This window comes from the organism of the source record quoted next, unplaced genomic scaffold (genome assembly GCF_019419815.1).
Source record: "Pyrus x bretschneideri cultivar Hongxiangsu unplaced genomic scaffold, Pyrus_bretschneideri_v1 Contig71, whole genome shotgun sequence".
NCBI lineage: Eukaryota > Viridiplantae > Streptophyta > Magnoliopsida > Rosales > Rosaceae > Pyrus > Pyrus x bretschneideri.
In genome coordinates, this window is record NW_025999811.1 from 413,990 (window position 1) to 557,050 (window position 143,061).

Sequence of the window (143,061 nt, forward strand, 5' to 3'; positions counted from 1 at the left end):
GTTTTATGATTGTTAGTAGCCAATTTTCATTTGCTAAGACGATGCCTTGAGCCTTAGCATGAATATGTATTTTATTCAAAATATAATTGCATCCAAGCAGCACAGAGAATAAGACATGATGAATTTATAGAGATCTCAGCTCTGCATGCATGACGAACAAGCCAATTCAACATACTGAGGCACTGAGACCATATACAAATTTTTATTCACAGATTCTTATCAAACATAGTTGCAAGGATATAGAAGCATACATTTTCAATGCGGATCTGTGAGTCTCGATTTTTCCATGGTCTGTATTCTTCCGCATTTTAAATCTGTGCTCGGTGGTTGCATCTCCTTCTCTCTATTGTCAACATAGTTTCAGATCGAACTCTACAACACAGGAAACACACATGCATTGGGCAATTTTCATTCATTTTTCCCTAATCTAAGCATTTGAGACAAAAATCGAAGGGAGATGGGGATAAAAACTACCTGTGAGTGTGTCAGACTAGAGCAGGATGCGATCTGCGGTTTCATCTGAGCAGGCTGTTGGTTTTGCTGCTCGAGGTGACTGGATTTCTGAGAGATGGAGACAGCAAGAAGATGAAGGAGGACATCGCAGCGGAGTGGTGCATGAGCTTGGATGCTTTTGGTTTGGTTGGGTTCTGAAATCTGGAGGCTAGAGGTTTGAGAGCCCACGCGGCATCTGGGCTCGAGGTGGACAGTTTGTAGCTGTGGATCGAAATAAGAAATGCGAGTTGATCACTCAGCTCAAATAGGCGAATGCTAAGGTACTTGACACGTGAAGGTTGCACGTGAGGCTTTGTGTGTGCGTGCAAGGAAAGCCTCTTCGATGCTTCCAGGTCTCGAGTTCGACCCTGGGTCAGCTAGTTCTTTTTCTTGTTTTTCTATTTTATTTGTTTTATTATATTTTCTGCTGTTTCTTTGCCTATTTTATGTTTTAGTTCATTTTAGTTTTCTTTTATTTGTCTAGATTCATTTATTTTTGTGTCTTAGGAATTTCTAGTCGTAAGTAGTCATTTTTATTTTATTTTTATTTATTTCCACACATTGAGGACAATGTGTGATTTAAGTTTGGAGGTGGGAAATAGAATTTTTAGATTTTTATTTTTGAGTCATGTTAAAAAATTTCAAATTTTAAGTTAATATCCATAGATTATTTTAAAAGTCAGAACAAATGGACATAGTGAAGGTTAATCCCATAATAGAGTCTTTTCTATTTATCGTTGGTTAGACATTAATTAATGAGTTATACTTTGAAAATTTGCACAATCACACCAACATAGTTTTGTGGGGAGTGAGATTGAAACACTTGCTTTTAGTTTAAGTGTATTTTAATTTTTGTTCTTAGTAAAGTAAAGTTTAGTATGTATTACAAATAAAGTAATAATTCTTCCACCCGAGACTTTGCTTAGTAATCGGGCCAGTCATGCCTGATCAACAGTAATTCTCGCGTCAAACAGCAGAGTCTTAGCATGGGGCAAGATGGTTAGTTGGTTTCATAGCCTTTTCAGCTTGAGTTAATAAGTCCTTAGGGGCGTTCTACACCTAGTGCCCTAAAGCCTTTGTGGTTTGAGAGTCATTGACCTAAAGCTCGTTACATGGGTTGGATCAAAAGCTTAAGGGAATTGACATTGCACGATCACTATTGTTACTGAAAGGAAGAAATGTGTGAAAAATAAAAGAAAAAAATTGAAAAAAAAAATAAGAAAAAGAGAAAAAGAGAAAAAAAAATGTAAAGTTAGTATGTGTGGAATAAAAAGGACAAGAAATAATCAAGTCTCTTTAACTATGTTCGTTCACTTTGCATGAATTCTTTTCTAATTGATTCTAAATGGCTTGGACTCTATAGTGGGATTCGTTCGAACTTTTGGAAAGATGTTCTGATTTTTAACGTTTACTATGGATTGCAACTTGAAGATGAAAATTTTGTCTTAGTTGAATTTTAATAAAGTTTCTAGTTTGTTAGTTCTTACATTCTACTTCATATGGAGCAAAAAGTATTCAAACAGATGAATTTTGGAGTGATTCCAATTGAAGGATGTTCGTGTGCCTTTCAAAATGATTGTATCAAAATTCCAGATTTTTCTACCAAACCATTTGACCGTGGCGATGAAATTAAGGCCCAATGTGCAGCTTTCTCAAATTGATGTTTTTGGACGCTTTGGGTATTTTGGAGGTCAAGATGGCATATTTTGAAGAAGATTCCTTCTAAGGATTTGTAGGGGACGTCTTCAGTTTTCAAAAGAGACCTTTTGGGACCAAATCGGAGTTGATTTGGTCGGTCAAAAGACTAGTTTTCTGAGAACTCCGAATTTTAGTTTAAATAGGAAACCTTTTATTTTTTGTTTTATCATTTTATTATGTTTCCTAGTTTTATTCTAAGACCTTTTCAAGGTAGGGTTTTATTTTCTAGTAGTATAAATAAGACTTTTTAGCCATTAGAAGGGGAGAACGTACGTGGAGAATTTAGCTAGGCTTTGATGCTTTGTATTTTCAAGGTGTTTTCTATCCTTTTTCTATTTCAATAAAATTCCTTGTGTTTTATGATTGCTAGTAGCTAATTTTCGTTTGCTAGGGCGATGCCTTGAGCCTTCGCATGAATATGTAGTTTTTATTTAATTGCTTATGATATTATGGATGCATACTTTGAATTATTAATCACTGTGCTTTAAACTGTCTCTGTATCTTAATGCTTAGCTACCATTAGGATGTTTAGATAAGTAATCGGATGCAATTCGGTCGGAATACCACCGAGGAATTGAGTATTGCTTCTTGTGATTAATAGTTGTAATTTCACCTAGGATGAATACCACATCTTAGGGTTTGCATGGTTCTTCAAAGGGCTTTCACAAAACGTAATGAGTCATGCATGTTTATATTTGATTTGCATTACATGTTTGATATACATTCTAGTTTGAATACCACGAGTAGAATATGCATTAGGAAAACCTAACCTTCAAAGTTGCATATGCAATTCATAAGAAATTGATAAATCTACATAGGATTGTTACGGGGACGGCGGAACCCTAGGCTTTTACAATTTGGTTTTCAAAATGCTTTCTTTTGTTTTCTTTACTTTACTAATCTCTTTAATCATTTTAATTAAATTCGCTTTTATTATTTTTAAATTCAAAATCAACCTTTTCCAATCTTTGTTTTCAAATAGTTAATTAAGAATTAGTTTAAATACAAACTATTCATTCAATCCCAGTACAAAAAAGGACCTTGCTTGAGCCGTTTATACTATAACTACCTTGTTCTCTTGCAAGTATTTTTGAGTGTCTTTATCCCTACTTTTGCAGGTGGTAAAAATCCTATCAATAGTCAATTTGATAGAAGAAATCTTGTCTAGATTTTGATTACTCATTTTAGTTTGATCTTTGATGATGAAGATCGAGGAACAAAAGTAGCCTGTTTGTCATTTTTGATAACTATATATATATAAGCTATGATTTTTTTTTTTAAATTATTACTATTAAGAGATGGAGAAGGGGGAGGTTTCGAAACTATAACAATAATTAAGGAGATGGAAGGTTTTGAACATGAGAAGCATGGATAGGATCTCAACCCCCTATTTACTAGGACATTTGACCACATACAAATATATCGATATGTTATCTGTTGCAACTCGTGTTTAAATAAATAGCTTAATTTGTTACCATGATTATTCTTAGTTTGTCTTCTTCAACTCGTAACCTATAAGGCTACGACTTATAAGTAATTACACACACCAAATGATACATAGATTATTATTAGTTTGTCTTCTTCAATTCGTAACCTATAAGGCTACGACTAATAAGTAATTACACACACCAAACGATACATAGTTAGAGAGAAAGCCTAAGATCTAAATCACCTTTTTTACAATGTTCTCTCTTACTACCCCCGGAGATGACATGAGGGATTTTGGACTGAGTCGCCACTTCTGTTAAATCTTCAGGCTGAAAAGTTGGCTTCCAAACTCCAGCTGTGGTCTTCTCTTCCTCATCGCCCTCTACCACTTTCCTTTTATTCTTCTTGGTTGATACGCTCTCATGAATTTCGCTCCCTTTCGACACATTCGAACCATTCATCAACCGATCACGAGCTACCCGGATGTTGTTGATAAGAGCAAAGAACAACTCAATTTTCTCTTCTTCATCATCGTCAACGTTGCTATTGATCATCTTCCTTTTGTTGCTCTCCTTGCAGGTCTCCATGTGATGAATCATGTGAACGTGAATGTGATATTTGGTTGGAAAGAGCCACCGACTAGTTTAATTCACTAAAGTACAGAATGATGATTATATAAAAGATAATATCCTCTGAATCAATTTCTAGGTTGCTTCTGCGCTCCTTCTTGGCTTGGCAGGGACTCCGTGATACATTAAACATTAGGTCATGAGGATGACAGGGTGATATCATTAGTGCTTGTATCTTTCATGGGACCCAAATGGGTTTGTCACCCTTGCCTAGTTGCAATTATTTTGTTTCAACGTAACTTACAAATACACATGTTATAACATGTATGTACGTAGTGGCTGATCTAGAATTTTAACATGGGGTGATCCCAATCAATGTTCTAAAAATTGGCCTAGCCAGTGCCTAGGCACTAGGCCTTGAAGGCCTGTCCCAATTTTGGGCAAATCGTTTCGAAAAATTGGTCTAGAGCTAGGCGGTCCTAGGTGGCTCTTAGGGGGAGGGTTAGGCGGTTTTTTGGAATATTTTTGGAATGTGAATGGAAAATCATGATTTTTAGCTCTAAAAGGCTTCATCAATATATATGCTATTCGGACCTCATTCGAATATTTGGAGGATAATCCCTTTTATTTGTCTACCAAAATAAAAAATGAGTACAACTTCATAATGCATAATTTTTGTCGTGAATGCAAAACTATCAAAATTCTTGAGATTTACATAGATAAACACTACGTTGATCACTTGAGTGACAAGTCCTCACAACATGCACTAATAAATAAACCAAGCTCCCCAAGAAAAGCTTACACAACCCTAATTAGGGTTTTGGCATCAAAATGAAGAATGGGAGATGTTTGCAAACCTAGAGGCTAATCCCTAATGCCAAGAAAGATACAAGCCCAATAGGTAGTAGTAAGCAAGAAGGATAGCGATGAGGAGGGTAAGTTAAAAGTTTATTTTTATTTTTTTGCAGAAGTTAAAAGTTTATCATTGGTTGGAAAAGTTGAGGAATCCCACTTAATTTAATCTATTCCTTTTTATTAAAGTCTCTAAATTGTCTCTTACTTTGGTCACATGGAGTCTAGAGGATGTCCAGTCACAATGAAATGCAGTCAACATTTCTTTTTAAAAAAAATATATATATTAGCTTGGCTCAAAACGGTGCGTTTTGGCCAAATCATTTCAAGTCATTTTAAAACAAAAAAGTCATCTTCTTTCTCCTCCTGCAACAAAACGTGCAGTGCATCGGCAGCCATGGCTGCTGTTCTCCACCACCACAGCCCAGACTTGGGTGGTACTCGGAGGTTTCAATAGCCCCTTATGCGAGCTTCCGGATGGTCCTGGGACCACCCCAGTCCCTTAGTAGATCCGTCCATGTATGTACGAACATATTATACTCTTTTATTCATGGTGTAATAGTAATAATTAAGATTATAAAATACTTAGTGTAACATAAATTAATGGGAAAATTTGAAATAGGTCCAATTTTATAGACTACTTTTTGAAATAGATCCAATTTTTAGTGATTTTTTATTTTTGAAATAGATTCAATTTTTAGTTACTTTGGATCCATTTTAAAAAATCCCTAAATTAATTGATAAAAGCTTACTTGTCAATGTAACGGTCACATCGGAAACACACCGAAAACTTTATGGCGCAGTTGTATGAACCCATATCATATCATGACCTTTTCCTATGAGCTAATATTTGTATGGAACGCGTATGAAAAATGGCGTAGGAGTATGGAGCGAAGATGGATTGTGGCCAAAAAACGAATTAGTGCATCGGGTTTTGGGTTACTTGCAAAACCAAAGCGCTATATGTCATTTTGTAAATTTCGCGGAAGGTGCAGAATTGTCCGTGAGACTGTGACGCACACTTTGCTTCTTGCGATGGCTTTTCCTTCCCTACTGTCCTCTTTTTTCAGTCAAATTATGATCCGCGTACAGCTGGTGTGGATGAGTATGTTGTGGCCTTATGTGAAGTTTTTTCTACATGATTATATATCCTTGACAGAGGGTGTCACGATAATTTTATAATTACGCAGTATAAATTATTTTTAAGATTAAATAATGTAAAATGATACGTCGTCCATGTGTTGTTCTTACTGTATATCGACCAATTTTTTTTAACCATCTCATCCTCGTGGGTGTCTATATCTCATGTTAAATGTCCTCTCAATTGGCTTCTTTATACCTCTTATTAGATTATTGACTTCTCTTTGAACAACTATAATTGTGCGGCCTTCAAATTTTTTTTCTTTCAAATAAGCGGTGGGAGAGTGGACTAACAACAATATGGTTCAAATTCGTTTTTAACAATTATTAAATTTAAGGTCTTTTACTTATAAATAAAAATGAATACTACTAAATTATCATATTCAGTAGCACGCCCTTCAAAATACTTAGCGCCTCCACCAACCACTAGGCTGTAATGTTCTTGTTTCTAAACAAAATCGAGGGTCTATGCGGCTCCCTGAATAATACGTCCATAGTAGTCTATTTAAAGCGCTCATGCCTCTTTGCATCTTGACAAACCAATGCCAAACAATAGAAAATTCACCCCTGTATTTATCAAACATTAGAAAAGCTTTTAGGGTCTGACACTTATGACGACTTTTGTTTTGTGGCTATCATAAAGTGTCACGTGATCTTCTTCATTCACCTGATGCAATGTAACTGATTAATAAGATGTAATCAATTTGGATTTTAAATAATTTTAATGAATTTTGTTTATGTGATAGATTTTAAAGGATTTTAATAGATTTTAAAATCCTGAATGGATTTTGATAGATTTATGTAGATTTCTATGGATTTGTATGGATTCTTTCTTGGATTTCCTATGATTTAAAAAATAAAATAAAATAAAAATAAAAACTAGAAATTGCATGCAAGGCCGTGGGATTATTTTTAATGAAATCCCATGGCTGAGATTAACCTCTCCAACTCTTTGCAATTGAAACCCTAATTGTTATGTGTATTCTACTACACCGTCTGAAATCACAGTCCTCAGTCCAAGGACTAGTTAATTGCATATTTTCATATCGTAGTAATAGCACAAATTAATAACATGTAGAATGTATACGGGGTGGATGAATTGATCCAACCCAAGCTAAAGAATATGTGTTTCGAGAGTGACGTTGATTGGTTTTAATAATGAATGGTGACATTTCAAAAGCACCAAAGCAAAATTGAACAAGGTGTCTTCAGCAAGTAAAAGTACAACAGAGACAAGAAGTAGTTGAAGGGAAATGAAGCGTCAGCAAAGGAATTTATGTGAGATGTTTGAGCAGTCGGTGAAGAAAGAAGAAATATGTTGGTGGTGCTGGGACATCTTCTCATGCCTGCAAAGATTTCACGTTCAGCCATGGAAGTCCAAGACGGTTGAGTTCACAGCAGGTCCTCTCAAATGGAGAAGACTGTTCATCTGGCGTGAAAAGAAATCTGAGGGGTAAGGGTTGGATTCTTGATAGCATTTAGTATTTATACTACACTCCCTCAAATCTATTAAAATCCATCACTCATCAAAATCCTATCAAATCCTTGGTAATTTCACTACACCTAGACATATGCAGACTCATTTAAAATCATAATCGACTATCCTTGAATTTCAATGTATTCTTTAAAATTCTCTAAAATCCTAATTTGATTACATTCTGATTTCAAAATATTTTAAAATCCACTTTTAAAATCCTTGAATACACCCAAATTTTAAAATCCATTAAAATGTTATCAAATCCTAATTTGAGTACACCCCTAAAATAATCTATGTATATTACCATCAAGAAAACCGTCTTTTCTGCACTCCTCCGAATGCATGCATCGCATGTACAATTCCACTGCCTAAAAACACATTATACCACAAACAGATAGTAACATCATAAAAAGGGCATTTGTTTAATTTCCTTGTTATTTTTTATTTCTTTTTTATTTTTTTTCCCTGTCGATTTAGCTATCCCTACCTGAAATCATTTCGCCTGTTTTCTCAAGCAACTGAGTCGGAGGTTCTTCTGCGGCTGCCTCCCTCAAGTAACCAATTCATCCATCTTGGATTCATATTTCAGGAGAGAGTAATGATCAAAATATTAACATTCAAATTAAACATCATCAAGAACTGAGAACCCTAATTTAACACAAGAAACTTCAATTAATTAATTTCAGGTTAATTTAAGATGTACATGCAAATCACACTTATAGGGTGAGCTTCAAGTCCAGGGACTCGTTCTTTCCATCATCTTGTTTTTGTTCTGCAGTACTAGCAGTACTAGTAATAATATTATTACAAGAATAAAGAGAACCTCGAAACTCCACCTCGTTGGCAAAATCCCCCAACTCAAAACTTGGCACCCAAATTTTCCCTCCACCCTCCTCCTGCATCATCATCATCACCACCCATTTTCTTTCTTCTCTTGTTGCTGTTGACCTTGTTGTCCGACAACACTTCATGATCATCACTCTGAACTTGTGGCGGCGGCCGCCGTGTTGCGTTTCTTAATCTTAGACGATTACGAGCATCGTGGTAGTTCCGAATCAAGGAATAAAACTTCTCCATCTTCATCTCCTCGCTCTCTTCTTCTTCTTCTTTGAGTCCATCATCATCCTGATGTTTCCAGCACACCTGATCATCGTCTTCAATCTTCTTCTTATTTTCCATGGTTGGCAACTGTTGGGTTACCCTGCTGCTCTCTAATCTTGACTTCTTATAAAGAGTTATACATGCATGGTGACGTAATCATGTTGAGGTCACCAAAAACCATCATCATTATATATGCACTGTGAATCCTGTGATCAATTAAGAAGGAGCCCGGCCTACCGTCCGATTTGGTATAAGGACAGAAAGACGAAATCACCCCCACTGGCCTTGCAGAGAACTCCATATTTCATATTTGTACCCTAACTGGATGGAGATAATGGTAAAATCCAGTTGCCAAGAAAACATGACATCACCGGGAATGGAACTTGACTTTATTCTGTTCTAGTACTGCCAGTTGCTACTTTTTTTTATTAGTTGGGTGGATATTGTGTATGGCGTGACGCATGTCAGCTGACGTCCCAAACCCCGGGCTTGCGTTTCATACTGACGGATGCTTTGATATTTACAACTGGCCCCTCACTTTTGATTTTTTGACCCTAATTAATATATTTATTAAATTATGATTTTGACCGGCGCAATCAGCGTCTGGGACAGGGAAGGAAGGAATATATATATATAAACGAATAATGTTAGGAAAATTGAATATCTAAATATCATTAATAAAAAATAAATATATTAATTAATATTTAGTTAATAATTCATCATTAAACGTTTGTTAGCGTTATGCACACGCAATTAACGTTTGTTTATGTTATTGGACCTCAAGTTCTATCTCCCTAGAATATTTCTAAATTCATAACTGGCATTTAAAAAGGGAATTGTCATTGGCACTCAAAATTTCTTATTCTACACTCCAAACTTTATATATTTAGAAAAAAAAATACACTTATGAGGAGTGTAGAATGAGATTTTTGAAGTGCTAATAACACTTCTCTTTAAAAATTGTAATCTTAGCCAAGAAATATTTGTTAATCAAAGGTGGGGCCATCAATTCTGAAGGTTGTAAAGAAGGTAAGGAGAAAAGGTACATAGATGAAATAAAAAGGGGTGTGATATTCACACACCTTATTTTACTTCTCACACACATTTTTAATTTTCGACCGTCGGATCGAATGAATTGAAGAAAATCAACAAATATAAATTATCAAGAGGTGTGTGAGAAGTAAAATGGGGTGTGTGGATAGCACACCCCAATAAAAATAAAATACAAGGTAAAACAAAGTGGAAAGGTATTCTCTCCTGATTCTTTCCTCCTAATTCACCAAATTAAGGGATTTGTACCATTAAAATTTGATATAAGGGTTGAAGTTATTATAACTTTTAAAGTGGGCCCCTATTTATAACCGTTAGATCAAAATTTCAATGATACAAATCTCCTAATTTAGTGAATTAAGAGGAAGGAATCTGGAGATGATCCATTTCCAAACAAAGTGAGCCATCATTTCTGAAGTTTGGTAAGAAGGTAAGTAAAAAAGTGCATAGATCCTCTCAGAATCTGTGCAATCGGAGCCCAGTGATCAATGGATCCGGATCATTGAAATTTGATCCAACGGTTACAAACAGGAGGTCCCCTAAAAGTTATAATAATTGCAGTCGTTAGATCAAATTTCAACGGTCCAGATCCATTGATCCCTGGGCTTCGGTTGCACAGATCTAGAGAGGATCTGTGTTCAGTAGAAAAAGTAGTGGAGAGATGAAATAAAATAAAATACAAGGTAAAACAAAATAAAATATATATAATAGAGACTAACTTATGTGGAATAACTTACATGACATGTATACTTTACATCCTCACATAGTGTCTTGTGTCGATGAAATGAGAACATATGAACAAGAACTTATTGAAAAATGATAATATTTTAGGTATTTTAAGTATTAGGTTTTTAAAGGTTTCATTAATTATAACTCAGTATGAAAAAAAAAGAAAAGTTAGTTAACATGTAGATCTCGATTTGTAATGTTTTGACAATCTTATTTATTTGTTTTCTCGTTACTGAAATAACATATATAGTTTTATATTTCATGTAAGGACCAACATGTAAACTTGATATACAAAAAAAAGAAAAAAATGTTATTGGCATTCCAAAAATTTCATTTTTCATTCCAAACTTTGTATAATTAGAAAAAAAAAATACACTTATGAGGAGTGTAGAATGAGAACACTTGCGAGTAGAATGAGAATACTTGTGAAGAGTGTAGAATGAGATTTTTTTAATGTTAATAACAATTCCCAAAAAACTCATTGATCATATAATTGAAATTCCTCTCACTAGCTTCTTTTTCATGCTTAGAAAACCTCTACTGGATAGGATTTTCCTCAAGACGAACATGAAACCAACCGCCGCCACCAAAACTCACTAGCAGCACCCCATCACCATCAATGGTTCCTCCATCACATCACCACTAATTCTGAGGGGAAAGGATTTGGAGATGATTCTTTCCACCAAGGCACACAATCCAGGCATTTGAAATTTGATCAAACGGCTACAAACAGGGGCCAACTTTAAAAGTTATAATAACTTTAGCCGTTTGATCAAATTTCAAAAACCCGAATTGTGTGCTTTGATGGACTTGGTGGTTAGGGCCTTTCTTGACACACCCCGACATCAATCGAGGCATGCTGGCCGTCACGAGAGGGGTGACGTATCCATGTGTGCTGTGCGGAAGTGGTAATGATATGAAAATGCGAATAAATAACAACCACTAGTTATCTTACCTTAGACTAGCCTATAAGTACGAGTGAAAGTGATTAAAGTAAATACACACACAACCAGAGCATAGGTATCGAAGTGCAGTCCAGAAGACTAAGTAATAATTATACAGATCATAAAAGAAACCTTACACTGGTGGATATCTGTCAAAACCGCCGTGAAGTCCTAGTGAGCCACCGACACGAACTTCTATCTAGAACCTGGAGGGGCGTAAAACAGAAAGTGTGAGTGGGTAAAAACAAAACTTTCAAAACCATTTATCTTTTCAAATACACTAACCCCTCACCATAAAACTCGTATAAGTTTCCTAGAAAATAATACTGTAACATATATGAAAACTATACTCGAGAATAACAAAACCATGTGTATGCCGTGAAAATCATCTCAACCATGAATAAGTAAGCCAGGTGAATTGCACTAATATAAAGTGACATATCAGCTGGAGTCACCTAACGTGCCCTGTACGGCTGAATCTATAACTCAACAATCAAATTAAATCCTACACACGAGTCAGAACCATCAATGTGGTCTGTACGATAGGCTAGGTGTAAATAAGTACGCTCAAGTGCTACGATCACGTGAAGGCTATGCGAAGTATCGCAAGTCACCTACGAGTCGGAACCACCTAATGTGGTCTGTACGACAGGCTGGTACCTGCCTTGGATCCAAGGTGAGCGTATGGTGCAGGAGGTGAACGATCACATGAAAGTTAGGCCCTACCCTCGGGTGGAGCACTAACATCCAGGTGCAGGATATAAATCACTGAAAGCAACTCATCATAATCATATACACTACCATCACAACCATCGCTATATACTCACTTGAAGTTTACTTGAGCGTCCACAACGTCGAGCAGTAATATGCACAGTTATATTAAAGCATATTCTAATATGTAATGCATACGACATGGCATTTAAAACGTAAAAACCATTTAAACAGTTTATGGGAAACACAAGGCGCACACACACACACACACACACACACATATATATATATATAACTCAAAAGCCCACTTACTGGTATGTAGCCGGGTCGTAACCCCCAAGTCTCTCCTGGTTGCACTTGTCCTTTCGAAACGTCTCACCTATATGTGAAACAACTATTTTAATGTTATTTTTAAGCACATAACCATCACTATGAAATAATTTCTCATACATTGCTCAATTGTGGTGTTTGAATATACTATCGTGGCCTACTCAACACCCCGAGCGTTTTTAGAATAATTTTCCAACGTCCCACGTGCCAGCCAAGGCACGGCCATACGCGCGGGCACGTGCCTGGCACATGAACAAATTCCCTAACGACGTTAGGGAATATTCCGTTAAATATCAGCATATACCGTCTAAAAACTAATAGTGTTACCTTACGCCGTTAGTATATTCCGTCAAAGTTGACGGAATATTCCTAGTCTTATCCGATGGTTCGCCGGATTCCGGAGCCTGCCACCGTTGCGCTCATCGGTTTCTGGAAAAACTTCAAACTTTAACATCTTCGCCATTTTTCAACCAAATTCATAAAATTTATATCAAATTAAAGCCCTGGACGAGTAGAACATGATCTTACCACTTTGAAGTCTTAACACGGACTGAAAACGGTCGGAAAATAGCTCGACATAACCGGCCAAACTTGAAACTCGACAAACCCAAGCGTTTCGACGTTCTAACCACTCCAAAACTAGCCTAGGATCCTAGTAGAAACGTTTAGGATCCTTTTTGAGCTTTAAAATACTGTGAAAGATCCACGATCATTTTGGAGTAACAGGGTACCCCGCCGGAGCTCGCGAGTTCTCGAGTTCCCGGCGTCCTTTCTTTGAACAACTGGTATGTTTTTGTTGTAGTTAATATTTAATTAAAAATGTGATTGTGTACAAAAATCCTATGAGATCTTCTAAATATTTCCTATTGTACTCTGTATTATTTGTATGACATGTAAAGTCTATCATGTTTACTATATATAAAAGCACAAGATATAAGGAATATCAACACAAAATTTCTCAAGTCCTTCTCTCTTTCTCTCTTCTCTCGGCCGATCTCCCTCTCTCTTCCCTCTCTAAATTCATACTACAGCATTTTAATATGATTTTGCTACATTTGCAAGAGGCTTATAGTTCAAATGGGGTAACAACATTTACAATTTGTTACATTTTTGAAACTTTTAAAATGTGATGGGCTTTGTAGCAAATAAAAAATGCGATGGCTAGACTCTGTACCCAACTTGGAAATAAATACAAGGGACCGCACTTCAAAACCGCATTTAGGCCCTGACAACTTTGACTCTATAAACTTGTCCCTCACAGAAAGCCCAGTTCCTATACTAATCCTGTTCCAGCTGCATCGTTTTCCAGAAGGTTCATTATATTTCGTGCGAAAAAAAATTATTGTAAATTTTTTTATTTAAAATTAAATATAAACAGTACCTGATAAAAATTAAACACACGATATATGATAAAAATATATGATTGAAAGATTTTCAAGATCCTTACAAAGAAGATTCGACGAGATATTCTCAACATGGTTTTGACCCTTGCTCCTGCCAAGTGTCCTGTTGGAAAATTAAGATGTAATTGCTATATTAAATATCTATAGAAATTTTGAATTATCTTTGTTTAAAAAAAATATATAAATTATCATGCAAATGAGTACACACTTTAAAGCATGTATGTGATTAACTAAATGTTAAATGAACATAACATAATAGATTAGAAAAATTAGAAAATTGGTTGAGGCAAATGTGAGACATTTTGCTTTTAAAATAAGTTTATGTGATTAACTAAATGTTAAATGAACATAACATAATAGATTAGAAAAATTAGAAAATTGGTTGAGGCAAATGTGAGACATTTTGCTTTTAAAATAAGTTTACGCCCCACTACGATGCTTATAATTTATCGACTTTTGTCTTTTAAAATACAATGATGACATCTTTTTAATAGTAGCATTCCAAATTACAAAATTCCAATAAACTATAATTGTGTAGAAAACTTTTTCATATAAACTAATTTTTTTCTCACCTAATTGACTTTCATGATGCTCTCGATTTGCTTTTCTTTTTTTTCACTCTCATCGTTTTATGTTTGTTGTGTTGATTTTATTTTAAACTAAATAATATTTTCACTTCATTCGAAGTAACTTTTACAATTTGGAAAAACTTTTACATTACCTCTAATATTAACTCTAATATTAACAACAAAAGACAATTTTTTTGGGAAAACTTCATAAATTCTCTTGTTTGGTGGAATCTTGTAAATGTTATTGTTGGGTTTCAAGTGTATAATTAAGATTAATTTAATATAAACAATTAAACATGCAGTAAAAATAAATAAATACATTTTTCTGTTGGTTGTAAATCATAATGCAACATACAAAACCGAAAGATATTTATTTATAAGATTTCTTGGTCATGTGTGTGCCACCTTGTAGGATCATTCTAATACTTTTATTCTTCCACTTCATATGATTTAATTAACGTTGAATTCCTAAGTGTTGAGCCTTTAGAAATATCATACAGACACCAACAATAGATGATGAGTGATGGATTCTTTTGTTTTGTTCTTAATGTTCTTATAGTTACATACGGTCATTTGCCATGGATTCTCAGTATATCCATGATAAATGACTATTTATTTACGTGTCATATTTAGGCAATTGCTAGTACTGCGATATATTTATGTATGTTTTGTGGTGGGTAGATGAGAGAGGATTTAGTGGGCTAGCTAGATTCCTTTCTCTTTATGGGTAAACTTTAGGCAGCCTGCCATGCTCATATTCACGCACTTCAGGCATTTCTACGACGGGGTATGATTTTGTCCCATTCAAATGTTTTCCTCCCCTTTCATTTTTTTTCTTTGTCTTTCTCTTTCTAGCACAAGCACTATCGTACACTGCCATTATTTACCTTCCAACTTTCCGAATAATTAATACATGTTCTATACGTAGAAAAATACTCTTAACATTTTGGGAATATCTCGGCAATGTTGTGCATACCAAATGCGCTTTCGTCGATCGATCCCTCACATTAAGAAATAAGTAGAGAGCATGGACTAAGATGTTTGAAAACTCTGATACCATGTGTGGAAAATTACAAGGAATTATGATGTTATTCTAAGAAGTATATGGACAATTAGGCTGAGGCGCGATTATCTCGCTCTTTTTAAGGAGATTGAAGCCCATTGCAGTTTGACAGAAGTTCACGAACCGGTTCAATAGTATATCTGACACACCCCAATCGAGATCAGGGCATGTTGGTCGTCACGTGGAAGTGACGTAGCCAAGTGCACAGTGCGGAAGCTAATAAAATAATAAAAGAAGTAGTACGAATAAATAAAAACCAACCGCTTAACACAAGGTAAAAGCATACATGTGCAAGCAAAGTGTGAAACAAAGTTCAGAGCACGAAGATCCTATGCAGTCCGGGAGAAAACGACACTACAAAAGCACACCCGAAGGTGGTCATACACTGGTGATAGTCTGTCAGATGTGCCGGGGAAATCCTCGGGGAAGCCACCAAGCGTGCTAACTAACTAGAACCTAGAGGGGCGCAAAACAAAAGCGTGAGTGGGCAAAAACAAAGCTTTTCAAAAACCATTCAAAACAAGTTCTAACCCCTCGCCGTAAAACCTGTATACTTCCCAGAAAATATAATATACATATATATAAGTCATGCTCAGAAATATGCTATGCCAAAACCATTAAGTAAAATGCAGGTGCTCAGGTAATAACAAATCAATGTCACGTAATCTGTCAGCCGGAGTCACCTAACGTGACCTGTACGGCTGAAACTAGAGCTCAATCTCCATCTCACTAGCTATACCTGCCCACAAGTCGGAACCACCTAGAGTGGTCTGTACGACATGCCTGGGTGTAATATAAGTACGCTCAAGTGCTACGATCACGTGAAGGCTGGGCGAATGATCGCGGGTCACCTACGAGTCGGAACCACCTAAAGTGGTCTGTACGACAGGACTGTGCACCTAACTTGGATCCAAGATGAGCGTGTGGTGCGGGAGGTGAACATCACATGAAGGACTGTGCCCAACTCTGGGCGGGAGCACTAACACCGGGGGTGCAGGTTATGAGCTCTCTACGCGTCTAGAATCACTACTAAACGTAAATATAAATCATACTCACCTGTCACTTACCTGTGCGTCCGCAGTGCCAAACATTTATATATATATATATATATGCAACTAATAATGCGTAAATGGCGGCAAACAAAAAGATGGCATATAAACGAATAAACGTTTGAAATCAATTTCTGGGAAAACATGAGTATATAGGTATATACGGAAACCAAAAGCCCACTCACTAGTATGTAGAAGGGTCGTAACCCCCTTGCCTCGAGTGACCACGCTCGTCCTCGGGATATGTCTCACCTATATGCGAAACAACTACAAAAACATTAATTTTAAAGCACATAACCAACCTTATGAAATAACTTCTCATACATTGCTCAAATGGGGTGTATGAATACACCAACGCGATCTACTCAACCTCAGGAACATCCCCATATTTTTAGAAAAAATTTTCACCGTCGCACGCGCCCCCACGCGCCGGCCAAGGCACGGCCACACGTGCCTGGCACGCTGACGGCGTCAGTTAACGCCGTCAGGAATATTCCGTCGTCTTCTCCGGCGCCGGAAAATCGGGAAATTTTCAAATCGTGATATCTTCTTCGTTTTTCAACCAAATTTCACAAAATTGGTACCAAATTGAAGCTTACAACAAGAGGAACAAGTTCATACCACTTTCAAGTGCTAAAATCCACGAAATCTCGTCGGGAAAACACCACCAACTCCTGCCAACCTCGAAACTTACGATCCCGACGTCCAAAACCTTCAAACGAACCACCCCGAGCCTCCTAAGGACCTTACCAAGCTTCCTACAAGCTTGAAATTCCCAAAAACATAAGAATTTACGTGTGCATGAACAGTGACAAAAATCGAGTATCCCGAGTTCGACGTGAAAACAAAGGTATCCTTACCTGAAATGGGTACGGTTGAACTTCTACGGACCTCACGAGCATGGATATGTACTTTGTTTCTTTGATTTGTGAAGATTTGATGGGTTTTGGGGTATGTCCGTACGTATTGGATGGAAATGAGAGGGAGAGGGAGCTCGAGACAGGGTGCAAGGCAGGGGAAAAGGGTGTGGGGTGTGGGAGAGAGTGTGGGTGGCCCAAAACCTGCCAACAAAACCCCAAAAACAACCACACAACGAAAAATCACACGAGGGGCAAAATCGTCTTTTCACACATACGTTTTAAAAATTCCGGAACGGGCTGTCACAATATCTCTTGTCCTCTCCACGACACAATAGCCCAACTGAATTGTTGAGTGACTCAAACCTATCTGCACAAAAAGGAAGAGTCTTAAACTACACCACACGAACACCCTTCTTTGCCCAATAAGTAAAACGGAAAAGATGAAGAAATAAACAATAATTGTTGTCGAGGAATTACTAGTGGGATAATCAATAAAAGGATGATGGAGAAAATGCTACTAATTATAGGCTTATTCACACACTTAGTGAATATGGTAATAAACACAAATTAACAAAACAGAGGTTACAAGAGTTACAAAATATGAAAGGCTAAAAGACTTCATCCTAATTTTTCAATAACAACAAATAATGACAACCATTTTAATTTCCCACCAGCAAGAAGTTATGACAATCATCTTAATTTCCCACATACAACAAATAATGACAATTTTAATTAAATTCATATTAAAAATTTACCAACACCATGTTAATTAGATAATCATTAGACCCTTATTAACCCCAAAAATTGTAAGTTGTATTCGTATTTTAATATGGTTGGATGAAGAAGCTAAATAAGGTTCTGAGAAGAAAATGTCATGGGCCTATAAAGAGCTTAATATGTAGAGTATAGAAAAAGGTAGGGGACCTTATAGTTATATGGGAATTTTCCTATATATAAATCCCAGCTTCAGAGTTCTCAGAAACTCTGATTGGTGCTGAGAATTTTGTACAAGACTACGAGTATGCCCCATCACTGAATGTAAACTAATATACAAATGAGATACTAAGAAAGTACAAGATGAATGTTGGGGTCTATTATTTTAACTATGTGGAGAGAGAGAGAGAGAGAGAGAGAGAGAGAGAGAGCAAAGGGAAGTTTGGTTGGTGGTCATTGGACATTAGCCCGTGCACCGACCTACACTTTGTCAGAGCATACATTTATATAAAGTCTACACACAAACCCTAATGGATCCTCATATATATATATATATATCAACTCAGCTCCATAGACACCATTGATTCTTGAAGCATCATACCATATACACACACATATATGATTATATTAGTGTGTGTAGCTACTGCGCGTGCAAGAAAAGAAAGGTAAAGAAGATTGTCTTTTGTCCCCCGCCCCTCCACTTCAACACCCACATCCTTTCTCAGTTTAAAGCTAGTGCTGCTGACTGCAGCTGTGGTCGACAATCCTAGTAACTTCACTCACTCTCACACTAATCTTCTCACTTACACAGTCTTGGACATTATTATGAGAAATGCTAAGAGGACTCTCTCAAATTGAAACTCTTTATAGACTCTTTGTGACCTCACAATTTGACATCAATTTTCGTGTCAATATTATGAATCATTGTACAAAAAATATGAAGTGACAGACAGTCCATGGAAAATCTCACTTTTAAAGATGTGTGAAAAGTAAAAAAGGTTATATGAATATCACACTCCTTTTTCTATTATCTTCCTTTCTTTCTCATCTTGTCACTCCCCGGTATCTTATATTTTATGTTTTTTTTTTTAGTTTGAACGCCATTTTTTATATAATAATTGTCTCTATCTAACATATAAAAACAAAATCGGCATGCAGAAAATTGGAATCTTACACTTTTTTTAGGGTTAATCACTTAGAAGCAAAGGGTCTTATAATTCTGTCATCATGTTGCCAAATCCATCATTAATTAATTAATTCTGACTAGTTAGCTATGTCACATAAACTTTACGTCTATAATTTAATAGTACAAAGTTATAGCAACCACGAATTTTAAAAACTTTTAGACTTTTAAATTGTGGGAGTTTGTTGTTGCGGCTGAGAGGGTGAACTAAAGTATTCAAGCTTACTATGCATCAAGAAGTCTCAGAGAGGATTAAGTTTTTTATTAGTACTGGTTTTTTAACACTTCCTATAGTGAATATGGTTGGCTTTTTCTGGTTTACTGATTTTTTAAGAAGAGAAACCATACTCAATCTAAGGTTAGTATTTTCATTGTAATTTGTGATATGAAGCAGAATAAACATTTGAAAGAATTATGGGAAATTCCAGAATGGTGGAGTACATATATTTTTTTAAGTTGCAATATTGCAGAACAGTTCTAAACTGGTGGCCGCCCTGTGTCTGCATGGTATGTCTCGATTTATCAATATTATATGCATTTTCACATAATTGTGTTTGTGCACTGAATCAGAGGAAAGAAAATATTTTTGATTGGTCTCGGCATTCTTTAATTTAAACATTTTCTGCCTGCACTTCTACTTCCTTTTTTGGCCTTTTGAATTGAATAAACTAACAAAAAATTAAGGGACAAAAAAAAAAGTTTCAAAAGAGATAGGTGCGGAAATCATCTCTCTTGATTTTCCCGGTTTGTATGTTTTCCAACAAATGCTTGCAGGGTGTTAGGTTACCGATGAATTGTAGTGGATTAGCTAGGACTTAATTTCATTATCTTTTTCAATTAGAAGAAAAGAAAATTCATATATAGGACATCAAGATAAGGAAGAAAGAAAAGGAACATACTTCATAATTTTTTTATAGGAGCACATAAAACAACTCCTCTATACTCACATAATGATCCCTCTACTAATTTTGTACAAACGTAGATAAGTTTACAAATCAGACCAGTTAATCAGCAACGCTCAACGTAAGTTTCCAGTAGGGATCGAGGAACACCATCCAACAAGCAAGAGACTGGTGGAATTGTTAGCGTCTGCAGCTCTCCATAAGCATTCCAACAATACGGGTCGGATACCATATCTCCTACCGCAGGAAGAAGCTCAACTTCTGAGAGTGTCAAGTTAGTGCATGGGAGAGCATCACTGCAGGCAAAATGTATTGGTGCACTCCGAACGTCATAAGTCCCCTTTATGTTTGAATAGAGTATGTCCGATACGAACACTGCTGAAGTTTGGTTTGTGCACCCTTTGGTAAGGCAATAGTATTGGTCAATCATAATAGGGTTTCTAACATTATCCATGTGAATATTACTGAATGTTACTGCAGATACCGATCCAGACCCGCCCTGCCATGTCTTGATCCTAACTCCATTATCCGTCCCTTTGATTATCGAGTCCCTAACTGTAATGTTAGAGACGCATGCCCGCGAATTGTGATTTCCGAGACTCCCAATGCTGATTCCATGACCAGGTCCACAAGTGATGTTCCGTATGTCTACATCATAGCAGCCTGATCCAATTGATATACAATCATCACCTGCACAACACAAGAGAGGTTTTAATAACAAACAGGTAAAATTGAGGGAAAAAATAGAAGAGTTGGAAGTAGTTTAAGGCTAACCATTAGAAATGACTGAGTTATAAATTTGGACATCATTTGTGTTCTCTATGTGAATCCCATCTGTATTCGGACTTTTTGCAGGGGCGGATATAGAAATGGATTCTATATGCACATTCTTACAATTATCAAATCTAAAGTGGAATTGGGGACTATTCTTAATTCTAAGTCCTTGAACTGTCAAGTTTGAGCTCATGAAGAACCTCAGGGCCTGCATTATTCAAATTCATGTCATTCAAGCTCATTACTAAACATATATAGATGATTACGTATAAAAAGCAATGGTTTTAACTTACAATTGGGCTATCACATGGTCCTGGCAATGTGGTTCCATTTATCCCCTGTGCCATTAAATTTTCATAGGATCAGAAATTGCTTGAATCACAACACCACCCCCCACAAAACCACCAATATATATATATATATATATATATATATATATAATATCAGACAGGATTTGAACAATTTAGAAAGAAAAAAAAAATACCCTATGGGGTTTGCAGGGAAGATTCCACCATTTCTGTCCTCTCCCATCAATTACACCGCCGCCTTGCAGCGACATCTCGTTGACTCGGTAAAAGACCAGCCATTGGTGCCTGCTGATGTTCTTTGGCCAGGACTCTGGTCCATCAGGTGGCACTAGAGTTCCATCAACCTTCTCAGTACCAAATATACACAAAACCAACAAAAAAATATTTAGTACTTCATCAACTAATCGGCCTAAAGTCCTAAAATAAAGTAAAGGTTAATCCAAACAAAGGCCTAGAATTAGTACATGACCTGTAACACCAAGCCCGCAAGGCAGGGACCAGTGAATATTGTAGATTGTATCATGAACGAGAAACCTTGGGGAACAAGGATCCTTGCGGCAGATTCATCACTTTGGCAGGCTGTGTCCCATGCCATCTTAAACGCCGCGGTGTCATCAGTTTGGCCATCTCCTACAGCACCAAATGATCTTACATCGAAAACATCAGAGGAATGGCCCGGATTGGTAGGCGGCTCTTCGGGAGGACTAGCCGGCTCAGGTGCAGAGGAAGGAGGTTGTGAAATGTGGGATTGCTTGTGAGAGTGCTTGTGTTTTGTATGGTTATGCCATCTGGCTTGGGTGGACACTAATAAGAAGCAAAAGAATGAAATGCAGAAAACATGCAGGTGACAACTTGCAATTCTTCATGTTGGGTTGCTCAGTTTAAATTGTTCTATAAATAACAGAGAAAAGTTCTACTTTTCACTTGAAATATCTGGATGAAATTCAAGAAATTTATGGGTTAATTTGTCACTGTCATGAGATAAATGTGAGAACAAATTGCAACCTATATTTTGGGAAGTAGAAACTAGTGGGACAAGAAGAGAGCAAGTTGCACAAGGTGAGAAGTTGAGCTTATTGGGTTTTACAATTCATGCAGAATATATATATGCAGAAAGGCTGATGAGTCTCAATATATAATAGTTACTAGTAAGTGTTGTTAGGGTTAGTGGAAGGTCAGTCTAACTTTTAGTTCTCTCTCTTCCTCTTGTTTAATTTAGTACTTTAATGGGGCGGGAAAAGGAAGCCGACCAATCCCATTCAGGCATTGGCCTTCTCTTTTTAATTTATTTAACTGTTATTATTTGTTGTTGGTTTGGAAAAAGGTGGCGAAATAACAAGATTCATTGAAATGGGTGGGAAAATCCATAAGCCCCCACCATGTTCTTCCCATAACTGTCACTTTCTTTGGTCTCAAATGTAGTACGATTCGATCTAACCCTAGTTTCCTCCTTCAGTTTTTTTAACAAAGTTTTTAGTTTTAAAAGTGAAAATATAAACTAAAACTGAAAGAAAAAAAAATGATTAATGATTTATATCCCACTATCTCAATGTTAAGGTACTTCCAATTACATCCCACTTGACATCTTTAGGAGTAAGCATCATGTACGGGTGCCAAACCGCAAACACACACGCATGATGCAGTCCCTTTCGGTTTTCCAAGTGCAATTGGGAATGAGGTCTGACTTCGGCCGAAACGGATTCCAGATCCAGTTTATCTCGCTCTCGAGTTGGGCAGCCCACCATTAGCTATACATCTCCAATTTTTATATACATATGTACGTGAGTGGTATATCTGACCTCGCCGACCGCACTGATGTCACACACTCTCTCTCTCTCTCTCTCAGCGCCAGGGATTCTCAGTTGCCTGCTGCTTCTTCAAACCGGTCCAACCCTCCATCTTCTAAATTTCTGCCTGAAATCATGAAATGATTAGGTCGGCTCAACTGCGTATGGCTTATTTTTTAACTCTGTGGGGCGGTGGATAATACACTACGCTATCCATTTGTGATACTTAAAAATATAGCATTACCTTATGCCTTGTATGAATGTGCAAAGGTTGTAAATGTTATAATTGGCACTTGTACTTTCTTTCAACCATTACAATCCGTAGTAGGATTAGCTTTAGGCTGTGGCATTTCAACTTTCAAGTGGAGTATTTCACCCAAGTGCCCCACTTATTGGGAGAAAGATGCCTCTGTTGGCCTCTTATGGATTGCTTGCCAGTTTTATTAGGGCTAGGAATGTTAACTAATAGGGTTGGTGGACAGAACATAGGAGATACTTTTAACGATCAACTCAATTTCTGATACAAAACCTTCTTGCCAATGTTTTCACTTCAACCCACAAACTGCTTTCCACCGCCATTTTTCAGTAACAAAGATAAAAACAAAGCCTATCGCGATTGTTACTCTGTCGATAGACTCGATATCCACCTCATTTCTAACGGCTAAGGCCGAAAGAGCGCTTCAACCCCAGCTGAATGCGATCGCGGATCGGCCTGTGCGACCTAAAAGATACAAAAACGAGTAATTTAGTACTTCCTCCTCACAAACAATATCTAACAGAAACCAATCAGGTGTGAGAAGATCTGGTTACAATCTATAAATAGAAAGAAGAAAATCAAGGGTGTGCAAACCCATTTAGATTTGAGGCGCATAATAAGCAGAATAAACTTCTTAATCTACTTTCTTTTACATACAAGGCTTAATCGGATTAATATAAAGACAGATAAAGGGACCAAAGAAGAAGGGATTAAAACAAAAAAAACAAATATTACAGCTTCACTTCGACGATCGCATATAGATGGGTCAGAAGCTACGGTTCTACAGCATCCCACTTTTTTTCTGTGCAGATCAGACATCAACTACAAAGAACGGTCACGACCCAAGGAAGGCGCACTGTTTTCTTGCGTGCTCCGGGATCAGCTTAACAAGCATTTCTGCAGGCACTCCCTTCAGTTCTAATCAAAGTGGGATCATTAAAAAGAATTACCAGTTAGGATTAGACTGCCCAAAGAATAAAATGACAGTGATGAAAGTACAGTACAAAAAAGAAACAACGTTATTACCATGAGCCTTAAAGTTGAACAAAGGGGGAAGGAAGCGTCCATTTGGCAAGCGGGTGTTAGGATCACGCAACTCGTCAAAGAAGGGATGAGCTAAGGCCTCCAACTGCATTGAAAACATAGCGCTTTACATTAAAACTTGTGACGGGGTAACAACAAGCTAAGCTCAAGTAGAAAGATTAAATCGGATGCGGATCACAAAAACTGTACAAGGCATATGTCATACGTGGGATGCATTATAATTAAGGTCAGACCCCAGCAACACATCCACAATGGGACAGAAGAAAGAAGTATCAAATGGACTCCACATGTGCTTGCACATGCAACAAAAATATCAACGAATATTTCTTAGGATGGGGACAACAAAACCTAAACAGCTTAGCATTCGTACGCCTAAAGTGATCTTTTGTTTTTTGGAATAAACAGAGGCCCCTAGTGATTATAGGATGAATGCAAAGACAACATGAAAGAGGAACACTGATAATGGATCACATCAGAAATACTCACAGCTGTACTTCGAAGGTTTGGAGAGTACTGCAGCAGCCTTGATACGAGATCCACAGCTTCTGGGGGCATGCGCTTGTGAAATATCTGATAATCAATGATGTATAAAAGGACATTAACATCCAATTTCTTTGACAGGAAATAAACAACAAGTAATATCCCAAGTACCTTGTGCCACGGGTGAGCTTTAATTTGGGGAAACTTAAACTCAGTGTAGTTAGGGTTCATGCATTTTATTTCCTCCCTCGTTGGGGTACCTAAAACCTGCATGAGAATTGAATAAGTTATTAATGAGAACTATTACCATTAACCCAACAGCTTAACCTTTAAAAGAAAAAAAGATAATCGAAGGTCGCAATCACCTTGATGATTTGAACAAGCTGGTCTACTCCACTTTCTCCGGGAAACAGGGGCTGCAGAAATAGATATTACTTAATTAGCACATGTATCAAAGCCTAAAGATGAAAGAAATTAACTCACTGAAGAATAATAACTACCTGTCCAAGCAGAAGTTCAGCTAGAACACAGCCAGCAGACCAGATGTCAATGGCTGTTGTGTATTCGGTTGCACCAAATATAAGTTCAGGTGCTCGATAGTACCTAGAACAGATGTAAGATATGTTGGGTTCCCCTTTTACCTGTCAAATGTACAAACAACTCAGTATTGCAAAATCATTAGCCAAAGAAAAAGGGAACGTGTCTAGAGAATGCCAGGATGCAGAAAACAAACCAAAACTTTCGCACTCCCAAAGTCACAGATTTTAAGCTGGTGAGTATGGGGATTGACCTGTTAGAATGGGGATAGACGATGAATTAGCCTATTCACACACAACTAGAACCAAAATACAGAACAGAGCAAATTCCAACATACCAACAAATTTTGCGGCTTGATGTCCCTGTGGCACACTCCAATAGTATTATGAATGTAAGCAAGAGCTCTACAAATCTGTAAGAAGATACAAAGAATTAGATGATCCAATAACTACCGAGTCATATATATTATTCTCCGAAAAATTGCAAAAAATAATTAGAACATCACGCAGAGTTTCCTCAAACAACATGTATGTAGTGTGGTTCAACAAAATGACATGAAAAACACACCTCATCTAAAGGAATCAAAAGCAATGCTCTACAATTCAAATGATATATATGGAAAGGAACAATTTAGTAGTAAAAAAAAATACCTGGTAAAAGTAAAGTTTAACATAAATATGGGGCATCCTCTGGTTCATCTTACTATAGTGCTTGATCACCCTATGGGCCGTCTCGGGGACATACTCAAGTACGAGGTTAAGGTATAGCTCATCTTTTTCAGTTGTCGAAAAGAAACAATGTCTAAGAGACACAATGTTTGGGTGGTCTAGAAGACGCATGGTTTGCAACTCCCGGTTCTTGTACCTCTTGTCTTGAAGAACCTTTTTAATAGCAACAGTTTCACCAGTTTCTAAGCACTTGGCCTGGATAAATAATAAATCAAAATATCATTCAGCTAGCCGCAAATAGTTTATTAAGAATAAGCACATCAAAAGCCCGAAAAGGAAAAAAAAAAAAAAAAAAAAAAAAGCAAAACGAAAAATTACCTGGAAAACCAATCCGAAAGATCCATGTCCAACAACGCGCTCAGCCATATAGCTTATTGTCTAGAGTTATTAAAAGCAAAATCATATCACCATCTATTTGAAACGCCTGAAAGTTGAAACTACACAATGCAGCTGCAGGAAAGGAAGAGAAAGCATTTCAAAAGCTCACCTGTTTTGGCTGGCCGTTCTTTCCACCAATAGTTGTGACAATAATATGACCCGCCTCCGTTCCATTACCATCAACAACAGTTGCCCCCATTTCCTGTAAATGGAAAACGAAAACATATTACAGATTTCACAAACAAAAGGAGCTTGCGTAAAATAATAAAGCTTGAGTACAAGTCATAAGAAGACGTCGCATAGTTTACCTTGTCATCCCTAATTTTCATGTCATTCATCTCATTTGGCAAATTATCGACACCGACTGCATTTCCACCGGGCTCTCTTAGACCGGAAGCAGGAACCACACTTACGGAAGCCATGATCTCAGACGAAAAGAACTGAGAGAATCGCCTTCTGGATTCCCCTTCTCAGCTCACTAAAATAAATCAATAACTTTCCTGCTAAAAATACACCCACGTATCAAGCATTTACCCAAAATGCAGTAAAGTATTACGCGCAACATAGGTAAAAATCTGCGTAGTTCTGCTCCTCTAATCCTCTATCGCGCACATTAGTGCCGTTAATTAAGATAAAAAATAAAAAACCTAAAGCAGTGGTCCTTGTATTAACTACATTCCTTATTTGGTGAATCTATGAACTGTAGTTTCAAGGATATTAGTTAATTAAACAAGAGTCGGAAATCAGAAGCCAAGGAATCCAAACCGAATTCGTTTCCAAACAAATCAACTCTTCAAAAAGTTCATAGTTTCACATTGGATTAAGCAATTCAATGAAATCAAATTAGAATCCGTACAAATTCAGCACACAAAAGAAGAAGATCGGAAATTGAAAAAGAAAAAAAAAAAAAAACTAAAATCAAAATTGAAAAAAGAAAAGGGATTTACCGATTGGCTGAGAAGTAGGCGGAGGTGAGGGGATCGGCGCGACGGAGACTGAGCCGGCGATTAGATGGCGATGTGAAATTCTGAAACTTTGATGTCAATCAATCACTCAATCTAACTATTGATATAATTGTACACACTGAGAAGGATAATTAAGAAGAAAAAAAAAAGAGATTTTGAGATTTGGAATTGGGAGACTTGAATGAAATGGATTTGGTCTGGTTTGGTGGAAGGAAGAGGGGGAGAGAGAGAGAGGCAGTCAAAGTCAAAGCACAAAGGAAGAGGAGAGCTCAAGCATTTATGTGTTTTTTAAAATTTAATATTAATCAACCAATTAATTATCAGTAATCAACTAATAATCTCTCTCTCTTTGCCTCGTTCTTCGTTCCTCAATCATCTCTTTCTTTTCAACTTTCAACCGCCTATCTCCTTTTTTGACCGGTCAAAACCCTCCCGGGGCCCCACCGCCACCTCCCACTTTCAGAATTTTGTCTTTATTCACAATTATATGGCAGTTGGAGACTTGGCTGCTCTCCCCTCCACATGCCTTTCTTTGTCCTTATTCATATTTTTCAACCCCAATTCTTATCCTGGGTTGCCTGGCCCAATAAATTAACTAAGCCCAGTCATATTTGGGCCAAATTTGACTCCTCAAACTTGGCACTTACGCTAACATATTCAATAACAAAAAATTGACTCAAAAAGAAAACATATTCAATCAAAATATAACCCCCAAGCATAACACATTTGTTTCACATATTATACATATGAAATTGGCATATGCTCTTTCATTTATAGAATCTGGTTTTCAGTTGTGCTAGAATGATTGTTTTTTCGAGTACATATGTACTCATTATACAACACTTTGTCTGAATGACATACTAGAAGGTCCAATTTGATGTCTCCAAAGATGTTTATCTATTAGTTATTCCTTTGTAGTGTTCTATTGTTCATGGACAATGCATATATACTCGTTATGCAACACTCGTCCTAACCAAATAATAGGAAGTCTAATAATGACGTTTATCTATTACTTATTTCCTTGTAGTGTTCTATTGTTCATGGACAATGCATATGTACTCATTGTGCAACACTCTGTTCGAACAAAACACTGGAAGTTCAATCTGATGTCTCCAAAGACGTTTATCTATTAGTTATTCTGTTGCAGTGTTCTATTGTTCATGGACAATGCTTGGTTAGGATGGAATATTTACTTCACTAATGGTTTTGGTTAGGATGGGAATATTTACTTCACTAATGGTTAAATTGATAGGGTGTGGAAAATGTAAAGTTTAACATGTTTTTCTCTAATTGCAATTTGAATTAAGTTATGTTGAGATAATTAATGGTCAATAGCTCGTTTGACAACTATTTCACAATTGTGTTAAGATAATTAATGAAAATACATGGAGAAAAATAAGACTGATTAAGACTAGATGAATGATGGTAGGAGAGATGCAGAAGAATTGTATAAGGAAGGAAACACAAAATGATAACTAAAAATAAAAAAAAACTATTTTAAGTTATTTTTACTTTTAAGATTTTGTTTTCATTCATTCATCGCTCATTCTTCTTATATAGTTATCTCATATCTTAAGTACAAAATGTAAAAACCGAATTGTAAAAATGAATCGTAAATTGTGTTTGATATCCAGTTGTAAAGAAACTGAAGCTATGAATGTGTTGCTTAATTAATTCTCACATAAATCAATTGATTGTTTTGTGACTGAGGCAACCAACCCTTAAACCATAAAGACTCATATAATGGCAGTGAAACTTTTAGGTTGTTGGTGGTCGACCCACCATTTGCATTCCATGCTTTCCAGCTGCCGGTATGTATCTAGAACCAATAACCCTAAAGAATAAGGACCATACATTTGCCTTTGGGACACCAGTCATTCAATCATCATCCTCCATAGTGTGGCTTGACTAGTTGGATAACCCACCCACTCACACTCCAGCATTTTAGCTAAGATTTAATTAATTTTATAGCATAAGTTAAAATAAAAAGAAGTTTAACGAAAAGCTCTTGATACTGTTCACTTTAACGAAATATCACATTTTTACACTAAAAAATCAATTTTAGTAGTATTCATTTTACCCTTTATTTTATCTTTATCATTAAAGCTCAAAGTTTTCAAATCATTTTCATTGGTTTGCTTTAAAATAAATGATGTGCCAACCACTTCAGGTCACCCAACAGTTGAAGATGAGGTTTAGGTTTGTATTTCATATGGTACGTTCTAGGTTTAATTTTTAACTCTCTTGAATTACACTATAGTGATCAGAAAAGACTAAAATGCAGCATTTTCTCTAAAAAAATGAAGTGCCGTGACAAAGTCACTGATTGATATTTTTTATTTGTTTTTACAAATAAAATAAATAGATGGCGTGTCACCTAGTCACACATATCTAGTACTAATAAGGAAGGTATTTGGCGTTTGGTCTGAAACACTTGTAAAACGTCACCTAATATTCTCCGCGACCCCAAATAATTGGACACCTAATGGTAATCTTAATCCCAACCAGGATAAGAAATTAAAGAACAGCAAGGTACGTTACCTACAATAATTACAGCCGCTGGTTGCCAGAATCTACAAAGAATCAGAAACAATAATTCTGGTGATTGCTATGCCACCTGGCAATCATGCATGCGAAGGTCTTCCAAGTGTCAGCGTTGAGGAAATGTTAGCAAAAATAAAGACAGGTAATCAATAATATCTCAACACATCAATTTAGTTACCCAAACAGTAAGCACGTATGTCATCAAAAGCCGAACTACCAATGCCCTCGTCTCAGGTTTCAGAAACCCAATTAATTTCTAGTTAGGAGGGATGACTTCCAATTTGAGTTGGAGACTTAAAACTCTTAACAAATGTGATCAGTTTTGTAAGCCCGATTATAATGTTACGTTTAATTTAATGGTATGAACTTTACGTCATATCTAATAATTGGTAAGTTTTATTAAATTTTTATATTCAGGATTTAACTATTAATTTTGGTCATGAGAAAAAAAATTGCATATTGCATGACAGTCGCAGCGAAATAAATTCAAATAGCGAATTACTTGATCCGACGAATGGATTTTTTAGGGGGGGGGGGGTTGAGAGCTCCAACTCAAGCACAAAATCAATGTTGAATTTACAATCCTCGAGGGGGGCAACATCAAGTGAGATCAAGACCAACACCTAAAAGTTGGAGAAAAGCCTTGTATAGGATTCCAAACCTGTGCTTCTTCAAATAGCCCATAAATAACTCCCCAACAACGCTACAAAAAGAAAGAGCATACGGGGCTCCCCGACCTGGCGGTGGTCCACTAGGTAAAGTGAGGAGTTGAGCTTGAACTGGCAAATTAAAGTCACTTTTGAAATCATACTTTCTACATCTAACACGTATCCATTTCAACAAAAACGTACAATGCAAACAAACGTGAACGGCTATACCAAATCCCCTGCTTACTGCCTTTAGTTTAGCATTCACTTTGGTGCTCTAATGATTAGTGATCGAAACACTATACAACAAAGCATCCGTGAATCGAAACGCCATATAAACGAAAACCTGTTTTATATAAATTGCTCAGATGTAAAGAAAATAGAAAAGTCAACTCGGCAAGTGACAACTCATTCGTGCTGGAGTCTAGCGAGGGAATGAAGAGCATTAGTAATGTCCACGAAACATCCTCTTAAGGTCACGCGTCGACCTAAAAATAGTCACGTGTCCGTCAAGCGATAATTGCCCAATCCATCTTCTCATTTGGCGTGTGCTCAACAGTGTACTGTAAACGCTCCTGTGAACACACACGTGACACGTGTCGATGACCGAACAACTTTTACCGTAGCCACCGGTAACCGGTCTCGCCCGTCACCCCGTCCCTTTAAATACCGGTTCAAACCCAACTAACTCAATTTTAGCTGATCCAGCGAAACAGAAAAAACCGAACTACAAGAAAATTTTCCAGAAACCGCGAGAAAATAACAAAAAATTTATCCGATTCTCCTCGTCGTCGTTGTCGTTGGTTGTCGAAGTTTTGTTCGAGTTTGACAACGTTGTGGATCGTAATATTGTCTGGGGGTGTTTGTTTGCGTGGCATGATTTGATAGAAAATGGTGGCAGAAGCTAAGGTTGTGTGCCAGCAGAGCGTGCCGGTGCTGGATGTTGAGTACTTTGCCAAAAATGTTCACGAGGTTGAAGATGTAGTTGCAGTTACCCCATCGATTTCGTCGCCCAAAAGTTTTGACCTGAATCGTGCTTCGGAACCCGTCTCCGCCGCCGCCCTCTTGAGCTCCCAAGCCGTGAGTTTTCCAATCCTCAAGTTCCCTGCTTTTGGATTATTTAATCTTGTAGTTGTTAAATTCCATGTGGGTTTTTTGTTTTTAGGTGATCATGCATCTGGGTTTTGAGATTTGATGATTTGTGTGTTGTGTTTATTTGGGTTTCTGACTTTTCGAAATTGGGGTTTTTAGCTTACTGAGCAGCTGAATTTTGTTGGGAATTCTGTTACCAGATATACCTTTTTGGTAAAATTAGAATAGCTAATGTGAAATTTTTGTTCTTGGTAGATAACTAATCTAATTAAATTTTTATTGATGTGAATTATCTTGTTAAATCTATTAAAATGAATTTAGCTTCAGCATTCAATCTTTCGGCTATAAATAAAACATTTGGATTGGCATTAGTTGGGTTTTGATGTAGATGAAATTGCAGTCAATTTCGAGTCTAATAAGGCGGGATTTTTGGTAGCATTTATGTGATGATATTATCAATGCTTAATTATAATTATGACTTATGAGCTATAACTATGATATCATCAATGCTTAATTATAATTGTGAGCATTTATGTCGTATGCCTTGAACTATGCTTGAGGGCATAATCATAGTAGTTTTTGTGTTGCAGTGGAAAATCTTGGCATTTAATTTCTCTTTCCTTACTCCCTTTTTCAGGATGTTAAACCTGTGGATAAAATTCCAGATTTGGTTCCTGCCTCGGCCGACCAGCAATTCTTCCCCAGGCTGCGTTCTGGTAGTTTTGCTGACATTGGACCCCGTAGATACATGGAAGATGAACATCTTCTAATAGATGATCTATCTTCACACTTGGGATCGCTCTCTAATTTTCCCAAGCCAAATGCATTTTATGGGGTAATTTATTGCTTTGGACTTGTAACTGCGATGACCTTGAATTTGGTTGATTCTTTGCTTGGAGCTTACTGTGGTTGAAAATTTCATATAGGTATTTGATGGACATGGAGGACCCGAAGCAGCAGCTTATGTCCGGCAAAATGTGCTCAGACTCTTTTTTGAAGGTGCCAATTTTCCCCGAACTTCTGACGGTGATGAAATGTTCTCAGAGGAGCTTGAGAACTCCCTCCGCAAGGCATTTCATCTGGTTGACCTTGCTTTGGCTGATGACTGCAGTGTAAGCAGTTCTTCGGGGACAACAGCATTAACTGCTATGATATTTGGAAGGTATATTTCTGCCTTAAAATCATTTTCCACTCTTTCCGTTGTGTCAAAGAAACTGTTTCCTTGTAGTGGACTTTATTTCCAATATTTACTATTGAAACTAGTATTTTCTTCTATCCACAAAATCATGTGGCGATGTTTGACCCTTTTGAAACCAGTAGTTCTTGCATGATTGGTCAATCTGTTATATAGATTTAAGATACCCCAAGTGAGAGATTTATCTTTTATTCTTTCTTCATTGTAATTGACATTGTCATCTTCTTCTCCAGGCTTTTAATGGTGGCCAATGCTGGGGATTGCCGAGCAGTACTCTGTCGGAAAGGAGAAGCAATCGATATGTCTCAAGACCACAGGCCAATATATCCCTCAGAAAGGAGGCGGGTTGAAGAATTAGGTGGATATGTTGATGATGTGTATCTGAATGGTGTCTTATCTGTTACCCGAGCATTAGGCGACTGGGACATGAAGTTTCCTCGTGGATCTTCGTCACCCCTTATTGCCGAGCCAGAGTTTCGGCAGGTGGTTTTAACAGAGGATGATGAGTTTCTAATTATAGGGTGTGACGGGATTTGGGATGTGATGTCTAGTCAGCATGCTGTTAGCCTTGTTCGCCGTGGGCTGAGGCGGCATGATGACCCTGACCAGTGTGCCAGGGACCTTGTCATGGAGGCTGTTCGCCTCAAAACGTTTGATAACCTCACTGTTATCGTTGTATGCTTCTCCCCCCTTGATCACCGGGATCCATCACCACAGCGAGAACGGAGATTAAGGGGCTGCAGCCTCTCTGCTGAGGCCCTTTGTAGTTTGAGGGCCTTGCTGGACAGCAGTGCCAGCGGCTGATTGTACGTGCAATTTTTCAATAAAGGTCTTCCTTTGACTGCTACAGTCGCGAGATAAAAGCGCAGCTAGCAGTTTTGTAGGTGTTTGGGTTCTCGTGTATACGTCTGTGAGCTCAGGATTGATGTACATACATAAGAAAGGGCATGTGGTTCGGAATCGGATGGCGTAGTGTTGTAAAATGATGTATGTTGATACATTCATTCTTTTAGTTAGTCCAGAGTGATTGTATTGTCCATCCGATGAAGTCCATTTCTAATCCGGTCATGTGTATTTATGTATACTATCGGGATCATTTTCTATTAACTCTTTCTTTTCTTACATATGCTTTTCCCTTTTGGCACTTGGCAATCGACAAACACTAATCCGGACTACTGTTGTATGGGCAGTGGACGGTCAAGATTGATATGTGGAAATGAAATTTTTTGTTTTTTTTTACTTGTCAATGTAATTGATAAAATGTCGGACATCTAGTAGTCCCCAGTAGTCTGAAGACAAACTCATTAAGCAATTACGTTTCCGTTATTTTGAAATGGGACAAGTATATTATGGAGAGTAGCCTTACTTATAAGTTTATGCAAATTCCTTTCTCTCAGCAATGCGAACGTTCATTCTCAACATGAACCCTGACGCGCTTGGGCGCTTGGTAATTTGATTGAGATGACAAAATATTTTCAATATTAGGATTGGCGCAATGACACAGTGTGTGTGTGCGCGCGCGCGCGCGTGTGTGTGTGTGTGAGAGAGAGAGAGAGAGAGAGAGAGAGTCGTGGGAGCACAGTAGTATTTGATTGATTAACAATTCAAGCAAAAAGTTGGTGTAATATGGATAATTTCTTCATTCTTTTTCTCTGGGAAGTAATTTACAAACAGGGAAAAGCCAGCCTCACAGAAGCTGATCATTGGACCCAAATGGTATACCAAACAATCTCTGTTGTGCTCACTTTCTTGCTTCAGTGGCAAAATCACTCGGTAAGTTTAAGTGGTTATCCATTTCAAATATCAAACTGGTGAGTCTGCTTTGTAGGTTCTTGCAAACATTTCAAACCTTTCCAAGCCACGTCCAAGTAAATTTTCGAGAAATGGTTGAAGCGCCTGCAGGATTCAGGTCAGAATCAAAATACTGATGGATTATTTCATCCCCACCGTAAAGTAAACAACATTCGTTATGTTTCTTTAAGTAAAGCAATCGAAAAACATCTGTTCGTATTTTAACTGATTTGGATCTGTACAGGGTGTCCAGACCGGAGAATGTATAATATCTAAACCACACAGTTAGAATACTTACCGATGCTACTGGAGACAGAATCGGCGGAACTTCATATGACACCGTTAGCTGGGATTGAAAATTGATAAGAGCAATATGAGCAACACTGAAAAATGAGAAGCAAAAATGGCCCTTTCCCTGGATATGAGAAGCTTAGAACGGGAAACCCCGTCAATGGGAATTATTTTACATTTTACGAATCTAATTACTGTGCGCTTAGGCCGTTCAATTGATGGCCAAGGAATGATCAAAGGTTGTAAAATAATTAAATTGACAACGAATGATCACCCCTTACGCGAGGCATCAATTGAATGGCTTGATCAGACCAAGTGCGTAAAGATGTATAACACTACAAAATAAGAATTGCAAACATCCATATTCAATATATGACAGAAGAGCCTCACTTCTACTAAGCATGATGAAGGACCTTTTGGATAGAACCGAACAGCACCTCTGCGGATACAATAAGTAACACAGTTTATCAAGATTTCGATATCAACATAAAACAAAGGAAATGGTGTCTACTTCATTTTCACACAGCATACTACTGTATTGGAAGAAGCATATTGAATTTTCTGATTTGAATTGTAATACATTTCATATCATAGAAAGCCTTATGGGAAGGCATACTTATACACAATACAAAGAAAGCTGAAAGCTTTACACCCTACACACTTGTAATTGGATGCAACAACACACATTCCCTGCTGTCCATGTACAAAGAAAGCTGAAAGCTTTACACCCTTGTAATCGGATGCAACAGCACACATGCACATTCCTTCCTGCTGTCCATGAGTCAGCAATCACATGCACATTCCTTTCCAGAGTGCACACCCTTGCTGTCTTTCCTTTACCCATGCTTGCCGTGCTGTATGCTTGCTGTGATGTCTGTACATACACCTTGCCGTGCTGTATGCTTCTTCCAATACTCCCTCTCAAGCTGGATCCAGTAGGTTGATGGATCCAAGCTTGGAGAGGAGTCTTTGAAACTGATGAGAAGCCAGAGGTTTGGTGAATATATCAGCCAGCTGATCGAAGCTTTTTACATAATGTGTCTGAATCACCTGCGACTGTACTTGTTCACGGACATAGTGACAGTCGACTTCAATATGCTTCGTCCTTTCGTGAAAGACGGGGTTTGATGCTATGTGCATGGCAGCCTGGTTGTCACAAAATAAGGTCATTGGTTGAGCTGTGAACACACCTAAGTCACATAAAAGTCCTTTTAGCCATATCAGCTCACACGCGGTTGAGGCCATTGCACGATATTCAGCTTCGGCACTTGATCTTGCGATGACAGTTTGTTTCTTGCTCTTCCACGTGACCAGGTTTCCACCAACAAAGGTACAATAACCAGTGGTGAACTTGCGATCGATTGCGTTTCCTGCCCAATCAGCATCACAGTACCCCATGATTTGAGTGTTGTCATTCTTTGCCATGAGGATGCCACGACCAACAGACCCTTTTAAGTAACGTAAGATTCTTTTGACAAGGTTCAGATGCTCGATGGTGGGAGAGTGCATGAACTGACTGGCAATACTTACTGAATGTGGGATGTCTGGTCTGGTGATCGTTAGGTAGATCAGCTTGCCGACAAGCCTCTGATATAAGCTGATATCCGAGAGTGGCGTGCCTCCCAAGTCAAGCTTGAGCTTGCTATCAAGAGGGGTAAGTGCAGGCTTGGCATCTTTAAGTAGGTCCATGACGTACTTTCGTTGATTAAGAAATAGTCCCTTGTAAGAAGATGCCATTTCGATTCCAAGAAAATACTTCAACACCCCCAGATCTTTAACCGCAAATTGTTGTTGAAGTGACTGTTTGAGTGTGGTGATTTCAGCAGCATTATCACCTGTAATTATTAAGTCATCCACATATATCAACACAACTAATTTGCTTGCAGCTCTTGTGCGAACAAATAATGATGAATCTGCATTACTCCTTTTGAAACCAATGCTATGAAGAACGGTACTTAGTTTTGCATACCAAGCACGTGGTGATTGCTTCAGTCCATAAATTGACTTATGTAACTTACACACCAAATTAGGCTCTTGGCTTTGAGGGTGTCCTGGTGGCAATCTCATATAGACTTCTTCTTCAAGATCACCATGTAGAAAGGCGTTCTTCACGTCCATTTGATACATAGACCAACCTTTATTGACGGCAACAGACAATAGAACCCTTACTGAGTTCATTTTTGCAATAGGAGCAAATGTTTCCTTGTAATCCACCTCAAATGTTTGAGTGAATCCTCGAGCCACCAGCCTGGCTTTATGCCTCTCAATCGAACCATCAGAATTAAACTTGATCTTATAGATCCACTTACAGCCCACTGCCTTTTTTCCTTGTGGAAGTTTGGTGATGCTCCAGGTTTTGTGTTGGTCTAGTGCCTTGAAGGAGTTTGAAGTTGTATGCTCAAGCATGACACCCATTAATGTTGATGGGAATATTTTGAAGATGAAAGCTTTTCCATTCTCTCTTGTGGAAAAGGGTAGACCAACACAAAACCTGGAGCATCACCAAACTTCCACAAGGAAAAAAGGCAGTGGGCTGTAAGTGGATCTATAAGATCAAGTTTAATTCTGATGGTTCGATTGAGAGGCATAAAGCCAGGCTGGTGGCTCGAGGATTCACTCAAACATTTGAGGTGGATTACAAGGAAACATTTGCTCCTATTGCAAAAATGAACTCAGTAAGGGTTCTATTGTCTGTTGCCGTCAATAAAGGTTGGTCTATGTATCAAATGGACGTGAAGAACGCCTTTCTACATGGTGATCTTGAAGAAGAAGTCTATATGAGATTGCCACCAGGACACCCTCAAAGCCAAGAGCCTAATTTGGTGTGTAAGTTACATAAGTCAATTTATGGACTGAAGCAATCACCACGTGCTTGGTATGCAAAACAAAGTACCGTTCTTCATAGCATTGGTTTCAAAAGGAGTAATGCAGATTCATCATTATTTGTTCGCACAAGAGCTGCAAGCAAATTAGTTGTGTTGATATATGTGGATGACTTAATAATTACAGGTGATAATGCTGCTGAAATCACCACACTCAAACAGTCACTTCAACAACAATTTGCGGTTAAAGATCTTGGGGTGTTGAAGTATTTTCTTGGAATCGAAATGGCATCTTCTTACAAGGGACTATTTCTTAATCAACGAAAGTACGTCATGGACCTACTTAAAGATGCCAATATGAGTGATGCCAAGCCTGCACTTACCCCTCTTGATAGCAAGCTCAAGCTTGACTTGGGAGGCACGCCACTCTCGGATATCAGCTTATATCAGAGGCTTGTCGGCAAGCTGATCTACCTAACGATCACCAGACCAGACATCTCACATTCAGTAAGTATTGCCAGTCAGTTCATGCACTCTCCCACCATCGAGCATCTGAACCTTGTCAAAAGAATCTTACGTTACTTAAAAGGGTCTGTTGGTCGTGGCATCCTCATGGCAAAGAATGACAACACTCAAATCATGGGGTACTGTGATGCTGATTGGGCAGGAAACGCAATCGATCGCAAGTTCATCACTGGTTATTGTACCTTTGTTGGTGGAAACCTGGTCACGTGGAAGAGCAAGAAACAAACTGTCATCGCAAGATCAAGTGCCGAAGCTGAATATCGTGCAATGGCCTCAACCGCGTGTGAGCTGATATGGCTAAAAGGACTTTTATGTGACTTAGGTGTGTTCACAGCTCAACCAATGACCTTATTTTGTGACAACCAGGCTGCCATGCACATAGCATCAAACCCCGTCTTTCACGAGAGGACGAAGCATATTGAAGTCGACTGTCACTATGTCCGTGAACAAGTACAGTCGCAGGTGATTCAGACACATTATGTAAAAAGCTTCGATCAGCTGGCTGATATATTCACCAAACCTTTGGCTTCTCATCAGTTTCAAAGACTCCTCTCCAAGCTTGGATCCATCAACCTATTGGATCCAGCTTGAGAGGGAGTATTGGAAGAAGCATACAGCACGGCAAGGTGTATGTACAGACAGCACAGCAAGCATACAGCACGGCAAGCATGGGTAAAGGAAAGACAGCAAGGGTGTGCACTCTGGAAAGGAATGTGCATGTGATTGTTGACTCATGGACAGCAGGGAAAGGAATGTGCATGTGCATGTGTGCTGTTGCATTCGATTACAAGGGTGTAAAGCTTTCAGCTTTCTTTGTACATGGACATCAGGGAAAGGAATGTGCATGTGCATGTGTGCTGTTGCATCCGATTACAAGTGTGTAGGGTGTAAAGCTTTCAACTTTCTTTGTATTGTGTATAAGTATGCCTTCTCATAAGGCTTTCTATGATATGAAATGTATTACAATTCAAATCAGAAAATTCAATACACTGTAATATTAAAATTCACCTGTTCAACATTATATCTTCCTATTTTGTAACCGCAATAACATTAGCATCGTTTTGTTTGTGATACACTAAACAGTGACTTCAAGAAAATTCAAAACAAGATAAATCGAACATTTTACACTCTTGTCAAGTACTCATCTCCATCCTATGAAATCCACAATATAGATCTCAAATTTTAAACTTATCCAAAGGTAACAAGTAGAATAGTGAGCATCACCATCACTTGAGGGTTGTAAGCAAAAATATTCCCTTCAACTTCCACTTAAGGTGACGAATGGTGAACCTAAGATCCCGTCCTTAAGTTTGTGCTAGGGAATGAACCACTAAGCTTCTAGTTTACTATGTACCCACAGATAAACCAGATACATGACTAAAATTTTCTGTGCCTTAGTTTTTACTTGTCAAGTTAACATACTTTCCTCGATATATCTTAATCAAATGACTAAAGGAAATTATGGGTATTTTGTAATATAAGCTCTAAGAACACATTCATAATTTGAGCAAAAGCGTTACTAAGGTATACAGTTTCTGCTAAAATTTCTTGCTTTCTGACCTGTTAGGAAGACCTTCCAAAGATCTCCAGTGGATTTTCTGATTTGGTGTAGGCTGCATGAAGTTTTGCACAACAGTGAGAAAGGGTTCATTGTAAGGACACATCATTGAACTCAGCTCTTACATTATATGGAGGAATTATGGAAGGCAAAATAAATTTTAAGTAAACGTGATTCTTATGGTCTTACGGTCTTACCTGCATATTCCGAGCAAGCCATGATAATTCAATATCACGACCAAAAGCTTTATACTTCAGTGACCATCGCGATAAGTCAGGTTTGTCTTCCAATATCTGTTTTTAAAGCATATCAAATATCAATCTTTCAAAATGTGATAAAAAAAATCAAGCATCAATCTTCGAAAAACGAAAAAACTGAATCTATAATCAGCCAAGTTGAAATCATATCAGCCATAACATTTAAAATCTAGGCTGCAAAACACAGTATTCAGTTGCTACAAGTATTAATACAAGCGATTATGTCTCCGGTATCAATGGAAAGAAACATCAAATTTGCTTCAAATATAATCATGGATCATCCAAAGTGCATCAGGAAAGTTGTTTAGCACCTTCACGGTTGAAATAAATGGCATCCAACGGGGAATCGCCTCACGGTCAGAGTAACAATCATAGGCAACTGAAATAGGCACATCAATTTCCAGCTTTACTCTGCAATCGATCACATTGCCTAGTAATTAGTGGCAGTAAACGTTCGGATTAACAGCCCAAATTTAGATCACAAACCGCTAGAGCTCACTCCAAGAACTCATTCACATTCTTCATGGTTTTACATTGTACTATGTAACTATTCCGAGAAAAGAAACAGTTTCAGTACGTACCGAATCAGCAACTATTTGCTTATGCAGCACCCTAGCACGGGCTTATAACTCAGTTGGTTAAGAGCATTTATCCCGAGATCCAAGATGCTAGGTTCGATTTCCCCTCCCCACTATCGCTTGTATAAGACAAACAAATAACTAGTTGCTATTGTGTATTCTTAAGTACCAAATCAAGTACTTACTGATAGCCAATATAATTCAAATTGGTGGGCAAGAAAAACAGAGGAATGAAAATAAATAAATAACTGAAAATCTAGGAACGTACGTGCAGTCCTGCCATTGCATAACGACGGGGGACGTACTTCTGAATCCTGTGAGGACGGAGCTCCGCCTGAAAGACCCACATGGGATCTTGAAGGAGAAGTCACAGAGAGAAGATGGCGGCGGCGGTCTGAGAGAAGGGCTTCTCCAGATGGGTATGCCGGTGAGACTGCCGGGCCAGTTGGGCCTGGAAATGTAGGCTGATGCTACAGCAGTTGCAGAAGTACAAGACATGGTCAAACAAACTCAATAGTTAACGTGTTTTTGGTCGGAAAAAAATAATAAAAACGAGATTTATAAAAGCAGAAACAGCAGCAAAACCGAAGAACAACTAACGAGTTACGCGAGTCAACGCGAGTCAACTCAGAAGACTGAAGACCACAAAATCACGATGACGGAGCCACCTCACCTGTCCGAGCTGCCCACCTCTCTTCTCTGGGTTTGTTGTTGCCACGGGATTCCAATTAGATATGGGCCTGTTTCATTCCAGAAAAAAGGCTTGGCTCGAAAAACCTTACTATGACCCGACAACATATAAATCCCCTTGGCCAATGAGACTATGAGAGTAGTCAATGATAGTGTGTTGGAAGTGCTTTTAAAATGATTGAAAATATTTTTGATGAAAGTGCTTTTGGAACCAGTCTTTAGTAAAAATACAAGTGATTCTTAAAAAATCACTTGAAATGTTTCCTGCAAGAAGCACATAAATATTTCTTTTGAAATGCACTTCTTTAACAAATTTTTTTTTAATCATTTTAAATGCACTTCTATACCAGTCCGACATTGACTTGAAAGTAAAAATGTAGCGTAATGTAGTTGAATTATCTATCCTACTAAAGTAATGTCCTTAATTACAAGGCTACAAATGTATGTTCAAGTTAGTCAAATAATATATTTCAAATTTCCTAAGAAGTGAATGTTTTCTTCTTTTATAATTAACCGTTGGGCTTATTTGTGTTTAATGAATTTACGATTAGCAATGTCGAGCAAATACTTTGGTTTTTCAACTTTTAATTAAGTTCTCTTTGATCTCTTCTATAACAATTTTTTTGACTAAATACTTTGGTTTTTCAACTTTTAATTAAGGTGTTTTGACTTGGCGCCACATCGTGTAATTCAATTCGAGTTACATATTGATTTTCATATTTGCCTTTTCATTTCGCAGAGCTTTTTTCTAGGCATTGAGGAATTGTGACTTTTTTTATATATAAAGTTTTATCCCATTTTTCAAGTTTTGGAAGGTTGGCTCATCATTTCCAATAGGCAAATAAAAATAAATAAATAAAAGAAAATCATTCTTTCTAAAAATTATAAAATATACGAGTAGAGAGAACAAGATAGAAATTGGGAGAAAATCGACGTAGGATTGCACGTAAGCTCCTACATTTCCAAATTTGATCGTGGGTATTACTGTTAGATGCGTTTAAACCCGAATAATTATTTAATATCATCGCATCTTATGTAACGTTTCGGTTTGATTATAAATAGGCCGAAGACTCTACCTACTGATAAACTCTCTTGCAGGAATAATGCCCCTGAGAAAAGTAAACCAATAGATTCAATTGTTGTCATCATTGAGTTTGGAGTGGTCAGACATCCATCTTCAAAGAATTGAAATTTAGAACTTGTACGAAAGGTTATAAGTAGTGAATGACAATTGTGTTTTGTATTCTTGTAAACCTTGTTTTGAATTTTTTGGTTTAAGATGAGTATAAAAAAAATTTGAACGTTAGGCTTACGATATTTGAGCTGAAACTTTATGATATATGAATCATGTTTGTATCATATATGATTGACCTTAAAATCACCGAGTATCGATCACTTGTAATTAAGGCACCATAAATTTATTGTAGCATCTTCATTGAGGCACTCTTACCGAAGCACACGAACCAATTTCAAATAAGCAGCAACCACTTATTGGCTATCATTTAACCGGTGAGAGATTCCCTCTTACTCAGAGACCAATCACGACAGGACAAGTGGCAACGCCATAGTAAGCGTAATCAATCCCACATTGACCAACTCGACAAAGTTCCTTCTACTTCACCTCTATAAGGGGGTAACTTTTAGTCCCCTTTAAAAGTAATTGTTAATTACTAATCATCACTAAACACGCCCATGTGACACCCTAAACATACTTTGCTAAGTAATGAAGGTTTTTCGGCTGGTACTACAACGAAGCTCTTCAATACTATCTTTTCCTTGCAAATCACCTAGTCATTCTACCCTTGAATGAAGTTCCCCTGCAGAGGTACACCGTATGATGATCTGATTTTCGTGCACATCAACAAATAATAACTTCGTGCAATCTAAATATGAATCTTGCCATTTAATATTATATTTTAGTAATATTCTTTTTCATTTGTAAGTGATAATTCTTAAATTCGAATATCGTGGATAACAGGTTTAATTCTTTTACCCCGTTCCTCTAGAAGAATAACATGTTGCTCTGGTTATATGGTCAACTACGATAATGCTTGAAGTGATTTGAAGCATCTAATCCCTTTAAGAGAATTAACTGAATTAACTGAGATGACTTTTTTTTTTTTTGCTGCGCTAAGATGGAGATCACCTTGTATGTCATGGATGGCGTTGCGTTGTAGCTTTTTCTTTTAAATATTATTTTTGGGTAATGTATTAAACAAATGAGGGGTGTAGCATCGTAGGAGGGAACCTTGGACTCATTTATGCGTGCAAATCATTTTTCATGGAAATGCCATGACCCTCTGAGACAGAGACACCGCTTTTAGTTTTGACCAAAAGTTCCAACAAAGTAATGTAGCTTTTACACGTACTCTTGATTCTTAGTTATATACTTGCATGCTTTTCTTTGGTTAAATTCCACTTCATCCATTACAAAGTATTTTTCTAATCAAACTTTTGACTGCGTTTTTTCTTTCTGTTTTTAATTTTATGTGGAATAATTCCATTATCTTTGTGTTTATATCAGGTAGTGCTTTGAAAGGTAAATAAGAATCTGTGCTGGTCCTTGTTGGCCTTTCTTCCTTCCTTCTAGTCTGCATTGAGGGATCCGTAGGCAACAAAGAATAAGTTTAGTAGCTTTCTTGTCATGTCCAGTGTAAGGAATAATAATCCTAGGTGGTACGTGCTCTCTTCTCATAAGAAGAAATATAGGAATGCTCTCTATTAAAGTGCCCTGACTGGTTAATCAATTAATTAGAAATCAAGAACGTATGCCGAGGCTTATGTAGTTGATCTGTATAATTAACTGTTGGATAAAACTAATAAGGCTATTTCACTTGTAACATATAGAAATATACAATATGAATTAGGGCCAAAATGTAAGCCGAATCCATACAATTGCACATGTGGAGTAATTTATGTAAATATTTTTTCACTTGTTTTTTAACCCTCGATTCTCCTTTTATATTTCAATTAAATAGGTAGAAAAAAATAGGGATCATATGCATGAGAAGAAAAAGCGTGTGTAGAAATTATTTTTCTGTACACACATACTTAAATATATAATTTTTTTTATATGCATAGATACTTAAAAAGCCATACGTCAATCTCACACCACACACACACACACACACACTATATATATATATATATATATGTATATATTATATAGACACACTATATACGTGAAAGTAGTTGTTTTTGGCACTTTAAAAATGTCATCATGTGCTTGCACTATTATTTATACAAGTACTCTATTATTTTTATAAAGTTGAAGTGCATGATGATTTTTTTGGTGTGTTGTTAACAATTCTCTAAGTGAAAGGGTAATGCTATGGAGATTAAATTTGTAGACTAATTTGCAAACTAAATGATGTGTTATTGATAAAAAATAAACATGTTAATCAATAGTTAAGTTGTCACGCCCCAGACCCGGAGTTAGTGGGACCCCACGCCCGGTGCGTGAGTAAAAGTAAAAGTAAAAACGTAAAACATAAAACAAAGGTTCTCTTATACAAGTAATTATTACAGAATCCTTACAGAGAGTACAAAAATAAGAAAACTCTTAAATCTCTTCTCTAACACAATCTTAGCTCGTCTAGCACCTGCCTTGTCAAATAACTTATCTGTAAAATAAAAGGGTGAGGGGTGAGCAACAACCATCGTCACTCAATGAGTATAATATGTAATATGTCAGTCAAGCGATGCCATTTTAGTTACTATGGAAAATACAATAATATTATCAAATCAATATGCACGTAGTGCCATATCACATCATCCCTTTACATGTTCATTATATCCTTCATAATAGTAACTCACCACATGACTCCTATTGGCCATTATGCCCTAATGTCCCCGTGTGCAGTTCACATTTATACCTCGAATTAATGCAACACTAAAGTTCTCATGCTCTATGAACAATTATAATATCCACATATCACTATATTAATCATTCCAAAACCTTTCCACAGATCCAACATGCTTCACTTGAAATAGAGATATTTGAAAATAAGTATAATTTGCAACACATTACATCAACCACTCACTTTGATATTCTGAGCTTTGACAAGATAACCCTACTAAAAATCTTGACACACCAAACCCCTAATTTTAACGGATATCCCTGGATGAACACTAACTAAATGGAGTAGCAGCTCCTTCTATTTTGGACCACTTCTTTGTTGACACCTTACTTCCACTCACAACTTTTATTATATTTTTACTCTCTTTTCCACTCTTCCATGTCTCCCACCTTCTCAGCCTCTCTCTCTCTCTTCTCTCTCTCTCTCTCTCTCTCTCTCTCTCTCTCGCTCTCTCTCTCGCTCTCTATTTTATATCTCTCTTTCCCTCAAAACTCTTTCATTTCATCCGCACGCATAGAGAGCAACGATACCATTCTGTCACGCCTCGACCCCGAAGTCGGTGGGACCCCACGACCGGTGCGCGAGTAAAAGTAAAAGTAAAAACTAAATATGTAAAACAAAGGTTCTCTTACACAAGTAATTTTACAGAATCTTTACAAAGAGTACAAAAATAAGAAAAACTCTTAAATCCCTTGTTTAACACAATCTCACCTCGTCAAGCATGAAAAATGTGTTAGCTTTTTCTAAATAGTAGGTGACCTAGTCGACTTATCGACCTTTTAGAGGAACATTTTGGTGACCACCTCTAAATTTTAAACGAAAAATCTTCTTGCCAAGGAAAAATACCGATTTGAGTCGAGTTGATGGCCCTGAAGCAGGGTAATGTAACGATTACACAAAAGTTTTACCAATCAATCTCACTACCATTTAGTCATTTCTACCAACCATTCCAAGTTAGGTGCTAGCCTGTCGTACAGGTCGCATTAGGCGATTCCGACTCGTAGATGACCCACGCATAGTGCTAGCCTTCATGTGATCATAGCATTAGAGCATATATTATTACACCTAGCCTGTCATACAGGTCACATTAGGTGACTCCAACTCGTGTGTTAGCATAAATTGATGAGCAATAGATGCAGTCGTACATGTCACATTATGTGACTTCGACTTGCATGCTAGTATATATTGTTGAGCTTATGATTATATTCATATTGCCGTTGAGATATTCTGTTGTGGCATATTTCTAGATTTATTGTTGGCATGCATTTGATTTCATAGTTATACGTAGTATGATTTTCGGAAAACTATACTTGTTTTACGCAAGGGGTTACAATGTTTCTAGAAAAGGGTTTTTTTTTATAAAACTTTATTTTCAGGCCCACTCACTCTTGTTGTTTGCCCTTCCAAGTTCTAGTAGCAGAGTTTTCGTACCGACGAGGATTATTGGCAAATCTTGGTGTAGACGATTACCATCGATGATATAATTCTCACCCTATTTTACTATATTGTACTTATGCTCTGTCATCACGTGTGAAATGAGTTCATTTCCACTCATCACGCACTCTTGCATTTAGTCACTTTAGGTTTATATTTATTCAATTTTTCCACATCACTACACTTTATGGCTTCGTCACCTTCTAGGTGTTGGCCAACACAGCTCGATTCGGAGTCTTAGTAGACATTCCAGGTCGGGGTGTGTCATAAGCAATAATCCAATCGTTAACTTCCATATCATTTGTTTACAAAATTTAGTCTTCCTGCCTAATTGAAATGCCAGACAAATATATACTTTAGACATGAAAATCCATAAATCTAACATAGATGAGTGTATAATTTAAAAGACTATACTAAGTGTAATGACATTTTATTGTAGGACCATGATTTTTAAAATTTGAAGTAAGACAACTCGGAATATGCATACTATATATACATTTACATATACATGAATATCCATAAATAGATGAGTGTATAATTTAAAAAGCCTATACTAAGTGTAATGATGCTATATGAGGTGATAAAACTATTTGGGCATACATTAAAATGTCAGTTTTGCAAGGATTCAAAAGTGTTCTGGCCTAGTTAGAAATGTTTCTGGGTTAAACGAACACTTTTAGAACTTTATGGCCTTGTTTAGCACGCCATATATGACCACCGGATACTACTAATAATACAAAGCGGATATTTGGTGAGCTTTATAATAAATACGCACCGGATTAGTTAATCCGGCCCCACTTGTTTTGTACCCTTCACATCCGCTTGTTTATCTTGTCCAAAACTTTTGTATTATTAGTCGAGTGGATCTCTCTCGCTCACACCGGCTCACTCCGTCCCTCTTTCGCATCACTCTCCTTCAACTCTTTCTCATCGCCTGTTATCTCTCGTCTGGATCCTAAGTTCGTCTTTGTTGTCTTCTTCTTTTTCTTCTCTGGTTCTCCCTCCTCATTTACACGCACACCCCTTTCACCTCCTCCATTCACCTTCGATCTTTAACAACAATACTTTTCCATGGGTTGAAGGAGGAGGAGGAGGATGATGATTCAAATTCTTCCAATTTGAACTCTGACGAACAAAGAGGACGACGAGGAAATGAGCTAGGCTCAACGAGGAGGGGATAACAATTCGGATCTGGGCTCTGACTAGGAAGAGAGCTGGGCTTCGACGAGGAGGGGGGACAAGAATTCAGATTTGGGCTTTGAGTTCTCGACCCTGGCTGCCTTCCTCTGTAATCGGTCACTAAGGGTGAGATTGATGCGTGGGGAAGATGGTGAAGAAAGGAAGACACAATTGGAAAGAGACCTGGTTTTTTTTTCTTTGTTTTTCTCATTTTTCCCCTTTTAATAACAATTATTCTATGATTTAAAAAAAAATTATTATAGCCCGATGTATTATCCGATGCACAAATTAATCCGATACAATACTAAACGACTTGACTAATTTAATCAATACTATCCGACGACTATTTGTATTATCCAATTGAAATAGTCAGTACAGTCTGAACTGCCAAATGAGGCCTATGTGACAACACTTTATTTGATATTTTAAGAAACAATTTCAAGTGAATTTTCGAACAAAAACTTTCTCACAAAACAAAAAATGCTTTCTATAAATATTGTGATTTACGATTCAAAACTAGAGTGTCGGAATAAGAATTTGAAATTGGCAAATGATTTGATCGTGAGAAGCAAAGAAGTAGCATAAGAAGTTTTTGGCAGTGGCAAACGTTCAGTGGTTGCAGCTGCCTGACCAGTATGGGTAGAAGGTACAAGGTTTTGTGACTCGTGTGTTAGCGCAAGGTTCTTTTACCCATTAAGATAATATATAGTTGTTGGTTGGTCTAATAGATGGGCCTGAAGATCAAGACATTGAGCTTATAAGTTAGCCTAAGGAACTTAGTAGGTAGAGCATTACTGCTGCAACGAAGAATACGATACTTAGAGAATTTTACTACTAGGCGTAGAGATGACAACAGGGTGGATCGGGTTTGGATATGTCACTCCCATACTCGAACCTGCTTATTTTCCATAAACCTGAAACTATAGAATTCCTGAACGATTTTTTTCCGTAATTGAACCCCTCTAGTAACCAATTTCCATCGAGTAAAGATTTTTCCCATTATGATGTTTATATATTTTAATATTTATTTATATTATTAATTAAATAGTAAATTTTAAATAAAAAAGGAGATTAAATAAACTACTACTATTAATACAACTTATAATGCATATAAAAAAATAATATTAAATATTTATATTGTCAAGAAAATATTTATACTATTGATAATTGATAAGCATATAATTATACTTTTAATGAATTTTGCATATAATTACTAGCATGGACTTCCATATTTAATAATGCATAACTATTGATAAGTTTTTCTCCATATAGTAAATATTTATATATTTTTTATTAAAAATGAAAATGATTTGGTTTCGGGGCAGACACCTTAATAACCATAATCGGATCCAAAATCGAAAAATTTACCCCACAATTACCAATAACCGTAAAATACCCAAAATTTAATCTCCCAAACCAAACCATTTGGATTCGTTATTTGCGGGGATCAGATTTGACAGGTTAAATTATCATCTTTGATCAGATACTACAGACAACAAAGAAGACAACACTATCGAGGATACCTCAGGTCTAACAACTATATACATGCTACAACCTGAAGTTTGTAACGTTTGACATGTAGTAAGCATTTATAAGTTTAAGCTTCTTGGAGGTCAATGTTTAGTGAACTTATTTAGCAGAGAAGCACCTGTATATCTATCACGTGTCCAACATGCGTAGCATGAGACCTTGCTAACCTTAATGTGATATACACCGTCATTTCCGGGATAATGAATGTCCTAGTTGGCTTTCCAAATGGCTAGGAACTTAGTTTAAGGACTTATTGGTGATTATGGAATACAAGTCTCCCTATCATAACCTCGTTTATGACATTGCTTCCATACCTTAAGTCTTATGGACTCATTCATAGTATATTATCTCCATAATATAAAGTCAAACTCCTAAATGAATTAATCTTGCCCGATTATTAGTTAATTAAAATTAGTTGTTACATAATATTCAATATTACGAAATTTGCTTGTAGAGCACATGCATAAACAATTCAACCCCTTTCTATAGGCATTGAGTGAGACCCAAATGTCTAGGGCTTTTAATTTTCTCACCGCCCCATTATTCAATGGGCTTAACACGTAGGTACGACCTATCAGCTATTCCTCTATTGTCTACTTGACATGTGGAAAAGAAGTGATATTTACACAGTACTACTTACATGGTTTTTCAGGTCAACGCGTCTCGAGCACAGCCCTCATCAAAGAATGGTTGGAAAGCACATTACCCATGCATTAGGCCTGTTAGTATTTATGTCCCTTTATAGACTTCTTTTCCCCATCACTGGCCAATGCATGGCTCGGAGCTGACGCCTAGACAGACCTGTCTTTTGAGCTCCGGTGCTAGAAAGTTATTAGGTCCTCCAATTGGCTTAAGTGATTGGAAAGTACTTTAAGTTCCATGTTCATCTCTTCTTGTCGATAGACAAACCATGACTAGGATCGATCGTTTTATGACAATTGTCTTTCATTCTCATGATGGTGCTTTGTCATCTGAATTCATTCGACTGACTTGTAGGCCCAAGGTCTTTGATCTCCTATTCCTTTAGTGTGCTCTGTCAAGGTCCATTTGTTAAGCCAAATAACTATATATTATTTTAATGGGTTTAAAATGATCATGCATTAACAATATGTATTTATAGCTGGCGGTGCCATTCATACACTTATTTTTACTTCTCATACATCCCTTTTTAACTTTGTCATTTGATATTCTTCAAGTCATTCAAACCGACGACCTGAAATATAGAGAGGTGTATGGGAGTTAAAAAATGATGTGTAGATAGCACCACCCATTTATAAATACATAATTGTGAAATAAACATGACACCATTCTAGAAGGGGTAATGCTATCCGACGGTTACGGATGAGTAAAAACAAACTCAGGAAACAATCTAACGCTAGTGGATAATATAGTACAATCTAACTAGAATAGATACTATACCAACACCCTAACATAAGAGTAAACCAAATTGCTAACTAGTTAAGTTTTTCAGTAGATTTATCTATAAAAGTAAGCATAATGAACTTTAGCAATATCTCTAGGGCTGGCATATGAAGTTATGTGGTGAGGGTATACAACACAGAGTTCATAAATGACAAATTAAACACACAATGATTCTTTCAACCCTATGCATTAAGTTTGTTTAACATCTCTAATGAGTATTTTTAAGTCATGACTGATGTGGCATTTTGAAGCACACTATCAAATTTTATTCTATTCCAACTGGTATGTTAGTTATTATATTATTATCATATAGGACCCACATTAAAATAAAACAAACATTAAAACTATTTTTAAAATTTTATATTCTAGTGGATGATGGGACCCAACAAATTAATAATATGAAGTTTTAACGAAAAGTCTACGGTATTGTTCACCTTAATGAAAAACCACATTTTTACACTAAAAAGTCAATCATGATACTATTCATTTTACTCTTTATTTTGTCCTTATCATTAAAACTCAAAGTTTTCAAACCCTTTTAATTAGTTTTCCTTTAATAATAATCAAATTGCAATTTTTTTTTTAGAAAGAATAAAATTGCAATTAAAACAGTTGCATCAAAATTAATGCTAATCTAGATCACCTAAAATTTAGTTTGATTTGAAACAATGTTTACCGTAAAAAACGACTACTTAGCATTCTATCTAAAATTTGGGGATGCTCTAAATCTAGGGGTGGTTCGGTATGGGATCCCATATCGAAACCCTTGTCCCAATTTCCAAACCGAAATTTTCGGGAATACCAAATTCAATACCAATCCCAAACCAAATTTTCGGGAATCCCAATTTTCGGGAATCCCGAAATAATTTCGGGATTTCCGGACAAATCGGGAATCCCAAAATGCTTTTGGGCTTTTGGATTAAAATTTGACATATTATGCTTTTGGGCTAAAATTTGACATATTATGTTTTTGGGCCCAAACTGCCAACTTGTTATTTCTATTAATTTGCCCACTGCCCACTGCACAAATTTGACATAGTTTCATACATTAAGTTTCAATCTACCCACTGCCAATTTGTGCACAAAGTTTCAATAATAACAAAGTTTCAATCTGCCCACTACACATGCATCATGCATGCAATAAAAATAAATTAGGTACCAAACCCAAAAGCAAAAATAATAGTTACAAGCCAAGGTTTTAAAATAAGTAAAGTAACAAACTCAAAAGCAAAAATAATAGTTATAAGCCAAGCTGGGTGGTGATTCTGGTGAAGGAAGGCTGGTGGCACAGTGGCTGCGCTTCAAGCTCTTGATGGAACGGAAGTGAAAATTGAAATGGGGGATTTGACCTAAAAACAAATGAACGGCACAAATTAAATCTAAAACAATGAACGGTTGAAATAATTCTCTTATAATTAAAAAATAATATATATAATATTTATTTCGGTTCGGTATGGGAATACCGAAAAAATGGAGATGCAATACCAAATCCCGTACCGAAAATTTCGGTTTGGTTCGGGATGACATACCGAAAATTTCAGGAATTTTGGTTTGGGATTTTTTTGGTTTGGGATCGGGATTTTTTTGGTTTGGTTTGGGATTTTTGGGATTTTTTTCCAGCCCTATCTAAATCCACATATAGATATACCCTATTGTCTTTTCTGGTCAACCGAAATCCACCATACCTTAAAAATGTTGGCAAACTATGTGACACACCCCAACCTAGGAAGGTCGAAGCGTGTTGGCCATCACCGTGAGGTGACATAACCATAAGGATAAGTGATGTGAAAAAGTGAATAAATTTAAAACTAATCAGAACTAATTATACTAAACAGTGAAAGAGTGCGCAATTGTGGGAGTAACCCACTACAATTATTCAGAGCCAATCCCTGGCCAGAAGTGTGCAGACGTGGACGTCGGGCCCCTAAGGGGGGGTGGATTGTAAGATCCCACATCGCCCAGGGAAGAGGATCCTCTATGCTTTATATGTACATGCCCACATCCATATAGCACAAGGCCTTTTGGGAACTCAGTGGCTTCGGATTCTATCGAAACTCTGAATTTAAGCGAGATTGGGTGAGAGCAATCCCAGGTTGGGTGACCCACTGGGAAGTTACTCGTGAGTTCCCAGAAACAAAACCGTGAGGGCATGGTTGGGGCCCAAAGCGGACAATATCGTGCTACGTCGGAGTCGAGCTTGGGATGTGGTAGAGCCCGGGTCGGGATGTGACATATGGATCATAGACGAATGACATGGATTTATAGTGCATGCGCCAAACCATATATCTATACTATTATCAAGAAAACCCTCCTTGTCAACCTTTTTCCCTTGTTTTTTTTATTTTATCCTCACTTTTGATACACACTATTGACAAAAGGAGGGTAAAATAGTAATTTTGTACCTTTTGACAAAATGACAATCATATCCCTATTTTTCCTATTTTACCCTTTTTTATACTTGTTTTTCCAATTTTACCCTCACTTTTGATACACAATATTTACATAAAGAGGACAAAACAGTAATTATGCAATATTTCTCACTTTTTATATACAATATTTACATAAAGAAGACAAAACAGTAATTATGTAATATTAAAAAAATGTGCACTTATTAAGAGAAATTGTTCGCACACATATAAAATATGTGCTTTCTGCTAGTATACATGATGGTTTATAGAGGAAGAAGCTAATTGGTAGGTCATCTCCCAAGGCCTTTGTTTTACTTTAACATTTAGATCTCCTGAAAATTTGTCTCTTGCATTCTCTTCACATGTGCAAATCATATATAATAAGGCCTTCAAATAGCACACATAAAACAATGTATGAAAGACACAATAGAAAACTACCACAACTAACAAGTTACCCCAAGAGAAAAATGCCACTAGTTTCGGAAATTTAAAAGTTGAAACGCGTGAGAATTAGACTAGTGCAAAGGTCAAAGGGTCAACTTCAGATTAAATATATATATAAACAAGAATGAAGGATTTGTATGTTTGTGCCGTGGAAGATGTCTCTCTCTCTCTCTCTCTCTCTCACGCTAGAATTATTAATACTAATTGTTTATTAACTTTGAGTCTTGAGTCTTGGCCGCGTTCGATCAAAGGCACAGTAGAATGCGGCCACTTTTTCTTCTTTAGTAATTTAGTCAGTCCAATCCCCTTTTTCAGTCTCTCTCTCTCTCTCTCTCTCTCTCTCTCTCTCTCTCTCGCTCTTCCCCCTCGTCTATATATCAAACCCTTCTTCTCATGACTTGTAATCCCCAAGCTAAGGAAATCCTAACAAGGTCAACTATTCTGTACACTGCACACTAAATCCCAAACTAATCCGTATTCTTTGTCTCCCAGCTCAAACCAGACAAAAGGAAATGGATATTAATAATGTTCATGATCAGATGAGATCAGCAGGTTATGGCTCATTAGCAGCAGCAGCAACTCATGATCAACCAATTGAAGGACTGGATTTAAGAAAAGGCCCATGGACAGCCGAGGAAGACTCCATTCTCAACAATTACGTCAACATCCATGGTGAAGGTCACTGGAATTCCTTGGCTTGCCATGCAGGTACATATTCTCTTCCGACCCTCTTCCAAGACAGTGAAGGAAAATACCGCTTACCAATAACTGTTTAGTTAGTCATGGAGTTGTCGTATGGACTATCTACCATTTCTTCCTTTTAAGCCTTTGAATAAACAGAATTCGTTATTAATTATTTTGGAAAGTAATTTACATGCATCATAGATTAAAGCTATATATAGTTACCAATCCTTCATTTTTAAAATTCTAGGGAAGATTTATGCCTGGTCAATTCTGATCACTATGAATTTTGTCAAAGTACTAATATGATAATACATGGCCATGCAGGTCTAAAACGAACTGGCAAAAGCTGCAGATTAAGGTGGTTAAACTACTTGCGACCAAATGTTCAACGTGGAAACATAACTCTCCAAGAACAACTTATAATTCTTCAACTTCATTCCCGCTGGGGCAACAGGTACATATGTATACATATATATGTGTGTATGATATATTTCTATTAATACACGTATATCGTTGTTTCTAATCTTCTGTGTGTTTTGTTTTAATGGCACAATTAAATAATTAGGTGGTCCAAGATAGCCGAATACTTGCCCGGTAGAACAGACAATGAGATAAAGAACTATTGGAGAACAAGAGTGCAGAAGCAAGCAAAACAGCTCAAGTGTGACGTTAACAGCAAACAATTCCAAGACGCCATGCGTTACATCTGGATTCCCCGTCTAATTGAACGGATCGGGTCCTTGCCCGAAGCTGTACCAGATCAACCCAGTACTTGTATCACTACGACATCTGAGTCTGAGTGTCAGTACTTGGTTGATCCTAATTTCGTGCCTGAAACCTCTGGCAGTACTTCATCAGACTCATATGATCAGGTTCAAGTTTGTTCAATTCCCACCGACCCAACTAGCAGTGGTGATGAATTCATGACTTATCCATGCAGCGGTCAATATGGTTCAGAAAACGGGTCGGGTTATAGTAAAAATGGCAATTCAGATATTCATGGCTTTGAGCAAAGCAATTATTGGTCAACCGGTGGGGACACATCAGTGGAGAACTTGTGGACTGAAGAGAATATATGGTTCTTGCAACAGCAGCTTAGTGATGACTAATATTGGTGAATGGATCGAGCCATCGAGGACTAGTTTGTTTACGTGACGCATGGGTGATTCCATGACTTAATTGTAGTAGTAAAGTTGAGTTTACAAACTTTTGTTGCACGCATTCTCAAAGTAGAGGAAGACCATGAATTTTTTGTCAAATAGCATAAATGATCAGTTTTTTGAGATTTAATTGTAAAAATAATCAGTGTTTATTACGTCGCCATTATATCATCGTTGAGTCATCAATATATAATTAATATATTATGGTGATAAGTTTGTTGGAAGATAGCCACTATGGTTAAAAAAAAAAACAAGGATTTAAGCGCCTGCGGTGAAGTCTGTTAGGATTTGTGCCCAAAATTGAAAATTCCGCCAACTTTATGTTGATTATTAGCACATGAGCCAGCCTAACGTGTTAACAATTAACGAAGAGTTCCATTTTAGACTAATATGTGTACGGAAAGTTCCATTTTAACTTAATATGTGTAGCTCACGTGCTAATAATTAACAGAAAGTTGATGGAATTTTCAATTTTGGGCATAAATCCTAGTTTTTTTTTACCATATGAGCTATCTTTCAACTACTGTATCACCACGGAGACTAATAATCCAATTAGGCCAAACTAATAATTGCATTTTTTTTCTTTTTCTTTTTGTTTTGAGTTGAGGTTAATTTTAGGCAAATGAGGCTGCCCAGTTTTAGCATGTAAAGGAACTAATCTTGTGTTGCAGACTATGACCAAACATTTTTTTCGAATGATAGGTATCTTATTAGTTAAATACGAATGAATTACACTAATCCCGGTTGTCAAAATGTTGAAAAGCCACGCTGAAATCTCTCACGACCACGACAACTTCCCCTCTAATAAGGAATGAGATCAAAGGTGATGCTGAATGAAAAATTTGGCAAAACTACGATCATTTTGAAATTAAAAGGTATGGCTGCTATATTAAAGAAGAGGAGTTATAAGAAGAAAAGGGGTCCATGATTTTGACGTTTCACATTATTTTTGTAAGTCGTTTAATTTGTGGAGCCAAATTGTCTGCCCTCCTATTTGGATGCCTTTTTTATCTCCTTTTATTTTGTGTGGTCACGGTTAAGCCATGTCAACATTTTATATTGATTTTTTTTATAACATTAATAAGATAAAAAACAATAAGAATATAAAATGTTGACGTAACTTAACCATGACCGCATAAATAAAAACGATGAAAGAAGTATTCAAACAGGAGAGCAGACAATCTGCCTACTTAATTTGTAACTTGCGATGCTCTGGAAAATACGGTGGGGACTGCTATGCTTGTGCAACTGATAAGTACAGATTTTACAGAAAGTAAACGTGAGAATGCTTTTGACGCTAGAATGTATTAAAAAAAATTAGTAAGACTTTGGCACAGACTGTGAGGAGTCTTGAAAGGTTAATTTGGATTTAAGCACTAACGGCCGCAACCCTTGAAGTTGAAGCACGTTTGGACCTTATTTAAGTCCAGTATATCATACATAAATAAGACGGGTCAACTAATTAGTTAGCCTTAATCCATTGCATGTTTTGCAAATTCTTCTCAATTGGAATATAATAAGACAACTAACCAGGCAAGGATAGTATAATATTATATAATACATGTCATTAGCACGCATTTTCTTGGTTGTAATGATCATGTATCACTCTTATTAGATTCACTGTTATTGGCCAAAAGTCCATCTGCCGTCAAATTCAACACGGATGTATATCGGTCAACTATACATTTTCTTCCAGAAGAATGTTTTTTGTTAATTTTATACTCGACATATGATGAGCAGCTATTAGCCTGTGGGTTGACAATGTTAGTAGAAGAAAATTGGAATAGAATTTAGAGATGATTTCCAAAATGGTAGCAGCCAGAATGGACATATTGACGGAAAATGATATCACAAATACAAAACTTCAATAACCTATCATAAAGATAGGTGGATATGACACTATACAAAAAATGACACATATTTTGTTAGAAGTTAATACTCCGAATGGCGTGACTATTTAGTTATATTTTCTCCAACTTACAAGTTTGAAGGAGGAGGTTCTCTTCGATATTATATCATGAAGATGACAGATGCTGTTGAGAAGCTTAACTCCAGGGGTGTTAGCATTGGAGAAAAGCAACTGATTTTTATGATCCTACAAGTCTTGCCTAACATGTTCAGTCAACTGAAGATATCCTACAACACTTAGGACAAATCTTGGACAATGGATAAATTGATTGCTCAATGTGTACAATAAAAGAACTGCTAAAGTAAGAAAATGGCAAAGAAGTTGAAGCTGCCAACTTTATGCAAGCTGCCAAAGGGAGGAAAGAGACCAATGCTACTTCTAGTAAAGCTTCTAAACTTACTAAGCATGCTAATAAGTCTGGTATGTATACTAAAAATTCTAATTCCTCTAAATCTAACAATCTTAGGATTATGACTTGCAAAACCAAAGATCACTGTAGGAAAGATTGTGAAACTCAAACTGTCTTCTCGATTTGTTTTCCAACTTAATGATGTTCTTTATTTGCCTGGCATGAAAAGAAATTTGGTTTCTTCTTCAAAGTTAGTCAAACAAGGTTTTTTTTTCTTTCTTGGTGATGATGCTTGTGTCAAATTTTTCCAAAATGGCTCACTTGACCTAGTTCTAGGCAAAGCTTACTTGAATGATGATTTTATGAAAATTTCATAACATTGTAGAAAACAAACACATGCTTGTTTTGAATACAACTACTAAAAATATGCATGATTTTGATCATGCTTACATGTTATGGCATAAGAGACTACGTAATATCTCAAAAGAAAGAGTTCTTCATCTGGCAAAAATAAATTTGATTCCCTCTTTCAATTTCAAAATTGCGTTCGATTGTGTTGATTGTATCATAGGTAAATTGACAAATGTTAGCATGTTATCTGCTAAAAGAAGTCGTTTTAAAATCTTTAAAAGTGAGGTTGATAAACAATTGAACCTAGTAATTAAGATTATTAGATCATATAAGGAAGAAGAATATTTTGGCAAGTATATTGAAGCTACGAATAGAAAGGTCATTTTGCATACTTTCTTGAGAAACAAGGTACAGTGGCACAATATACCACAACTTCCATAACATAATAGAGTAGCAGAGAGAAGAAATCTCTAGTAGCGATGGTTAGAAATATGATTTCAAGGTCCAAGGTGCATGTTTTTCTCTGGGGAGAGTCTTTGAATACTGCAAACTGCATATTGAACAAAGTTCCGTCAAAGGTTGTACCAAAGGCACCCTTTGAGATGTGGAATGGAAGAAGACCAAGTTTTGACTACTCTCATATTTAGGGATGCAAAGTTGAATCAAGATTTTAACAATCCAAATGAAAAGAAACTTGATTCAAGAACCACCTCTTGTTATTTCATTAGATACTCAGAGAAGTCAAAAGGTTTTAAGTTTTATTATCCACAAGTTCATACAAGAATTCAAGAAACACATAATGCTATTTTTCTTGAGGATGAAGATGTGTTGATTGGGTTCCAGATGTTTTTTTTTTTTTTTTTTTTTTTTTTTTTTTAAAGAAATTGATCAATCTGAAAATATAATGGTTTATCTCCATTGAACTATAATTACATATCTATGTTGCCTCTAAGGAAGGAACAAGATCAGGAGATGAAGGAGTCTAAGGAAGGAACATAAATCCAAATTGCAACAGAACAACTCAATATGTCAACTGAACATCAGATTGAGGTTGTTCAGGAGACTGAACAAACACCAATTTTTTAGTCAACTTTGAGGAAATCTAGCAAGGAAACCGGCCATTTCAATAGATTATGTATGTTTTCAAGAAGTTGAAAATGATATAGGTGACATTGATGATCATATAACCTATCTGTATGCAATGAACAGTCCTCAAGTAATTTTATAGCAAAAGGCAATAGAAGAAGTATTAGAATCAAAGTTTAAAAATAATGTTTTGGCTTTGGTAGATTCAACTCTAAGAATTAAACCCATAGGCTACAAATGAAATTATAAAACTAAAAAAAAAAATGTTGCACGAAGGATAGAAAGGTACAAGGCAAAGACAAGGTATTGACTACAATGATACCTTTTCACCTGTTTCTTCAAGGATTGTATGAGAATGGTAATGGCTTTGACAGCTCACTTTCATTCGGAATTGCATCAAATGAACTGTTAAAATTGCTTATTTAAATGATGAGTTACAAGAAGACATTTTCACAAGGCAACCTACTAGATTTGTTGAAAGAGGGGAAGGAGAATATGGTTTGCAACCTTGAGTTCAGGGATTAAAATTCATACGGCTTTGTTGAGAACAAGTTGGGTGATTACATTTATCTCGAGTTCAGGGATCAAAATTCATCTTTCTAGTATTGTATGTTGATGATATCATGCTTGCAAGTTTAGATTTTTAACTTTTGAAGGAAACAAAGGCCATTATGAGTACTAGTTTTGAAATGAACAATCTTGAAGAGGCACACTACGTTCTGGGAATTGAAATTTCGAGAGATGGACGGAGAAAACTTCTTGTTCTATCCCAAAAGATTTACATTGAAAAGTGTTGACCATGTTTTATATGGAGAATTGCAACAAGGCATATATTCCAATAAACAAAGGAGATAAATTCTCGGGTGATCAATATCCCAAGTGCGAGCCATATGTTTCATTAGTTGGCAGCCTTATGTACGCAAACGAATGCACCAGACTAGATATAACCTTTATAGTTGGCTTGTTGGGAAGATTTCAATCAAATCAAGGTGAAGCTCATTAGGTGGCTGCAAAGAAGATTTTAAGGTATTTGCAAATAGCAAATGGCTTTATACTAGTGTATGGTTGAGATGACTCATTGGAAATAGGTGGTTTTACCAACTCTGATCTTGCTGGAGATACAAATGACATAAAGTACCGGAGGCCATGTTTTCATAATTAATGGAGGTTCTATTTCATGGAAGAGTTCTAAGCAAACTTTAGTGATAACATTACAACACAAGAGTTGTTTAGTGATAAAAAATTTCCCTCGCTAATAGTCGTAATTTAGTTGCTGTAAGTTTTTAGCAAGGAAATTATTTCTTTGCTCGTTCCTTGTAGTAGGTTCGTAAGGAATGTGTACAGTGAGAAATTTTTTCCTCACCTAAATGATACAGCGAGAGTGGAACTTATTCTCGTGGTGGTGTTGGAGTGGCAAAAACTTCTTGCTAAAGGGGTAGGAATGTGGTCGCCAAAGTCTTTTGGCAACCTGAATATTGACATCCCATAACTTGTGCAAGGAGAAAATCCCTCGAAAAAATAATCAAATTCATCGTTATAGATATCTTTGGGCGAGGAATTTGTATGTCAATTTTACATCGAGGAATTTATAAGTCAGACTAAAGCAGAGTGATTGAATGAGGTTATCTAGGATTTCATTTTTTTTTTCCCACTCATATTGCCCTTCTAATACTTAGAAGAAGTTTGGGCTCTGAAAAACTTGGCCTATCAACGAGAATGTGTGAATAAAACAACGCCTTATTTGAAAATATTGAAAAATTACAACTGGAGTGCTACAACGGGATCTCATTTTCCTCGCTAATTTATTTTCAGCAAGAAAAACAATAAATTCCTCGCTAATATTTTTGGAGGGAAGGGAACCAATTCTTGCTAAACCTACAACAAGATAAACACATTTTCCTCGCTAGCAATATGTATATGTAATACCCTGAAAATTTAAATATATGAATTATATATTCATAATTATGAATATATGGAGAAAAATCGAAAATAGATCGATGTATAGTTATGAAAAATTGAATTGAGAATGTCACATCCCGGCCCAGGCTGGACCACTTCCCGGGCCCGACTCCACCGTAGCACGATATTGTCCGCTTTGGGCTTACCATTCCTTTACGGTTTTGTTTTTGGGAACTCACAAGCAACTTCCCAGTGGGTCACCCATCATGGGATTGCTCTTAAGCGCTACTCGCTTAACTTCGGAGTTCCGATAGAACCCGAAGCCAGTGAGCTCCCAAAAAGCCTCGTGCTAGGTAGGGATGAGAATATACATATAAGGATCACTCCCCTGGGCGATGTGGGATGTCACAGTCCACCCCCCTCAAGGGCCCGACGTCCTTGTCGGCACACCACGACCAGGGTTAGGCTCTAATACCAAACTGTCATATCCCGGCCCGGGCGGGACCACTTCCCAGGCCCGACTCCACCGTAGCACAATATTGTCCACTTTGGGCTTACCATTCCCTCACGGTTTTGTTTTTTGGAACTCACGAGCAACTTCCCAGTGGGTCACCCATTATGGGATTGCTCTCACACGCTACTCGCTTAACTTCGGAGTTCCGATGGAACCCGAAGCCAGTGAGCTCCCAAAAGGCCTCGTGCTAGATAGGGATGAGAATATACATATAAGGATCACTCCCCTGGGTGATGTGGGATGTCACAGAGAACTTTTAAAGTTTTGTTTCCGGAAATTATTATAATTTATCGTTAAGTGAAAAAGATGAAAATGCCCCTAGTTGGCTTAACGTAATTATACGAGGACGTATTTTATTCTCATATATTTTATCTTATTTCTTGACATTTTTGGATAAAGCTCGATTCCAAGAGCATGTAGGAGAAAACCGTTCGCCAAAGGGAGTTGTAACAAATGAAATACAAACAAACAAAGGTAGGGGCAACATGGTCATTTCGTTACAAATTTGGAAGGCTCCATAATTGTGGGAGCCTTGTCGTGAAAAAAAAAAAACGAAAAAGAGAAAGGGAAAAAGAGCCACGGGAGTGGCTGGGAGGATGGAAGGAGGGGAAAAAAATGGAGTTTTAACGAAAAACCCATGGTACTCTTCACTTTAACAAAAACCATATTTTTACACTAAAAAATCAATCATGGTACTATTCACTTTACCCTTTATTTTGTCTTTATCATTAAAACTCAAAGTTATCAAGCTATTTTCATTAGTTTTACTAAAAAAAAAAAGGAAAAGGAAGAGAAGGAGGAGAAAGGAGAGAAGGGGGCCGAATGGGGAAAGTAGAGAGAAATGAGGGTAACCAATGGAGAAAGAAGAAGGAGGGAAAGGAAGGAGGGGAGAAAACACACAACCCAGACCCTTTTCCCCTTGACCTGATCTCCCTCGGCCCGACTCGCGGCTATAACAATTTTTGACGGATTTCCCGTCAGTTTTTCCGGCAATTTACAACCTTCCACCCCTACTAAACAACTCTATAGTCCTCCCTCTTCCATTTCCGCACAAAATTGATGAGGTTTGAGCTTGAATTCGGGTAGAATGGAACCCATGGGTTTCTAAGGTGCCACGGCGAAATCCGACGATCGTGAAAGTAATGTCGACCACCACCACCATAAAACCACTTTTCCAGAGGCCAGGAACAAAGCCTAAACAGTTTTAGGGGCTGTGGTGTTTGCACTTTGTGGGAAAATTCAGGTGTTTCCCGGCCAAATTGGACTTGGCCACAGGTATGAAAATGGCTCCCCTCACTGAGATCTACTTGTTTGTAAAATTTGGTAATTTTTGAAATAGTTAAATTTTCTGGTGAGTCCGGATGACGGCTGCTTGTGGCTAGTGAGTCGACTGCCATATTTTCATGCAAATTTTGACATTTTAAATCTTTAATTGATACCCATTTGGTGTGATTCGATTTTGTAATCCAATATTGAATATTACCGTTATTAGAGTATTTTCGGAAGTGGATAAAAGGGTGAATGAGGAACTACGAAAGGTTTGATTCCGCTCAAGGGTACGTAGGCAGTCTAACAGAGGTTAGATGCAACTTTAAATAATCGAGAATTTCTCTTTGGTTGGGAATTTGAACTAAGAGAAGGAAATGATGATAAATTTAAAATATAATCGTATGTTTTGTTAAGGGAATTATGGTTATAGGTCATGTGTGGGACTAAGGATTTAATTAAAGAATCGTAATTAATGGTAGTGAAATAAACAAGAGTTTAATTTGGACATATCACTGATATTATTTTCCGAAATAAATATTTCGGGGCGGGGCGTTACAATATAGCTACAAAAATATTTTCTCGCATAAAGAAATTTTTTCTCACTATTTCTTAGACATGTGTGGAGATCAAAATGTGCTCACTTTTTGCAAGAACTCGAAATTTTCCTTGCCAAAAGGAATTCTACGGTGAGAAAGATTTGTTTCCCTCGCTGAAACATTTCTCGTTAAAGGATCAATTTGTTGTAGTGCAACTCCAACAGTAGAGGCTGAGTTTGCAGCATGTTTTGAAGGCATAAAACAAGCAATTTTGTTGCTAAGACGAAGATTGTTGATTCTGTTATAAACCTTTGAAGATGTTTTGTGATAACAATGCAATTGTATTTTTCTTGAAAAACAATAAGAGGACTTTAACTTCAAAAGAAGGAGACATTGAGGTGCAATATTTGTCAACAAATTTGATTATTGTAGATCCCTTATTAAGCCATTACCTAACAATGTGTTCAAAGATCATGTCACTTGAATGGGGGAGTTGTGGAGTCTTTCAACAAGTGGGAGTGATGAGGATGATTGAATTTGCAGTCTGTAACTTATGATAGAATAGTTGTTTTGTAACTTCTGTTTGTTGTTAATGTTGCAGATAAAAGTTAAAGTTTATTTTGTTGGTTTTTGTTTTTGTTCCGTTAGTTACTAACTAGCTTGGCAAATAATATTGGTTTTCAGTTAGTGTTCAATTTTTTCAAACTTGGTGATTAGTTGTTCCAAAAAACTTTTGTGGAATATAATTCTTGGTGCTGGAAAATCGTTATGAGATTTTGTTGATGCATTTGTGTGAATTATCTTTGGGTTGTTCATTGTAATTGACTATATGTTGATAGTATTGTTGTTAACTTATACTTAACTTAGTTGTGTTAAGTATGACCTAGATGAGCGGGAGCAAATTACTAGCTTTGCTATATATATGTCAGTTGGTTCACAAAATTGCAAAGTCCAGATTAAGTATGGTGTTGTTTTGGGTTAATTTTGTGACGTATATAACAAAAAAGATATTTCTTGAGTTCAGACTTTAAAATGCATAGGTAAGTTGTATGTCGAGTTAAGCTCTTGTTATTCAAAGACTTAGCAAGCACTTCTATAAATATGAAAAAGTGGTGTGATTACTACGTTTCATACTCAAGTATGAGAATATTAAAGTATGAGTATAAAACTAAATATTATAGCTGGCTGTAGTGTTTTAATTGATATAAGAAAATCTTGTTGGAAAACTTAAAGTTGTCCTAATTCTTCTAAGATAATAAAATCAGTTTGTCCTAGTTCTTGTGGGATTGGAAATCTGGTGTTTTACTTATGCACTCATAATATGTTTTGGATTCCTTGTTGGTATCCTATGATGATTCTAATAGGAGAATCATTAGGATTGATTTAAAATGACAAAATAGAGGGAAAAGTGAATAGTACCAGGATTGACTTTTTAGTGTAAAAATGTGGTTTTTCGTTAAAGTGAACAGTACCTGAAACTTTTCGTTAAAGTTCCCTTATTATAAATAACAATCACTGCTCTAAAAAAATGTACTCTTAATTATCGATCAAAAGGCCTATTGGTTGGTTGAGTACTTTTGGATTTTGCTAAAGAGGAGAAGGTACATTGTTTCAAGGCTACCATGGCTTCCTCAGTTGGGAATTTTGCAGGTAAGTGTTTTTATCAATTTACAAGGCCTGTTTCGATCTTAGTCTGTATAATTATTGTTATAATGAGCTTCTTGTGGTTCTATAATCAAATATATGATTTTGTGGTTTTGGTTTAGTATTGATCCTATAGATTTTGCTTCAATATACTCTAGTTACTGTTTCTTTCATTCCTCTAAGCTGGAATCATGCTTTACATTATTCTTCCGTTGTATTCTGAGTTGAACAAACCCTAAATTTCTTGAGTCTTTCCTATTAAAAGATGCTAATGTATACCCTTGGTTGCCTAATATAGGAGCTAATTGGTCTACTCAACCTGTTTTCACATCTGTAACATCTAAAATCGAAAAAAAACCACCCTGGGATGAAAAACAAAAATATAAATCCGCTGCCAAATTAACCCTCCATAACACCGCTAGCTGGCTCGATTTCAAGATTGTCATTAAAACTCAATTTCATTGAAATATATATTCACAGCTAAAAAGACCAAATAATCATTTCCACGTCTATGAAGTCAACATTTATCTCAACACGGTTGAAGAAATGAGTTAAGACGGGACATGATTGTCGAGTACAAGTGGTAAATTGATACCAAATAGAGAGTAGGGGTCGGATAAAGTAAAAATCTTCTGCAAAGTACATGAGACAGCGAAAAATAAGCCTTTTTGCATTGGACGTCTCCTTCCAACAACCAATGAAAAGCCCCATTTATTTTACGATTCTATATGAACTAATGGTCTTTTTTTATTTTTTATTTTTTTATTTTTTGTTTACCCGATTGTAGCTTAAGGGCTTGTTGTAACTCCAGTTGATGTGATTTTATATATAACGATTGAAAAAGAAATGTGCTAATGGTATGTGTATATAGTTGCACAAGAGAAGGTCTGCTACGAACAAGCCACGAAGTAACCAAATTAGGTATTGAAGAAAGATGATTACATGCCCAAAGAATGAAAGGCCGAATTAGTTACTAAATGAAATTGAGTATCGAAATGCATGGATATACGACTGAGAGGCGAAGACTTTTCCAATAGGTAAGTAATCTGAAAGGAGCAACCAAGTCCTCTGCTTAAATTTTATTTCAGCAAGGTCCCAAACGGAGAAATTCCATACAATGAAAAATGAAACTTCCTTTTCCAGATCTTAAAGCGTAGGCAACTTTAGTTTTACTAAATATTGAAAACGAAGTAACCCAAAGCATATTTCCTTGCTTTACATGCATATGGGGTGTAAAGTAAGCAGTGGATGCAATTGTGTAATCACTGGCCAAATGCCATACTGAGCTAACCTCCAGCTGGTTTGAAAATCTCGATCTTCATGGCTCATAAAAGTAGTCCATAGGTACTCACCGGAGAGCACATTCCGATTCCTTTTTCGCTCATTATGATAATTGCAGTGCTTGGAGTTGGACTGCTCCGTCGACCCCTCAATATTCACCAAAAGATCTCTATGGTGGGGCTGCGTTATCGCTCTCAGTAACAATAGTAAAGAAGCCATATGCATACAGGGTTTGAAGATTGAATATCTACAAGATCGATCATCGGCTTATATATATATATAATAAATTTATTCATTGAACTAACAACACTCAATTTTCCCCCTCCACTTTTTTCCACAAATAATTTGAGAAAGAAATGTGTCATGCAACATGCAGAAATTACTTGATGCGACATTTACTTTTGTCACAAGAAATGTATTTAAGGTATAATTCTTTCATGCAATTCTTGCCGTGCGGAGTTATGTAACGGAGTTGGCCATCTAAAGCCATGCTATTTATTACAAAGTCAATAAGCGTTGGACAACCTTAGCTCTGTGTGTTTGTGTGTGTGCGCATCAACAATGTGTTGAGAGAGAGAGAGATGGCGTGGGCATCAACAATTTGTTGATGGGGTAAAGCGCATAATCAACAGCCATATGTAAGTAAATTAAAATAATAATAATTAACAAATAGATGGATTGTGAGTCTTGTGACATAATGCGATTCACTAATATGATTGTTAGGTATTATAGAACAATATACGTTGTCTTACATCGAAGCAATGACTGTCCATAACAAAGGCTTTCACGTAACTTGACTAAGAGCATTTACTTTTATACTCAAGATCCTAAATTTAATTCCCCTCATATCCAAAGTGATTGTCCATAAAGAGGTATAAGTTGCGCCAAGGTTTTCTGAAATAGAACCCCACACTTGGATGGACTTATGACCTAACCCTACCATAATAGACAAAGTAATTAAGTTACAAGCACGCTTAAAAGTAGTGGATTGTCTTTGTGATTAGATTCTCCATTTTACCCTATTGCATCTCGGGCTCAAACTCAGTCCTTTAGTGTACATTAGTGTAGAAGTATTAAATAAAAAATGTTACAAACCCTACCGGTGCAACTCAAGAGGACATAGTGAGCCCCAACAAGTGGTATATCGAGCTGAATAATGATACTAATGATGATTATATGTACCATGCTTTTACTCGAACTGACTTAATTGGGATACACTCACAAAACAATAATACAATGAGGAATGTGGAAACCTACCTAAACAGGTAAGAACCTTAATTAAATTAGCCTAGATGTGCTTGTTTTGAGCATCTTCATAATTATCTCGTAGTACCTAACAATAATTGTTATTCCAAAAGCTATCTCACAAGTAAAGCTACCAATCGGGGTGGGTGATAGAACCCTGATCGATCACTTTATTTTTGTCAAAGTTGCTGAGACTAAAAATAGCCAAAGGCAAAATCACACTCACGATCGAGTCTTTCTTTTTCATCCCCTCTCGAGGTTCAAACTTCAAATAAAAAATCCCTCGACCCATCATTGTAACTTGTTCGTACTCTAGCTAGCTTTACGGGTATCGTAGTCTCTTTCTTAATTAATTAGGGGCTATTTAAGAAAAAATACGCGAGGGTATAATATTTTAGTTGAGGATCTTAATAACATAATTTTTTTTAGCAAACGGTGTTATCTAAACTAAAGAAGAGGGGGTAGATTTAACTTCACAATGGACTAGCAACAATGTGGTTCAAGTTCGCTCTTGGCGAGAATCAAATCTAAGACCTTTTACTTACAAGTGAAGAGAAATATCACTAGGCCGTAGTAATAAGCGGTAAGGATCTTAATAATAGGGGCGTGCTATCACACACCCCTTTTTACTTCTCTCACACCCCTAGTTAATTTATGTTGTTTGATCTTCTTCAATTCATTCGATCAGAAGGTTGAAAATTTAAAAATGTAAGAAAAATAAAAAGAGATGTGTGAATATCACATCTCCTAATAATATAGTTGAATGAAAAGTGCACATGTGACTGTACTGGAAATCTTCATGGCTAGCAGCTGTAGCCTGTAGGGGCATACATATGTCCCAGCAAAAAATGCGGCATCTAGTAGACCTAAAGTATGAGCCAAAGATGGGCAAGTTGTTGATTGCGATATCGAAACCTATTAGTTGATGCACCTGTGCTCAGACGTCGGTATCATGTAATTTTCCTAGGTACGTATGCCTAACTAAAGCTGGTTTGGTATTGCCGTGCTTTTGAAACAAAAACCACTTCTGCTGTACTATAAGAATAAGCTCATTTTTTATGCTTCACATTGTCAGTTTTTTCACCTAAAACTGTAAAAATAAGCTATTTTTAAGTGTTTATCAAACATCTTTTTAAACTCAGCTTTTTTTTACATCTACTTTTTATAAAAGTATCTCAGTACCAAACTAGTACTAAATCAATTACCATGGAGCAACGTGCTGCAATAACTAAACTTGGCCACGTTGTTCTATCCAGCTAGATTAATTGATCAAATCAATTTATCCAGCAGGCATCCAACTTAATTGATCAATGAATAACTGAAGAAAAAAATACAGTGGTTTTACTAATACAACAAGAGACAGAAAATACAAACGTACAAACGTCCAGGTAAACTCTCATACACTAATTAATATTAAAAACCTTCCTATATATATATAGCTACACTTGTTTTATATATATTCAAACAAACAAATCCACATGCAACTAGGCATAAATTAATGGGGAAATGCTTAAATCTCAAAGCAAAAGTTCCCGATCCATACAAACAACCTCTAATTTTTCAACCACAATTTTGACCTAGCTTGCTATGCTAGCCATACATGTACGCACCTTAACTATGACTACATATATAGACTTAAGTAATTATCTACCTAGTAATTAATGTTTGTACGATGTAATTATACATTCTATCGTACAAGATTGTCCAAGCATGGACATTGAGCTTGATCGTTGCACTTGCAGGTGTGATTATTAATCTTGAAATGGTCTAGACGTGAATCTCCCAATCGTGTAGTGTATGCAGCTTTCTTGTAATCACCCCATGTGAAAGGTTTGTAGAGGCTGGGCTTCTCCGGCGACACCATCTCTGGAAGAGGAGACATCCATGCATTGAGGGGTGGTGCCCCAAAGTACACCATTGACATCCTTGGCTTCACTACTGAGTTTGCCAGTGCTCTATGTTTCACACTTACTAACCTCCCATTCGTCAAAGCCTGCAAATTATAATAAAAATTAAATTATACTAATGCATACGTTAGAAAACATATATGCACTTTGTAGGTTTGTTTAACATCTGTTTTTTTTTTTTTTTTTTTTTAATGTTATTTTTATTTGTGAATTACATTTTACTGTTTTGATTTAATTCAATTGGTTTGTTCTACGAATGAATTTATTGTTTGCAACACCAAAATAAAGAACTTGGCATTATCATATAATAAATGATGTTGTAACTGAAGATACTTGTCACTCAGCTTGCCATATTGTAAATTCCAGATATTTTTCTCAAAATCGAACTTTGAAATTACTTGCCGGACAAGGAAACGGGTGAGATTTACTTGATTGTTTATCTATCTTTTTCTCTTGTTCTGAAGAGCACCCACAACTAGGATTGGTGAGAGAAAGGGGTTGTACTTTTATTTAATTTGATAAACAAATATTACTTTTTCAAATCATATAATTAGTTCAAGCATTTCTAGCGATTAAAAAACTTATAAAACTTGGTAAATTTAACTTATAAAACTTGGTAAATTTAAGGCAAAATAAATGATGTTACTGACCTGTAAGGCATCACCAACCATTACGAAGAACTGATTGGGGTCCGGAGCCACGGGAACCCACAAGCCATCACGTAGAGAAATCTGAAGGCCCCCACGTTGTTGGATCTTAAGATGGTCAAGATCTGAGGGTCAGAATGCTCTCCAAATCCAATCCTATTATGATTATTGTTGTTGTTAGTGAAGGGGTGCTGTTTTGGTGTTGTTTCCCAGTCCTTGATGTCCTTGACTGGAGGATAGTGATTAAACCTAAGAATGGAGTCACTCTGGACGTCTCTGATGAACCTGCTGAACACAGACTTGTCTGAAACCCATAGTCCCTCGGCCAACAAATCAAGAATCTCACATGCCAATTCTTTAACTGCTTCTATGTAATCATTCACTGCACAACTGGATTAATTGAAAGAATATTGATCATTGTTAGTTAGATAGTCAATGAATAACTACCACTAAATAATCAATATTTAGCGTGCGAATGAGTGACTATGAGACCATTATCATATAGAAAAAGTAATATTCACTAATTAATCACTTCAAGAAACATAGCAATTATTTGGTGACTTGACTGTCAATGCATGGTGGGATTTACTTATTCTCTCGCTCATATGTGCAATATAGCATAACCCAAAATTAAAGCAAGTATTTGGTTAGAAAATCATCTCAATGCATTTCAAAATTGAGTATATGAAAAAAGGATGCTTATATATGCAACTCAACTTTTCATTAAATCTCTCCAGTTACTAGTTATTAATTGCAACCAAAATTCTTAATAAAATTTACAAACTAAAAGATGTGTCACAAATATAAATAAACAAGTTAAAACAAGTTTGCACCACCATCTCCTCATAAAAAGAATGTTAACTAATCTCTTTTATCTATTTTTAATTTGTTGACTTGCACAACTTAGCTTTATATCAAATCCGGATCCTTTTGTGAAGATTCTGAAAATTCATAAACGTGTTTGTTTATCGTATATCGTGCGGTTAGAAATTATTTTAAATATTTTTATTCAAAATTAAATACAAACAGTACCTGATAAAAACTGACCACATAATGTATGATAAACGAAAACGATTCACGAATTCCTAAAATCATCGTCAAAAGACCCGGAGAAGATCCCGTTTACTATATATCATCATGATTAGCGTGTTAATTGGTTCACTTTTTCAAACAAATAATGATCTGGCCCTGGCTGCCGCGAAAAGAGGAAGTCCCACAATCGAACATGTGGCCCAATGCAAGCCTACCAAAGTACATAAAGTTTCGTTCTCTTTGTACTCAACGAAACTCGATGCCTGGTTTAATGTGGTTTCATTTTACTCATTTGACCAATACCAATAAATCAAACTCATTTTTCCAAAACAATAAATAAATAAATAAATCAAACTCAGATCATGCAAGAATATATATAAGGTCGATCCAAGCAGTCATGTCAAAGTTACTTAGTATATCACATGCCTGATTCATAGATCAGCAAACATTTGGTACTATTTGGTGACCCCACTTCCAAAAATGTATGAATGGAGAAGTACTACTGATGTAAAATTTTGCAGAAATAAGAATAAAATGATGAGAAATTTAAGCTCATGTAGTTTGAGGTAAAATTTTCCAACTACTCAAGTCGGCCCCGAAAGGGTTAACCTCAAAAATGACGAAAGAGCATAATGCCAATGCCATTGCTAATGCCCTACATGTTGCAAATAGTGGCTGGCGGTTATAGGGCTAATGCTCCACTATCGGCCACTTTGCTACTTTTAGATCGTTTACATTTGAATTAAGAAAACTTAAGAGGCCATCCATCCAATTGCTTTTCCCATCCTAAAAACTTATCATGTACTATTAGCCTCAATCAATTATCTTACAGTAATTGAACTTGGATATTCATTAATTTTTAAATCTTAAAGCTATTAGGTGAAGATACTCAATTTTGTGTGTGTGTGTGTGTATATATATATATATATATTTTTTTTTTTGAGAACCTTGGTGGTACAACAGAGGTTTATTAATTGTTGGAATTGATGATTGTATAGTTAGTCAAAAACTTAATCCATCGTATTTGCAACAATCTAGATGTGAATTATTGATGTCATCTATTCACAATGCAGGAATACAAACATTATATATTAGGACTTGTTATCATCAAAGAGTTCCCCCCCCAACCAATTCGAAAGTCTATTAATTCTTTATGACTTAAGCATATCCGTAATGAAACAAAAACTTTCGCACTAATTGACTAAAATTTGATATAATAACAAATAAATTATTATTCTAACAACTAACAAGGTAAGCATTGTTTTAAAAATGTATAAGATACGTATAAAATACATCGTTTGCCTTTCTTTTTCCAACAAGGAAAGATGTCGTTTTCTAGGATACCAAGGATTAATACTAAACTATCTTTTCCACCTTCTTTTTACCCAAAGAAAAAAAAAATATATGTATTTTCCACCTTTCATCCGTAAAGCAACCTTCTTTCTAGGACAAGTTTAATAAATTCAAAGTTATATACATTTGACAACGTCTTATTACAATGACATGAAAAATTCAAATCAAAGAAATCAATTCAAACACACAATAAACTTATTACCATGAACACCGAAACTTCTACGAAGAAACAGAAACCAAAAACCCAGTTCTCTACGCTTGTCATTGTTTTCTTTTTCCTTGATTATATGATTAGTTCTCGGACATAAATCATGTCTACGAAATATATTGCATGCATACTCTATAACTAGAAAACCATGAACACAATATATTACCTGAATTTCGTAGGGTTGTCGGAAATATCGTTGGATCTCTCAGAAATGGACTGAGGATTGGCTTGAAGAATAAGGTACTCAAGCTCTCCGGTGTCGCCCTTGCGGCCAATATTTTTGCAGCCATAGCCTAAAGGACAAGCCGGGCCAGCTCGTTGCTTCTCGATTGTTGGCTTGGCAAAAAAATCAGACCCTTGTGTTTCCATTGTCTCAATGACCGCTTTAGGGATACCATGGTTGACCACCTTAAAGAAACCATATTCTTCACAGGCTTCAACAATTTGTGCTGATAGCTTTGACCTATTGTAATTTGATAGATCGATTGTGGGAATTCCTATTGCCATCGTTTTCTTGCTTCTTATTGGTGAACGAGATGGTATCACCATTCTTCTTTCTCTTTGTGAGATTGAAAGAATATTAATCTGAGAAAAAAGGAGTAAGATCTAGGATAAGAAGGGGAACTTGAGTTTGAACTTTGTACTTTGGAGGTGCGATCAAGGTTGAGCTCGTGCTACCATATATAATAGGGAGGGAGGGAGGGTGGGGGGGGGGGGGGAGAGAGAGAGAGAGAGAGAGAGAGAGAGAGAGTCAATTATTATTATTTTATGCTAGGTAGAAGAGGAGAGAGAGGGGGGGGGGGGAGGTTTTGAGTTGATGGTTAATAATTCAAACCAATTAGCATGAACTCTAAAACGTGGGAAATTTGTACATCTGGCATGGCACCTCGAGTCCAAAATAACTAGATGTTTTGTTTGAACATTGTTATTTGTAATTTAATCCGGTTAGGGTTGGGAGTAGGGGGGCGCTATCAGGATTTGATTTTTTTTTTTTCTAATTGCTCTGACAGAGGAAAGAAACTGGGATTACAACCATAGTTTGATGAGAAAACCTTGATAATTCTTTTTATACCTTTGAGAATTCTTTCTATTTAATTTGAACAAGAAGAGAGTAAGACTATAATAGAAGTTCAACAATCAGACTTTACATATAATTCGGCTCGCCTTTGTTTCTAGTTTTCTATATGTTGTGGATTGCTTAAATTTTATAATATCGTCTTTTCTTAAATATTAAGTTGAATAATGTTAGGAAAGTGATTGCGAGGTATATATATAGTATAATCTACAATACCTGCTACATTAAGGTTGGATCAAATTGTTAGTTAAATATCAACCACTCAAATTGGTATCCACTACCAAATAATTATCCTAGAACGTATGATTCAGACTAAATTAGTGGTCTTTGAGGAAAAAATAGTCATAGATGATCAGGTGCATTTCTACTAGTGTACTAGAAAGATTTAGAGTAAATTAGTACATCACACTATATATGAGGCAGGGTACACTGGCTACGTCACACTAGTATGATCAATGTGAATTCATTATCAATCCATAATATGGTTTACTAAACTCCTCTAGAAATTTAGTCTTCTGTATCAGTATATATAAAATGTACTATGTAATGAAAAGATTGAATGACTTTCTAATTTCCTTTTTATGATTTCTCTATGAATGGGGAGAAATTTTTCAGTGTGTCAGAAGTACGTTCTAGTACACCAAGTGTCATAATACAAATGGTTGAATTTTTATTTTTTTTTTCAAATATCCAAACACTTGTATTACAACACTTGTTGTACGTATCATGTTCGGTACACTGAAAAAAAAATTCTCCTGAGAAGTGAAGGTTGAGACCTATGTGTATAATTAATAAGGAAGGAGGGGTTGGAGCCAGGCTGGTAGCGGCTGTTTGTCCCCTGTAATTGGGGTTTTGCAAGAAACACTTTTCTAAAGGAGTTGGGAGCTTAAATTAAGGGATAGTTACGCGTATATATGTTTCTTTGATGTTGTTGACTTATTCACGTTTTCACTCCCCCACACGTGCACCTCTTGTCTTCTTGCCCAATTTTTAATTCCATGAGACTTTGAAATTTTCAAAAAATTAAAATAAGTGAATGGTTAGAATCAATCTTAATTTTTTAGAGCTTTTCTGCCTATTCTTTGTGTGAAACCACAATGTCTAAGATACCAAGCATGCATTATATTGTATGCTCCTCCAAGTTTGGTGGTCGGACCATCTTCGATAAGTGATGCATCTCGTTCTCCGTAATGATTCCATTTTAGGTTAAATTTATCTACTCTTAATTTGTTTTAAGTTATATCAGGAACTAACAGTTCATTCTATTCAATGTCTCCATGAGGTACAAATAAAGAAGGGTTCGAAATTATTAAATTTGCATTTATTATATTTGTTAATGACGAAAAACAATGAAAAAACTCTTTTTAAACACATATTTATCAAATTGATATATAGTAATGAAAATGTAAGAAGCACAATGCAACCATTTATTAGTATTACCCATTTTGGCACTAAAAGCGCTTTCTCATATTCCCATGGATCGAACAATACTATGTTATTTTCGATGCTTGTATTAGTTTTATATTTTTACATTTTAAGTATATACTTAATCTTAAAATGTGTCACAAATTGTGTACTAATTGGTAGTAGTTATTTCTCGACGGAACATAGAAGGGGAAAAATCGACTCATAATCTTAGATGTAGAGTTAAATGTTCTAAAGCAACAGAACAACAAATCTCTAGCCATGTGAGCTCCGATATAATATCCCTTTAGCAATACAAATCAATTGTAAATCGATGTGATTGTAATATACATTGTCACAGAGTCAAAGTATTTGCACGTGCAGACACGCAAAAATGGAAAATAGTTATTGAAGTCTTCATTTATCCAAAGTGGTTTGAATCGTTGGACCATTTGTGCAGGCTGACTCTCTCATGCTTATTTATTAACTAAGCGATTTCTAAATGCATGGTTCCACGTGAGCACGCGCAAAAATACAACGACAGTTCACCAATTATTGTAGTATAGATAGAGAGAAAACGTGAAAACAAGTCCAAGTTGTTTTCGCTTTTTTATGTTTTTGTTTTCAGATAATTTCTTCCTCTATCTTACTGCCTTCCTTTAATTATCCTTTTTTGTTCTTTATTTCTTCTATATACTTTCTTTTTCATTTCTATCACAGTAATGTAAACTAAAAATGAAATAGTTATGAAACGAGTCGTGTATTTATTACCATGACATTTTTTAAGATGTATGTAAAAGTGTGTTTGCTAACATTTAAGTGATGAAGAAAGCCGAAGGGTGGGAGGGAAAGAATAGAGAATTATATGAAGCAAAATTTTGAAAATCAAAACAACTTCAAATAGTTTTTACTTTTTAATTTTCATTTTACGTACCATTTCATATACATTTTTCCATGTATATACTATAATTCTTCATTTCTCAATTTTCTCATGCGCGTGTGTGTGTTCATGTGAAGTTCATGCATGTGGTTTATTATTTATTTTGCTAAATCAGAGAATATTATTATGATTTCATCAGTCCTGTTTATTTGAAAGTGATATTTATATTTTTAACTTAACCTGGATCAGCTTCACTTATTAATAATACCCAAGTCTAACCAAAGAGAGAACTAGAAACAGTACTGTGAAAACCCGCAAGTGTAGCAGTAGTACTTTATTAGCAGGAAAAGAATGATGAGTCAATTAAAAAATAAAAAAAATCATATAGAAATGGTTTGTCGGTGTCTTAATTTCCTTGAAGCACGACCCTTAATTTGAGGTTGAAGGCCGGCTAGCTCGAAACATGTATACCAGACAGCATTAAACAAAATTCCATACGAGTGAAACCCTAAAGGAAAAGTCCATATGAGATGCTGACAAAACCAAGGTGGGTTCTGCAGTTTTCCACGCTTGCCATCTGGCACTCATATATGCCATCTCCGAGTCCTTGTCGATTACGGCTTGATCGATCGACTGGAGGAATATTTCTTGCACGTATCACCATGGATGACTAGGACATAAATAATTGATGTCCAAGTCCAACCCAGTCTCCTGCTGAAGTATATATGCAAAGATTGCTTTTTTTAATTATAAATATATATCTCATTAAAATCACAAATTTCATATGAAAAATCTTTAGCAAATTCCTAGGCATAAAATTTAGAGCAATCTATAGCATGCTCTCATGTCTCTGGGTTTGATGATTTCTTCAAGATGATATATTCTTCTTCTTTGTTTTATATTTTTATTTTTTAAGAACACCTATTTTGTCATCAACACTGCTAATTAATGTCCTCATGCGTGTGTCTAACTAGGTTTTTCGCATGTGATCAGATCCCTTCAGATGAAACACAGGATTAAGAAATGCTTAATTATGTTTAATATGATGATGTTGGGGGTTCTTTTCTTTGCCAAGAAAATATATATGGGATCCGGTAAAAATTATCCTCATTGTTACGTAATAATTAGTCATTATGAATGGAAAAATTCATTGAATTGTGCTCAACACCTTGCTTGCACAAGGATAATGAGAATTTTCAATTGCCTAACTAGAAAACAATATTGTTTTAGAAAAACTGCTTTAATTACTTGTTTTTGTTTTAATACAATACGAAATATTGATTTTCAAGCAGTAAAGTTTCTAGCCAATCAAGTAAGCGAGTACGTGTATCCATCTTGTTTGGATTGAATAAACTTTATTTTGTTAAAAATGATCAAGTAGACAGCATCCTCCAAGTTTGGATATAAACTACTCCACTACATGCAATGGTTTATAACTGTCAATTAGTGGGTGAGCTTTGATATAGCTTGGGAGTATACTATATAGTAAACAATAGCAACAACACCAACAGCAATAATACAGAATACAAATGACAGGGAATGATAGATAAATAAAAGTTGGAAGATCATCCAAAAGAAAAGAACCAAGATTCTTTTCTTATATTTTGTTTATACTTGTTTATCTATATTTTTTGGTTTTAATCGTTCTTGTCCTTGAAAAAAAAAAAACAAAAGAGATAATTGAAGAATATACTACATCAGCATTTCATTTCAGTGCACCTACGTACACACAACAATAATGGTCTAACAACACAATTAATTTGTGCCCCCTTCAATTTTATTAAGCATAAAAACATTTTGTGCCCTCTTAATTTCATAGAACATATATAAAAATACCTAAAATGTGCCCTTTTGTTCATGGGGCAGATTAGTTTGTGCAAAACAAGAGAAAAGAAAAGTCCACAAATATGTGCCTTTTAAAATTAGTGCACAAAAGTTTGTAGTCGGTATTATCTCAGCTTGCATGTGTCCTTGTAGAACTGCTGGACATGATATGCAGCAAGTGGAGGGATTGATAAGCCTCCCAATTCTATATGCATGGTCTCCAGAATTTTGGATCGACCCAAATACACACAGAGGGCCGCAGATCCTGTCACCTTTGTGTCTCCTTGTATTTGGAGGCCTGCCTTATGACTTATTGAGAACTAACTCTATTACTTATTTTTATTTGACATAAAAACATTAAAGAAATTCTAAATAGAAGAAACCTACGCTCGGGCATTGGCATCTGGCAGTATCTTCCTCGCAGATCAACTTTCAACCATACCCACTCTCCTATGCCATACCATTAATCTGTGAGATTTTATATATGTGAGTTGACCAAACCATTAGTTTGATTTGTCGGATAACAAGTCAATAGGATTGTGGTTTATATTGAATGAGGATCCGGCACATTCGTTTATCGTATATCGTGCAGCTAGTTTTCATCAGGTACTGTTTATATTTAATTTTAAATAAAAAATTTACAATGATTTCTGATTGTATGATATACAATAAATGAACGTGATTAGAGGATTCTTGGGATCCTTACAAAGAGGATTTGGAGAGGATTCTCATTCGTTTATATTGACTTACTAAGTTTTTATATAATAAACCAATGGAGGGAATTATTGGACCTCAAAAGTTAAAAAAAAAAAAAAAAAAAAAAAAAAACAATACTTGACTACTCAAGGACGAATAGGAATTCCTACTCAAAATTGTTTGTTGCCAATTTATAGAACTTCATGTTTATAATCAGAACCATTCATATTATAAATCATCTTATAAATATCATCTCTGCAAAAAATCAATTAAAACTAAGGTTATTTAGTCATCGAACTGTATAAAAACAAATGAACAAAATTGGGAAAAGCATTACATACCGTCTATGTATTTGCTAGAATAGTTTTACTGAACAACCTTAGTTTTAATTCATTTTTTGTAAAGATGATCTTTACAGTGTGATTGGTAAAATGAACGGTTTTGATCATAAGTACAAAACTCTGTAATTCAAATGCTAAGAGTTTTGAGTATAAGTTTTTACTCATCTTTGAGTAGCCAAATAATATTCAATTTAAGTAGTGTTGGTTACAAACTCTAAACAACCCTAATACGGGGTGCAGTTACTATCACGTCGAAATAAGCGGCGTGGTCTCTCTTGTTGTTAGTATTGTTGTTCAAAATACACTAGTCCTACTCAAAGTGTGTATTATTCTGAATACACGAGAAGAGAATATCAATTCATATTGACGTCCGTGATATCTTCTCCTACAAGTTAAGATCTTTCAATACTTTTAGGGTGCGTTTGTTGCACCAGACTATCACGAACTGAACTAGTTTTAAAGACTAAGTTGAATTGGGTTGGCTTGTACTAACTAGGATAAGAATAATGAAGTATTTGGTGCAGTGCCGGATTAGGTCTCGGACAAAAATATTTTAGACCCAATATTCTTGTTAATAGGAGAACATGAAATTAATTGAACACAAGATTTTCAAGGCTAACTACTTTGAAATCTCACTAATCATGGCATCATTCTACATTGCTAAATCAATCAAGGAGGCTACAGAAGAGACGCAAGAAACTGAAATCGACAAGAACACCCCAAAACATTTATCACAAACAAAACTGAACAACAAATTTACATAAGATATAAGCAAAGAAACTAAAACATTCATTTGGATACAGGCAATTTTCAGGTTGCCTTTTACAAGAGCCTTGAATAGAGGTACAACCAAAGGTTCTTGAAAAATCTGGGATTCTAAATGTTTGGCAAGCATCAGGAGCCAACAAGCACTGTAACTCTAAATCCAATTTGACAAGCTGGATAATGAGACAACCTCTCTACTCTGCAGCTTTAAGAAAATAATCAACAAAATAAGATCAAAAAAGAAAAAAAGAAAAAGATAACCTTTTAAACATTATGCAGCTTCTGAGCATATGATCATCAAAACACATGAATTCACATATACTGATATACCAATCTTCATCATAAACCATGATAAAATAAAGTGTAATACAGTTCCAACATTCATAAACACTATTGTAAGTCTGCAACCACAAAAGGCACACCTTGAATTTGTGGCTTGCATATAGGAGCATCACCAGTGGCTCTTAGATGAACAATCACTGCACAATATGGAAAACCCAGAAAAATAAAACACCATTGGTAAAGAAACAGGAAACTCAAAAACTAAAACTGATCAAAACAGTCCAAAAGAGCTTAAAATCCCGATTAATCATTGAGAATTAATGGCATTTTTTTGTAAGAAATCCAAAAGTCTCGCCTTTTTTAACAGCATTTGGAGACTCCGGGTAGCCATTTGCAAACGATCTCTGAAATTGGAATTTCAAGTCGATTTTGCTAGGGACCGTAATTTGGGAAAAAGCCCAAATCAAAACGATATCGAAATCCAAATCTTTTTGTTTACCTTTTCGAACAAGAAGATGTGGTTGCAGAGGATATCAATGGAAACCATTGGCAGCGATGGAAGTCCGTGGTCGATCGTCTATTTGTTGGACGGCTACGAGGACGGTGCGAAGCTGATGAAACGAGTCTAACGCAAGGCGATGCGAAGCATATGAGACGAGTGGGAGGCGAAGCGAAGCGTATGAGATGAGTGGGTGGCGAAGAGAAGCAGACAGTGTTAGTAGTCCGCTGCTCTTTGGCGGCTATCGCTAAGATCGGCTAGCGAGGTTGTTAGTCGGGACAAGTCCCTTCTAATCTCATTAAAGTTAGTACTTCTGTGTAATAAATATGAGATTAGACTAACTCTTAGCGTAGTCTAGTTCAGTGAAGGCTAGTGAAGCCAAACAAACACGCCCTTAATGAACTTGAGTTTCTGCAAACTAGGGTTTGTTGTGGAAGATTAACTCTTAGCGTAATCTTCTATAGCAAACCTTCTCTCTTACAAAACCTAAATGTTTGCATTGCACTAATAATAGGTCTTATTACAAACTCAAGCAATTGTCTTGCGATAGCAGAGACCTACTATATATACACGTTCAATCCACTCGACTCTTCTATTAGAATCCAAGTAGAACATCGACAAGAAATCCTTATCCAACAAGTGAGCATAAACTAGGATGGAAACCGTGTTTCAATCCTATAATGTCTAGAACAATTCAAAACCTTTTCCTTTTAGACTTCTATGCACCATTTTGAATCCAAATAGTCGACTACAACATACATTCTCATACTCATATTTTGCTTTCTATTATTCTTCGTTCGTGACATAACTGTGGGATATTCTGCAAATGTTTTCTTTCATTTTTCTACTGAATACGCAGAAGTTAATAGAATTCCCCCTCAGAAGTGTTTACAACAGAGAACAAAGCTGGAATTCATCATGTGCCAACGGCTAATTACACATAATTTATTGTACAAGTAACGATAATAAATCACTTATTCAACAAGATACACAAATTGGAAGTTGATGGAGCCTGCGGCTAACCATTTTGAAATCGGAAGACATCTCCATGGGAGTCAAAGCTATCCAGTGAATACAACATTGACGATATCTGGGAACTTCTCCTTAATCGCTGCTTTGATTCCTGATCCGATGGACTCAGGCCCTACATAATTTACATGGCAATCCCCACCTTCAACCGATAACACTTCCACACTCCCGCCAAAGTTCTTTATGGCTGGTCTCAATATGTCCAGATGACGATTCACTACCTGCATTTGCAATTTTAACACACTGTCAAACACTATGGGCCTGCTTCGCAGTTCTAAAACCTCTTTCAGATAATCAAAAACGCTTTTGACACCATTTGGCCAAAAACGTTAAAAGTGGTACTGGATTTATAAAAACACTTACTAGTATTAGCTTTTTTTTCTTTTACGGAAATTACTTCAATTCATTATTCAGTCCAACAATGTTTGGGAGTGCATTCTTTCGACATTTTCTCTTATTCGAGATGGCAAAATTGAAATATAAACATCTAATTATTGATTTTTATTCTGGAGCTGCACATCTTGTAGCAGGAGGAGTCCAATTGGCCCTTCACGTTCTTTTCGGCAATAAAAGCAGATGCATAATAGATTTGGTATGGCCTTAATGCAGGCAAGTGAACACTTTATGAGTGATTTTGGACCTTCATGCATAATCTTGAATTTCAAAGGGCAAGCCTTTCCAACATCACATTGTCATTGGTGCAGTTTTTCGGACATCTTCCCGAACATGAGTTGTGTTTTGAGGATCATGAAGGACAATTTTCGAAAGGTGTGGCATCGCTAAGTGAGTAATCGACAAGATCATTAGGGTTGCTTCCCTTCATCTCCATAGCTAGCTCTAATCTCACAGAGTCTCTCGCTCTCAATGTCTCTAAAACCCACTACTTCACTAAACACTTCCGGAAAAGGACTTTAGACGTGCTTCTAGCAGAAGTCCTTCCTCAGGAAGCACTTTCAAACATACACCCTGACAAATTAAGAGTATGCAATCCATTAAAATCGAGTCAGGAAACACTGACCTCAACTGTGATCTCTTTATTTTCTTCATCAAAGACTTGTTGAATATCCTTGAGCGCATCTCCAAACTTTTCCTTGAGCACTCTTTCGATTCCCATCTTCATGGTGGTCGTTGAGCTCGGACAGCTCCCACATGCCCCTGTTCATCCATTAATTTTATCAAATTCACTGTAGTGTGCAACGATACGATAATTACACTGAATTCATCTAAACTACATAAACAAGCACACCGCTATAGCAAACTTGATTAAACCAAATTTAATGTATTTTCAATTACCTAGTGACTTGTTTATACAATGGTTTCAATTTCCCAAAAAAAAATCATAGTAAAAAAAACAGAGTTGAATCAAATCCACCTTGAAGCTTGAGCGAAACGACGCCGTCCTCAACGGAGACAACATCGACGTTACCGCCATCGGAGATGAGATAAGGGCGGACGTCCTCGAGAACCAAGTCGACGTTGGGAACCGTGAGTTCGTACTGCTTGGCGGAGTAGAGTCCCGGAGAAGAAGACTCGGCGGCGGCGCTTGGGTTCGAAGCTCTAATGGCGGTTTTCAGAAAGATGGGCGCTTTAGAGGTGAAACAGTGCCGTTTCAAACACGTAAATTGTGGGCATTGGTGAGATTTGGGGGGGATTTTGGAAGAGAGCGTTGGGGCTTTGGGGAACCCGGTGGCTGCGAGAGACGCCATGTTTGAATAAAGCAAGGCCGTTCAAGTCTGTTTCTGGAAGATGGGGGGTGGGTTCAGTTTATGACTTCGACAAATGTAGGGGCTTTTGAGAAAGTTTAACAAATATCTAGTTAAAAATTAAATTAGCATGCTAAAAATTTAGTCCATGGGGTCGATTGGGGTAACAAAACTATGCTACTTGAATCCCCTCATTCTTCAATTTTTTTTTTCTTTTTAAAATAGGGTCAACGGTTGGTTTTGTCACATCAGTTTATCATTTTGAAGGTTAAAAAGACTCACAGAATATTTTAGTCTCATGTGACTACCATTATGTGATTCATCAGTATCAAGACTCAACACAATTCTTCAAAATTGAGTTAGGAAACTTTTGCTTGCTACAAAACACTAGATTTCTAACATAAGAAAATAAATATTTAGAAGAGTGCTTCCATGCGCAAGTGGGTAGCTTTCAACTGGAGGACTGAAAATTTAGTTGGATTTTAAAATGGGAAAAACTTTGATGACTCGATGACGCAGAACAGTTAGCGAACTAGATTATAGAGCAGGTCGACATGCGCAAGCAAAAGAATACCGATATTGAAAATTTTGAAGTTGAGAAACTAGATGTCCAATTTGATTCCATAATATGGTTCGCTAGTGAATATGGTACTTATTACATGTGACACATGCATGCGACAGCTGAAACCCGAGTCAGATTTATAAGATTTTGCCCAGCCTTAAATAAGTGGCTATGAAAAGTAAGCGCCACATGAACCGAACCAAATTGGGGGTTGAAAAAGTCAGATATCTTAGTGAGAAAATCTTGATGAGAGTTGCTGTACCTGGATTTTGTGCACCTTCCTTCTAACCAGTCTGGATCAAAATTATACAACCTCTTTTCTATTCAAAATAGTCCCCCCTACGGAAAAGAGAAGGGAAGAAGGTCTGGTTTGGTATTACTGTGCTTTGAAAAAAAGCTGTTTCTGCTGTGCTGTGAGAATAAGCAGCTGTGAAATCAAGCAGCAGAATGTTTGGTAAACTTTTTTGTACAAGTGTTTTTGAAAAAAAAAAAAAAAAAGCAGTATTATAGTGTTTGGTAAACTGTTATGTAAAACAGATGTGAAAAAAAGCCGATTTTTCAAAACTGGGTTTTGCATCTTCTTGTTTTTGGCTTTTTTTCATCCAAAACTGTGAAAAAAAGCTGAAGCTGAATGTTTACCAAACACAAAAACAGCTCCCAGCTTTTTCTGATACCAGCTTTTTTCAAAATCACCTCAGTACCAAACCAGGTCGAAGGGGAGTGAGGTTGCTTTTTGGTTTGCAGTATTTTTGGAGAAACCACTCTGAACACAACAAATAAAGAGGCTTTCTACATTACATAATGTAATTTCTAGTAATCTTCAAACATTTCATACTTGAGAGGTAACGTAAAGCCGCAACGAAGAAGTCAAGGCTGAGGAGTAGTAATTGTTTTGTATTACTGCTACATCAGTCACTAAAACAACTCAAAACCAACCAATACCAATTAGAAAGTATCTACACGAGATAAAATTGAACTTCGAGTTGCTTTCCTGTCAAAATTCCAAGGTACAAAAGAGAAGAGCACCTCATGAGATAGCTTGCTGCCATGTCGATCTTGCCCAGATTCACAAACATATTTCATCACCTATAATATGATGCCATAATGTAGAGCATGAACGCAGTTGCTGAAGTGATTATCAATTCCTGCATGCACAGAGATATTTTCACAACGGTAAATACTAAATATTATACAACCTGTCAGTTAATTTTTTTACTCGCCAACATTTCACATCGTTTGTTTACAGAAGTGCTTAATTGCTGAAATGAAGCTCAAAACTGCTTTATAGACGTAATAAACTAACTTTTATATATAAATACTCAAATAGTCATCACTAGACTATCCAAAAAATCTTTAGGAAGGTCGCTGATCAAAATAAAGAAGTATGGATAATCCTCTGTGGTTCATCCTAATTTCCCGATTTACCCTGTGACCTTGTCACCTCTATTCCCGCGTGCTTGTGAAAAGTGTTTCAACAAAATAAGTATAAAAGGAAAATTTTACCCCAAATTTAATTTAAAATCTCACTCTGAAAGGATCTTCAAAGTTTTGAAAATCTGATAACCTACTAGAAGTTGACTTTGGATTTTGGGCGGATTGATGGAAAGGAAGCAAAATCTGAATTTCTCTCTAAGTCTTGAGCAAAATTGCAATGGCTAGAATTACCTTCTTTTAGTGTAGAACAAAGTATCGAATAAATACAAAGATATTACTAGCCAATACCTGGTTATTGTAAAGAGCAGCAGGAATGTAGCTACCCATATACTCGATCAAATTCAGTGCAGTAGTGTATCCCTGTAAGAAATTAACAGAGACTTCGGTGAAATGAACATAAAGGAGAGGAACTAAATTTTTAAGATATCAGATATTGAAATCAGTAGCAAAATAAACAATCAGAACAGAACTGAAATCCCCCCACTTATACCCCCTCCCTGGCAAATACTAGTGCACCAAGAATTCAGGCAGCATAATATACCACAGAAGCAATTGCGATACAGCCAAACACTAGTGCAAGTGAACGGAGCAGCCGTTTTCCCATTCGCAATCCCCTCCCTGCATCCTCACCATCTTCCTGCATCAATAGAATTATTAGGTTGAAAAGCAGCTTATCATAAATTTCTACATATAGTTTCAAAAAGTAGCACGAATGGAGGACATGCAATCTAATCACAAAATATGACTCACTGTATATGTTGGAGATACAGGCGGTTCAAAGGATTTCAACTTCTCGAAAATCCGATAAACAAATGCAAAAGTTAAAAATTGCAGGGGTTTATATTCAGCATTCCGCTTGATAAGAAGCCAAGCTACCTGCAAAAGATGGGAAGAAGGTGAGGATAAGAAAAATTCACAGAATAAAGCAAAATACAAAATAGAAGCCGGAAGGGTTAAGTTATTGAAATATATAAGTTGTGCTAGCTAATTGCCATGCAACTTCAAGAGTTGTTCCATAGCCAACACCATGCACCAAGCAATATCTTCACAAACAATAAAGGATAAGAATCATATGTATCAACCATTCCCTAAATACTTACAAATACAGCAGATATTGCCAGGTTGATGCGCATATCTTGTACAGAAGACTTGGTGAACCTGTAAGCAAATAGAAGTCCAAAGATTAGAGCATAACGTGCCACCACTAGACTACATATATACTCTGAAAATAGTCAACATATCAAACGTGGAGGAAAGAAACAAGAGCTGGTTTCAGTTTTTAATTGATAAATGTCATGCACCATCCCGTTTCCACAAATTTTAAAGCAGAATAAAAAGGAAATTTTCTGAATATTTGTATCATGTTCCATATTGAGAGCTCATAAGAAGTTCGTGTTTTTAAGCATGCATTATCTCTACTAATTAATAAAACACTCTTTGTCAACCAAAATCCTATGAAATTACCAGTTTAACCCTCTAATTAAAATAGAACATGAATAAGAAATATGGGATAGAAATGTAATTTCACACAACCAAATTTGCTGTTTTTTTTTCAAAACCTCACCTACATGTAATCCTAACATATCTCTAATTAAAAAAAAAAAATTTAAATAAAAATTCTCACACACTTTGTGTGTGCCCATATGCTAGTATTAAATGAAGCAAAGAGTAAATCCGCATTGCAAAAGTACCAGCCTCTATCAAAGTGGCCATGGGTAAGCAATAGGATTTCCGGAACTAACTATTAAGGTAATCCAACCTACTTATTTCTTCATATAAATAGATTACATGCTTTAAAAGTATCAAAATCAGCAGGCACTGATATGCATCTTCTTAGCAACATTTTCCAATGCTACTTATCAGTAGTCACATGCTGCAAAGACAAACCTAGGCCCCCATGGTACAATTGGTTGCTTATCAGCATATTTGATGTCTTTTGAAACCTGAAATTCAACGGTAATATAAGAGGAACAATCAGTACAAGGAAGAGAAAAGACACGAAGATAATTAATCAACCTGAAATTTAAATTTTCAAAAAGATAAAATCTAGAAGTACGTAGAAACAACTTAAGGGCTATTTACACATACAGTTTTCAATGAAAATTTGTAGACCAGATTTTTTACTGTTGTACTATAACAAGTATTCATTCTAAGCTTCAAATCTTACCAAGCAAAACTTACAATGATGATAATGATAGTGGTTAATTTAACTTCAATATTCTGCTTCACCACTATATTTATCAATCCTATCTAACCCAAATCAGATACCAATGTATATCGTACATGTTTCTGTAAAATGTAAAGTCACCCGTGTTTCTTCCCATTCCACTACTTTAATTATCTGTAAGACAATATTTGTGCTTGGCATTTAGCATCTCTTCAGGATCCAAGTTCCTCATTATTCCTATATGCTGCTACCATGAAAAGTGTTATCTTGGAAGGAAAACAAGTCCAGAGTAAAGCAAATCTATTTACATTAAGAACCACACACTCTCAAAATTGTTGCACGCGTTGGAGTTAATCCACCATTAGTGACTGTTTAAAGCCTGTATAAAGCCGTTATACTATAGAATACAAGGTCAAAACAATAACTTAATCCCTTAAGAAACCACAGAACGTCATTCTTCAACTTCCAATTTCTCTCATCTCACCTTTGATGAATAATGTCCACCCCAGAACTAGAAAATTAAAATACAGCTGCATGTACCTTGAAGGAACCAAAGGTTACACCTTTCTTCCTATTAGTTAGCTGTGCCATCATAACTTTGTCATATGCTTTCTCCAGCTACATAAATGATTACATAGTTATAAGAACACCGTTCATAAGACGATTGCAACCGAACATTTAGAAAAAAGACAGAGAGTTTTGAAAAGTACTCTAGCAGCAGTTGCATCATCACCACTCCTTACGGCCTCCTTATGTTTTTTGGTATATGCTGCCTTGATCATGTCAAATCCCTCAATGGGCTCACACCAAGAACCTGTGAGATAATATCAGTCAGTCACTAGCAACATCAATTTCAAGGGTCCATACAATTCACAAAATGAAATTACCTCATATGGATTCAAATCACTATCCGGATTAGAACTTCCAGCCGCAGACGCAGCAGCACAAATTACCCTTCTATTCTGTGGAATTGTTCTAGAAACATGATAATTTTAACACCCTGTTGCTATTTCTATACATTCAAAACATGAACAATTATAACAACATATGCAAAACAAAACAAAAAACAAACAGAGAGCCAGCATTCGAAACAGAAAACGAAACTTTCTACACATCAAAAAAATAAAAAATTAAAAATAAAATTTCTCAATTTTCTCACCAACCAAACAGAGTGATTGAATTACCTGACAAAAGAGGGTGGCAGCCTCAACTCTGGGACATTGGAGCGGAAATTCCTCTGGGAAAATTGCAATTTGGGGCAGAGAAAAGCATGGGAAATCGCCAGAGCCATTTGCAATGTGGAAAATGAGTTTTGGTTTGAATATTTGGGTTCAGGGTTTTTCGAGCAGAAGAAGCAGAGGGAGAAGCAAAGCTGGAAAACCCCATTGGGTGACCCCTCCAAGGGATTAGTACAGTACAGGCCAGCAGACAAGTACCAAATACATACGGAATACGGAATACACGTAATAATACTTGGGCCTAACAAGATTAGTACGCGGACTAATACAGTAAGTGGGCTACGCTTCTGGATGCAGTTGGGCCGGATTGGGCTCCATCATCGCGAACAGATTTTTACTTCATGCTATGTGAAATTACGGGTATACTCATGTTGTGACTTGTATAAAAACTTAGAAGAGTACTTCATGAGCAAGTGTTTAACTAACTCTCAACAATATACATGTCAAACTTGGATTAGATCCTTCAATTTGATGTAAATAAGGGCTTCAAAAGGGCAAAACTTTGGAACCTAAATGATGTAGAACAATTAGTGGACTAAATTATAGAGTCAATTGACATGCGCAAGCCAAAGAAAACGAGTGTTGAGAAATATGAAGTTGGGGTGCACTCGTGTATAATTTGGTCCGCTAAAGGAGAAACTTTGAATACTTTCGTCCAACTTTGAACCATAATGAATATGATAGTTACCACGCATCATGCATGTATGTAACCGTTGAAACTTGAATCAGAATTATGAGATTTCATTCATGCATAAACGGTAACTCTGTCAGATAAATGTATATGAAATTTACCACATGACGTACATGCATATTGCAAAATCTCTCCTCGTAATCAGTGTGTTTATCTAGACGGAAACCCAAAACCAAAAGCAGTTTATTAAACAGAGCTGCTGTAAATCTTGGTAGCAGTGTTTATCTCTCACCGTGCCAGGTTTGACCGTTCAAGATTGGGAAAGAAGTTCAAGATTGGAAAAGAAAGTAGGTCTATTACCCTACGGTTCTTACCCAAAGCACCCAGAAAAAGAAACCTAGTTTAGGGTCTGCCACTCAACGACAATGGCGGGCTCGGAGGGCAGAGAAGAAGAGCAGCAGCAGCAGCAGCTCCAATTGTTCAGCGTGGGCTCAGAAGTAGAAGTGAGGACCGACGAGGAAGGGTTCAAAGGCGCATTGTTCAGAGCCACCATTGTCACAAGCCCCACAAACTCCGCCTCAAAGAAGAGGAAAAGAGCGTTGGTCGAGTACAAGAACTTGGTCACGGAAGACGGGTCTAAGCAGCTCAAGGAGTACGTCGATTTGGAGCACCTGAGGCCCACGCCGCCGCAGCTCGCTGACCGGAATTTTGAGGAGGGAGATGTGGTGGATGCGGATTACAGAGATGGGTGGTGGACTGGGGTCGTAGGGAAGGTTGTCGAGAACAATTCCAAGTACACCGTCGTCTTCGACAATCCTCCGGATTTGATCGAATTTCAGAAAGAACGTCTCAGATTGCATCAAGATTGGAATAATGGCGAATGGGTTCGGCCCAATAAGCAGGTAATTGCTAATTCTTTCTATGCGTTCGACACTTATGTTTTCGAAACTTATGGGTCTATGCAATGCAGTTATCTGAATAGGAAGTAACTGCATTGATGTTTCCCCTTTCTTGTTTCTAGCGAGTTCTTTTTATTGGCGGCTAAGAATTGCAAATATGTGTCATGGGTTAATTTTCTGGAAAATTTAGTTGATGATTGGTTCCCTGCAATTGTTGTAAAAGAAAATGAGGATAATACCTTTCTGATGAAGTATGATGATTTAGATGCTAGGGTTCAGAAAGATATTGTAGATTTTCAGCATGTTCACCCTCCCTCATATGTTATTTTTCTAGGCGGGCTGGTGTTATTTCCATCCAGTGTTCTAGCTGAGAGGATGAGGATGTGCACTGCAATTTTAAGCATAGGATTAAAAATAAGGAACTAGTTTCTTAGAGATAAGATGGCAAATGGTTGGTGCATTGAACGTGTAATCCCTTTTCTATTTAATGTTTCCATTACGGAAAGGTTCAATATCTCTCCTGGAAAAGAAGAGAAGAGACCGGGGGGTTATCGATATCTCCATTAAGGAAGGGTTCAATATCACTCTGCATAGAATGGAAAAACAGCCTTTTTTACTTTTTAACATATGGAATGATGCCTCCTGTAGCATACGAACCTAATGTACAGTAATCACTTGTGTCTTGGTTAATGGTCATGAAGTATGCCAATGCAAAATACTTAGTTCTTGATTTAGTTGAAGTTTAGCCAGTGCTCCCAGGGAATATATTTATTTGTTGGTAACTAATCAATTTAATTTCGTTCCAGGAAGTATTGGCTGCTTCAGATACTCCACAAGAATTAGAGCATGTGTTGCCTGTTCAAAAAGATTCTAACAATCTTGAAGTGGCTACTAAACTAGAAAATTTGAGTGCTGCAGAGGAGAATCCTGAATCAACCAATTCAGGGAAGAAAATGGAGCAGCCAAGTTATCCACGAAGCATCAAGGACAAAAAGATGTTAGCCCGCAATGGTAGTGCTACAGACTCGCGTCCGGTTAAAAAGTTGAAGGACGACAAGGCAGCCGAGCCCATATTATCCATTACAGCACGTCAATTGAGGAAAACGCCTGACAATAAAGAAATGCCCCAGGAATTACCTCAACTGAGCACAGGAGTTAGGGGAACAAGACGCACACGGAAACCTGTTGTACGCCATCAGTTTATTAAAACAGAGAGCCTGCTGGGGAAAAATAATGTTGTGAGTTGAATGTCTTTTCTTAACCTTTATTTGGTTGTATCATTCATGTGATGCAACTTGCCATTCGTGACATAATGTTTGTGTGTTCCATGAAATCGGCATAATGTTTGTGGGTTCCATGAAGTCGGTAACACACATAGAGGATGCGCACGTGCACGCATTTTTTTTTTTTTTTTTTTGTGCCTAAATGATTGATTACGGCGACTAGTAGCAATACTATGTAAACATGAAATAGATAGGAACAAAAAAAGATTCTGAGTAAACCACATGTAATGGAATGTTGTCCTACATCCCCTTCCCTGATGGGCAATGATGAAAGTCACCATTTCGGTTTTGATTTCCCATGAACCACTGTTTAGGAATTAAGATCAACATATTTTTTATGTGTAGAAGAATAAGCAAGAGAATGACGGTGAAGTGAATAGCCAGTGGATTCATCCCGTAGCAAGTAAAGGAAGGCGCACAAAATCTCAAACTGGAAGTCGATTGATCTCAGAAGCAGGTAAAAGACAAAAAAAAGAAGGTACATATGTCCATCAGTAGACCATGCACTGGTTAGGCTTCTTATGAAAGAAATCTGGTTCTTCATGATTTTCAGGGTATGTCTGTGCACTGCCTAGCCAAAAGAGAGAGAAAGAAAAGGGTATATATGTTCATCAATAGACCCTGCACTGATTTAGTTTCCTATTTGAGAGTAATTTGGTTATTAATGATATTCAGATAAGGAAGCATCTGCAAGTGTTTCTTTGGCTGGACAAAATGTTCAGAATGAGGGTAATATTAAAGAAACTGAAGTGCCTCAAACTATCGGGTCAACAACTAAGGGCAAGGAAGTTTCACTGGCTGAAAAACCGACTCAGCTACCTGATCAAGAGTTGCAAGTGAAAGATCTGAAAAAGAGTGTAAATGATCCTGCAGAACCAGCTCAGCTACCTGATCAAGAGTTGCAAGTGAAAGATCAGAAGAAGAGTGCAAATGATCCTGCAAATGAAAATAGCATGGTAGGCAACATACAAAAAATTGATACATATTAGTCAACAGAAGGTTTAGGAGTAATGAGTAGTTTTAATCAAACTGCTTGGTGGGTTCTCCCAGAAAGCTAGAACTTCGCGGTTCCCTTTTAAAAAAAAATGGAACTCATTTGATGTGATTAGCCGTGTCACTTCTTGTGGGCAAAGTGATTGTTGTCGGGTCTTAGTCGTCCTTAGCTTGACAAAACTTGATTTGATGACTCAATTTACCAATTACTAGAGAAAAGGATATAAATGAAGTCCAAAAAAAAAAAAAAAAAAAACTTGTTTCATACGAATGAAGTTTCTATTTAATTATTTATCTCATATCTCATTCAAGTTTGTCAAATGAGGAACCTAAGTCATTAGGGATTTTTAAGCTATCAACATGGCAACATTGGTTATTTTCTAAAATAAGCTATCAACACCCAGGTTATGTCAGCTGAACTTGGCAGCGATTCAATTTTGGCTAACCTGCTCCGTACCCTGGTTACTTTTCCAGACATGGTATAATCATGGAGTGAGAGGTCCTCAGTGAAAAGTTATTTCTTGTATACTTCTATTTGCTTTTCCACTCAATGGTATTGCCTATGGATGTTTGCCTGTACTTGAGCAGGTGTTTAAGCAGCAACCAGCTGGAGGAAGTAGTCATAAAAGAAAGAGAGGCAGGCCTCGAAAGTTAGCGGTCGTAAGGTCGCGAGCTTCAGACGGAGGTAAAAAGTCCTTAAAACTAAATTCATTGTCTGATATTTTAGATTCGGTCAAGTCCATTTTAAGTTCTTGCTTTTCAATGTATTTCAGTTGTGTCCCTTTGGTTTTAATTGAACATTGTCAACCATTTAATTATCTTATTTGTGTCAATGTGGTCCTTCTGGTTAATTTAATCCTACATTTTGCAATTGGAGAGAATGATTCGGGTGCAAATGCGATCCTATGTGAGGCTCAAATTGTATCGGAGTCATGCAGATGCTTGTCTAACATCCTATCAAGTTATTAGAAGTGGATGGATGGACAACTGCTGGGGAAATATTGAACAGTTATTTTTATTTTCTCAAATGATATAAGTACCAAGCTGCGATATAATGACCTACTCAAATATGAGTTTAACCAGAGTTATCCTCCTTATATCACCATGCTACAAGTGGGGATACATACATACATATATATATATACATACATATATATATATATATACATACTATATGACATTGCTCAAGTTGAAATGAGATGGAACAAATTTGGCCAGCTTATCCCTAAAAGAAAAAAGTTGTTACTTTGACCAATGAATTCTTGGGTAAATAACATGCTTTTGAACTGCAGTTAAGGGGCAGAATATTTCAGGAAATGTTGCTGACAAAAATGATAAGAATGATCAGATGCCTGATGAAGCTACTTTGCATGTGCCGAGGGGGACGGATTCTACAGGTTTGAGATTGTACAACTTGATTTCGTTTTAAGCCTATCAGTGAGGAAATTTTAACATTTTCATTGATGGGAACAATAAAGTTAATAAAAAAACAACATATAACTGTATGACCAGCACGGTTACTCTTCCCTACCAGGGATAACTGAGAATGTTGTATAATTTTTAGTTAAGCAACTTGTAAAGCATTAAGGAATGACATGAAGCAAACCAGAATTTGAAATAATTACCGGAAGTTTGAGACTTGGAAAAGAATTGTGCACACAATTTAATTGATCAACAAGGTGGTCTAGGTAAACATTTTTCTATTTTCTGTATAACAACTTTCTCAGTGAGAATTAAGGCCAAAGTAGTTCTTATTATTCGATTGACCTTGTTTCCCCCTCCCTTTTAACTGGAACACTTTCTGGAATTTGTTTAGCTGCAAAAGATGCCTCTAAACGAAAAACAGCCGATTTTCCTGGAAGGTGCAAAATAAAAGAAGCTGCACCGATAGCATCTGATAATCCAGATGATGATGATAAACCTCTATCCATGTGGTTCGGGGGGATGCAGCTTTCTGCGTACGTTGGTGAATCAAGTAAGCTGCTTCATATATTAGTTATTTTTCTGTTATAGTAATTAGTTTGACTATATGTGCTCTTCCTTCTAGGACCATCCCCTGATGCAAATGTCAACCAGAATAGTGATAGAGTAGAACCAGTTGAGGTAGCTAGCAAATCTCCTGCAGTTGATGCGGTCAGTGGCAGCGGGCCACATGAGAAGCAAGGGTTGCCTTTTGTTAAGAGCTCCCCTGTGTGGAAGACAATTGAAACATTGGAAGTATTCAGGCTTTTCCCCCAAAATCCTCATTTCCGACCTCTGGTTGAATGCAAAGAGGAATACCGCGAGGGTTCAGCAATTGGAAACATGATAACCTTTTCCAGTCTGGCGGATAAAATATCCAGGCTGCAGTTCGACGACCATCAAAGTGTTTTTGATAGCATTTTGGAGAGTCTTGTTGACTTGGAAAATTATGGATTCAATGTTACAATTCTACGCGGGCGGGTGAATGATCTGCTCTCTGTTAAGGACAAGCAAGGGCGGTTTCAGGTCGAGTCAAGGGATGCTGAACAGAAGATCATGGAGCATTCTCGTGAGAAGACCAAATTAGTCGAAGAGGCTGACTATATTGCGAAGAAGATAATTGAATTGCAGGACAAACATGCATCAATCAAGTCAGTAGTGGAGACCAAAGATCATGAGATTGCTAGATTGCGAATGGCTTTGGATGCCATGAATGAAGGCATTCAGAGCGCTCGGAGTGATTTTGAAAAGCTAGCTTTGGCTCCCATGAATTAGGCCGCGCACAGCGCACAACGCACAACGGGAGTGATTAAACTTTGCTTCTCAGATTAGGGATGTAATGCTTAGGTATCGATTCGGACAATTGCTCTACTTGTATTAGGGATGTTGAGTTGCATTGTGGATTGTATCGATCATTTATATTTTACATGTTGCCTGGATTCTCCGGGCGAATAAAAACGCGGGTTTTATTTTGCTTTTCGATTCTCATTTCTCACTACATATTTACTTTGGGAGTCCTGGGGAGCAAGAGTCTTATTGCTCTCTTCTCATTAGTTCAAATTCAAGCGTTCCTTTATGCCCTATATGAGGAGAAATTCTTAAGGCCTGATATCGGATTACATGTTCGTGCGGACTTTAGACACAAAAACCATCCCATGACCCACCACCCTATAACTTGAGACTCACCATTACCCAATGTAATGACTTCATCCCCTCTCACACCACTCACTCTATAAGCCAGATCTAAAATCCTTTTTTATGCGGGAAATTTAAAATTTCACTTAGGGTTAACATTAGTGAAACGCATGCATATCGGCCCATGTAATGCATGTTGAAGATTTCGTTACTGGCATATGTTATAGCTTATGCCATGGCCAATCAATTTAACTTTTATTTTATTTTATCATAAAATAAAATTTGTAAACTTTGAGTTAATTTGTCTTTATATTATCGTAAAATGATTACCACAATGACTTCATTACTGGCGTATGTTATAGCTTATGTCATGGTCCATTAATTGTGATCGAAATAAGATTTCACCTTTCTACAATCTTTGGATAAATTCTCACTTCAATCTTATCCGTTGGATTATTTCACTTCAACATGGTACGTGATGCTATCGTCACATGAACTAACTTTCAGCGCATGTTTTTCCAAAAGTTGGAGAATTTGATCTGAGCATATTAGCTTAGTACGCGTGATGCGCAGGTTAGACAAAACCTCGCTCCTAACAAACTACCGCCAGCTTTGTACGCTTCCGGCAGGCAGTTTCCTGCATCCCGTAACATTCTGTCATGTAACAGAAAGATTGCAGAGTACGTGAGAAATGACCAAACGCCAATTGCACAGGACCTGTTCGATCAAATGCCCGTGAGAGACGTCGTTTCGTGGAACACCATGTTGTCGGGTTTGCAGAAGGCCAAAAACCCACACGGAGTTAATCGATGTTTCTTGCAAATGACAAGAGATGGATTCAGACCAAACGAGTACACCGTCTCGATAGTACTCAATGCGTTTTTGGGCACAGCGTTTAATGTTTTGGTCTCGCAGGTTCATGCCGTTGTAGTCCGCTTGGCGCTCAACTCGAGTGTGTTTGTTGGGTCAGCGCTGATGAAAGGGTACGCAAATGCGGGCAATCGGGTAGCTTTGAGCGGAGTGTTTGATGAGATTTCAGGGAAGGATGTCTCGTCTTGGAACGCTTTGGTTTCGAGTTACATGGAATTGGGGTGCATCCATGAGGCTCAGACAGTTTTTGACGCGATGTTGGAAAGGAACGTTGTTTCGTGGACAAGTTTGGTGAATGGTTATATCAGCAATAAGAGGGTTAACAAAGCTCGCTCTGTTTTCGACAAGATGAGCGAAAAGAATGTGGTTTCATGGACTGTTATGATTAGTGGGTACGTGAGAAGCCATAAGTTTGTGGATGCTTTAGATCTTTTCGTCTTGATGTTGAAATCGGGGACTCGGCCAAACCATTTTACATTTTCAAGCGTGTTGGATGCATGTGCTGGTTGTTCTTCACTTGTCTTGGGACAGCAAGTTCACTCGAGCATCTTAAAGTTTGGTATGCCAGAGGACGTCATCATGTCAACCTCGCTTGTTGACATGTACGCAAAATGTGGAGACATTGGCGCGGCACTATGCATTTTCAGATCAATGCCAAGGAAAAACCTGGTGACATGGAATTCGATTATAGGAGGTTATGCCAGGCACGGACTCGCTACAAGAGCATTGGAGGAGTTTCAGAGCATGACTGAGTGCGGTTTTAGGCCTGACGAAGTAACGTTTGTAAACCTGTTATCGGCTTGTGGGCATGGCGGGATGGTTGAAAAAGGCGAAATCCTATTTAACTCCATGAAAGCAAAGTTCGGAGTTGAACCAAAGGTCGAGCACTATGCTTGCATGGTTGACCTATATGGGAGAGCAGGTGAGCTAGAGGAAGCCGAGAAGTTGATACAAGGGATGCCATTTCGGCCGGATGTGGTGGTTTGGGTCGCATTGCTTGGTGCATGTAGCTTGCATTCAAGTCTCGAACTTGGCGAGTTGGCTGCTACAGAAATTGACAAACTAGGACATGCCCATCCCGCAAGATATTTGACGCTTTCAAAGATTCACGGCGAAAGAGGAGCATGGAACAGCGTCCAAGAGTCCAGGAAGACGATGCAAGAGAAACGCATTCGAAAGCAGAACGCCGGTAGCTGGGTCGAATCTCCACAAGGAATGAGATGAACAGATTCATGAAACTGACCAAACACATTGAGATTACGAGGTCCGATTTACCCTACCACAACATTTACGCTTGGAAAATAGACCTTCATTGATTAAAATCAAAATATAACCTTGTGTAATACCGTCACATCCATGATCAAATAACAATCGTGAGTACGATACAAAACTATAGATAGACTACGAAAACTAAATTCAAGAAAAATGGTACAGAGACAATGCAAGGCCTTTCCCCAATTACAGCGACAACTGGGATGCTCAAAGAAGCAAATTGCTGAAATCTGATCATTTAAACCAGCTCTCAACGCTTGCTCCTTTGTTACTCAGAATAATTCCGAACTTTCCGAAGATTCAGGACTAAGAGCTTCACTTTCGGTTTTTGTTCTCATCCTTGTCCTCCCGCTTCCTGTATAGCTTCTCAAGAACACGCTTGGCCTCACACTGGGGAAAATTCGCCAAGTCATAGTAGTGGGGTGCTATATCGACTAACCTGTAGACATGTAATATTTGGAAGATTAGAAACAGATATACTCGAGAGAATAGGGACACGGTTAAATTCAAGTATTTGGAAAATAATGAAAGAAACTAGAGGGGGAGAGAGAGACTAACCACTCCCCACGAACATCTGTCACTGTACGGATAAAATTCCTGCTTGTCAAAACATACTCATTGTAGATAACCCATTCTGGCTTGTGGTCCAAGCAATTCGACGGATGCAAATGCACCACCTGCGAACAAAGATCATACATATAAGAGGCGGGCACAAACACTGATAAGGGTAAAAAGGGAAATATCATTTGGTCTATATGGAAAGTAAAGAGTAAATTTACATACTTGGTTATCTTTCACTGTCAGATAGTGTCCAGTACGTTCCAGATGAGCCACCTGCATGAAATATCCAGCTAGCATGGCCTTCCTTATGTTGATGTAGTAGTCACGACTATTGAATTCAGTACTGCATAGCTTGAGGTTAAACCGGGCCATAATGCGCACTAGCTGCTGCCTGACGTTGTCTGCAGACTTCAATGCCCTCTGATTGACAAAGTTCTCATAGCACCATGACGGATCCTCATCTACACCATTCAGAAGTAAATTTTAATACCAAGAAACTGGATGATCAACTTCAAATCAGTAATGAAACAAACAGATTCATGTACTTACTGTTTTGCTTGTATGCATGATACACATTCAGAAGCGTGAGATGATCTCCATCAATGTGCCCGAACCTCGCTTTTGCTTCGTCAGCAGCTTTTTGAGCCTCCCTAGGCCGGACAAAGCAATTGGGTACTAAGAAATAAATTGGTTATCACAGACGAGGCCCATGGAACGTTAGCAGATGCATAGAGGCGAGACGACACCATTTGCTTCATGAGATAATACTGAGAAACTGCAACTATATGCATCAGCAATTACTTAAAAATCCATAGGTACATGCCAACCGGGGGCATGGAACCCAGACAAGACAGTTGCTGATGACAACCTAATTTGACACAGTACTACTTCAACCACATGCATAAGCATTAGCATGCAGATTTAGCAGTTAGGATAGTGTGTGCACAAAAGAAAATGTCTGTATACATAACAGACTCAAAGGCATGCAATCAAGAAGCATGCAGCCCAACCTTATCTACTTTGATGTAGATAAGAGCCAAGACAGACACAACTGAGAAAGCAATGACGAAATAGAAAATAAAGTACCTGAAAGCATGGCAGATATTGACAAAATTTCATTTGAGCAGTTGAACTCAGGGCTGACTACCAGCATCTTTGACATCTGAGGATCCAACGGGAACTCACTCATAATCTCCCCTAGCTTGGTCAAGTTACCTTCATCATCCAATGCTCCCAAATAATTCAAGACCTCTAGTGCTCTCATCAATGTCTCAGGAGCAGGGGGATCCATAAAATCAAAATGAACGAGATCATCTATTCCTAGTTTCTTCAAAGTAAGAACTGTATTTGCAAGGTTTGATCTCAAAATTTCTGGATACGTTTGTGGTTGAAGATCATTATTGAAACTTCTCTCAGTATAAAGTCTGAAACATTTTCCAGGCTGAGTTCTTCCAGCACGACCTGACCTCTGATGTGCACTTGCCTTGGAAATTGGAGATACCAACAAGGATTCAACACGCACTCTTGGGTTATAGACTTTTTGTTTAGCAAATCCGGGATCAATAACATAAACAATTCCATCAATAGTCAGAGAAGTTTCTGCAATATTTGTTGACACCACAATCTTCCTTCCAGGAATTCCACCTTCTTTTATGGGAGGAGGAGCAGGATCAAATATTTTCTGCTGCATAGCTGGAGGTAGAGTTGAATACAGAGGCACCACTTTCACAGGACCAACCTGGTCACCCAGATTTCCAATTTCCTTGTTAATTTTGCGGCATGCATCTTCTATCTCCTCCTCTCCCGTTAGAAAAACAAGTATATCTCCTGGGGTCTCATACATATGAATCTGCACAACTGTTCGAATCGCTGCTTCCAGATAATCCCTTTCAGGTTCCTCGGTGTAAAAAATTTCCACTGGATGAAGCCTTCCAGGAACTTTCATGAGTGGCGCACCACTGAAATAACCCTGAAACTTTTCAGCTTCAAGTGTAGCACTCATCACAACCACCTTCAAATCAGGTCTGTTTCTCAACTACTTCCTTCAAAAGCCCAAATAGAACATCTGTTGCTAAAGTTCTTTCGTGAGCTTCATCAAGAATTATCACGCTGTATCTTTCTAAAAGTGGATCAGTCATTGCTTCTCTTAAAAGCATTCCATCGGTGAGATACCTGCCACACAAAATGCATAATCTGTAAGTAACTTGTCTTTCCCTTGGGCCTGAGCAGAAATGATAAAGCAATAGAAAAGAGCAGAAAAGATGTTGAGCTTACTTCAACACAGTTCTGGCACTGCTGCAGTCCTCAAAACGGATGCTATAACCAACCTCTTCTCCAATGGTTACATCCATCTCTTCAGCAACACGACGGGATACTGACATTGCAGCCACTCTACGTGGTTGGGTACACGCAACCATCATCTTCTTGCGTTTATCCGAAGATTCTGAATGGACAGCTTCCAAAACAAATTGAGGAATCTGTAAAAGAGAAGTACATAGACAATTGCCATTGTCAGACAATTTCAACAATTCTCATTCTTTACATGACCTTCAGCAAGAACGATACAGAGGAGAAGATAAAATAATCTCACAATCAACTTTCTAACAGGTTTATAGAGCATAATCCATGATCCCACATTCACCCAGATTTTGTGTTGCGGTGTATCCAGGAAGACCTGAAAAGCATGGCTAGGACCCACCTAGGTTCTACCATAATTTTGGCTTTGGTCCTAATGTTACCAGAAAAATATATAAAGTGTCCAGTTTCTTTACATTTCCGGTAGGCAAGTCCTAGTTGTGTTGAGAAAGTGGCACGAAATATAAAGTTCAACCAAATCCTTTATACAGAGCCGATAATTTCATACCTTTACATTCTATTAAGTTAATGGCACTGCCATAAATGATATTATGGTAAAAGCGTACCCTCAGCCAAGGGTGACAAATGTGGTTCAGAAAACGTGGAGAGGTGCATCAGGTAATATCGACCGTCAATACAGAATTAATTCCAATATGCATCATTGCAGTGTACAACATAAGACCGTTAATTAAACTTAACCATTGTCGCAGAGCTTGGCAACTGAGATTTTAAAAGCAATGCACAAATAATTCCAACTACACGGGTTTTAAATATGCCACTGTATTCTTCTCTCTCAACACTACAAAAGCTACTATTATTTCAAATTAACACGAATGGAAAAGCATATACCCATTGCAATTTTGCGATAAATCAAAACATGTCCGGGAACTGTTTTTACATTTTTTAGTCAACAAAATATTATTTTTTGAATATACATTACCAAGTTCGAATTTTTATTCAGCTTTCATTATGTATTTCATGCTACAAAATAGGCGAAAATTACAGTAAAAAAGTTTGAAGAAACAAACCTGAGTGGTTTTACCGCTACCCGTTTCACCGACCAAAATGAGAGACTGGCTGGCCTTGAAAGCTTGCAAGAACTCCTCTTTCTGGTGCCAAACAGGCAAAGTCTTCCTCTTCTCAAGGATCTCATAGTACCTCTGAGAGTACGGCTTCCCAGGTCCACCGATTGATCAGACTGTTCATAGCGTTTTGGTTGGCAGCAGCTCCTCCGCTGCCGTTCGATTTGTTCATCTTCGCCGATGTGATGGAAGCCTCGTCCACCACGTCGAACAAGCTCACCTTCCTCTTCCTCTCCGTACCCATCAATCAAAAACCCTAACGGCGGCAAAAACCCCCAAAATCCTATCACTTGGATCCTAAAGAGGTCGGATAGGATCCGAAGAGAGAGGATTTCCTTTCCGTTTTATATTCAGCCCTAAATTTCGTAAACCCTAGAACATGAAAGAAGATGGAGGATTTTGGAGAGGGAGAGGCTAGGGCTGGGGCGGTGCTCAATATTATAGGAGGTGAAATTTCAGAATTACGATTGAGTCCCTTCCTCCCTCCCTTGTTGTTGCAGGCCAGGAAATGGAAACCTTACAATTTCAGTTTGGTCCGGCCTTAAGTGGGAGGCCCAATGACTGCATTTGTAATACTGTGAAAGGCCCAATCAAAATTTGGATTTCTTTAGACACCCAAACCGCAGTTAACAATAATATCAAACTACCCTTTAAATTTGCTTTAGTGTATTCATTTTGTTCATTTGAAACCTTAGGGAAACAAAGTTGAAAAATTAAAAAGGAAAAGGAGTGTGACGGTTGAGCCACCCATCCCCCCACCTAGATTTGTAAACAGGTCAGATTTGGATCAGATCATCCTTGATTCATACTCGGATCCATTATCGGAAGTCACAACACTTGTTTCCACTCATCGCATGTTTGGATTTTTAGGAAAATATATCTTCATTTGCATAGGAAATGGCACACTTAACATTTCCATTAGATTTAGTAATAGATTCAGTAATAAAATGGCAAACAGTTTGTTTGTAAATTATCAGCAACACTTGCTTATGTTTCACTAGTTCGAAGGGTTGTGCTTCCCGACGAGTTGGTTGATCATCACACCCTAACACTTGATCAGGTGCGATAACGGATGTCAATTTAAAATCTCATGTAGCAAGCCATTTGAATTTCCAAGCTGTATCATTCCCTTAAAAGTGAACTGCAGATTAAAACTCAAAATGTTAGTGTAGTTAAAGTAATAATCCCCGAGACACTTCTTCATATGTACTCTATTTACTAGTATCGCAGCTCTGCATACATAGTACCTCATTTTGTCGTATGACATTTTAAACGTTTCACCAATCTGTCGTGGTGATTTTGCAGTATCGGTGCAGAAGAAGCAGAATACAGTGACGATCTAAAAGAAAGAGAGAACTAATAGCCCATGGTTGTCATGATCCTCGTGTTGTTCCGCGAGGTGCATCTGTGAATGATATGTGAACTCTCATGCATCATTCTCTATGTACATTCCTTTTTCGGCACAGCGGTCATTCCAGTTGCAAATTACAACTGACCAAATCATAGTGAATTTCGAATTCGTTTTCCTTTCTTTTATGCTATAAGATATATTTCATCTAAAAAGAAGAGACAGATCCTTGAGGAATGTGAATTGGTCTTCTATGGTATTTAATAGAAAAAATTTGCATTAATCAAATCCGTCATCTTCGTGTTCATACTTTCACCCTTCGTCCCTGATTACATATGTTTTACATGGTGGAATGGCGCAGTTTTGCCAATGATGGAAGCTGCAATAGCACTTGTGGGTGGACCAACTAATAGAAGCATATGCACGGTGTCATATGCAATAGCACTTGCAGCGGAGCAGCTGCTCTGCACATTTGAAAGTTGACAAACTTTCTGTTGCATTACAGACGTTTTGAATCGTGCAGTGAAGATTCGTTTGTTCTGTGCTGGTCCTAATTTTCCTGACTGCCACCCACATTAAAATATTTCATATGAATAAAGTTAATCTCACTAAACAGGCTCCTATCTTCACTAATGAACTAAATATTAATGGACAAAGACTACATCAAACTAGTGCCATTGGATAAGGTGATCAAGTAGTTGGATGGAACTGAGAGGTTTCTCTATAAAGTAAACCGGGGGTGCAGCGAAGAAAAAATGTGTGCAAAACTCGCTTTCCTTATGCACACACTAATTAAGGAGTACTTAAACAACAAGAGATTGCTAGTCAACTGGAAATACATTGATGATTTTGCAGTCAAACAATTAAGATTAAAAAGGAAAATCAGTTTAAAATACAAATATTTGTAAGTTCATAAATACTAATTCTGGCATTTGAGATGTAAGTATACGATTAGAAAGACGGAAATCTGGAATTGTGACACAATTATCTTAAAAGACTCGTGAACCTGCTCCAATTAGAATCACTCCAAAATTCCTTCGTTTCATCACTTTATGCTCAAAATAAATTCACATGACACACAACTGAAATATAAAGTAAAGTATCAAAATTTTCTCAAAATAATAATTAACATTAGAAAAAGAATATAGATAAATATCTACTCATCAGGCATATTAACCTAATATAAGCTTAGCCCATCATTTGGACCTAATAGGCAACCGAAGATGCTTATATCTCTTCAACAAATCAGGATTAGAAACCCTTTTAGCAAGAATAACAACTTTAATATCACGTTCCTTGTGCTTTGGGTAAATCCCTAAATAAATGCTTAATCCTAACTTAATCCTCAAGTAAGTACAATGATTTTGAGACCACAAAATCTTACTGAGACCTGGATTTTACTAAACATATTGGACCCAGACAAATACCATTCAACCACCTCATTTCCATGATTCCGTCTCTGTTCTTTAAATTGTTAGTTTTTCATTTGAAAATATTTCCATCTGTCTCTAGTCAATTGTGATTTTTCATTTTTAAACATCTTGCATAATGGCTGGTCTACAAGGGGAACACACGTTCTTGGAATGAGAAGCTCGTACTCCACCTTATATATATATATATATATTTCCTCCAAGGTATTCCATTGGAGGTTGAAGTCTTAACATGTGATTTGATCTATTTGATAATAGATGTATGAATGGTAGACCATGCTGGAGGATTATCTTTAAGACGATCAAATAATGGTTTGCATTGTTGACGAAGATGAGGATAAAAGTCAGAGACATAATTTAAAGAACCAAAAAATCTTTGAAGTTGATTTTTATTAGTAATCTAATCTGGAAATTGCATTGTTGACGAAGATGAGGATAAAAGTCAGAGACATAATTTAAAGAACCAAGAAATCTTTGAAGTTGATTTTTATTAGTAATCTAATCTGGAAATTTATCAGTAAATTGAATGACTCTATCAATTGGCTGAATGGTAGATTGATGGATATTATATCCTAAAAATCTAATGTTAGTTTGAAACAATTTGATCTTAGATGCAGAGACAACTAATCCATTGGACTTTATTATTCTAGCAAACAAATGCAAATGTTTCCAATGTTCATCTATTGACCTTGAATAAATACGAACATCATCAATATAAACAATTGAAAAATGGCTATATTGATTAAAAATCTCATTCATAATATTTTGAAATTCACTTGGGGCATTCTTAATGCCGAAAGACATTACATTCCATTCATGATGACCGAAAGGGGTTACAAAAGCTATTTTGTATTTATCATTTTCATGAATCTGAATTTGCCAAAAGCCTGATTTCATATCAAATTTTGAAAAAATAACTGCTTGAGAAAGTCTCTTTATCAAATCTCTTTTGTTGGGAATTGGATACCAAATACATTCCAAAACTTCATTCAAATGTTTGTAGTTAATAACTAATCGGGGAGTTCCTCTTTCTAATTCTGCGTTCTTCTGAGCATAAAATGCAGGGCATGAACATGGAGATTTACTTTTTCTAATGATACCTTTATTAAGAAGCTCTTGGATTTCCTTTTTACAGAATTCCATAACTTTTTGACTCATTTGAATTGGTCTGGCTTTGGTTGGGATTTTGGATTCATTAAACTCCTTGATGTAAGGAAGTTTAAAAATGCGTTGTTTTCGTTGCCAAAAGGCGTTGGGAATATTTGAACAAATGTCATTAACAAGTTTCATTTGAAAATTATTAATGGCTTCTAACAAAGATTTATTTGTTAGTTGTTCTTCAATTCTTTTATGATTAATTTCTTCCTTTAAGAAATTAATTGGTTGTGTTTTATGATTAATTAGACTGATGGATCGCAAAACGCTATTCTTCTGAAGATGTTTTAATTTTTTGAGATCTGTTTCCTTGCAGAACTCAAATGTGACCTTCTGTCCTAAGACTTGGGTGGTAATCCTATTATGATGAACCTTAAAAAGGTATATGAGTGCCATAAAAGGGAGACCTAAAATGACTGGATCAAAAATGTTTTTGATTAAAACAAATATTATTTTGGCAAACATGCGCTTTGGGTATTTCAAAATTTAATTGCATTAGTGATTGGCTTGCAGCACTAAATATTTTGTTTGACTTATGAAAATACCTAGTAGGAATTAACCCTTCTTGAATACAATTCAAGTCTGTGCTCGAATCTATCAAAGCAATAGTTTCAAAATGAAAATCATCAATTATTATTTTGATTTTAGAATACCATTTCTGGATTCTTATCTTGTCTAAAAGACTTAGGATTAAATCTTTTTCTTCAGACTGGGAGTTTGAATTATGACGTGAGGAAGAACCATTATGTTCTTTGTCATTGTTATTGACAAGTGTTTGGGTCTGGACTCTACTGAGATGTATACGAATTTCTAGGTTTTCAGACTTTAAAAACCTAATTTTGTCTTTGATTTTATTAACTTCACGTTGGAGATCGTTGATTGTGATTTTTTTCTTAGTCTTATTAAACCTTTCCAAGGTTGTGCTAAGAAAGATTTTTGGAGTTGGTTGAGGTTGGCTAGTGCCAGATTCATCTGAAGAAACTAATTTCTTAAGTTTCTTAAGATAGAAAGATTTAAGTTCAGGGTCATCGACTTTACTTATTCGTTCAATAAGAAGATCTTCTTGTTATTAAAAATGAGATTTTATTACAGCAAGCATCGGTACATCCTAGCTTAATGTCGGGAGATGAAAGATTGGTTGAGGAGCTATTATCAGAAAAAGATAATTTCAAATCATCTTCTGATTGACTATGGTCTGTGTCCTTAAGATCTAAGACTTGGATTAACTGAAGTTTCTCTTCCTCAGAGATCTTTAATTGGTTAATAGTTTTCTTGGCACGGCATTCATTGGCGTAATGGCCATAATTGCCACACTTGTTGCAATTTCCTTTTTGTTTGGGATTTTTCGAGTGGATTTTTCCAGAGGGTTTCCTCTTCCACTTGTTGGATTTGGGTGTTTCATAAAACTTATTTGTTTCAAAATGTTTATTTTTATTATTTGTATTTATTGGTCTTGGGTATTGCCTACCTGAGTACTTATTGGAGTACTTGTGATAGACTTGAGATTTTTTCTTTTTGTTGGAATGAGCAATAGTAGGTAATCCGTATTGTTCAAAGAATGTTCCTAGCTCATACTTGGCTATGGATTTGTCTTTATTAATTTGTTTTGAAATTTTCATATCTATACACATTTTCAATCCTTCTTTCTGGATAATATTAATTAATTTTCATAAGTAAGGGTATGATATAGTATGATACCTTCTTCATTAACTAAGACATTTCTAATTTTATGTGCAAAAAGATTTGGTAATCCATTTATAAATTTTTCTTTCCAAAATGGTTGATTACTGTTTTCTCTGAGCATAATTCTACACATGAACACATCTTTGCACCACCTAAAGTCGCTTAGAGTAGAACATCTTAGATTGTTGAGTTGATCATGGATCCTAGAAGTGACATTACTAGGTGTTCCTATGAAATGTTCTATGATTGTAAAAAACAATGTATTAACTGCATCTGGGACACCATGTCCAATATGTTCATAAGAAATAGGTATTCATTCTTCCTCTTTTTTAACAACATTTTTTATTTCATTTCTGGACTGCTCTGTGAGATGTTTCTACCACCAAGAATGAAGCATTCCTGTAAATCCAGTGACCAAAAGGTCGACAACTTGTGATTGACTAAGAATATGATTGGTAATATAGCTATTAGCAACCATAAAGATATGTTGGAGTTTATTGAGAAGTTCTTGTTCTGACAAACCATCTATATTCCATTCATAGAGTTTATCAGAAGAGACTGAGAATTGGTTTTGAATGTTTCTTTCCTCAAACTGGATATCCGGATGTGTTGGCCTGGGATACCAATTTTTGGTAAGAGATGTTGGGTTGACTTGCTTATTGGTAATCCTTCTGAGTTCAAGATTGTGAAAAGCTTGTTTAACTTTTTGAATGGAATCTGAATCATTTTCTGACTCAGAGGAAATTGGAGATGTTTCTGATTGAGAATCACTAGGGTGTTTTAAGACATGGACTGTCTTTTCTTGTTTTAATTCTGATAACATTTGGTCAATCTTTTGACTTGTGGAAGTTGTTTTCAAGGCTATTGCCTTTGAAGAGGATTCTGAGAAATTAACCAGGGGTTTTTCCCTGATTATGGATTTTGGTTGGGAAAGTTTATCAATTTTAGTTTCAATTTTATCTAACTGTTTTCCAATGGTATGGAGACTCTGGTTAGCAAAATTATTTTGTTCAATGATTGGTTTTACTCCTGCATCTTCCTTGGGAAGCTTAAAAGGAGTAGCTGGGATTTGCGTATTGGCAGTAGTGATTAAAATTGTTTCTTGTGGAGGATGACTAGAGGAGACAATGGTTTTGTCTTCTTTAAGCCAATTTTCTTTAGTTATTACTTATAGTTTCTTTTCAGACTCGTAATACTTTTCAACATAATCGAAGAAAAATACTTCAAATTTGTGGGTTTCCATGAAATTAATCCATTTATTATGAATTTCTAATTTTTCTTCTTGAGTGTATTTATTTCGGAAAAAAATCCTTTGTGAAATATTTTCTTCCGCTTCAATGTTTGCACAGAGACGTTTCTTATTCCTTTTAAAAGGTTTGTTTAGAACTAAAAGTTGATGGTTAATCTGACCTACTTCAAAATCAGATTCTGTTGGAGAAGTTTGTTCTCCTTGATCCTGGGTATAAGGTTGATACCTAGGATGTGTGACTTGAGTGGTTGTTTCTACTGACTTTAGCTTGATGTTAATTAAATCATTCATTCACTCTCGTTGCGTAATAGATGAACTGGTTTCTACTGATTTTATTTTTTTATTAGCTAATGAATTGATTAACTCTTGATCTTGACTCATCCTATCGGTTGGCATGGATCCAGGAAAAGAATTTCTGCTAGGAGCAAATGATCTATGTGACTGGGTAGACTCACATGATTTTCTGGCAGGACGATCAAAATTGATTTTGACAGTTCCATCAAAATATTATTCAATATTGTGTAGATTGACTAGATTGTTTTAGATAGCTAATGGCTTACTTTTATTGATCAAACACCAATCTGAAGGTAGACTGATATCTGACCACTTAGTGGTTCTGGGAACTTTGATGTTTGCATTTTCTTGATTAGTTTGGATTAAGAGTGTATGGTCTCTAGGACTCTTGGTTAAGGCTTGGAAATTCATATTTGTGCCAGTGACTTTATAATAAACTCGATATATTAATGCCAAGGGCTGTGTTCCTTCAAGGACTTGGTATCCTGAAGTTTTGATGTTTAAAGTGAGTACTTTCAGCATATGAGGATCTGAAAGACTTATAGTAAGGTCTGGGAAACAATCAAAATGGATAAGTCCATTATAAATACTGGATTCAATCATTCCAAGTATACTATAACTGAAGTTAGTGAATTTAGCATCTCGGGGACAAAGCAAGATAAAGGTACTAAGGCCTCTACGTGTTAATTGTTTTATAGCTATTTGAACTAAGTCGATATGGATATAGTTATGACCATCTTTTCTATGTGTTTTAATTTGTTCTGAAGAGAACAATTGGCAAGTTTTGACACACCCCAACCTAGATCGAGGTTTCAAAGTTAAGCGAGTTTGCGTGAGAGCAATCCCATTTTGGGTGACCCACTGGGAAGTTCTCGTGTGAGTTCCTATAAACAAAATCATGAAGGCGTGGTCGAGGCCCAAATCGGACAATATCGTGCTACAGTAGAGTCGAGCCCGGGATGTAGTGGGGGCCTGGTCGAAATGTAACAAGTTTCATGTTCTTTACTAAGAGCATAAATGTTTTCAACTGTTTTAACATGGTGTTCACTTCTAAATGAGGTTACTGACCATTTCTTTTTGTAAATATTTTTACTTGAAACTCTGGGGATATTCCAATCTCCAAAGTTTACACTATCATCAGTTTGAAAATCAAGTTTTTGTTTTTCATTAACAATGTCTGGTATCGCACCTAAACTAGATCTAGACCTAGTGTTGGCCATTGAATTAGATCTAAATAATCTACTCATAAAGTTCAAAAATCAAGCAATTAAAATACAGAAAACTTATTTGATTCACCTTCTTTGCGTATTCGCTAAACTCCTTCTCCGCTCATGCCTCTCCCAGGACTTATTATTTAGACCAAGCCTTACTGTTTGGCTGGGAATTTAAGCAAATTATGAGGACCGACAAATAAGGTAGACTATAAATTGAAGGACTGAAATATGAACCTGACTTGCAGATTAAGAAGATGCTAATGCAATTACCACTCACTTGGCTCTGATACCAAATGGGGATGGAAGACTACCGTATATTGACGATGGAAGAAATTATGAGGACATCAATCAAGACTACAGTCATTATGATAAGGTGGTTTGTAGATATCAAACCAAAGGTTATAAACATGAAGAAAGAATTGAACAAAAGATTGATCGGTAATTACTTTGAATTCGAGATACTCAATGAATTGTCTAGGAGTAAGAGAATTAAAATCAGAAATGGTGAAAATATTTGTCATAATGAAAATAATGAATTTAAATTAGTTGTGTAGATATAAATTGGAAAATATTTTTATTTCAAGTTGAAACCAACTTACAAATTTTTGTCTACTAACAATTGATGAAAGAAGCAATGGAGCTCGCAGGCATCCTTGATGATAAAATGAAAATACAAGTGTTTATAAATTTTGGCCAAGACTACAGTCATTATGATGAGGTGGTGTGCAGATATCAAACCAAAGGCTATAAACATGAAGAAAGAATTAAACAAAAGACTGATCGGTAATTACCTTGTATTTGAGATATTCAATGAATTGTCTAGGAGTAAGAGAATCATGAAGAAAGAATTCATACCAAATGGGGACGGAAGACTACCGTCCATTGACGATGGAAGAAATTATGAGGACATCAATCAAGACTACATTCATTATGATAAGGTGATTTGCAGATATCAAACCAAAGGCTATAAACATGAAGAAAGAATTGAACAAAAGAATGATCGGTAATTACCTTGTATTTGAGATACTCAATGAATTGTCTAGGAGTAAGAGAATTAAAATCAGAAATGGTGAAAATATTTGTTATAATGAAAATAATGAATTTAAATTAGTGGTGTAGATATTAATTTGAAAATATTTTTATTTCAAGTTGAAACCAGCTTACAAATTTTTGTGTGCTGACAATTGATAAAAGAAGCAATGGAGCTCGCATGCATCCTTAATGATAAAATGAAAATACAAGTGTTTATAAATTTTGGCCAAGACTACAGTCATTATGATGAGGTGGTGTGCAGATATCAAACCAAGGGCTATAAACATGAAGAAAGAATTGAACAAAAGATTGATCGGTAATTACCTTGTATTTGAGATACTCAATGAATTGTCTAGGAGTAAGAGAATTAAAATCAGAAATGGTGAAAATATTTGTCATAATAAAATAGTGAATTTAAATTAGTGGTGCAGATATAAATTTGAAAATATTTTTATTTCAAGTTGAAACCAACTTACAAATTTTTGTCTACTGACAATTGATGAAAGAAGCAATGGAGCTCACAGGCATCCTTGATGATAAAATGAAAATACTAGTGTTTATAATTTTGGATGGATATGGGATGGAGCTAAATAGTGGCTTCTGTTCTTGAAAGAATTCGCAGAAGTCTCAAATCACATGTTAAGACTTCTACAGTCAAGAAAAATCTAATGGAATACCCTTTCAGCATCCCTTACCATATTAATAAAAAACAACCCCTATAAAAAAATAGCCAAAACACTTCTACCTCCAAACTTCCATCATCTTCCAACTGAGTCTTTCAAAACCCTCAAATATTACCAAGCCATTCTCAATGAAACCGAAAGCATTGATATCAAACCCATTTTCAGCAACACCCATGAAAACAAAATATTTTACCATTCCCTCCACATTGGAAGATTTCTTTCAGAACAAGAATGGGGAATCCCCCTCTATCAAACCAAACCACTTCATACCCAACATGTCCTTATTCCAAATAACCACTACAATTATTTTGATTACATTCAAGTCTGGACCAACATTTTCCTTCATCAAACAACAGACTTTAGTCATTCATGGTTCATAACTTTTGATAAAAGTTTCAGGTTAAATTTTCCAACGTGGTTTCCCAAATGGTGGTCTACTCACGGCCCAACAGCCAGTTTACTGTCAGAAGATCTCATGCAAATCCTCTCAAATAGTTTCCAGAAAAAATTTGATCGCAGCTGTTTCGACAACATAATTTCACTTCTACCATTGTTCATGGCAAAATACAAGGTCCCTTGGATCATGAAATGGAATTACGAAATTGAAATAGGTGAAGTTTACCGTTCTAGATGGGTCAAATGGTAGGATAAATTCGACTACCAAAAAATCATCAACTTTGTTTCATCAGAATTTCCCATTGTTCCTATCCCAATGGTGTCTCCACCAACAACAAAGGCATTGCCGAAAATTCCTGAACAAACACAATCCTTATCAGACATTAGCCATTCATCCTCCCTCAAAGGAAAGACTAAATCATCCAAATCATCCAAATCAACAAGTTCGAAGAAAAAAGAGAAATCCTCACAGCTTAAAGAATTAGCAGACAAGTTTATGGCAGAAGCAGCCTTGCTGCACAATTAAGAAGAAGAAACAAGTTCTGACTCATCAGACACTTCGTCTCAACCAGTCAAGTAGACCAATTACCAAGATTCTCAAGACCCATTTGAAATTTGAATTTCAAAATGTAATAATTTGTAATCATTTAAAAATTTTACCCATGTCAATAGCATAGTAACAGCATGTGATTTTATCATCGAAAGTAGCATCAGCAGTAGCAGCAATCATTCCGACAAAGCACTATCCATGAATAGTAAAATCTCTTTTACTATTCATCCATCATTTCAACAGCATGATTCCACATTAAAAAACATCATCATTCGCCAACCTTTACAGCTTTTAGCACATGCAAGCCGGGAATCCCGCTTCAACAACCGAGACTCATCTCCCTACAAAAGAAAATTTCATTTTCAGAGGAGGAGGACTTTGTCCATCATAGCTGAGACTTCTGCGAATTCTCCCAAGAATAGAAGCCACTATTCAGCTCCATCTCATATCCAGCCAAAATTTATAAACACTTGTATTTTCATTTTATCATCAAGGATGCCTGCGAGCTCCATTGCTTCTTTCATCAATTGTCAGTAGACAAAAATTTGTACGTTGGTTTCAACTTGAAATAAAAATATTATCAAATTTATATCTGCACAACTAATTTAAATTCATTATTTTCATTATGACAAATATTTTCACCATTTCTGATTTTAATTCTCTTACTCCTAGACAATTCATTGAGTATCTCAAATACAAGGTAATTTCCGATCTGTCTTTTGTTCAATTCTTTCTTCATGTTTATAGCCATTGGTTTGATATATGCACACCACTTCATCATTATGACTGTAATCTTGATTTATGTCCTCATAATTTCTTCCATCGTCAATAAACGGTAGTCTTTCGCCCCCATTTGGTGTGTGTGTGTATATATATATATATATATGTATGTATGTATACAAAAAGGTGCATTCACATTTACAATCATTTGCCTTATCAGAAGAAATATATCAATTATTAGACGTGATTTTTTTGCAAGAAATATACTGATTTTGTATTAATAAACGAGAATAGTTATAAAGATTGCCGCGTTGAATATTTTTGGGTGATCAAATGTATTGATATGAAGATAATTCACACGTACAAACATAATAATTCTCTAAATGGCTATTTCAAGTATACGCACCACCCACAAACACCATCGGTGTAGATCCACCACAAAGATAGTAAACACAACATACCAATATCAAGGTACACACAATGTTATCAGCAAACGAGACAAGTCATATGCCACTTCATAGGTACGACTTGGACATGGAAATGGTGATTAGTGCTTGAATTCCTTCAGTCGGATCCCCAGCCCCAAGCCTCCCAAAAAGAAAAACAGCACATGGTGATGGAGTTTGATGACTTTGACTACACACTTAATTAATTTTTATTTGAAAGAAGCAAGGGACCCAAAACCGAAGGAGAAGGATCCAAAAAGCCTTTGCAACACATTCAATGAAGTATTTTGTTGATCCAACAAAATTAATTTTGTTTGGTTTGGTTTGGTTGGTCATTTGGATATATACTAGATTATCCACACGCAAGAACAACCACATATTTACAAACAGCCATGCATTTCATTTCGACCCATGCACGATTCCAGCTCTCTACAGTCTAATCAATATTTGTTTATTAGGGCCTGCATTTACAGACGAAGCAATCACATGATCTTGTAAAAGATGATTTGTCTTTTCTATAGGCAATGTAATTTGAAAAAATAGTGTCAAGGCAAGAAATACATTTTTTTTTTTGGGGGGGGGGTGTTCAGAAGATAGTGAACATTTATAAAATAAAGTTCAAATGGACATATTAGCGTAGGTAGTTTTTAAGAAGAACTGGCATACATAAAGAAGATGATATATATGCAAACAAAGCATAAGTAAAGGTTCTTCTCTGCAGCAATTACAAAAAGTACACAAAAGATAAAAGAGAAAACAATTTCACCCCAAAAACAGATACTCTTAATTAGGTGCTCAAACAGTAGAGGCACAAAAGTGGCTAATAAAGAAAACCTAAACGTAAATTGTATGCTTTTGTCCTATAAAAATTTCACATTTGAATAGCCCTTGCATTTCAATGATTTGAACCTAATAAACATGATGAAAGGAAAAGTTATAAGAATATAAACACGAGCATAGGAAGGCTCTCATATGTCATTTCCACATATTTATAAAAATGGGGACTAATTGTGGGAGACCCACTCCACATCAAACTTCAACAATCTAAATCGTCTATTTTATAAATCTCGATTCATAGATCATTCTTCCAAAAATTTAATTCAATCCGAAACCATTTGCTTATTTAATTATTACGATGAAATTTCATTGTTTCTTATAGAACAAATTGTTCGTTAATTTTTTTGAACTCAATTAGATGTCTTAATATTTCCAATTTGGCTTTTTTTAAGGATGATTTATGAGGTGCAACTTGTAAAATAGACAGTTTGGATCATTGAAATTCGATGTGGTATGAGCCTCACAACTAATCTCCATTAAAAAAAAAAAAAAAAAATCCCTTCCTTTACCGGCCTCATATATATATATGGTGAATACATAATTACTATGATGATCTTATATTTATTTTGTTTTTGCTACAATAAAACAAGATCTTGTTGAGAAGAGACTTGTGTGTATATAAAAAGATCGCTACACAAAATTAAAACCTGTTAACACTTCTGGGTATAAAAAATAGAGAGCTGAGAAGTCATGACCAATATTTAGTTCCGACTTTCAGCGAAATAGTTGGAACTTACGATCAACATATAATATAAGAAGGGGTGTGCTATCCACACACCTCATTTTACTTCTCACATATCCTTTGTTAATTTCTGTCCATTGATCTTTTTCAATTCATCCGATCCAACGGCCGAAAATTAGAAGAGTGTGTGAGAAGTAAAAAATGGTGTGTGGATATCACATCCCTATAAGAAGGGTGATGCTAGAGCGTCTACTTGAATTATGTCTTTGTAAATCATATGATGTGGCGGTTAATGATTGGATTTTTTTTTTAATATTAAAGAAAGAATCCAACCATCAACTATAATAGGTTGGATCGTACCAATCTCAATCCATTTGATTCTATTTTGGAAAAAAGAAAAAAGAATCCATTTGATTCTATTTATTCTAAGGCAAGGATTCACCAACCATTTAGCCATAGCCAAAATCAAGGAACTAGATTAATAGGAAGGAAGCTTAATGGGAATGAAATGAATCAGAATTTTTCTTCTATGCTCGATCAATATAAACATCAATAACTTCGAATTGGATTAATTTCTCCTCACTAAATTAGTGCATGGGCCAAAAAAACCCTACCTCATGGAAAGGTAGTTGGAGAGGTGCAAAAGAATCAAACCATTAACCGCCACATGATGTGGTCTACAAACTGTAATCTACAATATATGGCCTAAAAACATGGTCTCCCTAACATTTTCCATATACGAAAGAAGAGAAAATAATATACTTGATAAAGGGAATCCCTAGTCTACAATAAAATGTATCATTAATTAATAATACAACATGGGTACTCTTCAAAAAAAAAAAAAAAAAAACTACATGGGTAATTCTATTAACACCCTACAATCTTATGAAGGCATTCTACACTTTAAGTTTTTCACTTAAATTTCCTCCTTACCCCCATTTAATTTAAGTTAGTAGACAAAGAGAAAACCCAGCCACCTAACTATTCCTTGCAGGTGGCATCACCTCATGCAAACAGAGGCAAAAAAGCCCAACCAATTGTAATTTCTCATCACGATAGCACAACTCTCTCTCTCTCTCTCTCTCTCTCTCTCTCTCTCTCTCTCTCTCTCTCTCTCTATATATATATATATATATATATATATATATCTATTGCATTTGCATCTGATGCTCTAGAAGAAATGTGTCGCTTTTTTTCTTTTTTTATGTTCTTTTGAGAGTGAGAGACAAAGAGGGGCCACGCGATGGGGTGGCTTGTGCGCGAGGACGATTTCGACGACGAAAGTGATAAAGGTAAAGGAGTATCCGGGTTGATGAGTCGAAGTGTTGGATTGTAACCAAAGAAATTGGAGTTTCCAGCCGATGTTTATGGAGGTAATCAAATATACTTGGTTGTCGAATTGGGGCTGCCGAGTGTGCTTTTTGTTTTTTGGAGTGGGGATGTGGGGTGGCTTCAAAAAAATGAGGAACAACGTTGGAATTTTTGAGAAAGTTTTATAATGTGGGGTGTTTTCATAAAATTGTGGGGTGTGTATAAAATAAACCTACTACATTAGCTTGAAACCAAAGCAAAGACTTTAAATGGACACAAGATAAAGGACACGTTCAGTTTGTCCACTCTGATTAAGAAACCCTAATTGATAAACGGTTATTATTCACACACTTAACCTTACATTGCAACGTATGAGATTCAACTAAAGCAAACACATATTTAGATTACATTAGTGAACCACATAAATTATTTTGTGTTAGATTACCAACTCATCCAAACAATTTGATGTAACAAGCCGATTTCACTTTCAATTTGGTTCACTTAAATGTAATCGGAAAATACGACGCTCTGACGTTACTATACTCAGGATTTAAATTGTACATTTGGAAGCAATACCTTCGTTCCCGGCCAAAATTAAGTATTTATCTCTCCTTGTAAGCTTGGTGCATTCAAACCCTAATGCCTTGCCAATCTCACCTTGCACGTAATTAGCCACATCAAAGCTTGATCTATTCCCATCACGACAAGTGGACAGCCCGGATACCTTCTCCAGCAACTGAACGGTGTAGATCGGTGAGGGGTTCATCAGGTAGAAAAGTGGGTCCAAGCACTTGAGCCCGCCAGCAGTTGTGCCATGGAACATGCCGACGTGGGTGTTGATTGCAACAGGAATTATTTTGTCACTAATTTCTGTAAACAAGGGACTAAACCTAAGGAGGTAGGGTTCACGACATGTCGTTCCTTCGGGGCAAACAACGACGTCCCCTTGATTCAACAACTTCTCCATCATCTTTCCGTCTCGATGGCGATTTCTTGTTAATCGGACGGTCTTGATTGGTGAGAGGATCTCAGACATCTTGCTTAGGCTGTACGTTACAGCGTGTAGATTTTTCTTCAGTGCGACGCAAATGTAGAGAGGGTCTAGCAGGGTTCTATGGTTACAAACGTAAAGCGTACCTCTAGGCTTGTCCTTTGGAAGGGTTTCACTCTGGGCTTTTGGACCTCCCAAAGTCAGTCGTAGACCACTGAAACACAGTAGAGGGAACGACACGTCGTAAGGCAGTGATTTCCCCACGATGATTCTGAAGATTGCTAGGGCAATTCCTAGTGGTAACCACATCAATATTGCTAGGGTTTCAAGTGGGGTTGGTATGAGAGCCAATCGACCATCATGGAAAACGAGCTTCTTTGGGTATCTGTCTCTTGGTAGGTTCTTCCAGCTCCTCTTATCTGAATCTCCCACTAGATAAACTTCCTGTACGTGCAAGTTGCAACAATTTTTCAGGCCAAGACGGAAAATATTGCAAAACTTAAATTTAATTGAACATAAGTTAACCAAATCGCAATCGAGGAAGAAAAAGAAAAGGCTGAATGGATTAAACCATCTCTCAAAATTTTCAATAATCCAATTAGACACACACAAATGGTACCATTAATTCTTGACGACCCTTTACCATAGTGATGGAGAGGAGTGTTGCTCTTGCACTACGGTGTAGGTTCAAACCCGGCCCGTCAGCTCCTTAATCTAATATCTAATCTAACATTTCTATCGTTTGACAAAAAAAAATTCTTGATGACCCCTCTAAACCATGTATATTACATACATATAACTTTGTGTCTACATTATTGCACTACTCCAATATTTTAAGTTGCAAATCTTTTATAGGGGTGAATATATTCACTAATATGGTTGGATCAATCAACATTTTGTGTTTTTAAGGATAGGTAAGTGAAAAGAAATATTAGTAGGTGACCATATTAACCTTAGTTAGAGAGTAAATTTTTATTTATTGATCTTAGTTGAACAAAAAATTCCTATGTTCGAAAATGATATGTCCACGAACTTATACCAAAATATGAATTATGTATAAAACTAAACCAAATCTCTTTAAAGTATATGAAAATTGTTTATACGATTTATATGAGTTTATTCTAAATCTCTTTAGTTTTTAATAACCTATTATAATTATACCGTTTTATCATATCACTTAACAACTTAAAAGCTGAAAAAAAAAAAAAAAAAAAAAAACTACTATCAGTACATTTTTATTATAATTTGGCTAATGACATTCATATAGACTACAGTTTTTCAAATTTTGCATTATGGCCTATGAAGTTTCAATTCTTTATTTTTATATATAATTAAAGGAAAGTAAACTAATTAAGTCGTCAATTAAACTGAATTAACTACTTAAACCCAAGTGAAAATTGAATAAGGGAAGTACCTTGCAGTAAGAGAATAGTTGGTGATCATTAAATTTGTTGGAGGTAGAGATACCAATTGTATCAAAGCCCATGTCATCATCTCCACCATGTTCTTGTTCTTCCCAAAGCGGCGAAACAATATGGCTCTCCTCTTCCTCCATGATACCCAAAAAGTATCCACCAAACGCCTTTAGCTCCTTCCCGATCACCATATCAATCTCCAAGTAGTCTTTTAAGAAGCTCTCGATCATTACTTGCGGTAGCTTACTAACACCAACTTTATTCCCACCTCTTTGAAGCACCTCAAAGGCTTCCAACCCAACATCTTCCAAGAAGAACTTAGGCAAAACAGCCGTGCCAATTCTAAAGCTGTCTTTCTTAACCCCAAAGAAGCAGACCATCACCATTATTTTCAACCCTAATTCGTCACTGACGAAAAATATGATAGGGCATAAAAGGAAAAGAACAAGTGCCCTTAAGAAATTTCCAGCTTCAAAAGCCACGAGCATGAAGTAATTAAACAAACAAGAGGATTTCAGTAGAGCTCCTTCAACGTCAAAGACGATCCAAGTTTGGTTCGTGAGGTTCGATCTTTGAGAGTAAAGAGAACCGAACGAGTTGTGATTTTTAGACTGGCTTGGTGATATGCCGGTTGCATGGTTGTTGCTGCTTACACTTCTGGGGAGACCTCTGAGTTTCTGAAAGAAAATGCGAAATAATGGCACCAAGAAAAAGGCCATGGGCATTTTTAGAAGAATAATATGTATTCTCCAATCCAATGCTACAAGTCTTACAACTTAGTTAGGCTATGTTGTGTATCTATCAAAGCCATATGTTGTTATATAGTTGGAGATATATTTCATGCCCTCATGCTTCACTTTTATTACGAAAATGCTCACATCAAAAATACAATTAAATAAGTATCTTGTCGGCGCTGCCGAGTGCCTGATCGAGGCATGAGGCTATCTTTTCCATGCAAACTTGGTCCAAATAAACAGTAAAATCTAGCAATAAAATATTTTTCTGATTTCGCTCTTTAATTCAAAAGATTTCAAATAATTTATAAGATCTGTCATCTCTAGGCTTTTTTTTTTCTTTATGTTGAAACTAACATCGACTATTGTTAATTTCTTACGTCTCTTATTGCGATTTGGGTTTATACCTTCTCACTTTTCTTAGTTATATATATATATATATATATATATATTTTATCAACTCACTTTTCTGAGTGTAAATTAGCATTGTTATATCATTTTTTTTGTTTTTAAGGCAACTTCAAACAATAAGATCTTCAGCTTTGCGAGGGTCGCTGTGGAAGAGGAACATCGATTGTATACAATTTTATTCTTATTTTACAAAGAAATTGTTTCCGCAACTCGAACCCGTAACATTTGATCACAAAAAAGCAACATTTTTGTTGCGCGTTTTTAATTTAAAAAATAGTCTTACCTTAATCTTTTAATTTACTAACTGTCATTGTGCGTGATTTTTTTCATTTAATCAAATTGTCATTCTGCATGCTCACAAAATTCAAACTTTTTCCACATTAAAAGTATTTATCAAACAAAATCAAGATCATGACCATAAAATATAGAATGTATCCCACAATTTCTCACAAAATTCAAACATTTTCCACATTTAGAGCAACTCCAGCGTTGGAGCCCTCCCCCCAGGCTATTCAGTATTCAATCCACCTGGTGAACTGTAACTGCCCTTAATGAACAGTAATCGCATTTTGCATCTCCACCGTTACACTTCAATAGCCCTGGCAATAGGCAATAAAATATTAGTATTTTTTTATTTATAAAATAATACAAAATAATTTTAATTGTAATTTCGGATAAAATTTTTAATCGTTCTCGTTGCGCCACGTATCCTTATCCGAAGTATTATTAAATAATACAAAATAATTTTATTTGTAATTTCAAATAAGATTTTTAATCGTTCTCGTTGCGTCACTTGTCATAAAATCCGAAAAGACAATTATTGGAGATGGATTTCCGATAAGATTTTTAATCGTACTCGTTACGCCACGTGTCATTATCCAAAAATACAATTATTGGCGATGGATTTTTGATAAGATTATTAACCAATCACGTCGCGCCACGTGTCATAATCTGTTTACAATCTTTGAGGATAGATTTCCATTAGATTTTTAACGAATGACGGCATGCCATGTGGCATTATCTACAACCTAATTCTTTCTTAATCCTCCATATAATCCACCATCCATCCTCACAAATCTCACACCAATTTTCTCAAGATCTCTATCATTATTCATAGTTTCTGCTTCCTTCTTCACAAAAATCTGTATCATTATTCATAGTTTCTGCTTCTTTCTTACAATGTCTTCTTCTTCCTCAAGGATGATGTGGGAACTCGATCAGGAAGAGGAAGAATTGTTTAACTAATCAGAAGGAATGTTCAATCACCAGGTGGCAAAAAATGAGAGAGAAGAGGATGAGGAGCGTAGAAGGAGAGATGATGAAGTAAGAATGGGCAGAGCCTCACATTCCCGTCGAGTCACCCAAGCTGTGGCTCGGATCTGCAGGCCCAGCCATTCCGAAAACCTTGATAGAAGCAGGCAACGACGAGGTATGGAACTCTTGGATGATTATTTTGTCCCTAATAGTGCATTCCCTGATACGTACTTTAGATGTCGTTTTAGAATGGAACGACATTTGTTCAACAAAACCATGATTGCTGTTTGCAACTACGATTCTTACTTTGTGCAAAAGAATGATGTTTTTAGTGCTATGGGTCTCATTCATCAGCAAAAAATTACTGATGCCTTGCGGATGCTTGCATATGGAGCATCTGCAGACCAAGTGGATGAGATAACGAGGATGGGGAAATCAACCATTCTTGAGTTCCTGATGAGGTTTTGCGAAGCAACCGAATCTATCTACACTACAGAGTACCTCCGAAAACCTACAAACATGGACTTGGAATGGCTTCTGAAGAAGGCCGAGATGCGTGGTTTTCCTGAGATGATTGGAAGCATTGATTGTATGCACTGGACGTGGAAAAACTGTCCAAGTGCATGTCAAGGCGCTTATGGGGACAGAAAATGAGCAAAAAGTATCATTTTGGAGGCGGTGGCATCTTTTGATACATGGATTTGGCATGCCTTTTTCGGGATTCCAGGAGCTCAAAATGACATCAACGTCCTTACCTAATCTCCAGTGTTCAACGATGTCATGCAAGGAAAGGCACCAAAAGTCACGTATGAGGTCAACAGACGTATGTACGACAGGCCATACTACCTAGTTGACGACATTTACCCGCGGTGGTCAACATTTGTCAAAAAAGTGCCACGTCCGCAAAGTGCAAAAGAAAAACACTTTGCAAGCTGTCAAGAGGGGTGCAGGAAAGATGTGGAGCATTGTTTCGGTATCCTCCAAACTCGCTGGGGGTTCGTCAAGGGTGCTGCCAGATTGTTTGATGTAGAGTCGCTTCGATCCATCATGATGACGTGCATCATTCTTCACAACATAATTGTGGAAGATGAGTACGATTATGAAGCCGTTGATGAATATGAGCCAGACACGATGAACAATTCAAGAACATGTATATATTGTGCTCATGATGCGACCGATAAGCCCGTGCAACATGAGCCATTACAAAGGGATGGACGTTACAATGAAAGGCTTATTCAACGATATACTGCATTTCAAATGCCAGACATGCATAATGCCCGGCACATTGACTTGATAGAGCACTAGTGGGCATTGAAACAAGCTGAAGATAATTAAGTTCATTTAGTGTGTTTTTTTTTAATTTGGTATGTTTATGTTATTTTATTTGGTGTGTTTTATTATTTGGTATGTTTATGTAATTTTATTTGGTGTGTTTTATTATTTGGTATGTTTATGTAATTTTTTTAGTTCAGATTTAGTGAGTTTTTTATTATTTGGTATGCTTATGTAATTTTATTTGGTGTGTTTTTGTCATTTCAATAAATATTCTCTTAGTATAAATAACTTACCAAATTCATTTGAATAAATATTCAATAAATTGGAAACAACATAAAGTACTATATTCAATAAATAATAAATTACAACCCAAAGTGATTGGAAAATTATGGGCTTCGATTACAAAAACTACTCTATTCATCATCACTTAACCAATTTGTGGTGCTAGGTTGATCTTCTCTTGTGGTGCTAGGACCATATTGGCTTGCTCTCGCGTCTCTTGCACGCCTCCTTCGCACCACGTCCGCTTTCTCTGACTTCCAAAAAAATTTAGAATTTGGAGACTTCCCTTCTAAAGGCATGTTCATAATCTCACGATCTCGTTGAGCTCATCTTTCTTCTCTAACATGTTCCCTTTCTTGCCTAAGTAGCTCTCTTTCTCTCTCATTAGCCTGAAATTCTCTCTCAATAGCTGCAGCTTTTGTGTCCTCTCTAACCTTATCAGCCTCATATTTCGCCATTTCCCTCGCCAAAGTCAATTCACCTTGGCGAGTAAGTTCTTCCATGAACTTTGCATAATCATTCTTGGAAGCACTCCCTTTTCTCTTTGAAGCCTTCTTACCTTGAGGCCTAATTGGATAACGGGTCGAACCCAACGCTTGTTCAGGGATGGGCATTTCGGGCTGCATCATCTTCATGAACATGCGAGACATGATCTGGTGTAGAGTGTAGAGGGGTGCTGTTCATGAAAACTTTTGGACCGACAGGCACAACTCTAAATTTAGGACAATCTTTGACAATATCCCAACATTCCCACCAGTTGAATGATTTATTTTTGCTTTTGGTTTTGGCACCGTACCAAGCTTGTGCTTGAAGTTCCTACACAATGCGGGAGAAGAAATAATTATAATGAAAATAGTTAACAAATAAATAATACAAACAAATAATTATAATGTAAGTAGGTAACAAATAAATAATACAAACAAATAATTATAATGTAAATTTGTGTATAGTACAAACAAATAAATAATATATTGTTACCTGATCCGAGTAATTTTCCCCACTTCGAATATTACTACTAGCTTGTGCCAAGGCGTCTCTCCACGTACTAAACGATTGGCTAAGTAATTTCCAACGACTGGACATCGATTATTTGGTTCTTTTCCCACCAATTTTCTCAAGATAATTGGTATGAATAAAACTCCACATTTCTCGCAACTGCATCTCATTATCCGTAAGCGAACTATGAATAACTTCAACCCAGCTAGTACACAATGCAACATCTTCAAGAAGCGACCAATTCGTACCTGCATCAGTTGTCATTTTGTTGAAAAAAAATGGATTGAAACTTTGAGAGAAAGAAAGGAATGTGATTGAAAGTAGTTGAAAAAATATGAAATTGTGGTGTAAGGTAGATGATAATGAGAAGGTATTTATAGAAAAGTAAAAATAATTTTTTTAAAAAAAAATTTCAGATTTTTTTTCGAATTTTTTTTCGAATTTTTTACAATTTTTTTTTTAACTTTTTATTCAACTAATTAATCTCTGCCGTTGGATATAAAAAAATTTGAATTCCAACACTTCAGATTGTGCCACGTGTCACAACAGTAACTTTTCTTAATTTTAAAACTATTTTTTCTTTTATTTATTTACTTATAAAGCATATTAATATCCACCGTTGATCTCAGATCGAATGGTGGATATTAAATAAGACTTTTTTTATTTTTTTTACCGTTGAGATCAAACGGACCGTGGGAAGCCACGTGGCTTCCCAACGGTAACTGAAAAAGTGACTGATTGTTCTGAATTTGTGTCGGCGACACGCCCCTACACACGAGTGGGGTGCAAGCACCTGACAGAAAAAAAAAAAAAAAAAGGTCTGATGCCAGACTGATGTCAACCCTAGCGTCACATCCACCTCCACTCAGGCTCCTTCACGCTAGAGCCGGTCCACAGGGCGTCGGGCCCCTTTTCTTTGGCCTGTCCCCTGAGCATCCACCTACGGTGGAGTTGCTCTTAGAAGTATCTGTCGTACAAAATCATGATCATGACCATAAAAATATACATTTTCTCACAAAATTCAAACATTTTCTACATTTAGAAGTATCTGTCGTACAAAATCATGATCATGACCATAAAATAAACAATTTCTCACGAAATTCAAACATTTTCTACATTAGAAGTATCTATCAATCAAAATCATGACCACGACCATAATATATAGAATTTATCCAACAAATTTTTTACAAATTTCAAAAAAATTCCACATTTAGAAGTATATATCAAACAAAATCATCATCATGACCACAAAATATGGAATTTACCCATCAATGTAATTAAAAGATGTTGTAGTTTTGACTATAGATAGGGGTGCAATTTAGGTTGGGCCAACCCAAATCCGCCTATGTTCAACCCAACTTTAAACTCGAACAAGCAGGTTTTTTTGTAGTTATAACCCGTCCGAACCCAACCAGATTTCAACTCGTTCATTGATTGGGTTGAGTTAGGTTGATTATTTGTCCAACCCAACCCAACCCGACTAACGAAACCCGAATATGGCCCATATCAATTAATACTCATATAATACCTAAATAGGCCAAGTCCAAAAACCCACATCCTCTCTAATATATTTTTAATAAATTACCTCTCTAAACCCTAGAGTTGTATATTAAATTGTTAGTCTCCAATTCCATTATGCGGCTCTCCATCTCTATCTGAAAGCCCAAGAAAATTTGCAACTGCCCCTCTCTCAATGAAGTGTTCCTTTTTTTTTTTTTTTTTTTTTTCTTTTCTTTGTTACTAACTTTGGTATTTCTTGTATTTTAATTCAAACTTTGCATGGTTGAAATATTCATATTTAGTTTACCTTATAACGTGCGGAATTGAATTTTAATTTTGAAAAAGTTAGGCCAATCCGAACTAAACCCGAACTTGATTAAACCTGAGCCCGAATAAACCCGATTAAAATCCAACCCGAACCTGAATTGTAAAAGTTGGGTTAAGATTGAGTTGACCTTCCAACCCGCCCGAGTTACACCCCTAACTATAGAACATCTTCTTGGTGTTATGTAACATTGATGTATTTCAATATATTGTAATATCATATACAATTTATTTTTCTTTGCTAAAGTATTGGTTATAGGGTCACCGACTGAAGCATGGTAGACTAATTAGCTTGCAACCTGTAAGCATACATTATGAACAATTATAATAACTGAATTATTATTAGTGATTTTTGCATTCTAAGAAGCTCTTTAAATGAGGTATATCCACTAATAATTAAAAACGGAGAACATGACTACCAACCAAAAGGGTCTTGTTGTCCTTTTATTTTATTTTTGGCTTAATTTGTGTAACTAATTAAGAACAAAGGAATGCTACAAACTAACAGGCCTTACCGATTAGGCCATTTCAACTAACTACTTAACGTTTTAAAAATTGGATATTTATCATTGTTAAGTGATGGTCTTGATAAGTATTGAAGCGAGATTTCACTCTCACGTCACAGAAAAAAATTCTAAATCCCCAAACCGATCCCTTTTAACTAGACAAAATTAGCGTTTAACTTCAATTTTTGCGGATTCATAACTCTACAATAATGTGTTAGTGAGAATTTGATTCAATATTTGTCCATACCATCCCTTAACATTTAAGCCTTTTTTTTTTAATATTAGTGGATATACTTGACAACAAGATCACTAAGGAGAGGGTTCAAGGCGGTAAGTAAATTCCACGTTTATACCCATTCCCCCTCCTGAGCCGACCCCCGACCTATACAACATTGTCCATGACCAGTAAAATCCATCTTACAAGAATTTTGCCGCACGATCTGCACTTGCCAACTTCTGCAACAAGGTGCCATTAAGACTTGACTTTCATGTTTGATTGCATGCAGTGAACTTGTGACATACTAATTCACCAACAAATAAGCACTACATTTCTCATCAACACAATCATTCTTTTCACCAAATGAATTAAATCACTGTACAATAATAATAAAAACTCCTGCAGTTTTTGGCTGTACGTACATATGTACAAATGAAAAAAAAAGATAACCCTGCTGCAACATTAAAGAATGGAGGAAGAAAACAAATCTGTATTAGTTCCATGGCTGCAAAATGTAAGTACCAATATCTTCAACCATCTTGCATATTGTCCATCAACCTCCTCATCTCCTCAGCCGCACCTGAACGGGAAATCTGGTCTTCCCCAAAACTGTATTAACAAAGAAACAAGCGAGGGGGGAGGATGGATTAGAAAGAGTACTAAAGCGTGTTAATGTTTTCGTTACAGATCATGGAGAACGTGAAGCATAGGGAAATGGAATACAAACTTTTGACTGGTAGAACTTCGGATGCCGCTTTTGTAGTATTGAAGTGGGACAAAACCTTGAGTTGTTGCGACCGCTGGCGCAGGAGACCCATCTATTTTGGCATTCATTTTCATGTCGTTTTTCTCATTCGTTTTGAATGTCCTATTGGACCGTAAATTTTCTAGTATACAATTTAACTTTATTCTGGTCAGGGTATATTTACCAGTACAAAAAGAAGTACTTTAATTGAAGATGGTAAGGAAAAAGTAATTGAAAGGATATTTCAAATATCATACTTATATGCACTAGTCAGGATCTGAGGGTTTAGGGTTTAGGGTGATCTTCGTTTTCATGTCGTTTTTCTCATTTGTTTTGAATGTCCTATTAGACCGTAAATTTCCTAGTATACAATTGAACTTTAGTCTGGTCAGGGTATATTTACCAGTACAAAAAGAAGTACTTTAATTGAAGATGGTAAGGAATAAGTAATTGAAAGGATATTTCAAATATCATACTTATCCGCACTAGTCAGGATCTGAGGGTTTAGGGTTTAGGGTAATCTTCGTTTTCATGTTGTTTTTCTCATTTGTTTTGAATGTCCTATTGGACCGTAAATTTCCTAGTATACAATTGAACTTTATTATGGTAAGGGTATATTTACCAGTACAAAAAGAAGTACTTTGAAGATGGTAAGGAAAAAGTAATTGAAAGGATATTTCAAATATCATACGTATCTGCACTAGTCAGGATCTGAGGGTTTAGGGTTTAGGGTGATCTTCGTTTTCATGTCGTTTTTCTCATTTGTTTTGAATGTCCTATTGGACCGTAATTGAAAGGATATTTCAAATACCATACTTATCTGCACTAGTCAGGATCTGAGGGTTTAGGGTTTAGGGTTTAGGGTGATCTTCGTTTTCATGTCATTTTTCTCATTCGTTTTGAATGTTCTATTGGACCGTAAATTTCCTAGTATACAATTGAACTTTATTCTGATCAGGGTATATTTACCAGTACAAAAAGAAGTACTTTAATTGAAGATGGTAAGGAAAAAGTAATTGAAAGGATATTTCAAATATCATACTTATCTGCACTAGTCAGGATCAGAGGGTTTAGGGCTTAGGGTTTAGGGTGATCTTCGTTTTCATGTCGTTTTTCTCATTTATTTTGAATGTCCTATTGGACCGTAAATTTCCTAGTATACAATTGAACTTTATTCTGGTCAGGGTATATTTATCAGTACAAAAAAAAGTACTTTAATTGAAGATGGTAAGGAAAAAGTAATTGAAAGGATATTTCAAATATCATACTTATCTGCACTAGTCAAGATCTGAATTCATGGAAATGGAGTTAGCAGGCACGTTTTTCTCATTCGTTTTGAGTGGAAGAGAACTGCTGAAGCTCATGGAAATGGAGTTAGCAGGCACGCAAAGTCTGGCAGGAATCCAACTTTTTCTTGAAGAGACGGGAACAAGAAAATATAGATAAGACAAAGATTCAAAAATAAAAGGAGAGAATATTCTTATATATTTTTGTGTAGTGTGGTTTGTTTACTAGTGTTTTGCAGCCGAAAACAGCTGTTGGAGACCAAGTACGTGGTAAGCATTTGGTAGTCCACCGGCCGGCTATGGCTGGGGGAGTTGAAATCTGCTGTGCCAAAAAAAACCTGCATTATGCTGTGCCAGAACTTCAACTCTGTTTTAATTAATTTTTATAAAAGAAAAAGAAATGCTCTCTTAAAAGTCCGGCTTTCTATAAATTTTTTGTCATTTTTGTGACATAATTTTTATACTAACATTACAAAATATTACAACAAAAATATGAAATGACAGAGTATATAAAGAGTTGAGAGAGCATTCTTAGCATTTCTTTAAAATAGAGTTCAAAAACAAGCCCACCAGCACCCGAATTCCCCCGTTGACCCAACTCCCTCAGCCACGCAATAAACCAACTTCCTCGGTGACCCCACCGTGTCGGCCCATCGGACTCCTCTTCGTCGCCGTAAACTCCACGGAGTTATGTGGGATTAAGGGAAGGACAGGTGTCAACTGCATAATGCAGGGTAGAGGGTGGGCAAGGGGTTTTTTGGCACAGTAGATTTGAACTCGGCTGGGGGCTGCTTGGTTTGTTGATACTGACGTGGTGGAGACTCGTAAGCTTGGGTTCCACGCACGAAGTGAGCTCCGCTAAGAAAAAGGCTCATTAGTTTAAATATATGTATTATTTCACTAATAAAGATAAAGTTCATCAATATATCTGGATCTAATTTCTCCAATGGTACAAAACTACACCATCAACACAAACATTGTATGATGTTTGTTGAATGAGATAGATGGAATACGAAACAAGTACGTAAAGTTTTGTTTCTCATTCAAACTTCAAAGTGAAGGAAATTAAAGAAAATAAAATTGAAATTCAATGAAAAGACAAACAAACGACTACACAATTACAAATAATATTTAATTAACTAAAACTTAAAAGACACTATAAAATTGTCAAGAAAGCTACGTACTTAACCATAGAGACCACATAGGAAAAAACAAAAAAAACAAAGCTAAACTTAACAAACAAGACATCTAATCTTAACGGGCAAAAGAATCCTAATCCTTCGCCCACAAGAAACAAATAAAATAACAATAATCCTAAACCCTAAGACCATCTCCAATGGTTGGGCTAAAAGCCAAATTTTTTAGCCCGGAAAATTTAGCTTTTAGCCCAGAAACAACTTTTCTGCTCCAACCGTTCTGACCTAAAATTTTAGCCTAGGATTATTAAAGAATGAACTTATGCTATTTTTTTTGTTAAATTAATTTTTTTTAAAAAAATAAATATGTAGACTATCGTAAATTAATTTTATGAACATTTTAATCTAAAAAAATTTAAATTCCGATAAATATTGAAAAATCACTAAATTTCCCACAAAGCAAGCCGTCAACTTAATTAATAAAGCACATGATTAATAAACTTAATTAATAAAGCACATAATTAATAAAGCATATAATTCATACACTACATAAACTTAACAATCATATCCACTATCTTCACTTGGTGATGGACTTCGTTGAAATGTTGGGATATAGGGTTGAGAAGATTCATCATCTTGAGACATACTCCTTGAGGCAGACTTTCGCATAATTTCCTTTTGCTTATCACGTAAGAACTTCTTCCTCTCTGGAGTGTATTGGCTGAGGTCCTTCATCATGAATTCAATTTCAAACCTATTTTCCTCCCTATCCGAGATTTCCTTCATTTGCAAACGTATTCGAGCCGCTTCTTCTTGGCGAGCGCTATGAGTCTCGTTCAATTTTGCCATTCCGGTATCAAAGTGTCCACTCATCAGATCTTGGGACTTCCCTTTTCTCTTTGCTTCCTTTTGCTTATCTCTTCCTGGGGGCCTTGCAAAAGAAGGAGATGGGGTCGTTTCATCGACACCTTCAACAACACCTTCATCTCCGGCATTTGTCTGTGCAGCTTCACGTTGAAATAATCTTCCCCATTGTTGGTCCGCATCGGTTCCCCACCTTGGACAATCCTTGAGGATGTCCCAAGCATGTTGCAACTTAAAAACTTGATTTTTTGGTGTTACTCTTGTCTTGTAAATTTCCATTGCTTTGTCACCCTATGCAAAAAATACATAAAAATAATTAGTTGCAACATAATATTATGTACATGACAAATAAAATATCAAGAACAAAACTCACAATTTCTATGGCGCTCCTCCCACTAGCCATTCCAACCACGACTCTCTCCAAGCTTCCCTTCCATAAAGTGCATGCTTTGTTGATAGTTTTCCATCGATCATAAACACCACCACCATCCCGCCTGCTACCATTGCAGTTTTCTTGAAACTTTGCAATGATTTTATCCCACAAAACCTTCTTATTTTGATTAGTGCCAACTGCACCATCTTCGCTAACAGAAACCCATGCCAAGCATAGAGCAACATCTTCCTCACAAGTCCAATTACGACCTCTAATATGCTCTCTTGCCATGTTGAACAATTTGGAAATGGAAAGAAATGGTAGAAAGATAAATTTGAAGAATTGTAAGAGAAATTTGAGTTTTGTGTGGATGTTTGAACAAATACATAGGTATTTATAGAGTTTTTGGGTGAATTTTGAGTTAAATAATTTTTTTTAATTATTTTAACCGTTAGATTTAAATTTGGGCCGTTAGATCTTTTTTTTTACCGTTAGATTTGATTATATTTGATCTCAGCCGTTGGATTCAATGTATTTTAAAATAACATATTTTAAAAAATCAAATTTGAATCTGGACCGTTGGTGATCACAACGGTCCTTGAAACACAACCGTTGGATTGAAAAACTAGCCGTTGGAGTTCATCTCGGTGGCCGACAACCCGCTGACAGCGGGGCCCACCCTGTCGGAGACGGAATGCAAGCGCTCCGCGTGGGGCGCGTTCGCGAGTGAGCGGGCCGAGACTGGCCTTTGGGCCAGCGAGTCCAGTCGCGCGGGGGGGGGGAAATCTGGGGGGTATTTGGCCCAACTTTAATATTTGGCATTTAGCCCAATGTTTTAGCATGGGTTGGAGATGGTTTGGGGGGGAAATTTGGGGGGAAATTTGGCATTTAGCCCATTGTTGGAGATGGTCTAAGAGTCATATAGTTTTGGGTTGGATTTGGAGTTATGTGTGGAAACATATTACACGTCTCAACTTGGATGATGTTGATGCATTATTACGTAAACCAGTGAAGAAAACAAGAGAACTAGTTGAAACTACGACACTAGATACAATTCGGTTACTCAAGTCTTTCAATTGCATCAAAGTCCGTCCATAGATGAACCCAAAATTCGTTCATCCTCACCCGATTGCGGCGCTAGGAGTTCTGAAATCGACAGTTGGATTGAGTTCGCGGTGCAGAAGAGAGTTCAAGGGCTTGAGATAGATCTGAAAGCAGATAGACCTTTTTGGCACTCTTCCAATTCTTAAGTTTTTTTTCCGGATAAGCCATTTAAGAGCCCTTTTGGCATGTCATGCATTAAGTCCCTCAAGCACCTCTCTCTGTCATTTGCAAATATAAACGGTCAACTTATCGGGCACTTTCTGTCCTGCTGCCAACTTCTTCAACACCTTTGCGTTTCTGGCTCCGCATTTAGGAAATTTGAAAGTCGCCGGCTCTTCGCTCTGGTTGAAGTTCCTGCAGCTAAGTGATTGCATGCACGTCCGCATACTTGAGATTTTTGTTCATAATCTTGTGTCGTTTGATTAAGAAGTTTCAAGGACTTATCATTCATTGTTGTTGCAACTGATATGCTAAGCCTGTAAAGTTCTGTGAATGGCAATGTGTGACAATTGGTTTACTTGAGGAACAAATCACTTGATTATTCAGTGATGTGCAATTCGAGTAAATTAAAAGTCCTAGTTAGGTAAGAATTGTGGAATCTTAAATCACTGCAGCTAATCTAGGAGAATCATCTAGAGGTTCAAATACAAAGATATTGCATCATGATAGGACTCAATCAAGGTGATAGGGTTGACTTTCTTAGCTGTTAATAGGCCGGCTAATAAGGAACCCTAATGGTATATAAATACTAGGTTAAGTCCCCCTTCCATACGTTGAATTTCTCATAATACTAAAACCTATTCATATAGTAGAGGGATATTTTGGAGTATTGGAAGGAGAAGACAACCTAGAGTTCATCAATGGCTTCATCTTCATAATCATGTCTTCCGAATTCTACAGATAAGTTCAATATAATTAGTCGATCTCTATTTCATATTGATTTGATTTATTTGTGATCCTAATGTCTTGTTGTTGTGATTTCAGAATATGTCTTACATGTGGTATCAGAGCCACACAACAAGCTTAGGGTTCGATTCACAGGTAATTTGATTAACTGTAGATGATTGACACAAGTGAAGCATAATTTGTGTTTATCGTTTGGTTGGCTATTTTGACTATTCGATCCTGTGAGACTTCATAAAGATGCTTCCGCAATTTTGTATCACTTGAGTTTGCAATTTTGTTTAGGGATTTAGGTCCAAACAAATTGAAATTGGACATGGAAAATAAAAGGGAAATAATTTAACTACACAGTGAATTTGGAGTTCATAATTAGTCACCGGCTAATTGATTTTTTTTTTTTTTCTTCTTCCTTTCGGTAGATTATGGAGTTTTCTTGAGTATATAGGGTTGTCTTCTTTTTCCACAATAATTATCATTGTGCTGCAGAGAAGGATTACAACACGGATTTATGTTTATTGTATTTATTAATTATATTGCTGTATTGATTTCATGATTAATTAAATCTGTTGGAAGGAAACTTTTATTGGGGCTTTCAATGAATTAGATTATTTTCGAGCCATAAATCTTGCAATTCTGATGGTCTTTAGTTATTTTGACAAATTTGAAATTCATGTACCTTATTTATATGAGTAGTTCTGGGCTATCGATTCTTAATTGAGATTTTGGGGAGTTTTTTCAATGGCATCGTAAATCTTTTGCAGACTCTTGTTTGGTGTAAGTGCATATTTCGTATGGCTGATAGACATTCTAGTTTTTGATGGACTTCCGTGACTTCAAATTTTATGTAATTCGGTCATATCGTAATATTAAATGGACTTTAGATGCTGGTATTTTTTCACGTTTTTTGGACAAGAAATGGATTTATGGTAAATTTTTAAGTGAGATACCCTGTTGCTGGAATTCTGTAGACTTCTGCAGAATAGTGTGTTTGTAATATTATTTTGATATATTTATGTAATTGATAAATTCATGAAATTTTAGTATGATATACATTGAGATATTTATTTCAAATCTGAAAATTTTCATGAGCATTGGTTTGAAAATGAATTCTTGGTGAATTTTTAATCTCGGGGACTGTCCTGCGGAATTTATGCGGTTTCTGCAGCAAATTCCATTTCCATTTTATTTTTAGCCCACATTTAAAATCGAAAAAAAAATCATGGAAATTTGGGTGACACTAGATTTACATGTCTACTTTATTTCTGAAAATTTTTATGCATATTGGGGAAAAAAAATGTTGAATTTTTGGTGAATTATTTAGTCAACGGTATGTACTGCAGGATTTTTGTCGTTTCTGCAGCACATTCAATTTCATATTTTCTTTTAGTACACATGTAAAGTCTCAAAAATTATGAAATTTTGGGAATTAACAGATTTGTATGTTTACTTTATGTTTGAAAATTTTCATGCATATCGGATGAACAATGAATATTTGGTGAATTTGTAATCTCAGGTCTGTACTGAACATTTTCTGCAGTTTCTGCAGCACCTCTCTTTTCGAATTCATTTTTGGCTCGCTTAAAATTTTAAAAATCATTAAATTTTGTGAAATAGTAGCCATATATGTCTAGTGCATACCAAAAAATTTTCATGACAATCTAAAGAGAATTGAGTTTTTAGTGAATTTGCAAACTAAAGTAGTACTGCTGAATTTTGGTACTTCAAAACTAGTTTTGATATGTGATATTGTTTCACTGATTTGTGCACATCGATTGGTACCAATTATTATACAATTTTATGGTTCCAATATGTCCTTATTTTATGCAAATTCTCAATACTAATGAATTTTATAGACAACACCGATTAAATTTTGATTTAAAGATGTATTGGTTTGTTTTGCTTAAACCAATGTTTTGTTTGGTCATCAATTCTGATTATGATGATAATTGTCTTTTGAGAGAAAATTGGAAAGTGGCATCAGTTTACTAATTGATCATTTTGGTCTCTTTCGAGAACTCTATTGTTCAATGTCAATAACGACATATTTTTGTGTTTGATTTAATCTTTTGAGAATCATTGAATATTCAACAAAACGGTTATTTAATACTGTTCTAAAGGATTATTTTGAAAAATCAGCATTCTAATTTATATGGTGAATACTTTTGTCCCAATGGGAATTTCAAGAAATCAATCACCAATTATAAATTAGTATTATAGAAAATCATAAAGTACTTTTAACATATTTTCATCTGGCCAAAGCTGTTGAAACTATATGTATTTTGTGTATTTTATGTTTTGGCTAGCTATGCAGGTATTTTCGTTGCATGATTAGTTTCTGCCCAAAGGTGTAACAATCATGCAATTTGGAGTTTATTCGATCCTTCACAACTCGACTACTTCCATGATGAATCTTGCAGAATCGCGAATGAGTAGGTAAATTTGCCAATCTTTTCCCTTAATTTTTTGTGAGTTCTAAATTGGATTAAAATTATTGTTGAAAAATTGATGTTGTTGAGATATCTATGTGTTTACTTTAATCGACTTTATTTTAGAATTAAAACATAATTTTGAGTTTGGATTATCTTATTAGGTTTCTTTTTAATTTTTGACCTAATCTTTAACACGTATGTGTCTTCTCCCATACACTAAAATAAATTTTGTAAGCATTGGTTTATCTAATCACTTGTCACTTTTAGATTGATTAATAATGTTGAGATATTGTTCCTTATATATGCCTAATTGTGATACATATAGATTGGTTTATTATGTCCAAACCGACTATTTTGTGACTCAACAAATTTGTTTAAGAAATTTTCATGTTTTGAGCATATTAAAGATTGTAAATTGGTTTTATTTAAATTATGATTAATTTTGAAATTTTGGTAGAGCTTACACTATCTTTATTGATTCAACTAGCCTATATTTTGTCATATGAAAAACACTTTCTCTAGTGTTTAATCTTGCAATTTTGAGTGTTTGCCCAAGTGGGAGAAATAATGTATTATGGGCTTCACACTCATCAATTTTGCATGCTTTTAAAGGTCATAGTTTTGGTAGATAAAACGTACATTGTCAACTAATCTTGTAGGAAGTTCAAGAAGGGTTAATGAGTATATTCTGCTCAAAAGTGTTTTTCTTATTAATTCTTGTATGTTGTTCAAGAAATTGGACTTGTGATTTATATGTTATTGATGGATAATTAATCTGCTCAAAAGTGTTTTCTTATTCAATACAACTATAAATCAATGTATAGTGAAGCATGGAATTGATAAGATGGTATATACTTCATCTGCTCAAAAGTTTTGAAGTTATATATGTTTGCCCTTGTATTTTATGTTTTAGCTATGCAAACCTAATATAATTAGTTTCTGTCCAAAGGTGATTCTAGAATTATATGCTTTTGATGCATTAGAAAACATTTAGTTAAAGTTTTCTATTTCCGTCAAATGTTATATGAACAAAACTGACCAAATGATTTTGTATAGTTTTTCAGTCACAAGAGTCACTTCTGTGCAGATATCTAGAATAAAGATGTTGAGCTCACAAATTTTATAGTTTAGATCCCATGACTAATGTTTTGCTGATGGGAGTATTTGAAAGGTATCTATTTCATTTTGTAGACGTTTACAAAGTTTTGTTTTACTCTCTTAATCAGTGGGAGTAATAATAATTTATCTATATATAATTTTGTCTCTATTAATCAGTGAGAGTAAAAGATTACCTTTTGTGTTAAAAAAATTTGAAGTGTTAGTGGCTGATACTTTAAGAGTAAATTTTGTTCATAAGTTTTAATAAGAGGTCCTGATTTTGTAAATAATATGTCGTATTTTACGTGTTCTCTTATTATATTATAAATTGACATAAAAGTTGGATTTTGTTACCAACGTTGTTGAGTTCTTTGTGAACTACTTTTGTAATGAAATATATTTTCGTATTTTCAGTTCGACTATTGTGAGCTAATGTTTTGACTATTAGCTCTTGATATCATGACTTTGTTAGTAACATAGTGCTTTGAGTTAAGTGTGCATGTAATCATGGAGTGCAAGGAATTGTGCAATGTGTGCCTTGTTTTCTGTGCTTCTGCACTTGATTCAAAAGTGACAAGTTGCTAGGAAAGATTGGTTGCAAACTCATGAAGATTCAGTGATCACCACGAGTTCTTATCAGGACATCACATTGACTTTGTTAGTAACATAGTGCTTTGAGTTAAGTGTGCATGTAATCATGGAGTGCAAGGAACTGTGCAATGTGTGCCTTGTTTTCTGTGGTTCTGCACTTGATTCAAAAGTGACAAGTTGCTAGGAAAGATTGGTTGCAAACTCATGAAGATTCAGTGATCACCACGAGTTCTTATCAAGACATCACATTGACATTCAAGTGGGAGAATGTAAAGTTCTGTGAATGGCAATGTGTGACAATTGGTTTACTTGAGGAACAAATCACTTGATTATTCAGTGATGTGCAATTCGAGTAAATTAAGAGTCCTAGTTAGGTAAGAATTGTGGAGTCTTAAATCATTGCAGCTAATCTAGGAGAATCATCTAGAGGTTCAAATACAAAGATATTGCATCATGATTGAACTCAATCAAGGTGATAGGGTTGACTTTCTTAGATGTTAATAGGCCAGCTAATAAGGAACCCTAATGGTATATAAATACTAGGTTAAGTCCCTGCTTCCATACATTGAATTCCTCATAATACTAAAACCTATTCATATAGTAGAGGGATATTTTGGAGTATTGGAAGGAGAAGACACCCTAGAGTTCATCAATGGCTTCATCTTCATAATCATGTCTTCCGAATTCTACAGATAAGTTCAATATAATTAGTCGATCTCTATTTCATATTGATTTGATTTATTTGTGATCCTAATGTCTTATTGTTGTGATTTTAGAATATGTCTTACAAAGCCTCCTTAATTCAACCAAGTAGAGAGAGCAGTCTCCTTTCTTGCATATGTTAAGATGCTATTAAGCTCTTGCCACGTCACATGCCATGTCATCATTTGTGATAACGCTTTAAGAATCCGGATTCTCTTTGTGAGAATTCCGGGAATCCGTCAATCATGTCCATTCATCGTACATCGTGCAGTTAGAAATTATTTTAAATATTTTTATTTAAAATTGAAAACAAACAGTACTTGATAAAAACTGACTACACGCTGTACGATGAACGGACATGATTCACGAATCCTCACCAAACGGATCCAGAGAGAATCCTGTTGGACACTTTATTGGTTTTGTGGTATTTGCTACGAAGGTAGTTTGATCTATAGCCTGCAACAGTTTATATGCGGATCCGGAGAGAATCCTATTGGACACTTTATTGGTTTTGTGGTATTTGCTACGAAGGTAGTTTGATCTGTAGCCTGCAACAGTTTATATGCTTTGCCTTTGTACGGAGCAAAGTATGTTGAAGATATTGATTGTATTCTGGTTCTTGAGTAATAGCAATTGTTCTTATCAATACGAGTGAAAGTTCGAACGGGTCTAACATCGGTATCGAGCCAGTGATTCACAATGCCATTGAACTTGAACTTGAAAAGGGAGAATCCACTCTACAGTCAGAGATTGTTACAAGTAATAAAAATTCAACGGCTGCATTAAGGCAGCGTGCTCTGCAGATTGCAAGGCAACTGCCTCCAGGAGCTGAGCAAATTATTATTTGACAAATTCATTGCAAGATCACAGATTTTGTTGAAAAATAACTTAAAAATGGGATCAAACAAGGTTGTTCAAATGACATAGTATCCCAAGTTTCACTTAGCCAAAAAGGAAACCGTTTCCCAATCCGCCCGACGACTTGTCCCCGATATTGAAGTAAGCATAAATATTCGCCGTCGCGTGCTTAGTCTGGTTTTAATTGAGATCATAACTACCCCAGCCGTCGAAAACCACACTTGCTGAATTACGAGCAGCGTCCAAACGAGTCTGCTGAATCAGTCCTTTCATCTCACAAGCAACAATACAATGTCCTGTAAAAGAATGTCCGATCAAAGTCTGCAAATAAGTGAACACTACGATTGGATGCAGAGATTGAATTAGAGCAGTAAATAAGTGAACACAACAATACACATAGTTCACGCTTAATTCGGCTATGTCCACCACGAGGGTGCGTTTGATGTTTTCACATTAAACAAAGGTATATTACAAAGTACACGGTTGTGTTTGATCCTCAGAGAGATTGGATGCAGTCTCTGGGGGAAATATATATTCTTTTAAGAAGCGATACCGTCAGTGGGTTAAATTGTTAAATGTTATGAGGGAAGGGAGATCGAACCACCACCAAGGGTGCATCAGTGAGCTTCCTTTCAGGTTCGCATATCTTCATTACCCAAAATATCCAAGCTCATTGAAGACAAGGGTTGTTTTGATTGATCTACACGTAACTTGGAGCCTACTCCCAAGTTTGAATGAGCTCCAACCTTGTCGATAGGGATTGAGTTGAGCTTTATGAGTGACTTGGTTATATTTCCCTTAATCCCAAAACCCAGAAATGTGTATTCTAGTAGACGAAGAAAATTGAAGAGTGATATCAGTACCAGATCAAAGAATGGAAGCTATTCCAATCCGAAACACATAGTTCCATCCAATCCGGACCACCAAATGATACTATTTATACACCAATGCCCTAGGACAAGAAGGAAGATATTCCTTGATCTACAAGAAAGCCAAGCGAGGTTTGCCCCATTTCGCTCATTGACGACGTGGTTTGATATCAAATATAATAGACTTAACTAACCAACGGAAAGTATAATATAAAGTTACTGGTCACAAACACCAGAATGTTTATGTGCAGGAGGAAGTATTTTAGATCGATCATGTCCTGATATGAATGATGTCGATGTAAAACAGTAGACCGTAATGCGACCTAGATTTGGTGCTCTCCTGTGCTTACTGCTACTTGACCCTGGAATTTTTTCCAAGTGGAATTTAAGCTAGCGCTAAATAAGCAAACAATAATCTGCAACACCATGTTAACAATGCCAACATCTGCGCTCCCTACCCAATCAACACCCACGGATTTGCATAAAAACATTCTATGTGGTTGCTAAAAGCACCCTAATAAAATTTCACTTCTGCATCCTGAAGAAGCACCCTATAGGAGCATTGGATATTCAATTTTGAGGACAAGCCATAAAGGTAACAATTAAATCCTTGTTAATTTGCCTGAAGAGTAAGACTACTCACCAAATGTAATTGCAGATTCCCATTCAGTATCGATTGTAACCTCTCCCATAATCCTCTTGCCTCTGACGCTGAAACTCACCAAAATTGTCATGAGGCCTTGAAGGATAGTTTTCCATAGGGTTGGGGTACCTGCTCCTTGAATCCATGGCTAAATTAGCCCCGGAATACTGAGGATTGGCCGAGGAGCTGTCGTATTCAGAATAATTGTGTGATTTATAACCACCAAAACCTGAAGTCGACATCTGCTGATTAGCCTGTTGTTGACGTTTCTGGGCATCAAGTTGAAGAAAGTCCTCCCACTGCTTTGCATGCATGCCCCTCAGGGTAGCCAATTTCTTCATGTGGTTCTCTCTTATATCCCTAATCGCCTTTTATCCATATAATAAAAAGTCAGCAACAAGAAATTTGTACCAAGAGTTCAAGTCTTTTTAAAACAATTACGATTGGCAAGAAAACAGGCAGGGTAGAGATATACATGTTAAGAGTTATAGGATGGGTCAATAGACCAGTTATCACTTCCAGCAAGAATAAAAGACATAAAAGTGTTTCTCGTTTTATTTGTTCCCAGAGTTGTAAGGTAGTCAATACCTCACGATGTCCGTAATTTTCTTCATCTTCTTCCTTGTCACGAATTCTTCCAAGTTCCGTTGCCTCTCTTTTGTACGCCAATTCTAATTCTTCTAATGTCTGAGAGGTGGCAGAGTAATCAAACTGACGACCGGATTGCATATCAGATCCTTCTTTATCAGAATTCCATCCATCATTTCTATAAGCAGCCATGCTCCGATTATGACCATCATATGAATTATATGAGTTTCTCATATAAGGGGCACGAGCTGGAGAGTTTGAATGACTTGGTCGACCTCTAGCTCCGACATTACCATAAGCTTCATGAAATGAAGAGTATGTTAAGCACTTGATTCAAGATGCTAACACAGATGGCAGCTTTAATTCAACATAATATCTTATTTTCAGAGAGAAACCATCTGAGGCAAAATTTCTGGATAGCTTTCAGTAAATGATTTCATTTCGGAAACAACCCGATCAATTCAGACCCAACCGTGAAAGCTACTTCAGAACTCTACACACAATTCTTGAAGATAGGAACTTACCTCTTGCTGCAAACAAATGATAAGCAACAACCCGATTCTTTGATAAATTGGAAAGATTTTACAGACAGCAGGTAGAAAATTGTATACGAACCTAACGAGCTATGAACATGACTTAACAGCTCCCTATATACATCGTAAACATATCCTATGCTGTCCCTACCTTGCGGAGAAACCCTGGAAATTTTCTGCATATCCTGACGTATTCGGTCTTCAACAAATTTCTCTTGCCTGTGGAACCTTTGTTGAAAATGTGACCCGTTTCGGGGACCAGAATGAGACCTTTGGGATTCAGAACGTTGTAAACGCGCACCAACAGGACTTCGCTCAGGTGACCTTGATCTAGTCACTCGAGAACCAGAACCCTCTGTTTGTTCGCCTTCCTCTCTAATCATTTTGTGCACAGCATCCACACCCTTTCTTAATACTAACCTGTCCTTGCCACTGACAATGATAAATTTCTCGTCCATCTTAATATTGCATCCAATATCGTTTTCAATCCTGTTTATCACTCTCTCAGTGAAAAGGGACCTTACATGCTTTTCTCTAGCAGGTACCCTTTCAAAGAAATCTTGAGACTTGCGACTTGCACCGAGGGTAGATGGGCAACCCTAGGAATTACCAAAATGCATCAGAACATGTTATCATAAAGAAAAAGTAACACCCTGAGATAGAAGAACTAAAAAGTCTAAACATGCTATGAGGTTATATTAGCAATTGAAAAACACTTTGTAGTATAAGCAATTGAAAAACAAAAAAGGAATGCGTTTGCGTATGTGTATGTGATTTTGCATAAAGGTGGCCAGATATTAGAAGAAACTAGAAGCAAATGAAGCACTAAAGTTTTACCTGAGTAAAGTGGCCAGGTTCCCCACAGATTTTGCAAATCATTTCTTCTTCCTTCCTCTTCTTCCAATTCCTCTCAGTTGCTTTTGACTTGGCCTCCCACACCTTAGCTTCTCGGCTAGTAAAGTCGGTCGGGACGGCATTGGGGTCGCGAGATTCCTCTTCCTCATCAGACCCGGCAGGAGACCTTTTGTTTGGTTTTGCCCTATCTTGTGTGTTAGCGGCATTTGACCCAGGAGGGCCAGTGTACTCCTTGTATAGCTCGCTAAAGTCGTCATCGATATCCGGGTCTGGTCTCGTTTCCATTATTTCAACCTTATGAATTCTAAACATTCCACAACACAAACCAAACCTCATCAATATCTTCTACAGCCAACAAATTACACAGAAAAGGGTAAAGAACATAACTTTAAGCCTTATCGATATTGAATTTCTACGAAAACCCAAATCCCAATAAGATTAAGTTCACTAATTACTAAGCAAAACACTTGCAGAAATTTATAAACAAAAGCAACAATCAAGATTAAAAATTGATATCAGGATCTGCTACTTTGAGTAGAAAATCCCCATGAAAATTGAAATTATAACAAAAATAAATACATAAATAAATCGATTACTTGATTGTACAATAAACATAAAAGGGCAAATTAGGGGCCGACGATTAAATGCATGAAAAAATTTACATAAAAATTGAATTAGATTTGGTGTACGGAATAGTTACCTGGAGAGTGAAGATAGTGGAGCCGCAAGCAGAGGTTTTAGGACGT

General features: G+C 36.5%; 12 protein-coding genes and 1 pseudogene across 20 annotated transcripts in view; 4 read left to right on the plus strand and 9 right to left on the minus strand.

The window, feature by feature from the left end:
• Window positions 1-20,238: 20,238 nt before the first annotated feature.
• Window positions 20,239-22,652, minus strand: LOC103956861 (polygalacturonase At1g48100). Its single transcript, XM_009368908.3, is given in 6 exon segments — window positions 20,239-20,954; window positions 21,039-21,246; window positions 21,332-21,376; window positions 21,523-21,690; window positions 21,816-22,190; window positions 22,192-22,652. Coding segments are annotated over 6 exon segments (1,401 nt in total). The 5' UTR covers window positions 22,213-22,652; the 3' UTR covers window positions 20,239-20,370.
• A 1,210-nt stretch (window positions 22,653-23,862) lies between these two features.
• LOC103956862 (glycogen synthase kinase-3 homolog MsK-3) lies at window positions 23,863-27,801 on the minus strand. The gene is made up of 13 exons (XM_009368909.3): window positions 27,504-27,801; window positions 26,865-27,056; window positions 26,666-26,758; window positions 26,497-26,556; window positions 26,101-26,373; window positions 25,788-25,862; window positions 25,647-25,703; window positions 25,414-25,554; window positions 25,279-25,329; window positions 25,085-25,180; window positions 24,920-25,003; window positions 24,416-24,518; window positions 23,863-24,307 (listed from the first exon to the last, which is right to left on the minus strand). The coding sequence occupies exons 2-13, from the start codon at window positions 26,976-26,978 to the stop codon at window positions 24,225-24,227; spliced, it is 1,230 nt and encodes a 409-aa protein (XP_009367184.1). The 5' UTR covers window positions 26,979-27,056; window positions 27,504-27,801; the 3' UTR covers window positions 23,863-24,224.
• Window positions 27,802-31,460: 3,659 nt separating this feature from the next.
• On the plus strand, window positions 31,461-34,121 carry LOC103956863 (probable protein phosphatase 2C 2). The gene is made up of 4 exons (XM_009368912.3): window positions 31,461-31,792; window positions 32,442-32,639; window positions 32,731-32,966; window positions 33,233-34,121. Exons 1-4 carry the CDS (start codon window positions 31,604-31,606, stop codon window positions 33,801-33,803), a joined length of 1,194 nt encoding a protein of 397 aa, XP_009367187.2. The 5' UTR covers window positions 31,461-31,603; the 3' UTR covers window positions 33,804-34,121.
• Window positions 34,122-34,570: 449 nt separating this feature from the next.
• On the minus strand, window positions 34,571-41,582 carry LOC103956864. 4 transcript variants are annotated; one of them, XM_048574485.1, is made up of 7 exons: window positions 41,495-41,582; window positions 41,090-41,291; window positions 40,184-40,279; window positions 39,989-40,041; window positions 35,472-35,520; window positions 35,089-35,136; window positions 34,571-34,895 (listed from the first exon to the last, which is right to left on the minus strand). In XM_048574485.1, exons 2-7 carry the CDS (start codon window positions 41,168-41,170, stop codon window positions 34,803-34,805), a joined length of 420 nt encoding a protein of 139 aa, XP_048430442.1. In that variant the 5' UTR covers window positions 41,171-41,291; window positions 41,495-41,582; the 3' UTR covers window positions 34,571-34,802. The 4 variants fall into 4 exon arrangements, with proteins under 4 accessions (XP_048430442.1, XP_048430443.1, XP_009367188.2 ...); XM_048574486.1 differs by having other exon boundaries at window positions 41,422-41,561; XM_009368913.3 differs by lacking the exon at window positions 41,495-41,582 and adding an exon at window positions 40,555-40,654 and having other exon boundaries at window positions 41,090-41,415.
• A 12,538-nt stretch (window positions 41,583-54,120) lies between these two features.
• On the plus strand, window positions 54,121-55,795 carry LOC103956865 (transcription factor MYB108). Its single transcript, XM_009368914.3, has 3 exons — window positions 54,121-54,496; window positions 54,797-54,926; window positions 55,038-55,795. The coding sequence occupies exons 1-3, from the start codon at window positions 54,301-54,303 to the stop codon at window positions 55,579-55,581; spliced, it is 870 nt and encodes a 289-aa protein (XP_009367189.2). The 5' UTR covers window positions 54,121-54,300; the 3' UTR covers window positions 55,582-55,795.
• Window positions 55,796-69,098: 13,303 nt separating this feature from the next.
• Window positions 69,099-73,534, minus strand: LOC103956941 (gibberellin 2-beta-dioxygenase 2). Its single transcript, XM_009369005.3, is given in 4 exon segments — window positions 69,099-69,708; window positions 70,273-70,364; window positions 70,367-70,659; window positions 73,029-73,534. Coding segments are annotated over 4 exon segments (1,074 nt in total). The 5' UTR covers window positions 73,412-73,534; the 3' UTR covers window positions 69,099-69,402.
• A 6,248-nt stretch (window positions 73,535-79,782) lies between these two features.
• LOC103956867 (nifU-like protein 1, chloroplastic) lies at window positions 79,783-83,440 on the minus strand. Of its 3 annotated transcripts, none has more exons than XR_007254634.1 (5): window positions 83,030-83,440; window positions 82,676-82,812; window positions 81,652-81,878; window positions 80,270-80,326; window positions 79,783-80,046 (listed from the first exon to the last, which is right to left on the minus strand). XR_007254634.1 is itself a non-coding variant. In XM_048574487.1 (3 exons), exons 1-3 carry the CDS (start codon window positions 83,361-83,363, stop codon window positions 81,690-81,692), a joined length of 660 nt encoding a protein of 219 aa, XP_048430444.1. In that variant the 5' UTR covers window positions 83,364-83,439; the 3' UTR covers window positions 81,447-81,689. The 3 variants fall into 3 exon arrangements, 1 of the variants encoding a protein (XP_048430444.1); XR_007254635.1 differs by having other exon boundaries at window positions 79,783-80,052; XM_048574487.1 differs by lacking the exons at window positions 79,783-80,046; window positions 80,270-80,326 and having other exon boundaries at window positions 81,447-81,878; window positions 83,030-83,439.
• Window positions 83,441-84,686: 1,246 nt separating this feature from the next.
• Window positions 84,687-88,912, minus strand: LOC103956868. 2 transcript variants are annotated; one of them, XM_048574344.1, is made up of 10 exons: window positions 88,708-88,912; window positions 88,411-88,498; window positions 88,234-88,337; window positions 88,064-88,141; window positions 87,244-87,299; window positions 86,457-86,514; window positions 86,107-86,232; window positions 85,898-85,993; window positions 85,645-85,716; window positions 84,687-85,067 (listed from the first exon to the last, which is right to left on the minus strand). In XM_048574344.1, exons 3-10 carry the CDS (start codon window positions 88,303-88,305, stop codon window positions 85,005-85,007), a joined length of 621 nt encoding a protein of 206 aa, XP_048430301.1. In that variant the 5' UTR covers window positions 88,306-88,337; window positions 88,411-88,498; window positions 88,708-88,912; the 3' UTR covers window positions 84,687-85,004. The 2 variants fall into 2 exon arrangements, with proteins under 2 accessions (XP_048430301.1, XP_048430302.1); XM_048574345.1 differs by having other exon boundaries at window positions 88,411-88,535.
• Window positions 88,913-89,679: 767 nt separating this feature from the next.
• On the plus strand, window positions 89,680-95,510 carry LOC103956870 (DUF724 domain-containing protein 7). 3 transcript variants are annotated; one of them, XM_009368919.3, is made up of 10 exons: window positions 89,680-90,294; window positions 91,098-91,529; window positions 91,923-92,031; window positions 92,128-92,172; window positions 92,250-92,530; window positions 92,972-93,046; window positions 93,156-93,252; window positions 93,860-93,964; window positions 94,384-94,542; window positions 94,615-95,510. In XM_009368919.3, the coding sequence occupies exons 1-10, from the start codon at window positions 89,818-89,820 to the stop codon at window positions 95,301-95,303; spliced, it is 2,469 nt and encodes an 822-aa protein (XP_009367194.2). In that variant the 5' UTR covers window positions 89,680-89,817; the 3' UTR covers window positions 95,304-95,510. The 3 variants fall into 3 exon arrangements, with proteins under 3 accessions (XP_009367194.2, XP_009367193.2, XP_009367196.2); XM_009368918.3 differs by having other exon boundaries at window positions 89,681-90,294; window positions 91,920-92,031; XM_009368921.3 differs by lacking the exon at window positions 92,972-93,046 and having other exon boundaries at window positions 89,682-90,294; window positions 91,920-92,031.
• Window positions 95,511-96,026: 516 nt separating this feature from the next.
• Window positions 96,027-98,239, plus strand: LOC103956872 (annotated as a pseudogene).
• On the minus strand, window positions 97,828-102,228 carry LOC103956871 (probable pre-mRNA-splicing factor ATP-dependent RNA helicase DEAH2). Its single transcript, XM_009368923.3, is given in 9 exon segments — window positions 97,828-98,244; window positions 98,364-98,482; window positions 98,589-98,827; window positions 98,916-99,041; window positions 99,453-100,401; window positions 100,403-100,538; window positions 100,641-100,843; window positions 101,750-101,899; window positions 101,901-102,228. Coding segments are annotated over 9 exon segments (2,193 nt in total). The 5' UTR covers window positions 102,048-102,228; the 3' UTR covers window positions 97,828-98,120.
• Window positions 102,229-116,780: 14,552 nt separating this feature from the next.
• On the minus strand, window positions 116,781-120,013 carry LOC103956873 (probable glycerol-3-phosphate acyltransferase 3). The gene is made up of 2 exons (XM_009368925.3): window positions 119,239-120,013; window positions 116,781-118,268 (listed from the first exon to the last, which is right to left on the minus strand). The coding sequence occupies exons 1-2, from the start codon at window positions 119,962-119,964 to the stop codon at window positions 117,384-117,386; spliced, it is 1,611 nt and encodes a 536-aa protein (XP_009367200.3). The 5' UTR covers window positions 119,965-120,013; the 3' UTR covers window positions 116,781-117,383.
• Window positions 120,014-138,646: 18,633 nt separating this feature from the next.
• The window catches only part of LOC103956874, a 4,525-nt gene continuing 110 nt past the window's right edge, over window positions 138,647-143,061 (minus strand). Inside the window, exons 1-6 of the mRNA XM_009368926.3 lie at window positions 143,016-143,061; window positions 142,298-142,619; window positions 141,612-142,059; window positions 140,928-141,226; window positions 140,340-140,707; window positions 138,647-139,123 (exon numbers count right to left, since the gene is read on the minus strand). The exon at window positions 143,016-143,061 is cut by the window's right edge and continues 110 nt beyond it. Coding sequence (XP_009367201.2) covers window positions 140,363-140,707; window positions 140,928-141,226; window positions 141,612-142,059; window positions 142,298-142,600 — 1,395 coding nt within the window. The 5' untranslated portion in view covers window positions 142,601-142,619; window positions 143,016-143,061 and the 3' untranslated portion in view covers window positions 138,647-139,123; window positions 140,340-140,362. The remainder of the gene's footprint in view (window positions 139,124-140,339; window positions 140,708-140,927; window positions 141,227-141,611; window positions 142,060-142,297; window positions 142,620-143,015) is intronic.

What these genes read in the sequence shown, in the direction of transcription:
- LOC103956873 (XM_009368925.3), bottom strand. Translation starts at nt 119,964, where the DNA reads ATGCCCATGGCCTTTTTCTTGGTGCCATTATTTCGCATTTTCTTTCAG. An exon ending in AACTATTCTCTTACTGCAAG is followed by an intron (nt 118,269 to 119,238) that starts GTACTTCCCTTA and finishes TTGCACGTACAG; the next exon opens with GAAGTTTATCTAGTGGGAGA.
- LOC103956868 (XM_048574344.1), bottom strand. Translation starts at nt 88,305, where the DNA reads ATGATCAAGGCAGCATATACCAAAAAACATAAGGAGGCCGTAAGGAGT. An exon ending in ATTGTACCATGGGGGCCTAG is followed by an intron (nt 86,515 to 87,243) that starts GTTTGTCTTTGC and finishes ATTTGCTTACAG; the next exon opens with GTTCACCAAGTCTTCTGTAC. An exon ending in CTGCTCTTTACAATAACCAG is followed by an intron (nt 85,068 to 85,644) that starts GTATTGGCTAGT and finishes CTGTGCATGCAG; the next exon opens with GAATTGATAATCACTTCAGC.
- LOC103956867 (XM_048574487.1), bottom strand. Translation starts at nt 83,363, where the DNA reads ATGGCGTCTCTCGCAGCCACCGGGTTCCCCAAAGCCCCAACGCTCTCT. An exon ending in CGTTTCGCTCAAGCTTCAAG is followed by an intron (nt 82,813 to 83,029) that starts GTGGATTTGATT and finishes ATGGATGAACAG; the next exon opens with GGGCATGTGGGAGCTGTCCG. An exon ending in ATAAAGAGATCACAGTTGAG is followed by an intron (nt 81,879 to 82,675) that starts GTCAGTGTTTCC and finishes TTGCAAATGCAG; the next exon opens with GTAGTGAATCGTCATCTGGA.
- LOC103956870 (XM_009368918.3), top strand. Translation starts at nt 89,818, where the DNA reads ATGGCGGGCTCGGAGGGCAGAGAAGAAGAGCAGCAGCAGCAGCAGCTC. An exon ending in GGGTTCGGCCCAATAAGCAG is followed by an intron (nt 90,295 to 91,097) that starts GTAATTGCTAAT and finishes ATTTCGTTCCAG; the next exon opens with GAAGTATTGGCTGCTTCAGA. An exon ending in GTCGCGAGCTTCAGACGGAG is followed by an intron (nt 93,253 to 93,859) that starts GTAAAAAGTCCT and finishes TTTGAACTGCAG; the next exon opens with TTAAGGGGCAGAATATTTCA.
- LOC103956865 (XM_009368914.3), top strand. Translation starts at nt 54,301, where the DNA reads ATGGATATTAATAATGTTCATGATCAGATGAGATCAGCAGGTTATGGC. An exon ending in TTCCTTGGCTTGCCATGCAG is followed by an intron (nt 54,497 to 54,796) that starts GTACATATTCTC and finishes ATGGCCATGCAG; the next exon opens with GTCTAAAACGAACTGGCAAA. An exon ending in CATTCCCGCTGGGGCAACAG is followed by an intron (nt 54,927 to 55,037) that starts GTACATATGTAT and finishes TTAAATAATTAG; the next exon opens with GTGGTCCAAGATAGCCGAAT.
- LOC103956863 (XM_009368912.3), top strand. Translation starts at nt 31,604, where the DNA reads ATGGTGGCAGAAGCTAAGGTTGTGTGCCAGCAGAGCGTGCCGGTGCTG. An exon ending in AGCCAAATGCATTTTATGGG is followed by an intron (nt 32,640 to 32,730) that starts GTAATTTATTGC and finishes AATTTCATATAG; the next exon opens with GTATTTGATGGACATGGAGG. An exon ending in ACTGCTATGATATTTGGAAG is followed by an intron (nt 32,967 to 33,232) that starts GTATATTTCTGC and finishes CTTCTTCTCCAG; the next exon opens with GCTTTTAATGGTGGCCAATG.
- LOC103956864 (XM_009368913.3), bottom strand. Translation starts at nt 41,319, where the DNA reads ATGTCTTGTACTTCTGCAACTGCTGTAGCATCAGCCTACATTTCCAGG. An exon ending in ATGCAATGGCAGGACTGCAC is followed by an intron (nt 40,655 to 41,089) that starts GTACGTTCCTAG and finishes GATCGATTGCAG; the next exon opens with AGTAAAGCTGGAAATTGATG. An exon ending in CATTTATTTCAACCGTGAAG is followed by an intron (nt 40,280 to 40,554) that starts GTGCTAAACAAC and finishes CTTTAAAAACAG; the next exon opens with ATATTGGAAGACAAACCTGA.
- LOC103956862 (XM_009368909.3), bottom strand. Translation starts at nt 26,978, where the DNA reads ATGGCTTCCGTAAGTGTGGTTCCTGCTTCCGGTCTAAGAGAGCCCGGT. An exon ending in CAAACCTTCGAAGTACAGCT is followed by an intron (nt 24,519 to 24,919) that starts GTGAGTATTTCT and finishes TTTTCAATGCAG; the next exon opens with TTGGAGGCCTTAGCTCATCC. An exon ending in GTTCAACTTTAAGGCTCATG is followed by an intron (nt 24,308 to 24,415) that starts GTAATAACGTTG and finishes CACTTTGATTAG; the next exon opens with AACTGAAGGGAGTGCCTGCA.